Below are 144,179 nucleotides of genomic sequence, written 5' to 3' on the forward strand. Positions count from 1 at the left end.
ACTTGAGGTTAAAACTTTTGTGTTGTTAGGTTTGCACGATTCACAACGGTTCCCTTGAAATCTTAATTTGATTAAAAATGTGGAAGATAACGTTTTTTTTTTAAAAGAATCACAAAGGAAAGTAATAAGATTGTAAAAAAAAACAATGATATCTTATTCATAATTAATCGGACAAATATTTTGAGAGTACATTTGAATCTATCAATGAAGGGTCGTGTACAGTCTCTTAAAATAGATTAACTTACAAATGTGTCTGATACAGATGCCCCTATTAAAAATGAAGCATAGTTCCAATGATCCCGATTACGAGGTAACCCATTATTTGTTAATAAATAAAAGTTTTTAAAATACTAAATTTGATAAATGTTAATCGAATTTTTTTTTTTTTTAAATAAATAAATTTGGGTTTATAGGAGGTTGATGCAAGATCAATTATCAAACCGTTCTCACATGGAAAATACATACAGGTACGAGTGTTTTATTTTTTAAGAAAACTTTTTTTTTAAATCCAATTTTTCTTAGGAGCCGAGTGTGGAAACTGTTGTTTACATCAACCGAAGAGATGGATTAGTTCCTCTCTCTACTCTCGCATTAAAGGTTAAGAAAACTTAGCTATACCTTCTAGACTTTTGTCGATTCTTATCGTGAATTTAGTAAAATCGAATTTGAAAGGGAATTTTTTCAAAAACTGACCATCCAGAAACCGTCTTTTGAGTCATATGAGGTCCAACAAAAAATGTCGGTCTGATCGGTTCAGCCGTTATGACGTTTATTGGATTCAAACAAACAGACACCTAGACAAGCAAAGTTCTATATATATACTATAGTGTAGACACTAGACAGAGGATAGAAGACAAATTCCACACTCAGAAAATAGGGTCATCTTTCATTTTGTTTTGAAAATAATATCATAGTTTACCGCAGATGATTTAATTTATAACCATTTTTGTTCAAAAGTCTAAATTTAAAATATTTAAAATATGAAAATACTTTTATTTGATTAGGGGACCTCGATCAATGCACCTAGTTCAAGCAGTAGCCTAGTTTGTGGGAGGAATCATGCTCTAGGAAAACCAGCATGTTATATCAGGTAGCTTAGGGTCGTAGACACGCCCATGAAGACGAACAAAAAGACTTTATATTTGTTCTTTTTTGGGGTGGGGGGGGGTGGTTGGCACCCATTGGGCTCCCCTCCTTAGCTTATGCCTGTGCCCCCTCCTTACATGCACCCTGAAGTTAAATATCAAGATGGTTTGTTAAACTTGCAAAATTAATAAATAAAAATCAGTATTTTTCCTCATAAAATCAGTATTTTTCCTCATAAAATCAGTATTTTTCCTCATAAAATTAGTATTTTTCCTCATAAAATCAGTATTTTTTTCCTTAGCTGTTTTTTTTAAAGGGGGAGTTGGCGTTGATTTCCGTGGAATTATAGTTGATCGTTTTTTGTTATTTTTATTATTATCATTATTATGAGGGTCCCGATTCATACACTACGGTACCCCTGAAACCTTTATTTGATCAATAATGTTAAAAATACGTCGTTTTTCTATCATAAACAAAGTGTTCAATTCTTACAATTTTCTTCACATTTCTGTAGCAGAAATCTACAAGTCACTTCTGTAGAGAACACAAATTGAAAATAATGAATTTTCAAAGTAAAAAATGTTGTGCAAGCATATAGAACTTCTGGAGAAAAAAAATGATTTTCATAAGGGGGGGGGGGAAGGAAATGATTTTTCGGGAAATTATTCACCCCTGCATTTTTAGAGACTCCGAGAGACTGCTGGCTGTTGGAGGTTCAAGAACATCTCTCAAATCTGATATTAAAATACTTACTGTACCTTCATTTCTACCAGGTGGATATTTTATCATCTTTACTTCAGTTAAAGAAGTGCCATTAAGTTCTAGATAATCAGATAATGCATTATTATAACTCACATTGATAAATATTTAATATAAGCACTTCGAAATCAGAAACAACATTTAATTTTAAAGAATGAAATCTATATTGACAATTGCCACTTTAACCAATATAGTCCTCTTTTTAATCTCAATGGATGGCGCCCCCCCCCCCCNTTATGTATAATCTAATATATTTATCTATTTATCTATGATATTTCTGTCTGTCTAATGTATCATTAATTTATCTTTTTTTCTTAAAGAGAGGAAAAGACTTGTTCCATTCGAGATTGACCAAGAGTTTGCAGAGTTTTCAGCATCTGCGCATTTCAGGTAGAACATCAGCTGATTTAAAAACAAAATGGTGGACATGACACGTGGTAATGCCAATTTTTTTTTCGCAAAATGGTAGACAAGAAACGTGGTAATACCAATTTTTTTTCTAGAGTCGGAAGCAGGGTTGATATACGGAGATTAAAGAAGGAACAGACTTTACAGCAGAGGAACCTCAAGGACAAAATCATGGGTCAGAACAACCTGGTGGACAGGATGATGTGCAAACTGAAACTCAGGGACACCATTGCTGAAATTGATGAGTCAGCGGAGGACATTAAAGGAACTCTGGGCAAAGATACCCTCTTGGAAGAGACTCAAGGTACAAATTCAGGGTCCATATAATTCCACCCAATACGATCCCAAATGTCGATTGATTGATGGAAATTAACCATGATGTTATTGTAAGCAATTGGAAGTATGATATAAAGTTGTAGAAAAATTCCAATACTGCAAGAGAGCGTTTATTTTTCTGTATATCATAATTTATCTCTTATATTGATTACTGATATTTACATGTTTTAACACCCCAAATTCAAGTGTATTACACGTACTCAAAAAACTTGCCAACTTTCACAATGACACAGAAAGTGTATTTTCATCCCCCTAATTGTACTTTCAACCCCGATTCCATTTGGTATCAGAAATGGAATTATCTGGACCTTGTAACAAAACATTCTGGGATTTTTAACTTTCAAAAAATGAAGAATCATTTTTTAGAATGTTAGTGTCTGTTAACTTACTGATTTATTAGGGACTGAAGAGGGTATTGAAGATGATGCTGATAATGACTCTGACGCGGATTCGTCTGATTCAGATCCTTTGAATGACTCATTCCTTGATCAATCACAGGTAGAAAATCATCAATTTAAGAAATCAAGGGACTGTAAGCATAATTTAAAGTAACTCTCGCTATGCAACGGAACCCTTTAAAGTCTTGTCTGATCAAGGATAAGTTAAATATTATTATTAACAATCAACCTACAGTCAAAGAATCATGTCCTGATGGCAATGGTACGTTGAACTCCAGGGTCGAGCTCCACTGTTAGTTTGAAAAAAACTGGTTATTTTCATTTGTGTTTTTTTCCACAAAAGTGACTTGCGCATTTCTATTGCAGGAAAACGCATAGGAATTATCAGAATTTAAACATTTTTAAACCTAGAAAAGCAGCAATATCTTTTACATTCTTGAACAGTTAAAGGTTTAAGGGTACCGTTGTGAATCCAGCATTGCCATTGAAATTACGCTTATAGTACCTTTAAGTTCCAGAATTTGATCGTATTCACCAATGTAATCTCGTGTGTTAGGATTCAGTGTTAGATGTAGTGGAAAAGAAGGATGAGAAAGGAGATGAACCAGATGTTAAAATTGAGGAGACAAAAGAAAAGGAGTCTCTAGATGAGAAAAGAGAAACAATCGAAGAGAAGCTGATGAAAGATATTAAAGAAGAGAAAGATAAGCTCCACGAGAAAGAAGAAAAGAAAATTCCTCCAAAATTGGAAGAAAAGGAAGATATGAAGAAGATTTTGGAAGAAAAGGAAGACATGAAGAAGATTTTGGATGAAAAGAAGGAAAAGAAGAAAGAGAAGAAAGCGGTTCTCGTAATCAAGAACTCCTGGAAAGATCTTCCGGATCAGGTATTTTTTTTCCCCTCCCCCCCCTTCAAAAAATGCATCATAATAATGTATCAAAAGTTTTTTAAAAAATATTTTAAACAATCCTTTTTTTATTTTGGGTGTATTAAAAAAGCTAATTTTTTTCTTTAAAAGTTCTCAGAACGGAATCAATTTTTTGATTCTTTTCATCCGAGTACGAAAAAATAAAAGTGATGCAAAATTGATCGACAAAAGAATGTAGTGGATAGTTCATCAATTAGGTGTTAAGTATTTTTTCCTAAGTGACAATTTCCCAAGTGGCAACTTCCCAAATGTACAATTTCCCAAGCGGCAACTTTCTGAAGGTAAGATTAGGCCTTCTGAGGCGCCGCCCTACAGGCTGCAATGAGGGCCGATCTCTGCGGCTAGGACAGACTTGGGAAGTTGTCGCTTGGGAAATTGCATTTGGGAAGTTGCCACATGGAAAAATACCCTTGGAAAGTTACCAGAAAATGCCTTTGGAAAAGTACCTAACATCTTCAATTGATAACGAGAATTTTTTTAGGCATTTCCGGCAACCCTCGATATGGATGAGTGTCCTCCTTTGCGAGGATATTCCGAGGAATCCATCAAATCAAAAGTTAAACCATCAGCCATAAATTCAGATGGATTTACAGGTAAATATGATAAACTCCTAATAGGTTTGCCGGATTCAAAGCGGTACCCTTAGAACCTCATCAGATCAAAAATGATGAAGAAATTATTGTTTTTCTGTAAAATTTCAAGTGGATTTATGCAGTTCAGAAGAATTAAGAAAATGACAGAATTTGCCATGTTTAAGTCAGAAAAACGACGACATCTTCATTATTAGTGTTATTAAAGATGTATAGTGTATCATTGTAAATCTGGCATACCACATTTGGATTGAAGGGTCATTTGAAATTATGTTGTCAGTCCTTTGCTGTTATAAAAAAACCACATTAAAATGTTGAACAAAATCTAGATTTAAGGAAATCTTTAATTTTTGCTCTGTAAAACCTGTTAAATGACACTTTTGAGAAATTTCAATGCTTACAAGTCATTTAAATAACATAAATGTATGCAAATCCATTCAATGTTTGTAAGTCCTGAATAGTGAATAATTACATTTCGAGAAAATAAAATTTCTCCTTGGAAAATGTATTTAAAGGGGTTGGGGTTAATACTTAAAAACCCCTGGAAGATTATCTATTTATCCTAGGTTGGGATACTTGTGATGTCCCCGCCTGCTATTGCAAGTCTCTAAAAACACCTCCTGGGACAAGTCCAGGGGGGACACCGGGGACACTCTCTAACAGCGGGACAAATACTCCTCATAGGTAACTAACTCATCTTGATCCTCATCCTCATCAATGACCTTTTATCATTGACCATGACCATAACCATGACTATGACCATCATCATCATCATGACCATGTCCATGATTACTTTGACCATAACTTTGAATTTAACCATGACTTTGAATTTGACAATGACATTGCTTTTGACTATGACTTTGACTTCGATCATGACTTTGACAATGACTTTGACATTGACCATGACTTTGAATTGACCATGACTTTGACTTTGACCATGACTTTGAACATGCTTTGACCATGACTTTGACTTTGACCATGACTTTGACCATGCTTTGACTTTGACCATGTTTTTGACTTAGACGATGACTTTGACTTTGACTTTGACTTTGACTTTGACTTTGACCATGACTTTGATCATAACCTTGATGAAAATGACTTTGACCATGACTTTGACTTTGACCATGACTTTGACCATGACTTTGACTTTGACCATGACTTTTACTTTGACCATGACTTTGACTTTGACCATGACTTTGACTTTGACCATGACTTTAACCATGACTTTGACTATGCCTTTGACCATGACTTTGACCATGAGTTTGACCATAACTTTCACCATGACTTTGACTTTGACCATTACTTTGACTTTGACCATGACTTTGACTTTGACCGTGACTTTGACCATGACTTTGACCATGACTTTGACTATGACTTTGACCATGACTTTGACCATGACTTTGACCATGAGTTTGACCATAACTTTCACCATGACTTTGACTTTGACCATTACTTTAATGATTAAGGTTAAAAAAGACAAAGAAGAAGATAGCGAAGGATTTGCTAAGAGTGAGGCGAGCATTAAAGACCTTAGGAGTGAATATTATAGAATATGATGAAACTGAGTCGGATGATGCAACATGTACCAGGTAACCCTCAGTTCAATATAGATCTTGGATCAGATAACCAAACTTAAATCAGATTTGAAGCAAACTTTACTGCAGCTTAGATCTTTGAAGCAAATTTAAGTGCAGCTTAGATCAGATTTGATCCAAACTGAAGTTGAGCTTAGATCAGATTGGAATCAAACTTAAGTTGAGCTTAGATCAGATATGAACCAAACTTAAGTTGAGCTTAGATCAGATAGGAGCTAAACCTAAGTGCAGCTTAGATAAGAATTTAACCAAATTTATTGATGAATTATATCAGATATTAACTAAACTTCAGTATAGCTTACATCAGACGTAATACAAGCTCAGCTAAAGCTAGAATCAGATTTGAGCCAAACTTAGATGTAGCTCAGATCGATTTGAAGCAAACTTAAAGATCAGGTCAGATCTGAACTTAATCAAAATTCTAAAATTGTATGTTTGGGTGCGCAGGAAACAGGGAAACTTCGATTTTATTAATTGTTTACTGCAAAAAATCGGCCTGCCAAGATTCCATCTCATGAAATACTGTAATGAATTAATTTTTATATATTCCTACTGTGTAGTGGGTTTAAACTGTAAATATGTCTAGGGACTACTGCAAGTTTGGTTGTGTTTGTGAAACAATTAAAATGAAACCTATCCCACCAACACACTGTGGAAAGGTAACTTTAAAGGAATTGTTCAGGAAATTTTAAGTAGCCCTAGGTTCAAAATCGATAATTGATTTAAGGCCTGGTGCTGTGGTGAATGGTTAGCGAGATTTTAATCTAAAATTTGGGGATTTGGCAGCTTTTTTTAATCGGAGCTGGAACCTTTAGTGTTGGGTACTCATAATCCTGATCGCTTGATGTTGATATTCACTGTGGCACTTTTAATTTTTAGGATAAACGCTTAATCTCTTTATCCTAGAATTGTTCCTCTCCTAATCAAAGCTCCCGTCAACCCCTGACTGGGTAGATTACCGTGCGTGATAAAGAAATTAGATTAACAAAATAACTAGATCAAGGAACGATCTCGATATCCACAATCCAAAGTTCCCAATTCAGGCGATTTAATTTCAGAGAATGAAATTTCTTTGAAAGTTAAAAATTCCGTTGTAAAAATAACTTTTGAACAAAACTATTGTTAAGGTTGAATGTATGTTCCAATGTTCGTGTAGTACGGATGCCCTCAAGTTTTCTACCTGTGAGAGCAGAAGAGTAAATATATCAGCTGCTGTCGGTTAGTTATATAAAAAACATCTTGAGGTGTATTCTGAAAATTTTCTTCAGCAAAATTTTTTTAACAATATTTAAAAACAAAAACAAAAAGTTTTGAAAAAAAATTGTATTTTTTTAGCCTATGACACCCCCCGGCCACCCATGAGTGTCCACAAAATTTTCCGCCCAATCGGTCCACCCGTTTGGCCGGCTATACTCAACATATATATATATATATATATACGAATGTCTTGTTTTATTATATAGATTTATAATGAACTTTGGTTCAGGAGCTCGAATACAGGAGGACACACAGAGGTTTATGGCCGCCGAAGAGAAGAAGTTTAACAACACCGTCCTCCTGACCTCCGGCCGGGAAAGTGTTATGCTCGGAGGCCGCGGAACTAAACGACAACGGAAAATACCGCAAAGATATCAGAATTCAACCCTTCTCCTAGACAAAGAGGAGAAGGAGTTTAGTCACAGGGAAACTAAGGTAGCTCAGTATTTATCAGGAGTGTTTAATTTCTGCTTAAAAATCCCCCCCCCCTCTTTCGGCATTTTTACAGTGGGGGAAAAGTCAGTTTTTTCCCGATAAAGTTGAGGGGGTTGGGGAAGGGTGGGAAGCGACTTTTAGTTGGAAAAGTATCTAAAAGAGGGAAAGACTTTTCTCCTGTAAATTTTACCAGATCAATCAATTTTATTTTTCTTCTCCAAAAATGAAAAATGCAAACTTAATTATTCATAGGAGTCGAGGGTGGAGCAAGAGCAAGAGGAAGATGAGGAAGAGGAGGTAGTGGAGGAAGAGGAGGCGGAGGAGGAAGAAGAAACGGATATGGAGAGCAGTTTTAACAAGTTGAGGAACAACGTGGATCTTATCCCGTGCACAGTGGTCATTCCAAAGGTATAATTTAGAATAAGATATAGTGCACTTGGTTTAGGGTACTTTTTCAAACCGTTCGTTTACGGTTTGTTAAAATAACGGAACCGACCAACTTTTTAGTTATCCGTTTGTTTACGGTTTATTAAAATAACGGAACCAACCAACTTTTTAGTCATCAGTTTGTTCTTAGCTAAGAACTGAACGTTCCATTCAAATTTTCTTTCGTTCTTTCTCAGAGGTACCATTTGTTACTGATCTCAATTAAGGGTTAAGAGCCACTCTTCGCTGAAACAATTAATTTTACGGTTTGTGTACAGTACAATAGTGCATTGCACACATAGAGAATAGAATATATATTAGAGGGGAATTTAGATAATCTTTCTGTATGAATTTTTTCAGTCCCTTTCAGTCTGAAAGGGAGTTCAAAGTGTACAAATCATGTAAATGTTCACAAATTATATGCAATAGAGTACATTAATACAGTATGTTCCCTAGACTATTCATTTCAATTTCGAAATTTTTAAAGCTGTTAAATAAACTTTATAATGAATTAGGTGAATAAAAACATCATTCGATTTATACACCTGCAGCATGGAAACAGTATAGCAAAATGGCCGTTTTACACTTTTTTCTAGTAAATTCCCTTCTAATATAAATTCTATTCTCTTTGATTGCACATCACTGCAGTACACACTGAAAGCTTAGTTAAGTGTTTGAGCAACTATGCCCAGCATTGACAATGATAGATAAATATTATCGTCAATGACACCTAGTTCATCAAGCGCATCATCTTCATTATATACATCGAGATGTACAAATACTTTACGTTCATCATCAAGTACATCTAGTACATCTTTACATAGTATAACTATAGTATAACTATAGTATAAACATCTAGTTTGTTCAGTAACATTTTTTCAGATTATCCTTCCGAAGAACACAGAAGTATGGTGTATGTATCATTGCAGGTAATTGACAAAATTGTCAAGGGTGTCAAAATTGTTAAAATTGTAATAATTGACAAAAATGTCAAAATTGTCAAGATTGTCAAAATTGTTATGATTGTCTAAATTGTCTGAATTGTCATAATTGACGAAATTGTCAAAATTTTCATAATTGTCAAAACTGTTATGATTGTCTAAATTGTCTAAATTGTCATAATTGACGAAATTGTCAAAATTGTCAAAATTGTCAAAACTGTTATGATTGTCTAAATTGTCTAAATTGTCATAATTGACGAAATTGTCAAAATTGTCAAAATTATCGAAGTTATGAAGAGCATGTTCGAAACTGTGAATGTATGTATAATCTAATATATTTATCTATTTATCTATGATATTTCTGTCTGTCTATCTATTTATCTTTTATTCATTAATATTTCTATCTATCTATCTATCTAATTATCTATCTATCCAGATACACGTGTCCCTGTAGACTCTATGAGAACCCTCTAGATTATGCCCCTGACGTGTCAAAATCCAGGTAAAAATCAAATCAGTGGCGTNTTTCTATATTTATCTATTTATTTATATTTATTTTTCCTATTTTTATTTAGCTATTTATTTATATTTATCTATTTATTTATGTTTATCTATTTATTTATATTCATCTATTTATTTAATAGAAATAAAGCAAAGCGCAGCATAGGAGGAAAATTTATCACCAAGGAATAAATATTCAAATTTATTATTTATTATTTTTTGTCTCAATTTAAAATAGCTCTTTTTATGGATTGTGATGAATTTCAAATACAATCAAAATATATAAACTTTTAATTCAAGTGAGCCTTGTATTATTGAGTGGCATATCCGATTTACCTCGATACCCTTTAAACCTTTGTCCTTTCATGCAAGGATTTCTTACTACTTAGATATTCCAATTTTTACAGCTGGAAAAGTAAGCGAGTTTTTGCCACAAACTCAAATTTTCTAATCCCTATATCTTTGCAACATTAAAGGTCTACAACAACGGGTTGCAATCAGAGATTGTGTCAAAAACTCGTTTCCTTGAGTGCACTGAAATTGCAAGAATACACTAACATAAGAATTAGGCAATCTACGTTATCCTCACTTGCAGAAAGGTTAAAAGGGTATCTCATGCAAATGGCGGGTCACTTGAAATTCCTCGCAATGACTTTAAAGAAAATATTAAGATAATGACATCCTTTATCAGATTAAAGATTAAAGGGAACAGCTCTGAGATGTTAATGGTTTTTATTTTTTAAAGGTTACTTTTTTATTGATAACTTGCGTTCACAACTTTTTTAACACTTGCTACACATATATTTCTAAACCTGTTGTAAGCTATAAAATGGTCAAGATCACTCTCCACTGAAACTCACTTTTTATTTGGCCAGTTTAATGTATGATTCTTTTCTATTCAACCCCTACTTAAAAGGTGAAATTTTTTTTCGAACAAAAATCTGAATATTTGTGAGTTTAGAAAACTGTATCTCCTGTTAAACCTATTATATCAGAGGAGGATTCGAGATTCATTGATGAACTGATACAATCTGATCAGGTAAACTGTTGTACTTATACAATCTGATCAGGTAAACTGTTGAACAAATCTGTACTTATACAATCAGATTAGGTAAACTGTTGTAAAGTACTGTATTCATACAATTAGATTACGTAAACTGTTGTACAGTACTGTACTTTTACAATAAGATGAGGTAAACTGTTTTACAGTACTTTACTTATTCAAATAGATCAGGTTAACTGCTGTACAGTACTGTACTTATACAATCAGATCAAGTAAACTATTTCACAGCAGTGTAGTTATACAATTAGAGGTACGCTGTTGTACATTAGTGTACGTATACAATAAGATCAGGTAAACTGTGGTACAGAACTGTACTTATACAATCTGATTAGATAAACTGTTGTACAGTACTGTACTTATACAATCTGATCAGGTAAACTGTTGTACAGTACTGTACTTATACAATCAGATGAAGTAAACTATTGTACAGCAGTGTACTTATACAATTAGATCAGGTACTCAGTTGTACATTAGCGTACGTATACAATAAGATCAGGTAAACTGTTGTACAGGGGATATCCCTGCTGGTTGTTACCACCACGGGATATCTCTGCTGGTTGTTACCACTACGGGATATCTCTGCTGGTTGTTACCACCACGGGATATCTCTGCTGGTTGTTACCACCACGGGATATCTCTGCTGGTTGTTACCACCACGGGATATCCCTGCTGGTTGTTACCACCACGGGATATCTTTGCTGGTTGTTACCACCACGGGATATCCCTGCTGGTTGTTACCACCACGGGATATCTCTGCTTGTTGTTACCACCACGGGATATCTCTGCTGGTTGTTACCACCACGGGATATCTCTGCTGGTTGTTACCACCACGGGATATCTCTGCTGGTTGTTACCACCACGGGATATCCCTGCTGGTTGTTAGCACCACGTGATATCGATTATAGAATAAATTTAATCCCTAGGTCTGCATAATATGGAGATTAAACTTTGATCCCAAAACTTTCTAAACATCTAGACATTTAAACTTGGAACTTATTTCTAATAAACTTGAGGAGGATGAAGACTATGGGGCAGATGCAGGAGAGGATGGAGATGAGGTTCTTGTAATAAATGAGAAGAGTAGTAGGACTTCACCATTAACTAAGGTTAGATTTTTCCATTAGTGGCAGATATCATAAATCTTAACCATGCAGCTTAGGATCCGGATCCGCAACATTTTCTTTTTCTGGATCTGGATCCAAGGGGGAAAATATCAACCAAAAACTGTCAAAAAAAACATTTTGCTCTAAAACTCAAATCTGAAATGTTTATAAAATGGAGAAAATTTGATATTTCTTTATCTCTGAATAGATAATTCATCAAGTTTTAGCATAAAAAATATGCAACAACAAAAATGAAGGAAAATCATTTGAAAATTTTTTTTTGTTAAAAATCAGGTTTATTACCTGGATGGGGATCCCGTGGATATAGGTTTCCGATCCGCATCAAAATTAAATGGATCCTAAGCAGTTATCTTAACGATCTTCCTGTACTTAAGAGTTGGGATTGTAAATTACTTTATTTTCAATGAATTTTAGGAGACCGCTAATAACCTTTATTCGGTTCCCCTCGGTCATTCTTCCAGGTATCAGATTTTTCGATGACCAATGACCATGAGTTGGCTTATGACCATTTGACCATTAACTATTTACAATTTTACATAGTTAAACAACAACTTGACTTTTGACCTTTATGACCTTTTACAATTTACAATTTTACATATGTAGAACGACTTGGCATATAACCATTATGACCATTAACTTTTTACAATCTATATAATAAAACAAGACATTTATATAAATGTTGCTTATAGCCGGCCAAACGGCTGGACCGAATGGGGTGACATAAGATTACTTATTTTCGGTAAGGGTTAATTTTTATTTTCCAGCCTGTTCCTTAACAACTAATTAGTTTACTATAGAATTCGTTTCATTTTTCTCCAAAATACTACAATCTCAGTTTAACTACCATATATTGCCGGTCACTCCCTTTAACAGTCAAACAACGACTTGACTTATATGATCATAACAAGAACAAGACCATAGAAAAGACCATAGAAAAGACCATGAACAAATATCAAGACTAAGACCATAGACAAGACCAAGACCAAGACCAAGAACGTTAACAAGATCAGGACTGAGATCATGAACCAAGATCATCAATAAGACCATAAACAAGACAATGAACAAGAACGTAAACAAGATCAAGAATCATGAACAAGATCATCAATAAGACCATGTACAAGTTCATGAACAAGAACGTTAACAAGATCAGGACTGAGATCATGAACCAAGATCATCAATAAGACCATAAACAAGACAATGAACAAGAACGTAAACAAGATCAAGACTGAAATCATGAACAAGATCATCAATAAGACCATGTACAAGTTCATGAACAAGAACGTAAACAAGATCAAGACTAAGATCATGAACAAGATCATCAATAAGACCATATTCAAGACCATGAACAAGAACATAAATGATCATGAACAAGATCATCTATATAAGACAATATACAAGACCATGAATAAGAACTTAAATAAGATCAAGACTAAGATCATGAACAGATCATCAATAAGACAATATACAAGACCGTGAACAAGAACGTAAACAAGATCAGGACTGAGATCATGAACAAAATCATCAATAAGACAATATAAAAGACCATGAACAAGAACGTAAACAAGATCAATACTGAGATCATGAACAAGATCAAGAAAGATACCATGAACAATAACAAGAGTATAACTGTAAATTTACATAAACATAATTCTACCGAATATTTAGAACCAGTGGTTTAATGGTGAAGCAGAATGCTGGGATGAAACTACCCTACAAACCTAAGTTCACACCGAGATTTAAGGAATGAGGAAACATTTATCTTTTTAAACTATATTTTTAAAATTGGTAGAATTAGATAAAACCTACTTAAAGGGACTGTACGCATAATTTCAAGTGACGTTCCGTGCAAAGGTGGGCATCTTCGATTTACAACGATACACTTTTAGCCTTCATATTGTCCTTTTTCTAGTTTTCAAAAGTGTTTAATTCTAAAAACTCTTCAATGGCAACCTGCATTAGAATTGCGCAGGACACTTTTGCAGAGAAACAATAATTGAAAATAATATGTTTTCGAAATTATCAATATTGATACGTTTGATTAGGCAAAGCTTTTTAAGGCACAGTTGTGAATCGAGTATTGTCATCTTTGCATGGAGATGGTTAAATAAAATTATTTTCTTGATTCTGAGAGTCGAACTTATTTTTTTAACATTCTGTGGCATTGTATTGTAATCATTTTTTATTACTTTTGTCTATGATGTTCTTTAGTCTTTGGATCTTACGCCTATTGTCGTTGATGTCCTTGTGTCTTTGGATCTTACGCCTATTGTCTTTGATGTCCTTGTTTCTTTGTTTTTTTTAACCCTATTGTCTTTGATATCTTTGTGCCTTTAACACTATTGTCTTTAATGTCCTTGTGTCTTTGTATTTTAACACTATTGTCTTTAATGTCCTTGTGTCTTTGTATTTTAACACTATTGTCTTTAATGTCCTTGAGTCTTTGTATCTTAAATCTATGATCTTTGATGTCTTTGTGCCTTTGGATCTTAAGTCTGTTGTCTTTGATGTCTTTGTGTCTTTGTATCTAAAATCTATGGTCTTTGATGTCTGTGTGCCTTTGGATCTTAAGTCTATTGTCTTTGATGTCTTTGTGCCTTTGTATTTTAACCCGATTGTCTTTGATGTCCTTTTTGGTCTTTGTATCTTAAAACTATTGTCTTTGATGTCCTTGTGTCGTTGTGTAATTACTAATTAACATCCATTTGTCCTTGTATAAATACTAATTAACGTTTAATCGTCTTTGTGTCTTTGTATGATTACTAATTAACATCCATTTGTCCTTTTGTCTTTATGTAAATACTTATTAGCATCCATTTGTCCTTGTGTCTTTGTGTAATTACTAATTAACATCTATTTGTCCTTGTATTTTTGTGCTCTTACTAATTAACATCCATTTCTCCTTGTGTCTTTGTATAATTACTAAGAAACATCCATTTGTCCTTGTGTCTTTTTGTAATTACTAATTAACATCCATTTTTCCCTGCGCCTTTGTGTAATTACTAATGAACATTAATTCGTCCTTGTGTCTTTGTGTAATTACTAATGAACATCAATTTGTCCTTGTGTCTTTGTGTAATTACAAATTAACATCCATTTGTCCTTGTGTCCTTGTATAATTATTAATAAACATCTAATCGTCTTTGTGTATGTTTAATCACAAATTAACATCCATTTGTCATTGTGTCTTTGTATGATTACTAATTAACATCCATTTGTCCTTGTGTCTTTGTGTAATTACTAATTAACATCTATTTGTCCTTGAATCTTCTTTGTGCTCTTACTTATAAACATCCATTTGTCCTTGTGTCTTTGTATTATTACTAATTAACATCTCTGTTTGTCCTTGTGTCTTTGTGTTATTACTAATTAACATCTGTTTGTCCTTGTATTTTCTAAAATTTATAATGTGCTCATGACGTCCAGGAGATTTTATCATTCAACAATTCTTCTGAAGTCAAGAAAATGGGGGAACTGAACAGCATTCTTAAAGGTTATTATTTTGACTCTACAAAATATTGTCTTTAATGAAGTTGGGATTAGTAAACGAGGGAGAAGTGGCACTTCGTTCCACTTTTTCTTGCTATTTATTAATTCCAATCTCAGGAAAGTTGGATGTCAAGTTACAAAGTACATATAATGTACCATAATTCCACTTATTTTTTTTCTTATTTGTTTACATCATTTATTATTTACTTATTTCTTGTCAATGTTAACTTTTTGTTTGAATTGTTACTCATTTTTTTTATTTTGTTTTACTCATTTGTAAAAATTGTTTTCTTATTTGTTAACATTTTGTTTATTTACATTAGAAGCTGAAACTGTGCCCGGTGACCCGGTTACACAGCTAAGTCTGAAGATTGCCCCTAAACAGTCAATACAGTACACGAGATGGGATGTATTAAAGGTACTAAATTAGTTGTACTGGAGTACATAAGTACAGAAGTAAGGTAGCAAGGAGAACAGGAGTACTGGAGTACAAGAATACAGGAATACAGGAATACAAGAATACAGGAATACAGGAATACATGAATACAGCAATACAGCAATACATGAATACAGGAGTACAAATATACAAGAATACAGGAATACAGGAATACAGGAATATAGGAATACAAGAATACAAGAATACAAGAATACAGGAATACAGGAATACAGGAATACAGGAATACAGGAATACATGAATACAGGAATACAGGAATACAAGAATACAGCAATACATGAATACATGAATACATGAATACATGAATACAAGAATACAAGAATACAAGAATAAAGGAATACGAGAATACAAAAGTAAAGGAGTAAAGTAATAGTGTACAGGTTAAGGAGTAAATACAGTAGCAAAGGAGTATACGAGTTAGTAAATAAGACGTGATACATTCAGTAGTTAAATAACCCTTTTTATTTCGACCGGGCATAAAACTTACCTTTGAACCTGGGAAACAATAAGCTAAATTCTCTAATTTCGACCGGACATAAACTTTACCTTTACACATTGGAAAAAATAAGTTAAATTCTTTAATTTCGACTGGACATAAACTTTACCTTTGTACATTGGAAACAATAAGCTAAATTCTTTAATTTCGACCGGACATAAACCTTACCTTTGTGCCTTGGTAATAATAAGCTAAATTTTTTTATTTCGACCGGACATAAACCTTACCTTTGTGCCTTGGAAATAATAAGCTAAATTTTTTTATTTCGACCGGACATAAACCTTACCTTTGTGCCTTGGAAACAATAAGTTAAATTCTTTAATTTCGACCGGACATAAAATTACCTTTGTACCTGGGGAACAACATGCTAAATCACTTATTGAAATTGATGAGGTAAATTTTGTTTTCATTATTTCAGGAGAAGTTCTTAAAAAGAGAGATTGATATATTCTTCTATGTCCGACCAGGTAGGTCAAGGTCATGGATGTCGAGTTGTTAATGTTGGTTGGGGTAAAGGTCGTCAAGGCATAGTCAAGGTGGTTATAGTTGATGTTTTCAAGTTATTAGGAAAGATAAGGTCGGGTACATTAAGGTCATTAAAGGTCATGGTCGAGGTTGTCAAGTTCTTAGGAAGGTTGAGGTCGAGGTCGTCAAGATCATTCAAGGTTATGGTTGATGTTGTCAAGTTCTTAGGAAGGTTGAGGTCGAGGTCTTCAATGTCTTTCAAGGTCATTGTTGATGTTTTCCAAGTTCTTATGATTGTCAAGGTCATTGTCGAGGTTTTCAGGTCGAAGACATTAAGGTTATTTTAAGGTCATGTCAGGTTTTTTAGTTTGTACGAAAATCAAGGATGTTAAGGACCGAGGTTCAAAAGTTCAGAATAAGTTTGCATTTAAATATTTTTTTTTTCACAGAGCATGAAAAAGTTTACCCCTGACTGAATCTTTAAATGATGGATATTACAGGGCGAGGAACCAATCTTCTGTTTTTGTGTGAAAGCGGGCAGAAAAGCTATATAGCCTCTGCAATAAACCTCAGGTAGGATTTCAAAAGGGTCTGTTTAAAGAAGTGTGTGATGAACCATTATTTGAATCTGAATAGGTCGTCACTTTTTTTTTCTTGAGTGTTCAGATTTCAAAAATATATTTTTCTTTAAAATTCATGAATAGTCAAACTTAGACATGAAAAATTGTGAAAATAGTAAATTCTATAATATAAGCTCAAGAATACAGAATTTGGAAAACATTGAAGTGGAAAATCTGTAAATTTTACTAATTTATTATTTTGATTTTTGATTTTAATATTATTCTTATTATTATCAAGTTTTACTATATTTAATCACATAAAATTTATAGTTCTTTATAGACTTAAATACTTTTCTTATTGTTTCATTTTGAATTCACTTAATTTTTTCATTATTTTTTATTTTTATTATTGTATCATATTCATTATCAGCGTCTAGCAGATTTACATCCTCGTACAGTTTATGTCTAATTTTTATCTTATTTTTGAATTTATTAGTTGGTATATTTTCATACTTTTCCTTTCGGTTAATAAAGTTTATGAGAAGATAATAATCATTATCATAATCATTATCATCATTATCATCATTATCATCATTATCATCATTATCATCATTATCATCATTATCATCATTATCACCATATCATCATTATTATCATCATTATCATCACTATCATCATTATCATCATTATCATCATTATCATCATTATTATCATCATTATCATCATTTTCATTATCATCATTATCATCATTATCATTATCATCATTATCATCATTATCATCATTTTCATCATTTTCATCATTATCATCATCATCATCATTATCATTATTATCATCATTATTTTTATTAGAAGCCTGGAGGGTGCATTGACCCATAAACTACCTTCTCTTGTGGAAGAGTGCCTTAAACCTTTAAACAAGGTAATATGTCTGAAAAGGATACACCGTTGTCTCTACTTGTCAAGCTTTTTTGGATGTCTAATTGTCCACATCTGTGTTTATTTTTTAAATCTAGCTATAAAATCTGTTAATCTATTTTGGTGTTTGTCTGTACAATAGTACAATTTATAATTGTCTGTCTGTTTATACTGAGGCCGAATTTGAAGAATTTGAGACGCGGGTCAAATGTCGTTGGTTCCACTTAAAATTGTATTCAATGTTAAAAGATTTAAGACGGCGCTCAATTAATACCTGTTTTTTTTTTGCGGATTTGAGACGCGGTTCAAATTCATTAAATTTGTGCTCCGGTCTATCTTCTTGATTTGTCACTTGAACAAATGTTCAATGTTAATCTAAATAGTGTATATACTACTAGGCTTTATGGCGCTTCGCACCCCATTTCCTGTTCTGTTAACAATTTTAAATTTTAACTCTTGTTTTGATAAGGGCCGTTCGGAGTCATTCTCAAATTTTGGCGGATGTTACTTTTTAAATTGGGTCATTTTAAAACATATTGATTGTCGATATTTTTTCCGGGAAAAATTGTTCAAGTTTGACGGTTCATAAACCTTCTCTGGAGTCATGTGAGTTGCCATAAAAAAAAATTGGCCCCCGAACGGGTTAAAGCCGAATTGGATACAAACAGACAGCAAAGTATTTATATAGTTTAAAATTATGTTTAAACTATCTAGGCTGATGATATGCAGTCCTATGCTGTACTGGAGAGTAATGGCTTAGTTTGGACTTTTCAAAGTCTTCTCTCTAGTAAGGAAAAGCCTAAGGTAAGACTTTGAGGACTTATCGTTTTAAGGCAAACCTGATTCCTGGACCTGATTTGACGAATTTGAGCCAGGTCTAGAGGCAGTTCAAACATGCATTTTGAATCAGTGATTCTGTAATTTGTCCAGAGCTGAAAATTTTCAATTGTGGTTTCTTTACACAGGTGACAATTTTGCCATGCGCATTTCTGCTGCACAAAAACAATGTAAGAGTTTAAGACTTTTTAAAGTTAGCAAAACGACATTATCTTTAACATTATTAATCAGTATGGTATCAAGGGTACCGTTGTGAATTAGGAATTTGACACAAGTTTGTAAATAAATCAAACAATTTAGTCTGCGCAGAAACGACGACGTAGCCTGGTTGTTCCTCCTCCTCCTCCCATGCCGAAGACCAACCCATCTCAACCCTCAGGAAGAGCACCTACAAAGGTTAGCTTTGTCTGTTTTTGTGCACACCTCATCCCTCCACTCTTGACAGTTTTTAATTCTTGGTTGAATATTGAAACCAGCCGAACCTTCCTAATAATAATAAAAATAAACAATCAAACTTCATCCCGTAGAAATCTATGCCTGTCTACCTAAACCAGCCGAACCTACCTACCTGTATCCCGTAGAAATATATGTCTATCTACCTAAACCAGCCGAACCTACCTACCTTCATTCCGTAGAAATCTATGCCTATCTACCTAAACTAACCGAACCTACCTACCTTCATCCCGTAGAAATCAATGCCTTTCTACCTAAACCAGCCGAACCTACCTACCTTCATTCCGTAGAAATCTATGTCCATCTGCCTAAACCAGCAGAACCTACCTACCTTCATCCCGTAGAAATCTATGCCTATCTACCTAAAACAGCCGAACCTACCTACCTTCATTCCGTAGAAATCTATGTCTATCTACCTAAAAGTTAAAAAAAAAAGGCGGTCGCGTGATAAAAATAAAAAAATTGTTCTGTTCTTCTTTAAATTTTTGTTTTACCAATTGATTTAGATCGATGTTCGTCACGTGAGCCTAAAGCTACCAATGGGTCAACCTATGGTGACCCTGGTTGACGGGGACAAGGCACTAATGCAGGTAGAAATCAAGCTGGCGTAAATCATATTTCAACCTTCTTATTTATTTCGAGTTTGGGTCGGGGAGTGAATAGCAGTACATCCCTTTGATTTGATTTGATTTTTTTTAAACCTGATTAAAGGATATTTCTAAAAAAAGTGCTGATTTATTAGAATAATATTTAAGTTCTTAAATCCAGTGATAACCAGAAGGCTCGAACAGAAAGACGAGTTTAAGTGGTCCAATGAACATGAAGCACAGCAATTAAGCGGTATAAATAGACCCATTTCACGTTATTAGTAATTTGATAATTATCTTGTAAAACTATTTGCTTTGTAACATCATCAAATACGCTTAATTATTCCTTAAATATCGTCTTCCTATTCAATTGTTTTCTGGTTCTCACTGTAGTTGAAGTTTGTGTGTCACTACTCGTATATTTACAAATCGTTAACATTTAATTAAGTAATGCACAATGCTCGTTTGTTTACATGCATTGTACAGTTTCACTATACAGTGCACAAATGTAGATTTTGTAGTACAAATTTGTAAATACTTTACTGTTAACGTGGAAAAAATGTATGGACTGCACATTTATTTAAACGCATGTTCTGTATTTTTTTTTACACTAATGTACTGCAACCTTTTATTTTTATTTATGTACAGGACATTTGTTTAGTTTATGTACTGTAGGTGAAACTGCCGCAAACCGGTATGAACCAGCACTGGACCTTGGTGAGTACAGGAACAGGAGGGGATCCAACTATACAATGTCCAGATTCTAATCTTGTTCTCAAGTGTGCCATCCTGCAACAGGTACATTCTCAGGGCTATGTCAGGTCCCACACAAAATTAGGGCCCGATCGTCTTTGTTATTATCATTATTTTTTATCTCTAAGTCGAATCTAAGAATTAACGATCTGCCATTAATCCAATGTCCAAATCTTGACCAATGAGTTAAACTCAAGTGAAATGACTTAATCATATTAGGAACGCGTCAACCTTAATTATGCCATTTAAAAGTTCAAAACTCATTTTTTTTGTGTTTATGAATAATATTGTTTTAGGCCGCATAATAAACTTAAAAGAGAACCTATTATATAATTAATGAGATTTAGCAATAAATCTGTTTCGGGCAGTCCTTTCTAAGGACTTAGGTGGCGAGGAGCGTCGACCCCTATTTCATTGAACGATGGGTTGTCTGACAAGGAAATTTATGTTATGGTACTTTAATCATGTGCTTTTTCTACATAAAATCAGAAACAGCTTCCCTTGATATTAAATTAAAAATTAACTATTTAGGCATCTAATCTTGCTTCTGCTACAAGTACCACTGTACGGATACCTATATCTGCAGATGCACAGGCACGGGCTCAAAATATTCAAATGTTGGATTTATTTTAATCATATTTTTTTTGTTGCCTTTGTAGTTTTTTTTAACTATTTAAAGGGTCTGTGAACGTAATTTCAAGTGACTCTTCATTTAAATAGAAGTTTGTCCGATTTACATTGGTACCCTTAAATGTATTCGATATCCTTGTTTTTGTTTTTGAAAAACTGTTGATTTTCCATTGTGGTCCCTCTACTCTATAGTCTACATCACATATCATATTTATAATTTGAAAACAGGTTATTTTCAATGCTTAAGTGACTTGAGCAATGCGCATTTCTGCTCAATGAAAACACTGTAGGAATGAACAGAGTTAAACACTTTTTCAAGTTATATTATTATCTTTCACATTATTGATTAGATAAAGGCTTTAAAGGTATCGTTTTGAATCGGGCATATCCCTCTTTTGATGAAGGGCCACTGATATGGGGTTTTTGACTCGATCCGGATGAATTAAATTTAAAAATACCATTTTTAATATAAAAATAATATAAATCTTAATAAGGGAAGTGAAAATCTAAGATGTGGGAAATAAGAATTCATTTTTCATTGATTTCGGCCATTTTGACGCTTTGACACAAAATAGGATTCTGCCTTTGGAGTGTACGCAGTTCCAGGTCTGAAATCCCATGTGTTCGTTGGACCTTTTACAGTTAAGGTTAGTCATTTCTCATCTTATGCGATCCCATTCCCAAGTAGTTACGTAAGATAGAAGATCCCAAGTAGAAGTAGGATAGAAGATCCCAAGAAAAAGTAGGATTCAAAATCCCAATTAAAAGTAGGATAAAGATCCAAAGTAAAAGTAGGATAGAAGATTCCATGTAAAAGTAGGATAGAAGATCTAAAGTAAAAGTAGGAAATAAGATCCAAAGTAAAAGTAGGATAGAAGATCCAAATTAAAAGTAGGATAGAAGATTCCAAGTAAAAGTAGGAAAGAAGATTCCAAGTAAAAGTAGGATAGAAGATCCAAAGTAAAAGTAGGGTAGAAGATCCCAAGTAAAAGTAGGATAGAAGATCCAAGTTAAAGTAGGATAGAAGATCAAAAGTAAAAGTAGGATAGAAGATCCCATGAAAAAGTAGGATACAAAATCCCAAGTAAAAGTAGGATAGAAGATTCCAAGTTAAAGTAGGATAGAAGATCCCAAGTAAAAGTAGGATAGAAGATCCAAAGTAAAAGTAGGATAGAAGATTCCAAGCTAAAGCAGGATAGAAGATCCCAAGTAAAAGTAGGATAAAGATCCAAAGTAAAAGTAGGATAGAAGATTCCATGTAAAAGTAGGATAGAAGATCCAAAGTTAAAGTAGGATAGAAGATCCCAAGTAAAAGTAGGATAGAAGATCTAAAGTAAAAGTAGGAAAGAAGATCCAAAGTAAAAGGAGGATAGAAAATTCCAAGTAAAAGTAGGATAGAAGATCTAAAGTAAAAGTAGGATAGAAGATTCCAAGTAAAAGTAGGATAGAAGATCTAAAGTAAAAGTAGGATAGAAGATCCAAAGTAAAAGTAGGATAGAAGATTCCAAGTAAAAGTAGGATAGAAGATTCCAAGTTAAAGTAGGATAGAAGATCCCAAGTAAAAGTAGGATAGAAGATCTAAAGTAAAAGTAGGAAAGAAGATACAAAGCAAAAGTAGGATAGAAGATTCCAAGTTAAAGTAGGATAGAAGATCCCAAGTAAAAGTAGGATAGAAGATCTAAAGTAAAAGTAGGAAAGAAGATCCAAAGTCAAAGTAGGATAGAAGATATCATGTTCTTTATAATAATCTTAATTAGTTTTCTTGTAGTTAAACGAAAGTAGCCTTATTAAGAAAAACCAGAAGGCGGTGTACTAGAAGTAAAATTAGTCTGTTTTATTTATACTATTATGTGATAGCCTGAAAAGTGTTCTATTTTGACAATTTCCTTTATGTTATTTTTTGCGCACATTACTTCTTAAACACACCACTACAAATAAACATGAATATTTATTCATACTTGATCAGACAAAGCTTTTGAGGGTGCCGTTGTAAATCTAACATTTCACTATATAAATGGAGAGTCACTGGAAATACATCTACAGTCACTTTATGATGTTTTGAACAGGTTCGGCAAGTTGGTCAGATTCCTCAGCTTGTTGAAGATGCTGCTGAAGACAAGAACGATGAGGATGTAGAGATTCTTGATCCAGAGACAGTGAATTTGGTATGCATTCATTCTTACATCCTTTCATCCTTCCTTTCATCTTTTCATTCATTCATCCTTTCATGCATCCTTATATTCATCATTTCTTTCTTTCAATCTTTCATTCTTTAATTCATTCATCCTTTCATTCATTCATCCTTTCATTCATTCATCCTTTCATTCATTCATCCTTTCATTCACCCTTTCAACCTTTCATTCTTTCATCCTTTCATTCTTTCATCCTTTCATAAATTCATCCTTTCATTAATTTATCCTTTCACTCTTTCATAAATTCATCCTTTCATTAATTTATCCTTTCATTCTTTCATCCTTCACCCTTCAACATCGACAAAAGAAGAAAGGCTTGACAAAAAATTTATATCAGGCAGAGGAACTGAAAAGTGAGAATATTAAAACAGCAACAGCGGAAACAGTTCCTGTCTTTCCAGAGTATAAGAACGGGAAGGTTATCAGGAAACCAATGAAATCCGGGAAACAGGAGAATGAAAAAAAGGAGGCTGTATATAATAAAGTGGCGGATGGTATGGAGGTTGAAGAGAATAATACGGAGGCAGAAGTGGAGGCAAAAACTGTGTCGGAGGCTAAAGTGGAGGCAAAAACTGTGTCGGAGGCTAAAGTGGAGGCAAAAACTGTGTCGGAGGCTAATGTGGAGGCAAAAACTGTGTCGGAGGCTAAAGTGGAGGCAAAGACTGTGTCGGAAGCAAATACAGAAGAAGAGTATACCAAAGGAACCAAAATAACTTTAAGGAAAACAAAACACAAAATATTTCTTTATTATACATTTTAAATCCTTGGCCTTCATTTTTTTGACCTTCCTTTAATCTATTTTTCATTTTTTTTGAAAGATTGGTTACCAAAACCCATACAGGAGTTTTTCAGACTTCAGTTAACTTGACTGAAGCAATGATTTCAGCCATCAGGACGTTATATTTACAGAATTACAGATCGGCATTAATTAGTCTCGTCTTTATAAGTTATAACATTAATTACTATCAACATTCTATCCTTAGAAGAAAGACTTGAACTTATAACGGATGGTCTCAATAAACATAAGAATTAAGTGATGACTTATATATCGTCTTTGTTCCACACGGCATTTTTTAATTCTTTAGCATAATTTTTTGTATAAATCCCAGTTTGAACATTAACCACAGAATATTACCAGTCTTGTGATTTCAAATATGTGGTCTGCCATTTTCATTCATTCAAAATTCATGTTTAGATATTAAGAAATTTGTGCAGATTCCAAATGATAAAAAATAAAATGAAAATTGTCAGTTTTTAAGGTATGAAATGGTAGACCACATTCCTGAAATCTCAAGACTGGTCAAAGGTCAAAGATCGAAGGTCGAAGGTCGAAGGTCGAAGGTCGAAGGTCGAAGGTCGAAGGTCGAAAGTCGAAAGTCGGAGGTCGAAGGTCGAAGGTCGAAGGTCGAGGGTCGAGGTCAAAGGTCGAAGGTTGATTCCAATTATTATTTCTATTTTAACCATTTAAGGGTTACCCACAAAGTAAAGAATGAGACTTCCCTGACGACATTTTTATTTAAAAAATTTAAGATTTGACTAAGTGTTGAGTTTTGTGGTAGGTATAAGGACGACGGTAAAGAGAAGATCCACACTGGTCTCCTAGCAGATTGTGGTAGAGTAACTCTCCCCTATCCCCTACACCCTGAGTATCAGGTAGTCTGTCCTTCCCTCCCGCGTACATATCTCTGGTTGAAAGAGTTCTACTCCTCTCCCAGAGCTAAACCCAACCCTGCTCCGCAACTCAATCCTGAATCCATACCTGAGAATGAGAATCAGAATTTGAAGGAAGATATTAAACTTCTGAAAGAATCTTCTCCCTCCCAATCTTCTATTTCGAAGATGACGGAGAAAAAGCTTGCTACACCAGAACTTCCAATTGTAAGTTTCAACCAACATTTGAACTTAATGGAAAACAAGATTCTTTTCATGAAAAAGTTACAAATTGGGTTTTGGGTAAAATATTTATGAAAAAGCTCAATTTTCTTGGTTGCTTTTACTGATTTAAAATTAACTTAGTCTTATTCAGTTTTATTTCAAAATTTTCTGCTCACATAAAAAAGGCTATTTTTAATTTTCATTTTGAAACATTTTTGTTTTTTGTTTTTAAAGTTTTATCGATTGCAAAATTTCTACAATTTCGTTTCTTCAGGTTGTCAGGGTTCCAGGAAAAGAGGAGAAAAAGAAGGTGTGTTAACCCTTTTTCCTTTTACTTGCTTTTTAACGTTTACGTCAAAATAACCCATAGTTAGTTTTTAGTCATAAAGTGATTTTAAGGTCCTTTAAACGGGCACATAAAACGTCAAAACTAAAAACGATAAGCAAACAAAGATCTGACATAAAACGTCAAGGCTAAAAACGATAATCAAATAAGGTCCGGACATAAACGTCCAAACTAAAAACGCTAAGCAAACAAAGTCCGGACATAAAACGTTAAAACTAAAAACGATCAGCAAACAAAGTCCGGACATAAAACGATAAGCAAACAAAGTCCAGACCTAACACATCAAAACTCAAAACAATAGGTAAACAAAGTCTGGACTTAACACGTCAAAACTAAAAACGATAATCAAATAAAGTCCGGACATAAAATTTCAAAACTAAAAACGATAGGCAAACCAAGTCCGGACTTAAAACGTCAAAACTAAAAACGCTAAGCAAGCAAAGTCCGGACATAAACGTCAAGTTACCAAAAGTACAAATATTTAATTCAAGTCATCTGACATGACGGATAGTATCTTCTTTAAATATCAAGTAGTAATATCTGTTTGTTAAATATCGGGTAGTAATGTCCGTTCATAACTCAGGAACCCCTTGACCGATTGCCTAAAATGTTGATTGGGAAACGTTGTAGAACCACTACACGGGAATGTTCTTAGCTTGGTTAAAAAAAATAAATTAAAAAGTAATTTATACAGAGAAAGCTTAGTTTTCAGGAAATGCTGGGTTCCCTGATTTTATACTTTTGTTTGTATTTCTTCTAAATCTGAATTCTTCGTGTTCAGGTTTATGGAATGTTGATTCAGAGTAGACAAGAGAAGGAGGAGAGTAAACTCTTCTACGATCTTGGCACCTTAACATTTAGGTAGGAGTACATGGAGTCTAGTAGTTTAGGAGTACATGGAGTCTAATAGTGTAGGAGTACACTGAGAATAATGATATAAGTACATGGAGTCTAGTAGTGTAGGAGTACACGGAGTCTAATAGTGTAGAAGTACACGGAGTCTAGTAGTGTAGGAGTACACGGAGTCTAATAGTGTAGGAGTACACAGAGTCTAGTAGTGAAGGAGTACACGGAGTCTAATAGTGTAGGAGTACACTGAGTCTAGTAGTTTAGGAGTACACGGAGTCTAACAGTTTAGGAGTACACGGAGTATAGTAGTTAAGGAGTACACGGAGTCTAATAGTGTAGATGTACACGGAGTCTAGCAGTTTAGGAGTACACGGAGTCTAGTAGTTTAGGAGTACACGGAGTCTAGAAGTTTAGGAGTACACGGAGTCTAATCGTGTAGAAGTACACGGAGTCTAGCAGTTTAGGAGTACACATAGTTTAGGAGTACACGGAGTCTAATAGTGTAGAAGTACACTGAGTCTAGCAGTTTAGGAGTACACAGAGTCCAATAGTGTAAAAGTAGAAGGAGTCTAGCAGTTTAAAGAGTACACGGAGTCTAGTAGTTTAGGAGTACACGGAGTCTAGTAGTTTAGGAGTATATTGAGTCTAGTAGTGTAGAAGTACACGAAGTCTAGTAGTTTAGGAGTACTCGAGTCTAGTAGTTTAGGAGTCCATGAAGTCTAGTAGTGTAGGAGTACAACGAGTCTAATAGTGTAGGAGTACACGGAGTCTAATAGTGTAGAAGTACACGGAGTCTAGTAGTTTAGGAGTACACAAAGCCTAGTAGTTTAGGAGTACATGGAGTCTAATAGTATAGAAGTACACGGAGTCTAGTAGTTTTTAGGAGTATACGGAGTCTAGTAGTTCAGGAGTACACAGAGTCTAGTAGTTTAGGAATACACGGATTCTAGCAGCTTAGGAGTACACGGAGTCTATTAGTTACGTGGAGATTGGTAGTTTAGGAGTACACGGAGACTAGTAGTTCAGGAGTACATGGAGTCTAGTAGTTTAGGAGTACACGGAGACTAGTATTGTAGGAGTACACAGAGATGATTAGTATGTAGTAATGTAGAAGGTTAGTAATGTAGAAGAGGAATGTAGGAGTATATAGAAATGTAGAACTGTAGGAGTATATAGAAATATAGAATTTAAAGGAGTAAAGAAATGTGAGTCAAGAATTGTAGAAATTCAGAATGATAACAGGTGTGAGACTATGTTCAATCGTAAAGCCTATGTTTGTAATAAATAATTTATCATAATTAATGTTTTCTAGTAAATTGTTCACCAAGAACACCACCAAAACCATGATCCTGAACCGGGCTAAGACTGAATTAGAAAATCTGAATGAAGAAGGACGAGTTCTAGAAAATTCTAAACAAGCACTTATGAGAAGACGTGCTAAACTGTTTGATGACTTTACAAAGGAATGCATTCACAAATGTTAAAAGTGATCTGTGTCCTCTTAGGAGCCTTTTTTAAACATATTCTGTACAAAGCAAAATTCATTTTAAATTAATCTTTTAAAAAAGTTCTTACTTTATTTGTGTCTGCATCTCAGAGCTTGGATGGGTTACCCTTTGATAAAAAGAAACTGGCAGTTTCTAACTTAAAGTATCTCCTGAGCAAAAAGGAGGAGCCTGCTTCTGCTAGAAAGCAGAAACAAGAACCTAGTCAACCATCCTTACCAACTAGTCAGGGAGCAGAGTGTTCCACTGTGTCTCCAGTCCGTCCTCATCGTGCATCTCCACCTACTCCATATACAGATGTCACAGGTTTCTTTAAAAGATTTATTCAAAACGATGCTATGTGATGATCTTTTTCATTTTGTTGTGGATGAGGTTTCTGGGTTTGTCGTTTTTTGTTGGTTCAAATTTTTTTCTGTTTTTGTTTTTTAAGCTGAAAATCCATTCACCAATGCTTTTCATTTGTCAAAATTTGAGAATTTCTGTTTAACATCCAAAATATTTTCTCCAAAATATTTAAATTTTATAGGAATTAAAACTGTGAAAGCAGATGGAACCATTATTAAGCCTATGAATGCTTTCACTATTTGGGCCCGAGAGAAGAAATCTGAATATATATCTCGGGGTGTTCATGTTGATCAACTAGGATCATATCTACCCAAAACATGGATTCTGCTCAATGATAAGGCTAGACATCGATATGTCATGGAGGCAAAGCATCTGAGAATCCTTCACAAGATTCAGCATCCAGAGTTTTATGCATCAGAGGCATCTGAAACTAGTAATTCCGTCCAATCTACAACTATCAGCCCTTCAGTCCCACAAGAGTTACCTGGAAGGTCTCGTCCTGCTCCTGGGCTCATCCCTCTGACATCTTCACAAAAAGTTAACATTTCACATCACGATACAAAGAATATCTCAGTAATCAGCCAAGCTCATAGAACAAGTCAGATTTCTGTCCAAGCATTACCAAAGCCCTCCACGTCCAATCACAATCTGGTATCAGACACTCAGAGCAATGTTTCGTCCAATCAGAACCAGGGATTTATAGCACGAGGTATCAATGTACCCAATCAGAGGAGAGTTTCATTGCCTGAGAAAGCTCTGTCCCCAGTTGAGCAGGGTGGTACTCTAGACCTTTCTGAAATTCCATCTGATGCTGCTGATGTTCTAGGCTTAGCCCTTCTCTCGAGTGGGATACAGGTAAACATACTTTCATTATCTGGACAGTGGAATCTTCTGTATTTTTGAAAGTAAGAATTTAATAACTTCAGTTTCTGAAGAAAAACTGGAAATTGAAATAAATGAACTTTAATTGTTTGGAAATTTCATAGATAATAAAATCCCAGATAGGACATTTCATATACTGGAAATTTTAAAGAAAAATAAATTCATTTATAGGACATTTTCATAAATAGGTAATTTCATAGACAGAAAAGCAATTTTGATTTATTAGATATGATTTTTTGGAAGAAGCAAAAAATAATTTTATCCATGCAAAATATCCTCAGTCCTATTTTTGAAATGTTCTAAATTTTTTTTCTATGAAATGCCCTGTCTGTAAAATTGTCATATCAGTGATTTTTTTTAATCTATGAAATGTCTTTCTAATAAATGTCTTTCAATGATATGTCCCAACACTACTGTTTTGACTGTTTTGGAAGAGCTTGATTGTTTCAGGGTTTTAGAGAGGAATTGAGTTTTTGCCACAAACTCTGTTTTGATAATCTTTGTATCTTTGCAACCCGATGTTGAGGACCTTATATTGTTCAAACTATCATTTCTGTCAGCTGAAATAATCTAAGCTTGAAAAAACAATGGTTTACTCTTACAGATTGCAAAGATATAGGGATTAGAACATTTGAGTTTGTGGGAAAGACTCAATTCCTTTGTTCCTATATTTTTTGTCTGTAAATAAAATGTTTGAAAATCAGGAGATGGAAGAAGCCCCGACTGTTTCCCATCAGGCCTGGGCCCAGCAACAGTATTCCCAGCAGCAATATATTCCAGCAAACCAGCAACAGTTCATACATACCGGGGAGCAGCAGCAGCACCAGTTTTTCCATGCAGGAGAGCAGCAGCAAGTGGAACAAGAGCACTTTGTTGTTATGTCTGATACTGGTCAAATATATAACAGGTTGGGATAAATGAATATAATTTTAAAATGCTGGACAGGGAAGTTAAGGAATTTTACTTGCCTAAAACTTTAGCCTAATGGAAATTGGAACCTGAAGTTCCAATGTTCAATGAAGTAAAATTTCCTTAATTCCTAATTAACTAGGTTTATTTCACTTTATCTTTTTTTCATAATAAAAATCTGTAGTTTTCTCACAAAGTAAGCCATGAGCATATATGCAGGATGTATTATTACTTAATTTAAAGGAATTGAGTCATTGCCACAAAATCAAATTTTCCAATCCCTGTATTTTTGCAACCTGATGGTGACTATCTTGGATATTTCAAGCTTAGATTATTTTATGAAACAGAATTCATAGTTTGAAATATCTAAGCCATAGGGTTGCAAAGATATAGGGATAGGAAAATCAGAGTTTGTGGCAAAGATCCAATTCCTATATGAGAATTCTTATCCCCCATTTTGTGATTTGCCGGTGTAAAATTAAGTAACATTTTTATCGGCAAAACAGGTTTTCTTTTAAGTTCTGCGGATTTTCATTTTCAAAATCGCACATTTCGTCCAACATGAAAATTTATTGTTCGTGAACGACCATTTCGATCGTGTTTTTTAATCAAAATTAACGTTTATTTTCCATTAAATTCATTCTTTTTTTCACTGAACGATTGTTCTGAAAAACCATTTGTTATTTTAAATGTTCTTTCATTAAAAAAAACACAAGGCATCTGCATAGATATCATTATTCCAAGGAACATTTAAAGTGACAGTAAGCGTAATTGCAAAAATGGCAATGCCTGATTCACAACAGTACCCTTAAAAGCTTTGTCTGGTCAAGAATGAATTATATATCACTATTTTTGTTTTCTTTTTAAACTGTTCATTTTCATTTGCGGGTAATCTGCGAATACTTTTCTTGCTTATAAGAAGCAAGGGAGAAACTTACGGAAATAAACACTTTTTGAGTCAAAAAAAACTGCGTATCTTCCACATTAAGGTTTCGGTGGTACCGTTGTAAATTGGTCAATGTCATCCCTGCATGCAGGGTCACTTGAAATTACTCTTACAGCCCCTTTCAGTGAAATTATATTCCGCTGGCAAAGTAATTTAGAAGAATGATGGATTGTATTCTAGGGGTGATGAGGAAGTTGTACATCTTGCTGATGGTGGCGGGCAATATATTATGCAGGATGGAGGCCAACAGTTATTCCTAGGACAAAACAATGCTGGTCTTTCTAGTCAAATGCTGTCATCGAACTACCAAGAGAACCAGGGGAGACGGGTTTACGTCCAGGATTTGGAGGGTGTTCAGAGAGAGGTGTATCTTGAGCAGGGCAGGGAGGAGGAAGAAGTGTATCTCCAGGAGGGTGGGGAGACAGGAGAAGTGTACCTAGAGCAGGGAGGGGAGGAGGGGGAGGTGTTCCTGCAGCAAGGAGGAGAGGAGGGAGGAGTATATATGGACCAGGATCAACCAATCTATGTAGATGAGTTGGGGAGACAGGTAGTCTTTCAACAGGAACAGGAGCAGGTAGCTCAATCAATCCATTATTCATTTAATTCATCGAATTATGTAATCTCCTTTGGTGCACTTTAAATCATTTAATTAATTTATTTATTTATTCATTCAGTCCTTCATTCATCCTTCCGATAATTTATTTTTATAATTTCATTCATTCGTTGATTTATTGATGTTTAGGACCAAAGATCTCAACCTCAGTACTATATGCAGAACGGAGAGCTCTTTCAGATTATTGAAGAAGATGTCATGCAAATAGATTAATAAATAGATGTTTAATGGCCACCGACAAATCAATAATTGATTGATTAACTGTTCGATTAATGGCCACCAACTGATAATTTAAGTAATGACAACTAACAGATCATTAGTTGATTTATTAATGGCCACTAACAGATCAGTAATTTATTGATTTAAAATGTAAATTATGTCACGTTTTTATTTGCTTTATCAGCTATAATGGCTTTAACTGATAGAAAATCATTATATCAGCTATATGAAAATCATTATATCAGCTATATGAAAATTTTTCTGAAATAGTTGGATTTTTCTAATTTCTTGTTTCTACCTCAAATCCTTAAATGGAAATATATGCTTATTATTATACACTTGTAGTTTTAATGGAGTACTATAGGTCAGCGCTATATCCACTAATAAGGCAGGGTCGGAGAGTTAGCACCAGAGAGAATAATAAACCTTGATTTTTGGCGCATAAAAATAAACAAAAGAGTGTTTAGTAGTTTTATGGCCTTGGTGGCCTCTTTTAAATCTATGGTGAACATATCCTGAAACCCATCTATTCCCAGCTGAGATGGGGTAAAATTTTCACTATTTTCTGATGGGCTTAAAAGCAAAATATCACCCCAGCTGAGTACACCTTTCAACATTTGCGCATTTTGAATAAGTAACAGACAAATGTGTTTAAAATGTGTTTATTTCTCCGAAGTTGACGAAAATAAAAAAAACACAGGTACAAAATTTAATATTTTCAATATACAGATAAAATTTGTTAATACATGCTAAATAATATTAAATCTATACATTTAACATGATCAATTACGCTCTGGTTAAAAATCTAATCAAAAAGTCTCGAACCCTCTCGAAAAAGAAAAGTTTTTGGCTCAAATACTTTATACCTCGCCTCCCTTCAACCAGTAGGGTTAGAAATGGTTATTAAGTTTAGTTTGAATTTCGTGCCGGGTGAGGGAGGTAACGAGCCTCCCATATTTGCTAGGCAGACCGAGCCTCCACTATACATTACAGCTTTCTTCCACGGGCGTATTCAGGAATTTTTCCAGGGGAGACGTAACTTTTTTTTCTTTTCAGGGGGGGGAGCTTAGCACCCCCTGGGATGTTTTGGAAGAGCTTGATTGTTTCAGGGTTTTAGAGAGGAATTGAGTTTTTGTCACAAACTCTGTTTTGATAATCTTTGTATCTTTGCAACCCGATATTATTATTTATGTAACGATCTAGCCCGTCTCTCCTCACTGAATCTTTATGGCCAAACTGCCTCAAACTCTAATTATCAGTCAACTCTGACTACTGCATGGCTAAACCGCCTAAAACTCTAATGAATCATTCCGATTCCGTCTATACTGAACAAAAGTCTGTATTCAACTGATTTATTTATAAACATGATTATACGGGCCGGTATGACCGGCCAGGTAACAAAAGCTAAAGATAGAATTATAATACAAAATATGATAACACTGTAAGGTAGAAACTTTCAATGAGATCTCGGAAGACTTCGCAACTCTACAAAACAACGGGACCTTTAAGATTTCTTCAGGTGATGGGTTTAATCAAATATGGATCGAATTTTACAGTAAACTACGAACAACCCTGATGAGGATGAATTACAGGGAACGGCTCGTCAAAGCAATTGATTTATATTCTCCAAGCCACTGTAAAGATTTAATCTTACAACAGATTGATGTATTAATTAGCAAATTTGAGAAATATTTATTAAACAGATTATATAAGTCCATGGATATTTATACTTCCGAAGAAATCGAGGCAATTAGACAAGCATTAAAAAGCGAGTCTTTTTTCAATTTAACAGATGAGGAAATAAATCCAGAATTGATTAAGAATTTAAAACTAGGCAAAAAATATTCACCACAAACAAATTATTCTACCAACAGGGAAATTGATAGATTTAATAAAGAAATTATCTTAATCTTGAAATCATACATCAAATCTGAGTTCAACATTTCAATTGTAATCAATCCCAGGAATATTGTGGAAGACCTGGAGAACATAATTGAATCAAATGTAACAATTAAAATTAAAGAGTTCCTGGATCATGCAATTAATATATATAAACAAGAGCTAAGTTTATTTACAACCCAGATGCGAAGGAATAAGGGAAATGTTGAAAATCTTCCAGACGAACAATTCTTTAATTCAGCTTTTGAACCAGGGCAAAATAAAATTTTGATAGAGGGAGATAAAAACATTGGTTATGTTTGTATGTACGTTCAAGACCTACTGCAACAGTACGAGAAAATAAACCTTCAACAACATTTTGGAAAAGTAGATCTAGACGAAGATTGGTATATAAGGAATATACTTGATTTCATTAAACAAGCTGAAATAAACCTGCCAAACGAATTATCAAAAATTATAACTAAATCATATTTTAGATGGGAAGAAAAAGATTCTGAAATAGGAGTACTTAGATTAATGCCAAAAATCTTAAAACTTCCAAGAGGTAAATCACAAGAATGTTGTTAATTTAACGTCACGGGGTATAAAAAGCTCAATGAAGGATCCAATTAAAACCATCCAGAAAATTTTAGATAGGGTTTTTAATCATCTATTATTCTATATAGAAAATGAATTTAACAAAAAATTCGGTAAATGGTCCCCTTCAGTTGGAGGAATAGATGAGGCTATAAATAGGGTCAAGGAAAGTAAAACAGGTAACTGGGGCAATTCTGTAGAAATCGAAGGAGATTTCAGCGACCTATATTCAAATTGCAACAAAAATTTACTGATATCCAGCGTGAACAAAGCATGCAAATTGGCATCTTTTTCCGAAAATTCAATTAACTACATTACATTGTTAATTACGTGCATTATGGACCATTCGTATTTCAAAGAGCCATTAGGAATGTTTAAAACTTTAAAAGGTTTTTCAATGGGAGATTGCTCAGCAGCCAGAGGCAGCGAAATTATTTTGAGAATAGCAGAATTAAGCATTTTTAATAATTTATCAAGACACCATCTTCAAAACAATGTAAAGCGGTATCTTAGGTTTAGAGATGATGTGTCGGTACATATAGTTGGAGCGCCTGATGATATATGTAAAGCAATCAAAGTAATTTGCACTGGGTATCCAAAAGATATTATTTTTAATATGGAAACTAAAATCATCCAGGGAAAATTTTTGAACATACGAATATTTAATTTTCCTTCTTTTGAAAACCCATTCACGACAGTACTGAGAAAACAGAACAACAAGTACAATATTATTCCTCCTAATTCCAATGTCGCCTGGAAATATAAGAAAATGGCAGGAAATGGATATTTTTGTACTGCAAGAACTCACTGCACCACTCCAAGAGAAAGAAACAACCAGTATAAAATTATACACCACATTCTTAAATTAAAAGGATTTTCTGTAAATCAAATTTCTAAAATTAAAAATCCCAAGAAACTTAGGAAAGGACAAGAAACTAGCAAGAAAAAGAAGTTTTTAACAACGATCAAATTTAATGGATGTTCTAACCGGCACAAATATGTGAAATCATTTGTTAAAAAATCTCAGATAAACCTTGAAGACTACTATCTACCAATGGATGTTCCCGAGAAAAAACTCGAGCAATACATCTTTACTGTTCGGAAGATGAAAAAAACTAAACTTTTGATTATAGGTAGAATAGGATTTAAAAATTTTACATTTTTTATTTATAATTTTTTATTTAAATTTTTATTTAAATTTTTTTCATTTGAATTTTTTCATTTAATTTGTTCATCAACTTTTTTCATTTAATTTTTTCACTTAAGGTTTTCAATACATATTTAATTTCGGTCCAATTTTAGTGTATTTTTCTTTTAATGTTTTTTGTTTCGGCCTGGTCTTATTTTAATACCGGTTAACTAGGCAATTTATATATCGGTTTTTAAAATATGAATAATATTTTATTTAAATGAGTCATTCGGTGAACTGCTTGTCTGTGGCTGTTGGAGCGAGGCATCTTGAACTGGGTTTTTCCGGAGTGATATTTATTTTAATGCAAGTTTTATTCGTGGGTCCAGTGCTCAAGGGAGCACTGGACCCATGAAACATTTGCTCGCAGATTTATACTCCGGGCAAATGGTACTAGTGGAGCCAGTGCTCCCTTTGTTTAGGGGTATTTTAATGGAATTTTTTAAATTTTTCGAATTGTATGGACTCACAATCTAAAACAATTTAATCGCTCTAGATGTTTGGGTGTGTTGCTCTGACGGTAGCGGACCTGCAGGATGCATACATATTATTTAAAAAGCTCATTTTAGCATTTTTACTTCTATATTTTTATAGTTTAGTTTTTAATTTATTTTTATGCCAACATTGATTAAAGTGTTTTAAACATTAAATAATCCTATTCCCTTACTAATACTGCCTCAACCTAGGATGATCATTTTAGGTACTTTTGAAATAGAGTGTTAGTGACTATCCTAAAGTTTCTCTGCCAGAGTCTTTTGATCCTAAACTTACTAGTTTCTTAATTCAAAATAGAGCTAGGATGTATATGTATAGTATTCACCCGTCTACAAGCCGATGATGAATTTTTATTCTAAGGCTGACTACGAATGTAGATTTATAATCAATGAATACTATTCCGGATCTGAATACTTCTCCGGATCTGAATACTACTCCGGATCTGAATACAACCCCGGATCTGAATACTACCCCGGATCTGGATCTGAATACTTCTCCGGATCTGAACACTACCCCGGATCTAGAGCTAAATACTACTCCGGATCTGAATACTACCCTGGATCTGGCTCTGAATACTACTTCGGATCTGAATACTACTCCGGATCTGGATCTGAATACTACCCTGGATCCGGATCTGAATACTACCCTGGATCCGGATCTGAATACTAAACCGGATTTGAATAAGTGAATACATGGTATTGTCAAATATTTCAAAGCACGAATAAAAAATGCTTGCAAATTTACTTTTATAAAAAAGAAATATAATTTGTATGCATAAAAAAATGATAGTGCGCTAAAATTTACAAATTACTTAAAAAACAGAAGAAACACCAAAATTACAAAACACCCAAGATAAGAAAAAAAATTTCTCCCCTCCTCTTTAAATGGAAGACTGCACACATAAAAAAAAGAACGAAAAAAATAATGTAAAGAGAATCAAGTTTTTATTGATTTCTATTTGAAAAATATTTATAGCAGCATGAAAATTTAAATATTCCTGATACGATTTCTCTCCTAAAACGGGAAAAGCATGGCCATCTTCATTTTAAGACTTAAAAGAAATAACTTTCTTGAATAAAAAAAATTTATCTACGTAGTAAATAATGAAAATTGTGAATTAACAAATAAGCTAAATATTAACAAATATTAATAATCACAGAATTACTAAAAAACTCAATTGTGAAACAATATCATCTAATAAACAGTATCATAGTAAAATTTTTAGATTTTTCCAAAAGTCAAAATTTAAGGATTTCATTGAGAACAATTTAAGTCAGGTAAAATAAACTAATTTAAACTAATATTTCAAATGTTTTGGACAAATAAAAAAAATTAGAACGTATATAAAGATTAAAAACAATATTAAATTAATTAATCATAGATATATGTGCAAGGTGCAGCGCCGAACTGAGCTAGATTTCTGGAGGTTGCCTAATATATTTTATTAAATAAAAGGAAATAGTATTTAAATAAAGTTTAAGAAATTTAACATCTTAATTTCCATCTCCAATTTGACGAATTTGTTAAAGGGATACAAGACGTAATGTCAATTGACCCTTTATATCACAACACTATCTTTTAAACCTATGTTAGATCAGAGATTAATGTGATATCCTTTTTTTACAATTTTAAACTGTGGCTTCTCTATAAAAGTGACTTGATATACTAAATAACATTAAAAAGGGTAAGAATTAAAAACTTTTCAAGATAGAAAAACGAGGATTTTTTGTTCATTTTTGATTAGACAAGAGTTTGAATTACACCGTTGATCGGATATACCCCTATATACCCCACGTGAAATCATGTCTAAAATTCCTTGAAGGATCCCAAGTACACTCAATAAAATGAGTTTTTAAATATTTTGATTATGCATGACTGATCTTTTTCTTTTCATGAATAGTCGCGATTCATTCTAACTATAATATTTAGTTACACTTTCTAAAAAGATAAAACAACAATTATTTTACAATTTTGATCTTTGATAAAATATTTCCTGTTGAAGAGTGTAAGGATTGGAAGGTTTAGATATAAATTTATTGATCACTCCGCTATCAGTAACAAACCTACCCCTAGAAGACAAATGCTAATTTAAAAATAATTTATTTTTAAAAAATTTATTGGCAAGGTTAGTTGAGGGGGGGGGGGAGGCAAGCCGCACACGTATAGACTCCATCCCGCAATTTAAATTAAGTTGTCTGCTTTTGTAAAATCTATACTATTCAGGGAAGACGACTTGGTTACACGGGAGAAGTTGAAGGAGGACGCACAATCCTTGAGAAGTTGAAGGAGGACGCACAATCCTTCTATATACAATTATTAATGTCCGTTCTTTTTATACAAGAATTTTTAAACGTTTTAATCACAAAACAATTTAATTTCCATGCTCGGAAATTCTATAAAAACTTTTTATATTTAATATCTGAATATTTCAGATATTATGTACGGCGCGTTCAAAGTACTGTACATGAAATATCCAAGAACTGCGGATAGGATGTTTTAACCTACTGCAATGCTCTACTCTTAGTAATCATAGGTACATTTTTAAACATATATAAACAATTGTAAAGAAGTTTGCATTATAAAAAAAATAACCAATTTGTAAATCTAGATCTGAAGTTATAGCAACTACTGACGATCTACACCTCTACCTGTACGTTCTTGCAGTCTCTGTAGCACTTTTAGGTGAATAAACAAATTGCCTAAAAAAGACTATAAAATGAGCATAAATAAATAATGCACTTTTTATAGAGACTGAAGGAGCGTGTAGAGTGTGACCGGCTGATCGAGCTCTCAGCTTTAAGTATATAGGTATATACATATACTTTAAAATGCATTCATCTAACATTTTTCACACCTTTCAGTTAATAGAAAAAAGACTTTAAAACCTTTTCTCTAGAACCTGAATTGCACGGAGACGAGTTTCCCTGCAGACCTTTCTAGCGAAGTCGTACTAAACTTCGCTCAACGGATCCTGTTTATTGTGAATCCACTACAGGTATATATCTCTCATAAGAAACATTTGAACATTTAAAGAGAGTATATAACCTGAGCATGAAAAGAATCGGTATCTTTTTTCATGACTTATCAAAGTTTAATCGAGTTTTAAACTTTAGATCGCTGGGTGTGAGCGATCCTGATCTCTATAGGTTGTCATGCTACAAAATGATCCTATAGGTAAATAATATTTATTTATTTAAAAAACTCTGTTAGATATAAATATTAATTTGTTATATGTACTGTTGATTGATTGATTGATCATCTAAACGTCAATAATTTTAGACGTCGACTATCAACCATGAAGCAAGCTTTAAACCTGTGAACATGACTATCTCTCTTGTAACTGGATAATGTCCGTAATGTAAGTACTCATTTATTTACCATTCATAAAAGCCGCGCCTTATAAATAGCTGATTTTATCTTTAAATACTTTCCCTATTTTTATATTTATTTACAGTAATTTGTACTAATCTAATTGTGATTTGTTTTTTCAGTTATCACCTGATTAGAGGATAAATAAATACATAAACTATTTTGGAGTTATCTTCTATACTTCGAGTTATAAAGAGGAATTATTATACCACGGTACAAAATCTTCAGCACGTCTATGAGACACGTGCGACCCACGAAGTGAGAGATAAAAGTCATTTAAAGATACACTTTGAAACCCTATAAACCCTAAAGTCTCACAGCTTTGAACATACGCTTTTGATTGAATATTTAATGTTGGTCAAAGAATAAAAATATTCAAAGTTTCAGGGAGACATGAATATAAGGAAATGGACAGTTCAAATCCGCGCAGTCGTCATTGAAATCTAATCCTTTTTTGAATCCCACTATCAAATAATTATCGTGTGAGACACACATGCAGTATACGTCCCACAGGGTGTTTCCTACATCAAATTGGATCGTGCAGAGCGCTTTTAGATGTTTGTTCGACTATTTCAAAAGTTAAATTATTTAAAAATGTATTAAAATATAAAATAAAAACAATATGCGTATTTTGGCGTTGAAGTTTTTAGGTTGTCACGTATACCGTATATACCGCATATATATAAAGTTGTAATCTCTGTTTGACCGTTTATTTGTTAGTATGTCCGACCGTTACTCATGAAGCCCTTGGCCCAGTTGCCTCAAATTTATATTGGGAAACTCGACAGAACCACAGGAATCTTCTTATCTATTGAGAGTCTAAGTTGAGTGGATCGACTTCAATAGCAAAAATTTAGTTTCCCGGTAAAATCGACCAAGTGCGGGAAACGTTGGGAGTCCCTTTGAGTTGGGAGTCCCTCTGTTCTGTATATAAAAGTGTACCTGGGATCAGGCCTGCAGTAACCATATTTTCCTGGATTCAGTCGAGATCTCTTGGAAACTTTTCCTTCCCTCCTCATCTTCTGGTATACATCATCGGCCTTTCCGTCCTTGGACTCATCGGACTGGGACAGATTACCTCTGGACACATTCTGCTCCAGGTTTATGCTAACATCATACAAGGTTGGAGAAGTTGGGGGGTACCACAGAGAAGACCATCTTGTTGTCTCCGGAGAGGTTGTTGTTGTTCCAAGACTTCCCGGTTCTCTCCCATCAAAGGCTGCCACCTGAAACTACAGGGTTATCCGAAACTTACATTTTAGGTTCCCCACAGTTGAAATCATGTTCTTTAATTTCCAACCCAAAAAGTATACCATTTAAAAACTGTATGCAATGCTGAAACCCAAAATTCCAATAGTTTCAAGTTATCATGAAAGTCTGATCCTATTTTAGGGGGCGTTAATCTCATTTGTCCTACAGAGCGGGGGAAAACTAATTTTTCATACATATCGTTTGTCCTACACAACACTTGGCCTACAAATCATTTGTCCTACACATAATTTTTCCTACAGAGCGGAAAAAATACATTTGTCCAATACATCATAAAATATATACATAAATGTCTGTTACATTTCAGAGGCCGCAGGGCTCGGCCCCCAGTACATAGATTCAGCCTGCTTATTAACAGTCTCATAAATTTTTAAGACAGGGTTGACTTTGAAGTGTCGCAACGCCCTAAGCTAAGATTTACCGCTCTAACTAACTTATGCTTTTCTGTAGCCCTTTACATGTACATTTTAGCACTGTAAAGCACTTGTTGTCAGCTTTGTTTTTTAGAAGTTATTGGCAAAATTCTCAACAATTTAAGCTTGAGAGCGTGAGACCATTAAATCGCAGTGCTAGCCCATCCTAATCGCAGCTCGCTCGGCCCAGAAATTGTATTCACCTAACCTAAACCAAAATAAGGTGAGAGACAACATATTATTTAATATTCGAGATGCCGCAGCGCTCGGCCTTCTAGCCCATCCTAGTCGCAGCAGGTTTAGAACAAATGATGTTTGTCTCTCTCTGTAGGACAATTGATGCGTAGAATACAATTGAAGTGTAGGAAAAATGAAGTGTAGGAAAAATGAAGTGTAGGAAAAATGAAGTGTAGGAAAAATGAACTGTAGGACAAATGAAGTAAAGGACAAATGAACTGTAGGACAAATGATTGTAGGACAAATGGTTGTAGGACAAATGACATAGCGTCTTTTGGGGGTAACCCTGTATTTTACTAGCTTGATCAAGAAACACAGTTAAAACATTATAATTAAGTGAGATTTGTACAATATACCTACAAAGTTACAAACAAATGATAGAAATTGAGATTCAATAGAATTTGTAATTATAATATAAACCTAATATAACTGTTTCTTTTTCTTCACATATGTTTTAGATGTAACTACAGGTTTAAAGGAGTATAAAAAGTATTAACCAGTTTTCAGGTTGTGGTATTGAAAAACTCTTGTCTAACAATGATATTGTGTAACCGTGTAGCTAGAGTGTAAAATGAAGAATATTGAATGGGGTTTCCACTAACAGGACAGTTGAGAGCTACGACTTAAAGATCGTCTTTGATCTTTGATATCTATCAAATGACAAAATCTATCCTTAAATAACTATCAGAGACAACTTTTAAGTTGTCATGAGTTTTAGTAGTGGCCTATATTTTACGAGGGAGGGAACCCCGGAAGCCAATGAGCCTCCACTATGCAGACACGGGCTTCCTGGATTTTCTAGGCAAACCGAGCCTCCACTATGCAGACCAAGCCACCGCTTTGCAGGCCGTGCCTCCCCTATGCAGTAAACAAGCCTCCACCATAAAGCACAGCTTTTTATAAATTTTGGTTTTTATGTGTAATGAAAAATTTTAAATTTTTTTTTTGACATAGTGGCATAAGAATTTTACTTGAGATTAGAGTTATTTATTGATTGCCATGATTTATGGTTTATAAGAATTATACATTTATATAAAGGAATATATTTAGAGAAATATTTCTGGAGTAAATTTAATTTGTTTTGTTGTAATCTTTGATTTGAACAATACCTTTTTTGAAAAATGTAAAGACTTAAACAAATTATACAAATTTTCTAGATTTAATTTGAACTACAAAAAAGTGTATCGCTTAAATCAAAGATTTTAAAAGATTAAATAAAACTCAATTATTTTTTTTTCTCTAAATATTTTCCTTTTAGTGTAAAAATGTTTTAAAGTTATATATACCACTTTATTAGTCATAATTAGGCACTATTTATGATAATTAATAAATACTTCTCATCCTTGAGAAACCTCTCATGCCACTATGTCGAAATATTTGAAAAAAAAAATCTTTAATTTAAACTTAGAACACAAGCTTAAAAAAACCTTCTGTAATACACAGGCACATTTTGATGTGTTGCGCACGCTCATTACTACATAGCGGAGGCTCGGTCTGCCTAGCAAATTTGGGAGGCTCGTATCTGCATAGCGAAGGCTCATGGCGACCGGGGGTTCCCCCCTCATCTTACCTGTTGAGATGGTTTTACCAAGGACTGCTCCGACTCCATGTATGACTGAGATGAGCCAGAGTCCCGACTCTCGTCTATCCGAGGAGTTGAACATGGTTCAGGTAGAATGTTGAAGAGTAGATAAGGGAGTCCGGAGATAAATTTTATTCCATGCAGATGAAGAATCATTAAATCAAGGATAACATTCACTAAATTAAAAATTCAGTTTAAAGCTAGCAATCATTTCTTCAGAACAGATATAAAAAGATACAACTTTAACCAATCATGTATATATATTTCTTATTCTGATGTACAAAGAAACACGTTGCCCCATTCATTCTTTCATTCTTCCTTTCAAGCAAATTTGAAATTTATCAATTGAAGCCTATTTGTAGAAAGTAATATGAACTCTAATACCTATATTTTATAGCACCGACCCAAAGATAGATATATAAAATCAAAATTAACTGATATCGTAACAATTCATTAAATACTTACATCTACTCCGAAATAAAACGCACTAGATAGAAATGAATATAATTAACATTACATGGTTGGTTTGTGCAGGCAATAATCTCTCCAACTAGGTTGCTAATTCTGCTCCCAACTTCAGTCTTGTTCTTGAGCTCGTCCTGCTTATCCATAGCAGGGATTTCAGCAGAGGTTTCATCTCCTTTATCCTGGTCCTCCTTCAACCTGTTCACTCTTTCTTGTGCATCTTCTCTCCTAGAGAACCCAGAGTTCCAAGGACCCCATAAAGAGCCAAAACCGTCGTTTTCATAAGGAGACGGGTCATTGATCGGCGGCCATTCGTCCTGGTACATATTGGAGATCTGCTCGTGATCGTCCCTAAAAGGAACAACAGGAGGCCAATCATCCTGAGTCTTTTCCAATTCTTTTGGTAGATTCTGAATTGGAAACCAGTTCCCTTCCCAAGACTGTTCCCAAATATTTCCATCAACAAGCATTCTTTGCCTTGGTATCAAACTGGGATTTATTTGCACATCCCATTTCTGCAATGACTGGTCAATGGGTGTATCATCTTCACCCTGACAAGCATCAACCAATCCAATTATTTTCCTTCTCTCAGCTCCAACAGCCATTCTAGATGCCATATTAATCTAAACCTTTTTTTAAAACACATAAATATAAATTTTAACAGAAAAAGTTGACAGGTATATATTATCATAAAACATTTCAGTATTTACTAAATTTATTAAACTTATTAAATAAATTATCAAATTTCTAAAATCAATAAATCAATAAATATTGTCTTTAAATAAATCACAATATGGTTAAAAAATGGTTAGTATAAATTTGAAAATTGTGAAAATGTGGATTTTTTATTCAAAGGAAGACATCTCACGCATACCATCATTTATCAGCCATTAAGATATGGTAAACCATGGAGTAAACTAGAGTACACTGAACAGTGAACTAGTTTCAACCAAGTTCATTCTATTGAAGTGAGCTAAATACAAAGTGTTCCTAATGTACGACGTATTACAATACTGGCAGATTACGTGTACACTGTACATGATGTACAATGTACACTGTACATGATGTACAATGTACACTATGCTCTGACAAGCAACTTGCCTTACCACCATTAACTGGACTATACAATATACAAATACAGAGCTAATACATATACCGAGTGTACAAAGAAAATATTTCTATGATTCCCTCTTTTATCTTTGTTTTCAGAAGCTAGCACAATCTAAATATTGGCCAAGGCCAGTTTGATATTATAAAATCCAAAAATGAGTTTTATCCGATTCCGGGCTGATGAAGGGTTTATCATAAAATCACATTGTTCCAAAACTTTGGTTCGATTAGTAAAAATATTAATTAAAATAAAATTTTTAAATTTAGGCACCAGGGTTGTGGGAGTTATTATAAATATAGAAAAGACAAGCTCCTGAGATGAGGAGGGAGAAGATCTTCTGTAAGATGAGAAGCATCCAAAGGCACGCAGGTCAACCTATACAAATAAGTAAATAAAAAAAACATCAACCTTCATTACGTAGAAATCCAGGCCGACCCATCCTTAAAAATGACCGCCAAAGGGCGAAAATTAATTCATGTTGGTCAATGACACAAGTTTAGTATGAACCAACATGGCGGGGCCAATGACTACGTCACGACCAGTCCATCTCGATACAAGTCCAGTATAGAGCTGTATTTTAATATACAAATATATTTATATATATATTGCGTAATAGAGTGTTCAGCGTATGAACGGTGTAAAGGGTTCTTTTCAAGTATTTCAAATTATTATACAATTGTTAACATAAATTCGAAATATAAGGAAGACGATTGTACCGACTCAAATGCCTCTGTTAATTCTCTAGATGTGTGTGTACACAGGATCCATTTCCGCAATGAAGCACACCACAGATGTCAAATCCCCGCTCATCCCAGCTCCTGCCTCACCTCAGCAGTCAGCCGAAAACATCCGAGATGATCACAACTCAGTCTCAGAGAGCTACCCTGGCTCCTGCATGTTGTTAATATAGATACTTGAGCAGCAGCAGACGATGCTTACATCCAGCCCATCAAAATGTTCCAAGAGTTCTAAGCATTTGCGGCCGAACGGAAAGGAATTATCCGGACTGAATATATTTCCCTCCCCGGAGTTCCGACGGGCCTACTCACCCACTCTCCTCTACAAGAGGATAATCTCAACTCTAAAGAGTTTCCTAATCGAACCTGGAAGTTTTGTTGGGGATTATATATCCTACGAGAGCCTGGAGAGAGCAGAAACCTGCTGTTACAGTTCTAGTTGATCTGCACTACCAACATGAAGTTCTACATAGCTCACTTAAGTTGCTACTGATTGCCAATTTATAGTTTCTTTATTAATTTCTAAACCAACCAATTTTAACCCCACTTGGGAAACTATTTCATAACCTTTCGTTTTTAATAAATAAAGATTAGAAATACCATTAGATCTCTTTTATTTTATCATATTGACTTTTAAAGTCAACAACAATATATTATACATGATGTCCCAAAAAAGACGCTCTTTAAGATACTCGACTCAATAATCATGGCTTAAAATGGCAAACTTCAAGCCTCCTCAAATTGTGTTACAACCCTTAGATTGGGGGTCGGAAATGTTACGTAGATTTTGAAATTGTTTTGGCCGCAATTCAGATTGCTCAAAGGCAATGCATAATATCGGCTTCGTTAAGCTTTCTCTTGTCTAACAAGAAACCCTTGATTTACATAATAAAGGCAGTTTGGACGCTTTAAGTCTCTTTTTCTATATTTTTCAATTTGATAGAATTACAAAATTCTTGGAAATGGAATTGTTTAAACCTAGGTAGGCAAGTTCAACCCTTTTTTTTGTTGGTCTAAATCGTTTTCAGTTTTGGCGTTTTTAGGCTACAAAAAAGAAGCAACCCAAGACGTCAAAAATAAATAGATCGAATATTAAACCAAGAGATAGTAACAGCTTAATCTAACCTTTAGTTTGGCCAGGTAATATTCCATATCTTGGTATTTCCATCCTGTCCAGTAGATACAAGGGATGAGTTATCCAACCAGCTTACACGGGTTATTTGACTCTAAAACATTAACATTAAAAAAGATGTACAAAATTCAATCAAATCCCGAAATTAAAGGGCTACCGTATGTACCGTTTTTCAGTGCGGATTTTAAGTCTGAATGAAAATTCGACATTACAGAAATCCTACAAAACGACCAATTTTGAAACCTATCATTATGGACTGCAAAACATATTAAAGCTTAATTTATGAGTGCATTTTTAATGAATTTTATTTGAGAGAAGGTTTTAAAGTAAGTCAGCGCATAAACCAAGAAATATCATTGAATATCTTTATGTTTTGGTAGTAATCAAATTAATTAGAGTTTTTGCCATATTAGAAATCAATATGATATGATACTAATTTAAAACTTTGGTTTTAAAATGTGTTATAAATATGTTAATAGCCCCTAATTGAAAAAGACTTCACATTAATGACCTGATCATGAGCGTTTCTCATAATACAATGTTTGTCAGGTAAGTCCATGGACCAGATAATGATAGAACAGTCTAGTCCACCGCTCGCCACATAGATGGAGTTAGGAGCCCAGGCTACACAGTTCACCTTAATATCATAGTAAAATAAAAAAAACGCAGCTTTTCTCGACTATTTAGGGATTTCTACAGCACAGAAAGATGCTTAGGTGTAGGGGTGTAAGACCCTACCCTTAGACAAGTGAAGCATTTTTCGAGTTGGGGGACTGACTCCCCCTCTAGAATATCCTGTATACGCCTCTGAGTGCACAGACGAAAACCCACCCAAATTCTTTAATTTTCTTTTTAAGATCGAATATTTCTTCATCATAAAATTTATGTAGATCACATATGATTTATCTATTAAAATAATTAGAGTATGAATCACCTTAGCGGTGTGGAACCCCCATTCTTGTTTATGAGGTTTCTCGTAGGATCCGGCTGTATACACACTCACCTTAAACAAAATCAAGCATCAGCTTATTGGTTGACAATAAAACATGCCTGTATTTAACCTCACTACATTTTGTAGATTTCAGTACAAATATACGTTCTGAGAATCCAAAAATACATTCCGAAAAGTGTTTTGACACGTAATTTATTCTTTTTAAAATACAACTGAATTTATAGTAGGATAAGCATTGAGCAGGTAGCTGGAAGAACATCCGAAATCTCAATTTTTTTTGCAAGGAACAGCATCAACTTGTATCTTGAACTTTTCCGTCAAATCGAAGTACGTTACTAGAAATACAGGTTTTGTGAACTTCGTATGATCAAAGGACTCTTAATTTCAAAATTTATTCCATTATTGTTCTTTTTTTTAAAATCAGACTTAAAACACTTTCATATTACTGGTAATGTTTTAAAGCTGATCTTTATAAATAGCGTTTATACCTTCCTATTACTGTCTGCAGCAACAAGATATTTCTGATCTGGAGAATACATCAGATCCTGCACAGCACCAGTCAACTGGATCTCTTTTACCAGGTCCAGCCCACCTTCCTGAAACATATGTAGTACAGTACAATATTTATAGTGCAATATGCACAGTATAATATACAGTACAGTACAATATGTACAGTACTATATGCAGAGTACAATATTCAAAACTTTACAATATAATATATGCATTTCTTGACGTAACATAGCCTTTGATGATACTTTGGCTGTAACTTAAATGAGGATGAGATGAGGATGATGACAATAATAATAATAGTACAATGTGAAATGCTGTGCAACATGCAGTACAGTACAATAAGCATAGCAGTACAATAACAAATACTCGGAAATCACAACATAACCATTTTCCTGTAAAGTGCAAATTTCTTTTAACAATTTCCCACTGTTTTAGCTCTGTAATTTTCTCTTTTTTAATATCTTGGCTGCCCCCCTCGACACTAACCTGAACACTGTAGATCCTGAGAAGGTTCCCGCCTGCCTCCCCTACAGCTAGATGAGCAAGACTGGTTGAGTAGTTGACACTGCTAGGCTCGAACTCAACCTTCTCCTCAAACATGAGGTTTCCTCCTCGTTGCAGAACTAAACTCTAGAACAACGTTTATTCTAATCTTGGAATTTAACTGTAAAAAGCTAACATGTAAAATGTAAATGATTTTGATAAGTATGTTAACAGGAGCGGAATTTGTTCTCCGTTTTCCGTAGCTTCCCCCAAATACTATAGAAGGGAGCAATTATTATAGGAGAGAGCCATTTTTCCAAGGCTCACCCCTGTATCCGCCCCTGGTAGTTAATAAAAAATATATGTGGTTTGAATTAGATAAATTTGATTTAATTTAGTAAAGGATGTGATGCCAATAATTTCTTTACTATACACTATACACTCAGATACAGCATAAATTTGCGGATTTTCTGAAATATATTTCGCGGATTTTTGGTCATCATGTTGGTTTAGTGTGTAATTAATAGCACTGATTTTAGATTTGTTACAGAAAAATGTGATTGATGAGATCGGAATGTAAAATTTCAAACACCCCCCCTCCCCCCATGACAGTCTAATTTTACTTCATACCAATTTCTACATTTCTTTTCCGGCCAAGGACGAACCCATTTAATAGAATTTTTGATTATTTGAACTTTGAAGGTAAGGAAATTTAAAATATAAACCTTTAGAGTAGCAGTGACGGTGAGATCTCCTTTAATATCTAGAGCTCTAGGTTGAGCGGAGAGGGGTTGAGCAGGTCCTGTATATTCTCCACTGCCACCATCTACTCCACGTAGTGTATCATCAAATCCGATACTAGCCACTCCAGTATTAGTTCCTTAATCAAGTCAAATCATTTAATGCAGGGATTTATGCCTAAAGCGATGTGATGCAGCGATTGCTTCGAGCTCCAAAATACAGATTTAAGATTAGATATTTGTTTTATTAGTTTGATACCTTTGATCTGAATGATCTGAGCTCCGTGTCCTGATCCCCCGATTCTCTGGTTGTTCCCTGACTCAGGATCCCAGGCGGTTACAGTTCCATCACTACCTCCGGTATAGATCGTCTTCTTATCAGAGGATAGATCCATAGCAGTAATGGGTTTATTATGGCCCTGAAATACATTTATTGTCAAACTAAAAAGCGTCAACCAACATCAGTAATCAGACCCCCCCCCCCCCGCCGCTTAAAAAACGGATTTGACATTCAGACATTTAGAAAAAGAACTTAAGAAAGCAAATTGGTTTTAAAAACCTTTTTTTTGAAACTGACAGAAATCGTGCGAAGATTTTAGATTTTTAAATGTTAAAAAATTGCATAAAGATTTGGCTTGTTATTCGGAACTGAGCCAGGAACTTTTGTGGTGGATACTCTTAATCCCGATCGCTTGATTTCGATATCCACAGTGAGCACTTTTAATTTAAGGATTAATTAACTTTTTTTCAGTTATCCCTTCAGGGTACAATTACACGTGGGATATCGAAAAAAGATAAAACTTTTCTGCAGATTAATAAAAGATTGAGATGAAGCATTTGATGGTGTATTTTTGGACCTACGCCCATCCCCTCTACTGCCCATCCGACCTACAACCACGTGAGATGGGCAGTATAGCGGATGGGCAATAGGACGGATGGGCAGTAGAGCGGATCAACATTACCGAAGCATTTATCTCGATATTTAAACAACGAATTCCCAGCTCTGATTTTATCCCGTTAACATTAAAACAACTGACCCTCACATTAAATCTATAATTGTTGCCATCTTCGAATTATAAGATTTTTAAATATTTGTAAATTCTCAATTATTTTATGTTCTTGTTTGTGCACGTTGGCATACATGTCTCGTTATAAAAAATAATATTGATAATTAAATCTATTCTTAAACCTCAATAAAGTACATCAACAGAGAACCAATGAAAACTTTTGTGTTGTGTATCTAGGATCAAGCATTGATCTACATCTTATTCAGACCTCTGATTTATTTAATTCCTTTTTGATATCCTGTAGTGGTCATACCCTGCAGGAATATCTTAAGTGAAGGATTTAAGCATTTACCCTAATTGGATATCGAGATCAAGTGTTCAAGGTAAACGATCATCATTCCTCAACAAAAATAAAACTAAGGATGTTATAGTAAAGAAGGGGTAAGCCTAGAATTTTGGTAAATAATCCTACCTTGATAATTAATTTAGGAGTATCTGGATTATTGATATCCAGGTAGTTGATGAACCCGGAGAGAGAAACGGATATCAAGTGTTGACCGGACCACAAGCATCCGACCTAGACAAAGTTGATAATTTTCAATTGTGGTATCTGTTCTCTATGAAAGTGACTTGCGTAAAGAATGATTTTTAAGTGGTTGAGCTTATTCAAATAGACTTGTTTCTTTTTTTCCAATTCTTTTTATTCTAATCTTTTTAGCTTCATATTCGCTATGAATAATGTCAGACATTTTTCCGAGTTTAACATTTTAGAGATTATTATTATTATTATGGGAATGTTGTTTGAAAAATATCCACCATTAAAGAAAAACTATCAAAGACAGTTTCGTTAAAAATGCAAATTAAAGGACGACCTTAATACGTCTTTTAAAGTTAATTGCAAAAGGTTTGAGGCATGAATTATTGGAGGATTTTAAAAAGGTGGATTAAAGAAATACATTGGTGAAAATAAAACTGGGGAATAGGAAGACGACTTTTATTTGGATCAAAAACGACCTAATAGTATCTCATATAGATGGAATTAACATAATAGCAATAAATTGTACAAATCAAAAGATGTAAAAACTAAACAAATATGTGTTTAATAGATTAAAAAGATTTTGGAGGTCACTCCGCTGTCAGTAACAAACCTACCCCTAGTAGACAGATTTGAAAAGTACCTGCTGATCCTCCACTTGAGTTCCCATATTAAAGGTTGTTATGCATCTCTGAGTCTCAATATCCCACAACCTATTTTTTTTAAATATAAAAGTTCTTTAAAGGAACTGCAAACTGCAAGTGACCCTTCATGCAAAGATGGCAACGGTATTCTTGAAACCTTTTCTGATCAATAAAGTTGAAAATATTGTTGTTTTCATAGGTTTGGATTTAGGTTTATGATTTCCTTCAATGGAAATGCGCAAGTCACTTTAGTAGAGAAACCAACCATTGAAAAAAATCAGTTTCTCAAAATTAAATACATGGATATCTAAAGAAGACTTAAGACAAAGTCAGGGTACCGTTGTGAATCAAACATTGCCATCTTTGCATGGGAAGTCATGCTTGAAATTACGCTTATAGTCCCTTTGATAAGTACTCGGTTATGACCAGATTGAAATTACGCTTATAGTCCCTTTGATAAGTACTCGGTTATGACTAGATTGAAATTACGCTTATAGTCCCCTTGATAGATTGAAATTACGCTTATAGTCCCTTTGATAAGTACTCGGTTATGACTAGATTGAAATTACGCTTATAGTCCCTTTGATAAGTACTCGGTTATAACTAGATTGAAATTACGCGTATAGTCCCTTTGATAAGTACTCGGTTATGACTAGATTGAAATTACGTGCATAGAAAAGATTTGCTGTAAACTGTGCAATGTAGTGTACGTACTTACGGTGTACAACTACGGTGACAAGATTAAAACACTCTTCTTTTAGTTTGTTTAAAGTTTTCAAACCAACCAGTAGTTGAAAAGAAGTAGAACAGAGTTGAATTTATCTCACAGTGATACACACACAAGTTATATACAATTTATATTCTTAATTTGAGAAAATTCCATTAATCAATTCTAGGCTGACCTGCATGTTTTATCTCCGCTGGCGGAGAGTAGTTTCCGTCCTGATCCGTCCCACGCTAATCCATAAACTCCTCCGGTGTGACCAGAGAGCTCTCCCTTCAACTCACTGTCCTTACCTAGAATCAACAAGTTAAAATAATTCCCGTGAAAAGATTATGAAATTACAGTTCTGAGTGACCATTATATCAGTACCATAAACGATTGAATATCAACAATGCTGAAGAAATTGAAGATTTAATTAAAAAAAAAAATCTGGCCATTTTCTATATATTTTACACTGTGTTGTACCAAGAGTAACGAGCAATACGAAGATATCTAGCGCTTCTTAGATATATAATTAAAGTGAACTCTTGTCCGTATGGGTGTCTGTTTTACAGAGAAAGATTAGTCTCCAGGCAAAGCTGGGTTCCCTAGCTAGTGAACAAAGAAGAAAAAACAATTTATCAAAGCAAATTATTTGTTAGAATTGATATCAATTTTGTTCATAGTAGAAATCAGGCACCCTACAAAAAAATCCCAGCTTACCATCGTACAAGAATATCTTTCCATCAAAGCCACCACTAGCCCAATAGTTTCCATCAGGGGAGTAGCGTACAACCTGAATATTTAATATTAGGAAATATTCTTTACAAAACTTGAATTAGTTGATGATTTTTACTTTCTTCATAGTCAGTAGTCACTGATTCCTTACAATTCTAATTAACAGCTATGTATCCTATTCCCACAATCACAATTTCAAGCTATGTATCCTATTCCCACAATTTCAAGCATATGTAACCCATTCCCACAATTTCAAGCTATGTATCCTTTTCCCACAATTTCAAACTATATATCCTATTCCCACAATTTCAAGCTATGTATCCTATTTTCCCACAATTTCAAACTTTATATCCTATTCCCACAATTTCAAGCTATGTATCCTCTTCCCACACAATCACATTTTCAAGCTTTGTATCCTATTCACACAATTTCAAGCAATGTATCCTATTCCCACAATTTCAAGCCATGTATCCTATTCCCACAATTTCAAGCTATGTATCCTATTCCCACAATTTCAAGCAATGTATCCTATTCCCACAATTTCAAGCTATGTATCTTATTCCTACAATTTCAAACTATATATCCTATTCCCACAATTTCAATCTATATATCGTATTCCCACAATTTCAATCTATGTATCCTATTCCCACAATTTCAAGCTATGAATCCTTTCCCCAAAATTTCAAGCTATGTATCCTATTCACACAATTTCAAGCTATGTATCCTATTCCCACAATTTCAAGCTATGTATTCTATTCCCACAATTTCAAGCGATGTATTCTATTCCCACAATTTCAAGCTTTGTATCCTATTCCCACAATTTCAAGCTATATATTCTATTCCCACAATTTCAATGTATTTAGACGTAATTTCATGTGACCCATCCTTGAAAGAGTTGCATATCCAATTCACATCCGTACCTATTGAATCGTTATCAAGATGCCTCCGTTTTTTATATTTATGCGAATTCAATGTTTTGAACTTGTCGTTCCTGCATAAATCCACCCTAATACTTTTTGAATAAACCCCACCTCAATTGAAAACTATCAATCAAAATATTCCAAATGCGTCAAACCTGGCAGTATCTTGTATGCTCGTTCTTGGTTGCTTTAAACTTGAATGGAGGACCCTCATAAACAGCAGCAGTGTTATCCTCGCTACCGGTCACAATACGGAACGGCCGAGACGGCTACAAATATAAATACAAATATCAAAAATTTTAAAAATTCCAACCAACAAGTCTAATATGAAAAAAAGATAATCCAACCAGCGCGGTCAGAGTTCAACGATAATTTACTCTGGATTCTTATTCAGTTTTTCTTATAATTCTGTTCTCTAATGTTACCTTAAAGTCTACAGTATTGATGGGACGGGTTTGTCCTGTAATATCTCCGTTACTGGTTCCAGTATCAGCCAGGAACACATGACCAAATTTCTCCCGTCCTTCTCCGACCACTACTATCCTATACAAGAACCGTGTTCAACACTAGGCATTATGTAAACAGGCAAGGTTTTTTTTTGTTCTTTTTCGATACTTTTTACCCAAAAATTCAGAAATTTTTCCTGAAAAATTATAATTTTCCTCATGCAAAAAACCTAAGCTTATTTTTGGCGCTCTGCGCGAACACATATTACTTTTGGGGAAGAAATGATTTTCAAAAGGGCGGGTTTGATTTTTTGAGAAAATATACACCCCTGGTGTAAACAGTATCTGCGCCTAAATTGAATGGATCATGAAAACTGTTAAAATCCCCCTTGCATCTGTGCTAAAATGGGGAAAACCAACCAACAAACCTTTGGTTATCTGAGGACCAGGCCAGGTCTTTAATAGGTCCGGAGATAGGTTGGAACTCGTTCTTGAGAATATGCTCCTTGTTGACAGTATCCCAGATTCTAACCTTCCCAGATTTATCTGCAGACGCAATGTAGAACCTGCTCGGGGAATACTTGGCAACATTCACCTGGGTCGAATGCTAACAAAAAATAAGATATAAAAACTAAAATTGATTCTTGTTTATTTTTTAAAAAACTGGGGAATGAAGTTTTGTTTTTGTTGAAAAATTACTTTTACCTGAACTATATATCTCTCCGAGTACTGTGAATTATCTAGTTTTATGATCTGCACTATTACATGAGTAGTGAGTATATATCTCCGAGTACTTAGGATTATCTAGGTTCCTGATCTGCACTGTTACCTAAGTTTATATCTACAAGTACTGAGGACTATCTAGGTAAATGATCTGCACGGTTCCCTGAGCATAAATCTCCGAGTTATGTGGACTATCTAGGTTCCTAATCTTAACTGTTACCTAAGTATAAATCCCCGAGTACTGTGGACTATTTACACTGTTCCCTGAGTATAAATTCCCGAGTACTGTGGACCATCTAGGTTCCTAATCTAAACGGTTACCTGAATATAAATCTCCGAGTTTAGAGGACTATCTAGGTTCTTAATCTAAATTGTTACCTGAGTATAAATCCCCGAGTACTGTGGACTATCTAGGTTCCTAATCTAAACTGTTACCCGAGTATAAATCTCCGAGTTCTGAGGACTATCTAAGTTCCTAATTTCTTAACTATTAACTAAGTATAAATCTCCGAGTTCTGTGGACTATCCAGGTTCCTGATCTACACTGTTCCCTGAGTATAAATCTCCGAATTCTGAAGCCTATCTAAGTTCCTAATCTAAAATGTTCCCTGAGTATAAATCTCCGAGTACTGTGGACTATCTAGGTTCCTAATCTAAACTGTTACCTGAGTATAAATCTCCGAGTACTGTGGACTATCTAGGTTCCTAATCTAAACGGTTTCCTGAGTATAAACCTCAGAGTTCAGAGGACTGTCTAGGTTCCTAATCTAAACTGTTACCTGAGTATTAATCTCCGAGTACTGTGGACTTTCTAGGTTTCTAATGTAAACGGTTTCCTGAGTATTTATATCTTAGTACTGTGGGCTTTCTAGGTTTATAATCTAAACTGTTACCTGAGTATAAATCTCCGAGTACTGTGGACTATCTAGGTTCCTGATTACTACACTGTTTCCGTGACAGTACAAGAAGTTCTCACCCTTAACAAAAAAACTAATGAAGGCTTTTTTTAAAGTTATGCTTTACAGTTTACAGATATTCAATCCCCTGCACAAATCAAATCAAATGAAGACTTCTAGGTTCAGATTTAAGATGACTTGTAGTCTGGGTTTATGATTTACAATGAGTGTCCGTGGTGAGCCCTTTCCATGGCACCGATTCAACGAATTACTCACGTCATTTTTGAATTAATGTAATTTTTACATAACGGACAACGAAATTGGGCCAGTCTGCAATTGGACACTGGTTTTCATGATTATTTAAAGTAACTTTATAAATGTATCACCTTGTTTTTAACTTATTGACATTAAAAAGTTTTTTAATAAGGGATTGTAAGCACAATTTCAAGTGACCCTCCATGTAAAGTTGACAATTCCCGATTCACAAAGGTACACTTAAATAATTAATTTTAAAATTAAAACATTGACATTTCATACTTGATCAGACAAAGATGTTAAGGGTGCCGTTGTGAATCGGGCATTGCCATCTTTGCTTGGAGGGTCACTTGAAATTACGCTTGCCGCCCCCTTTTAAGGAAAATTTAAAAGATCAATTTATTGCGTGATGACAAATATTGATTCATGAGGTAAATTTTATCGAAAAAAAGATTTTCCGCTGCCGAAGGTATGAGTTGAACAGTAACAAACATGGCATTCTTAAAGTGAAAACTAACCTTAGGGTCTTCCCCAAGTACAATGGGTTGCCCACGTTCTGTTCTGGGTAGACAGGCAAACGTAAACCTGTTTGAGTACCCCGACATATTATTCTCTGAAAAAATATTTATTTAATTATTTTGTTCTGTGACCTGTCAATATACAGAATTTTAAATGTTATGGATGAATTATACTATGTGAAAAGAAAAGTGAATGAGGATTTAATGTTTAGATCCAGCAGCCAGGATTTTATTGGTCCGTCCATCTTGAAGGTTTCTTTAGCGCCAAGAATTAAATTGTTTGCCAGGAGGTGGAGGGCTCCCAGGAGCTGCTCCACTACCTCCTCCAAACCCACCAAACCCAGAGGATTGTTGAGCTCCAAAAGTAGATGCACCAAATGTTGATCCACCACTGCTACCCGCTAGTGCACCAAAAGTAGGAGCAGAATCTACTTTTCCAGCTCCAAAGGCAGTGCCACCAAAGGAAGCTCCTCCACCAAACGCAGGAGCTGCTCCTGTGGTTGAAGCTACTCCAAATGCCGGAGATGATCCAAATGCTGGAGTAGATCCAAATGCCGGTGGAGATCCAAAAGCTGGAGCAGCACCAAATCCAGATGAAGCACCAAAAGCAGAGGTAGGTTTGGATGGGGTAGCTCCACCTTGAAATCCAAATCCTTGACTCCCAATACTCGCATTACCTCCTGAGAAAGAGCCAGCTGATCCAAACCCGCCAGATTTGGAGCTAGTTGCTCCAAATGTACTGGCTGATGAGCCTCCAAATAGATTTGTTCCAGAGGTTGGAGCCCCAGAAGGAGCAGAACCAAAAGGATTTTGATTAGGACTAGCGGTGGATGATGCTCCTCCCAACCCACTAAAAAAACCTCCTCCAGAACTCCCTCCAAATATGGATCCAGAGGACGAGGCACCTCCAGAGAAGGGGGAACTAGTTGAGGATGATGTAGTCCCGCCAAAAGCATTGGAACTTCCACCAAATGCTCCAGCTGAAGAGGTTACACCAAATGGTGTTGATGTTGAACTCCCTCCAAATGGGGTGCTACCTGTGTTGGTATTTCCTCCAAAGATGCTACCGGAAGATTTAGTTCCACTTCCAAATGGAGAACTAGCTGTACTAGCACTTCCTCCAAAAGGAGAACTTACTGTAGTGTTTCCTCCTCCAAAGACACTATTTGAAGTAGAGCTGGCTCCTCCAAATATTGATGCACTGGCGCTGGAAGGTTGTGAAACTCCGCCAAAAACACTTCCAGTTGTTTGGGTGGAAGAACCACCAAAGATGGAAGCTGAACTAGATGGTTGAGATGAAGCACTACCCCCAAATATTCCGCTGGATGCTGAAGCTCCTCCAAATATTGAGCCTCCAGCAGAACTGGTCTCTGGTTTAGTTTCTGCAACAGATCCAAAGCCTGATCCTTTGCTACTTCCTCCAAAGATAGAGGGTCCCCCACTGCTGCCTCCAAAGAGAGATGTCGACTTTGTTGTATTGCTAACACCAAATAAAGACACTGAAGAAGTAGTAGTCGTTGAAGCTGTAGTTGATACAACAATAGAAGGATTTGAAGGTAAACCACCAAGAACTGAGGTTCCTGCTCCACCAAAGGCTGTTCCAGTTGCAGGAGCTGATGTCACTGATCCAAAAGCTGATTTTTCTGATCCTCCAAACATAGACCCACCAGTGCTGCTGGCCTGAGTTACACCAAATATAGAACTTGTAGTAGAACTTTGGGAGGTTACTGGATTTGTACTGGATATCACAGTTTTTCCACCAAAACTGCCTCCGGAAGTACTTGATGATGTTTCAGTAGATGCTCTGGAAAGATCAAGGCCTGAACCAGACTGGGCAGATGTACCTCCAAAACTCAGGCCAGATGGAGTTAATGATGAAGATACTGATGTTGGAGCTGATGTAGTTGAAAAACTAAACCCTGAAGAGGACTTGCTCCCTCCAAAAATTAAAGCACCTGCACTGGGAGCAGTGGATACTGAAACCGCTGCAAGTTTGGTTTCCACCTGTTTTGCTGGATCTGAGACAAGTTTAGGCACCGCAGCTTGTGCTTGGGAAGGCTTACTAACACCTTCACCAGTAGTAATTACGGGCTTTGTCACAGTTGTGGGCTTTGTAGAAGGTACAAGTTTGGTTCTCTCTGTAAGAATGGTCTCTTTAGGCCCAGAAAAACTGAAACCTAAAGATGGCTGAGAGGAAGTGATGCTGCCACCAAAAGGAAGCCCTCCAGATGGAGCTGGCTTAGAAGGTTCTGAAACAGCTGACTTGAAACCAGGAAATGTATTAGATTCTTTATTAGTACTACTTTCAGAGAATGAGAATCCAATACCAGGAGTTGCTGTGCTTCCTGCCTTGGATAATGCAGAGCTTAAATCAAAAGGTTTTAATCCAGAATTGTCAGGTTTGATCTTGTCTGTTAAAACTGGTTTTTCACTTGTGGGTTGTTTTGGTGTTGGAGTAACAGTCTTGGAGGGAGCAAAAGAAAATGGGATGCTTGAGGCAGATGTCGGCAAGGAGATTGTAGAACTTGTCAAGGATGAAGTTGAAGTAGGTTTAATTGATAAACTGGAGATAGGACTACTCTGAGGTTTGTTCATAAAACTAAGATCTCCAGTAGAGGATGAGAGAACACCAGTTTCAGGTGGTTTTATGTTCAACCCAAAAGCTGGAGCTGGTTCTTTGACAGGAGTAACATCTTCAAACAATGTTTTCTGGACAGAAGATGGTTTGGACACAACAGCAGAAAATCTAGCCATTGTAACCTTCTCTATTTCCCCAACCTTATCATCAGCAGCTCTAAGTTGTACCAAATGTTGAGAACTAGAGGGCTTTTCCTCTTCAGGGGATTGGATTAGTCTAGAAGCTGCAGGACTGCTATGCTTCATAGGTTTCACCACTGAAATAGATTTCTTTTCCAGGAGTTTTCTGATTGCCTTTTCCTTATCTGGAGTTAAACACTTTACAGGAGATATATTTGTCTTGCTTTTACCAACTGTTCTTGGAGTTATGGGTGTTGTTTGAGTTATTTTAGGATAGGAACTCAGTTTGGATTTATCTCTGAAGGACTCAGCAAGCTTTCTTATCTCCATCTCAGCATCGGATTCTCCTCTAGCTCTACCTAGAGAGGACTGTTTGCCCCCTGACAGGGTTGTCTTGTTTATCTTAACTTTGCTTATCTCCTGTGCAAGATGACTGACACGACACCTCTGCTCCTCAACAACCTTATGGTTTGTCAGCAAAGCAGCAAAGATATCCTCCTAAATAAAAAACTACTATTTGATATTTCCAAAGATAAAAAAGTTTACAATTCATTTATAAGGAGTCTTTATTTTTAAGGCATCTTTTGGCTTTCTTAAAAATTGTAAAATTAAATCTGCATCAATTTAGTTTACCTGGTTAATGTTGGAAGCCCCCCGCCTCAAACTCATCTTCCTTTCCTCCCAGTCTGAGTCAAGCTTGGTGTTTGCTTCATCTACCTGGAGCTCTATATACTGGTACAAGCTGGTCAACTCATTCATTTTCCGAGAACTCCTGAACAATAAGCTGGTTGGTGCAAAAAGCAGATTTAATATTGAGAGACATTTTTTTCAAAAATCAAAAAATGCAACCAAACTATTATATTCAAGAATAGAAAAGTAAAATAAAAATGTTTTAAATTCAGGAGAGAGGGTTCTTTCTATTATTATTAATATAAGCAGACAACCCATCATTCATTGAAATAGGGGTCGAAAGAAATTAATAAAACAACGGTCATATGATGACAAATTAAAAGAAGTCAGAACTTTTGTTTTGTGAATCTCGGGATTAAGCATTGATCTCCATCTTATGCCTATTTAATGCCTTTTTAATATCCTGTGATGGGGATACCATTACCCTGAAGGGATAATTTCAATTGAGGGATCAAGCATTGATCCTCTTAAAAAGTGCACACACTGGATATTGACATCAAACACAAAAGATTTACAATATCCAATTCCACACAATTAGTTCCTATCTCTGTTTAATAAAAGTGATATTAAAATAATACTGCAAAGTTGCCTTGGGTCTAGTGGTCTAGATCTTAATATCCTTGAGTATCCATGAGATCCTCTTTCCTGGTTCCTACTTCGGGCTTCATGCATCCAAGCAGCAGTCTCAGCAACTAAATCATACAACATAAATAACAAAATTTCAGTCAGTTACTTTTGAAGTTCTGGTTTTGCAATATTTTGGAAATCCGGATCCTCAAAAATATGCAAATCCAAGGATCCGGATCCAAGGGCCCAAATATCAACCAAAAACTAAAAAAAGCTTTTTGCTCTCAAAATCAAAATCTGAACTGTTGAAAAAAGAGATTATTAAAATTTTCCTTTTCATCTCGATCTGGATCAAGTTTTGACATTAAATAAATGAAAACAAATTAAAAAATAAATAATCTCATTTATCAAACAAATCATCAAATCTCAAGGAAATAACCTAGATCCGGATCAAAATCAAATGGATCCGAAGCAATTAAGTCTTACAAAAAAAAGTACAACCTTAAAACTAACAAAATAGACTAAGTCAATTTTTTCATAATCAAAATTAATGGATTTGAATAAAAAATTTCCAAACATTTATACTTTGGAAAAATACATTTAAACAGGAAAGAATTGCCTTAAAGTATTTAGTCAAAAACAAATCACGAATTGTTGCTTTTTGACCTTCAGGGCAGGAATCCCCTCTTTCAAGGAATAATTATAACTGTTAAAAGTTATTGTGGAAACAATTTATTTTGTTTTTATAGCAGATTTTCCCGAGTTTACTCGACTTTTAAGAAAATAAAAAATAAATATTTTAAAATAAAAAAGCACGCCATAGGATCATGTTTGGTCCATAACAAATTTGGTAGAAGTAGTTAACTATACATTTGAAACAAACAGACAGACGAGGGGGAAGGCAACCCGCACCCGTTTTACCTCCGACCCGCAGATGAAATCACAAAAAGGGATTTGCGGCATGCGCTTACCCCTATACCGTCTGACCCTCACCTGGCAAAATGTCTTAATTTGTATAAGCTTGTGGAAGACGATGCCTGGCCGCGTTAAACTAGTTCCACAAGATTCAACAGAATGAGATAGAACGGATACGGGGCATTAGTACTGATATCATCTCTACAGTCTACACGTGCGATATCGATATTGACTCTAGTTCTGAACCCTCTAGTAATAAGTTATAAGAAATATATATACTGGAAGTTATTTATGCGTTTTATTAGAGTCTGACTCACGTCCTCTATAAGCTAATTATAGACGAATGCAGCATTAATTTAAATTTATAAAGACGTCATGGCATTTATCATATAATTAACTTATTAATCATATTTTTTGTTTGTAACAGAAACAAATTTCCCCACTCAAATAAGCGATAGTTTAAAAAATTCTGATCAAACAACATTTAAGTGTAGATCGTACTTGCGGCATATTACACTATTTGCGTCACTTACCCGTATGTCTTCAGACCCGCATTATTTTTCTATAAGATAAATGCGGTTTTTCGCTATTTACTCGTTATCAATATATTAAAGTAGCTCATCTACCCCAAAAAGCTTTGGAACATTAAGAAAAAATAAAATCTCACATTTTGCCATGTGTCGAATCATTAAAAGAATATGCTGTAATAAAAAAAGATATAATTTATTTTAAATCCAATTAAAATTTATGTTTTAAAATTATAAAGTTTGGTCAAAACCAGTCGTGCCTGCCTGACGCTGCCAATAAGAAATAAAAACAATTTTCAGACTCATAATAATTGCCTGTACATATTAGGACATTTTGCCGAAAGGCAACATGGGTGAGGATCAGACGGCATAGAGGTAAGCACATGCTGCAAATCCCATTTTGTGACGCCATCTGCAGGTCGTATGTAAAAAGGGTGCGGGTTGCCTCCCCCCCCCCTCTCAACTGACAAGGAAAACATACAACTCGAAGCGAAGAACTCTCCATACCTTCTGCCTTCAGATCTGCTATTTCTTTGCTCTGGCAGGTTGTTGTCTCCAGAACCTCTTTAGAGAACCTTTTGAGGATCTCCGTCCTCGTCACAAGGTTTACCTTGTCCTCCTGAATATACATCACATAAACTTAATCTTTTGTTGAGAAAGAAAAGCTAAGAATCTAAAACCAATTTGAAAGTGATGTATTCTGATGATTACATTCTCCTGCGGCATAAATGCGCATCTCATTTAAAATAGAACAGCAATTGAAAATACTCATTTTAAGATAGAGAAAAAGATTGAACTCAATAATCTTAGTTAAAAAGGTACCGTAGAAGTTTATACTGTCAAGAATTACCAACCCCAAGCCCTCAAATGGTGATTTTTTGTAACAGGGAAAAAGTTTTTTTTATAATTTTTGATACTTTTTACCCTAAAACTCGTTAATTTTTCAATATCAGCGAACCATAAAGAATGAGTTACCTATCATCTGGGAAAAAAAAGATTTTCAAAAAGAGGGAAGGGGAAATGTTTTTGTGAGAAAATATACCCCCCTTGGGGTACCATTGTAAATCGAACTTGTATTCCGTTAAAAAAGCTGAAAGGGAAAGCCTAAGTCGCTTACTAACCTGAGTTCCAATATCAATCTTCAGACTATAGACGGTATCTCTGAGTGCAGCAAGCTTATCCTCAAAAGTTTTGAACTCCTCATCAATCTTTCTATTCAACCTTCTCTTAGCAGTCTCATCAGGGACATTTCGGGTACTGACTAAATTGCTTGGATTTACAGAAGGATGTTCTTTAGTCGGGGGAATTGGTTTTGTGACAAAGGGAGTAGGCTCTTTGGGCGTGTGTGTTGGTTCTTTCAGAGTAGGATTAGGTTCTACAGGAGCAGGTGTAGGCTCTTTACTCACTGGAGTAGTTTCCTTAGAAATAGGTTTACTTAACGGCGAAGGAACCGATTCTTTAGGCTTTCCGAACCCTGCAAATGGAGTGCTGGCACCTCCTCCAAATGGAGTGCTGGAACCTCCTCCAAATAGAGATCCCTCCGCGGGTTTAAAGAGACCTCCGAATGGAGCTCCGGTAGCGGTGGTGGAAGAAGAAGGTTCTACTGCTCCAAAGGGTTTAACAGGGGTAGACTGGATAAAGGATGCAGAGCTGGGATTAAAGATACCGGAGCTAAACTGAACCTGGGATTTATCCAGACTAGGCTTAGGTTGGGAGTATGGTGGGGGTGGTAGGGATGCAGGAATGGGGACGGACTGATGTTTAGGAACAGAAGGTTCTGGATATTTAACTGTACCATGTCTTATGCCCTCTTGAGGTAGTCCAGGGACAGTGGTACACAGGGAGGGAGCTCCAGGTGTAGTATTAACACAGGAGAAGGAGCAAAGATGTCCGTCAGAGGAGAGAACGTGAAGAATTGGAGAAGGTGGAATAAAACTTTCTCCGACTGGAGTATTCCGCTCCGCACTCAGATTCAGAACCATCCCGGCAGGATAGGTTTCTCCGCTACCCTACAACAGCAATTTAAAGTAATTGATAATTTTCTATTTCTGACCATTTTTTTCTTTTTTACTTTATCTTATTTTGACTGACAAAATTTATGGTAAAATTGATAAATATAAAATGCTGATATACAGGGTGTCCCACGAAACATGACAATAGCAAGACGACTTGAAAGTCGTCTTTGATATTTGAATTTATTTGTGACATTTAGTCTTCTATCTACTTTAACATGTATGATTCTTTAAACAATTATCACATAATTCTCCTAGCACTGGCATTTCCAAAAAGTGGTCTGCGTTTTTTGTGCTTTCAATATTACCGGAGATATAAAGAGTTTGGTTCAGATTTCAATTTTGTTAAATAAAAGCAAAATTGTCGAAATCTGAACGAAATTGTTCATATCTCGGGCAATATGGAAAGCACAAAAAAGGCAGACCACATTTTGGAAATGGCAGGACTTGGGAAATTTTGTGATTATTATCTCTAGAAATTTACTTCTAAAATTGGGTTGACAAATAAATGCAGCAAAATTGTATCAAAAATAAAGACGATATTCAAGTCGTCTTGCATACTCTCATGTTTCGTGGGACACCCTGTACCTTGGACCGGATTGTAACATGAGCGAGACATAGAAGAACCATGTTGACAAAATTGAACCACTTTTCTTGTGCGCTGGGTCAAGCTGCAGAAATAGGTTCAACTAAATCTACGCGGTTGAAATAAGTATACAAAGGTCAACTATGTCTTGCTATTCCTTAAATATGATCCCTGGATACCAGGTTTTGTAAATGCCTTTTTTAAACCGATTTTCAAGATGATTGCAGTATGAAGAACTCTAGATTTACCTTAGAAAGTGGGATCTCTGCTCTGCCACTATCATCCAGCATTCCCTGCCTCCAGCTTTCACCCTCCAGGGTCAACATAGAGATTTCAACACTATTCCCAGATCCAACTAGACATTTCATTTTCATTATCGCATTTATTATTTTAGTCACTCTTTCATTAATTCATTTATTAAATTGATAATTTATTCATTTAATCATTTTTAAAATTTTATCTTTATATTTTTTCATTGATTTATTTATAAGTGATTGATGAGTAAAATTATTACTTTTTTCTTGGATTGAATTGATAGTTAAAAAGTTATTATTACACTGAAAATTGAGAACAAAGATAAATGAGCTGTACAAATTTGGCTACATAGTAAATACGATGAGAAATGAGAACTTGGTACAATCGATGATATTATCAAATCGAACAATAAAATCATAAAATCATATCTTCAAAAATAAATATTTCAGATTTACCTATCACATAGTTCCATTCAGGGATACCGACACTCTCAAACCTTTTCTTTCGATCTTCACCTAGAAAACAAGTTATGTGCAACTAACATCTACTTTTTTACTCTACAGAGGTTTGGTCCATCACCAACACCGAATTTTAAATTATGTAAATCAAAAAACAAATGACGCTTTTATTTTACAACCGGAAGTCCAAAGTATTTGTTCCCAAAATGTGTACGGCAGTTCTTGACAGCAAAATTAACAAACTCAGCAATTCTTTTTTAAAGAATGTTTATTTTTGTTCGTAAAACTGCAGTACGCCTAAATAAAGTTCCTTGGGATATTTCGTTAATATGTCCGCATCAGAGCACTGTGGCCGGGGCTGAGTAGATAGATCAAAAATCAATTAACATTTTTTCTTTTTTTACCTGTAGAGTAAGTGATGTCATCAAAGAACGTATACTCTGTGGATCCAGCCTTACTGCCTCTTATCAACCAGAGGCCGGCCCGGTTACTTGGATCCGATTCATCCTTAATCATCAGAAATTGTGTATTTCTTTTAGAAGTTATAAATTTAGGGTTGCAAAAGTTAAGAGTTCAAAGAAAGCTAAAAAAAATTTGAGATGTAGTTAAAGCAACCTGAAATATTTTAAATTTAAAATTTTTTACGTCGGAATTTATTAATAGAAATAAATAAATTATAAGTGAGAGATGAGTAGTGGCTACCAAAATCCAAATCAGAAAGAGTTTCAATTCTTTTACCAAATATCCCACAAGAAACTCGTATGTAGATATCCAAAATATGGATACAGGCTTGAATCCAGATATCTCAGGACCAGGATACGTTTTAGCTTCCTAAATTCAACAATAAGGTTAAATAAAAAGAAAATTTGTATTAAAAATTACGTAGCTTTGAAATGGAAGAATACAGAACGTGCGTCGTGTGGTAAAGCAAATCTACCTGATTATGAAAAGAAAACTACTCGATAATGGGGTTAGAAAGGTGTCATATCGATTGGACTAATGTTCATTTGGATTATTACGTTCAAAAGTACTACAGTCCTTTTTTAACAAACATTTGTTCAATTGAACTAAGTTTTAAATTTTTTTAAAATTGTAGCTTTCAAGTTTAAAGTTTTTTTTACACAAAAAATTATATAATCTGAATATTTGAGGTTAAAGAACAATTTCTGGGCTGAGCGCTGCGGCTAGGATAGGCTAGCGGCCGAGCGCTATTGCCAAGACATGCTTAATCTTTTTTGTTTTTTTTTCAAACTTCATTTGAACACAATTATTTGTATTGTTTATATGCACTACTGTTCAAATGGACTAAAAACCGGTTTGTGAACAGCTAAAGTTTCATCGGTCTTTAGTCCTATCGTAATAGCACCGTTGGAAAAATGTCGGATTTTTTGTTTTGTCTATTTATACCTTTAGATCTGGTTTGTACTGGGTAACACTTCTATCCTTCTTGACCGCTGCTAACTGTTTGCCTTAACATTTAAGTTCACTTTAAAATGTACAGTACAGAATTAACACAGATTTCAAATAAGGAGGTTCCTCGGATTTTATTTTCTCGTAATCGTTAGAGAATTTGAAGAAAATAAAATATGTTTAACTTTTATCTTACAAAAAGTGCAATCAGATTTAGAAAATGTTTCATATTCTTAACAGGCCTTTTTTAGTATTTTTCTTTTAAATTTTCAATAAAGTTTTTTTTTACATTTTTACCTTTCGGAGACCAGGATACGGCACAAATACCTACAGCTGGGGGTAAACTTTGACAATCTAAACTTCCATCATCCTAGAATATAAAAGCACGTCATACCTTTCCTAGTCTCAGAATGTCTGATCTGAAATACTTTTCGTAAACACTCGAAAAAAGAAATATTGAAAAATTCCTGAATTCAGTAATCAATAGTAAGGGAGATAGGGAGGCCAATTTTTCAATCTTATTAAACATGTTGATGTGGTGTTCGTCTCAAACCGCTGAATACTGAATTAATTTTTTAAATAATGGCCAAAAAACGTCTAAAACAAGTAAATTTGTGTATCAATATAGCTTTCCAAAAAAACAAAAATCTAAATGAATTTAAAATAGACAAAAAAAAAATAAAACTTTATGGTTAGTTCCAGATGAATATGAGCATTTTTATCAAAAAATGTCGATTATAGTCTCATCTTGACGAATTTAATTTTACTATTTACATTGTTATCTTGATTTTAATTTAAGATCGAATGTAGAAAAAGTCCAGGCCCGTTACCAGGATTTTCCCAAGGGGGATGCACAGGGGGGTTTTGTATTATGGGCCCAGGATCAAAGAGTGAAACGTAGTAAACAAGCGGGGGGTTCCAGAATTTTTATAATTTTGGTATAAAAACGAGTAACTGTAGCTTGAATATTATGTTATGTAGGCTATTTTCTAATTTGATGTTTTGTATGGTACAAGGAAAATTTTCATAATTTTGATAATACTATTCAAGTTCGCTGATTTTGAATTGTCTGGACAAAATATTAAAACTAAGGCAATGTTTCTGCAAAATTTAAAGACCCTTGAAACCCCCCTAGTTACTGGCCTGAAGAAAACAAGGATTCTCTGACCTTAAGTGTGTACATGACAAAGCTTCCATCGTTGAAGGTGACGGAGAATATACCAGTGAGAGCCGGGTTCCAGGATACCTGGGATATACCCACACCAGACACAGTAGTATTCAAGCAAACTAAACATCAATCAATCAACCAATCAATCAATAAATCAATCAATCAACCAGGATATCAGGGATATAACAACACCAGACACAGTAGTGTACAACAAACTAAACATCAATCAATCAACCAACCAACCAGAATATAACTCAACCAATGATTAAATCAGTTAACCAAAATTAATAATCGATCAATCAATTATTTATATGATTGACAATGTGTAAATTAATCAAACAGCAAGTAAATTAATCAACCTATAAGATAATTTAACAATCAATTAGTAACTCATTATTAAGAACTTAATTAACATGTCATGTGTAAAGGACCCGTTATGAGCCCCAATACCACCGCCAGGTGAGAGGGCCATACTATTAAATGTCCCCTTTTCATTCCATTCCGCCCCCCCACCACCCCACCAACTTTTTACTAACTTTGTTAATTATTCATTGCAATTAATTAATAAAAACAGCATCCACTTATGATTTATAGGATTCACAATTGAGTAAATATCAATTAATTACAAAAAGAAATTTTAGAAACGAAAAATTTAAAGCGTATATTTCAATAAATGTCCAAACTAGAAAATTCACATCAAAAGCTAACAATAAATTCGTATCGATCAATGAATTAATCAATGAATCAATGAATGAATCAATGAATGAATCAATCAGTCAGTCAGTTAGTCAATTAATCATCAGTCAATAAATGAATGAATGAATCAAGAAATAAATCCAATCAATCAATCAATCAATAAACCAATCAATTTATCAATAATCAATCAATCGATAAAAAAATCAATGACCTTGATTGAAGGGAGTGTCCGCTGTGGCTAGCCCCCTAGTGTCGAAGAGGTAGAGGACCGGGAATGTTGGTAGATTTACAACTACAGATAAAACCAGATCATCACAACTGAATTAAAGAATATATTTAATGAGCGCAACCGGAAATTGTTTGAGGGGAGGGTGAAGTTTGACATTAGGGTGTCCTGTTTTGCACTACAACTTCTCACAATTTACTGGCAATTCAAATTTTATTTCTTTGATCTCAATATTTGACATAGAATTAGATGATTTATAGTTTTGGCACGAATACACTACACGATATTTTTCGACCTAAAAATGTCTTAAGTTATTGCTCAGTTCCAATCTAATTCATCTAATCATCTAATGGATATCTATTGTTTAAACAGGGGATAGCTCAGTAGTTTCTTTAAAAAATACCCCTCCCCCCCATCCTCTAAAAAAAATGTTTTCCTTGACAATTGATTTGAGTTTGATTACCTGATTCCTACATGTAGAATATCTGCAGGAAGTTGAACCTTGCAGGAGGTGAACTCTGTGTTCTCAGTTCCTCTTACGTTCTTATCACAGTTATCCTAAACAACCAATATAAAACTTAATTAAAAATAATTCTCTGTTTTTTCCATATACTGCTCTCTTGACTAAGTTTTCAGAATTATTTTCGTTTTTTTTATTAAAAATTAAATCATCTTTAAAACCGTAAGAAAAAATGGTGGAAAATTAATATTACAATATTTAAGTTGCAAGCCAAATATTTGCTCTCATGAATAAAAGTTACTATGCCTATTGCATGCCTTCCGCTCCTTCCGCAGATTAAAAACCTGCTCTTTCGACTGTATTCTAATTCGAGTATGATCCATGGCATAAAATAAACTTTAAAAAGCCCACAAACTCGAAATGAATTTATTAATGTACCACTTTAGAAACAAGAATTATATTTTCTTTAAACTAATGAATTAATGATTCTTATCTTAACCATTTGATTTTTAAAAATGAAAAGTAACTAAAATTCTACAATTGCATTTTTGTACAGCGGACATCTGACATTTTCAAATCATGCTTTAAAACGTTTCCACCAAGAATTTGAATTGAGCAGGCGGTAATAATAAGGTAACATCTGCGTATAAGATAATTTAACAATCAATTAGTAACTCATTATTAAGAACTTAATTAACATGTCATGTGTAAAGGACCCGTTATGAGCCCCAATACCACCGCCAGGTGAGAGGGCCATACTATTAAATGTCCCCTTTTCATTCCATTCCGCCCCCCCACCACCCCACCAACTTTTTACTAACTTTGTTAATTATTAATCAAATCATTCATTGCAATTAATTAATGAAAATTAAAATTTAAATTTAAATTTAATTCTCTACCTGTGCTTCGACATCTTTTGATTGAATGATATGAAGAATCTTTCCAACACCAGCAAACAGCTGACCACTCTACAGATACCACCTCATTCATTGATTGTCAACACTCAACAGTGTGCTCGGATCCGGATCCGGATCAACAAAAATATCAGGACTAAGGTGGCAAAATACATTGAAAAAATGTTCTCTCAATAAACAAATCTTTAGTTTTAGCAACGAAAATATTATTTATTAAAACCTTCCTAAGTTCAGATGTATTAAATTCCAAATTCAATGGATCCGAAGAATTGGTTGAGCATTTTTTATAATATTGTAGAAGCAGGAATCTGAGAGGATAAATCCTTTCCACACTCAGGATAAGGTTACACCAGCTCAACCTCGTCCTAGAGGTAGACCTCCAAAGAAACCTATCCTCAGTCAGTCTCAATCTCCAATAAGATCTAGAGACTTGGGGGGGACATATGTAGAAGCAGGAATCTGAGAGGATAAATCCAAGAAATGCTCGAAGATAAAGAAGAAAATCTCCGAACAAGAAAACGAGAATCTAGGAGTCAGTCCGTCTCTACCCTTCAACTTGAACAGATCTACTCTTCGATATAAATATCTGTTTATTAAATATATACCAAATAAACTATATATTGGAATTGTTCATACTCTCTAAAATATTATTATTTATAACTAGCTTGGGAACCCAGCTTTGCTTGAAAACAAAATTTTAAGTCAACCCACTCCATTTTGAATTCTAAGCCAAGCTAAGAACATTTCAGTGGTTCTACAGAGTTTCCAAAATCATGACAAATTGGTCAATTGGTTCATAAGACTGAGATTACTACTTTATATATAAAGAATAAAGACAGATTCACGAGTTTCTTGAATCTTGATAAATGAATGAAATAGATTCCTTGTTTGATATTGCCAGCAGGTTCAAAGAGTCTGGCAGTGTACTGTCATCTCCCAACTTTATCTAAATGGATTACATCAATCAAAGCTTCCACCTTTATCCTGGCAAAATCTACGTTAACTATTCAATGAAAATCCTGTTTAATTCTTTCTATAAAAAATGCCTAAACAATCCAAACAAATAGATGTGTTTATCATCATCAAATACAACTTTCAAGAAAGTGAGATGTCAGGATCCAAACACTTTGCATAAACAAAAGTGCAAAATAGACTTTTAATAATACATCAATAAATCAAAGAACCAATGAATCAATTAGTTAATGAGTCAATGAATCAATGAACCAATGAACCAATGAACCAATGAACCAATGAACCAATGAATCAATGAATCAATGAATCAATGAATCAATGAATCAATGAACCAATGAACCAATGAACCAATGAACCAATGAACCAATGAACCAATGAACCAATGAACCAATGAACCAATGAACCAATGAACTAATGAACCAATGAACCAATGAACCAATGAACCAATGAACCAATGAACTAATGAACTAATGAACCAATGAACCAATGAATCAATGAATTAATGAATTAATGAATTAATGAATTAATGAATCAATGAATTAATGAATCAATGAATTAATGAATCAATGAATTAATGAATCACTGAATTAATGAATCAATGAATTAATGAATCAATGAATTGATGAATCAATGAATTAATGAGTCTATGAATCGATAAATCAATGAATCAACTAACCTGTCTGAGTGCAGTAAACTTAAAGTTTGGTAGATCTACTGGATCAGGAGGGTCTGGAACTCCAACCATATTTATCTGAAACATCATCATATTCATATTTTAATAATATCATTTCTATAATAATAACATTATCACCACTTCTACTTCACTTTCAGAAATGATGGCATTATTATTACTGTAATCAGTTTTAATGACATAAATTAGTGCAAACTTAAATGCATAAAATCATGGGAAGAAATACAATTTTGATATAGACAAGTTTAAGATCTTTAGGTTCAACAACTACTTAAAGGCAGAAAGAGAAAAGAAGAAAAAAATTTCTAAATGTTGGTTTGAAAAATAATTAATATTTTTTTAAGTCCATAATCATAAAAAATTGAACAGAATACAGTCTGAAGGAAAGTTTATCTGTAGAATATAAGAAGACTGGAATTACAAAGCTATTAAATGAAGAACGAAAAAAAAAAAATTTTATTTAAACTTTTTTCTTGTCGGTGAGCACTCTAACTATTGATCCTACGCCAGACAGAGCAAACACCTATAACAAAAAAATTTAACTTAAAATAATTATAATAATAATAATAATATGATAATCTTATGAGGAAAAAAATGTAATAATGGAAATTCTTAAACGAGATGAACTAATCTTGATGTATTCTTTAACGAAGAAATGGAAATGTGACCCCTGCATGGCCGTCTCTAAGAAAATAAAGCAGGAGATTGTGCAAATTCAACTAAAGCAGTCGGAGATGTGCACAAACATAGAGTTAAACAAAGAGGAGATCGCAAACCACAGTGCTAGACTGGATAAGGTAGAGAAGAAACAATCTGAGATGAACAAGGAGGAGATTGTCCAATCTAGCAAGGAGGCAATGATGGAGGAGTTGAGAGAACAGAGAGCTCGTAGAAACAACTTGGTAATCCACCAAATACCTGAACCACCTGCTAACTTAACACGGGGCTATGAATGCAAGATCTTTAAATTCCTCGATGCCCCTCTCACTAAGGAAGGTATTAAGTTCTTATACAGACCAGGAGAAAGAATGGAGTCAGGTAGACCAAGGCCTGTCATCATGAGCCTTAAGGATCCAGGGCTCAGGGACTATATTCTAGACAATACTAGGAAGCTAGCCGGCTCCAGCTTTAACTCAATAAGCATTATCCCAGATTTAACCCAGGATCAAAGGAAGGAGGAGGAGAAACTAAGAAAAACTGCAGAGAAACGTAATAGAGAACTAGAGCATGAGGAGGCTTTAAACTGGGAGTGGGTGCTTGTTGGGATGAGAGGAGACCGGAGACTCATAAAAAGGAAAATTATCCAGATCAGAGGGGAGGAGAGGGGGAGGGGAGACTTGCGGAGAAGTGGCTCAGCACTCACAGGAGCAAATCTAACCCAACTCTCTACTCAACAGCCACTAGGGAGGACTTTAGGACAAGTACTACCTAACAAACGACTCCAGAGGACAACACGGAGAATATGGAGGCTGGCGAACCCCAGAAACCATCGAAAGAGGACAGGAAGAGGACGAGGGCAGACTCCAAAAGCCCCCCAGACTCAAGAACCAGGAAGAAATCAACGAAATGATTTCTGTCATTTACTTAAACTCTCGTAGCATTATAAATAAATTAAATGACCTTGAAGTTTTATTATCTGACTACAGTCCAGACATTTTACTTATTTCAGAAACTTGGTGCAATAATGATATAAGTATGGCCATGCTGAATATAGACGGTTATTATATAGACCCTGAACTGAGGAAAGACAGAGAGGACACCTTAAACGGTATTGGAGGAGGTCTACTTGTCTATGTAAGAATTGGCCTTTTAGTCAAACCTATCAATAATACTGACAACCGTTTTAACCAATTCCTCCAGTTTGAAGTCCTAAGCAATGACGACATTGATACATCAAATAATCTGGTTATTACACTTGTGTACAGACCTCCGAGTTCAAATGAGGCAAACACGTTTGAGCTTTGCAAATTATTAAAATCGTCCGGCAAAAACTCATTATTCATAGGGGATTTTAATTTTCCTTCAATTGATTGGAATCTAAAAACCTGCGACAGAAAATCAGAGAATTTCCTTCAAGCCGTTGAGGAAAATGAATACGACCAATTAGTAGAATTCAAGACGCATATACGCGGCAATATATTAGACCTTGCGCTTTCAAACAGACCGGAAAATATTATAAATGTTGAACCCTTGGGGAATCTTGCGAATAGCGACCATACTATTATCTTAACAGAAATTTTATTTAAATCCAGATTCTGTGCTACGGATGAGAATATATGTGACTGGAAGAATGGAAATGTATCAGGTCTAGCAGACTATTTATATCGGATAAACTGGGAAAATGAGCTTGAGCAGAGAAATACGGAGGACTCTTGGAATTTTCTAAAGGATACAATCCATGCAGGTATTGATTTGTTTATCCCGAAAATCCCACGTCGTCAACGTAATAAACCTAGATGGATGACGAGAAAAGTCATCAAATTAATCAGAACTAAACAACGAAGGTACAATTTATATATGCAAACTCGATCCCCAGAGCATGAACAGAATTTTAAGGACATCCAAAAGCAATGTAAAAAGGCTGTAAGGCAAGCCAAAAGAAAGTTTGAACGAAGCATAGCTGACAATGGTAATAAAAGACCCTTTAATTCGTACATTAAAAGTAGAACTAAGACAAAAGTAGGAGTTGGACCTCTAAAAGTCAATAATGTAACTATCAGCGATAACAAAGGTATGGCTGCAGAATTAAACACAGCTTTTTGTAAGGTTTTTACTATGGAGAATGAAAATAACATCCCAGTTTGTGAACCCCTTCCAGTTAATAGTAAAATATCCAGTGTATCATTCAGCAGAGGTCAAGTTAGGGATAAAATTATGAAACTCAAACCCGGAACAGCCCAAGGTCCTGATGGTATCCCTGCCAGGGTATTAAAAGACAACTGTGACTCGCTCTGTGTTCCTTTATCTATTATTTTCAATAAATCCATGGACGCAGGATGCGTCCCCCATGACTGGAAGTTAGCGAATGTTACGCCAATCTTTAAAAAGGGTTCCAAGAGTAAGCCGGAAAATTATCGACCTGTCTCCCTAACCTCGATTTGCTGCAAACTCATGGAGTCAATAATCAGGGATCAAGTTGTTACCCACCTTGAGATCAACTATTTAATCAAGGCCTCCCAGCACGGGTTCATGAAGAACAAATCATGCACAACCAATTTATTAGAATTCCTAGAAACAATTACCAAAATCATAGATGAAGGGGACCCAGCTGACATAGTTTATCTAGACTTTAGCAAAGCGTTCGATAAAGTCCCTAAAAAACGTCTGTTAGCCAAAATTAAGATGCATGGTATTGAAGGAAACATTCTAAGTTGGTTCTCTGACTGGCTATCTGATAGGCTTCAGAGAACAGTCCTCAATGGTTGTTTCTCAGAATGGAGCAGAGTGTACTCAGGGGTCCCGCAAGGTTCGGTGCTCGGCCCACTGGCCTTCGTCATTTATATAAATGACTTGGATGATGAGGCGGGATTGATTACTATAATTAATAAATTTGCTGATGACACTAAGCTAGGACAGAGGATTTCAAGTGAGGAGGACAAAGATAATTTGCAGGATTGCCTAACCAGGCTGACAAACTGGGCTTCAATGTGGTGCATGGAATTCAATGTAAAAAAATGTAAAGTTTTGCATGTCGGCCGGAATAATAAGAAATTTGAATACCTCATGAACGGAGAGAAACTAGACTCAGTGGACTCTGAACGAGATATAGGCGTAATTATAGACAAATCGTTGAAACCATCACTTCAATGTGCTGAGGCTGCTAGGCGAGCATCTGGTATCCTCACACAAATTACCAGAGCTTTTCTTTATCGCGATAGAAATACTTTTCTCAAATTATATATACAGTTTGTGAGATGTCATCTTGAATTTTCCATCCCAGCTTGGTCACCCTGGTCGCAGGGTGATATCGATATTCTGGAACGGGTAAAGAAACGTGCTGTGAATCTAATAGCAGGACTGAAGGGGAAATCATACCTGGAGAAGCTACAGGAAATAGATCTTATGTCATTGGAAGCAAGAAGATCGAGGTTTGATCTTGTTCAGACCTTCAAAATCATCAAAGGGTTCGACAGAGTTAATAGAGATATTTGGTTTGAGTTAGTCGGACCTGATAATCCAAGACCAACCAGACTGACCTCCCATCAATTCAACATAATCCCAAAACGCTCCAGGACGGATCCTAGATTAAACTTTTTCTCCAACAGGGTTGTGAACTCTTGGAACGCCCTCCCAGCTGAGATCAAGGATGCTAAATCGCTAAATATGTTCAAAAACATGCTCGACTCTCATTTGAATAGTTAATTAATCTTCTAACTATTGTGCCAGGTCCAGGGTGTGAGTAATTGCTTGAGAATTCTCTACAGATGATGACCTGTACTCTGGACTGTGCGGGCTACTACAGCTATCCTCATAATGCTCCTACCTGGAGTTCTGAGGATCACCACACAAGTAACCAAGTAAGTAAGAAGGCCGCAGGCCTGAGTTAAAGAATGCATCAAGATTAGTTCATCGAGTTTAAGAATTCCATTATTACATTTTTATCCTCATAAGATTATTATTATATCATATTTGTGAGGTTCCATGGACACATACCCAAGAAATTATAGTAAAAGATATTTCTGGTGAAATCCGACTGTTTCAAATTTCATAAGTAAAAATTGGTTCTTAATTTGAAAGTAATGCATGTGGTGCGATTGTTTCCTTAGTTTAGTTTGTTTGTTTATTAATTTCTTATGATTTTGCTTGTTTTTTTGATACTACACTTAGACACAGCATGTTGAATTTGCTCTGAGTTTTTTTAGATGGAGAGAAGGTATAGTAGTAGGTTGTCTGAATCTACTGAACAAAATCGTGCTTTCATTTATAGAAGAAATCATTTCCTGGATATTAGATCCTAAATCTTCCAAAAAGAGGAGATAAAAGCAGGTTATCTAATCAGTTCGACATAAACTGATCTTTGTTTTTTATTCATGAAGCAAGATTTACTGGTTTGTTCGCATTGCTATGGAGTGCTAAGACCCCAATAAAAGTTTGTGACACTAGTATTTCAATGATAAGTTTTTATAAAATTAACTATTTTTGGTTTTGATTGTGGTTTCACTTCATCATCTCGAGCTATGCGAGATTTGGTGACGACTGACTCAGACTGAGGTACTTTAAAACTAGTTTTAGCTGTGGGGTGGGGGACAAATTGACCTTTTTATTCTGTAATTTTTTAAGAATTACAAATGAATTTGGAATTTTGGAGACCCTTTTTAATATAAAATGAAAAAACAATTGATTGAAATTTTGAAGACATGACAACCTTTCCATTTTTGAAAAGCTCTGACTGTACTATTACAATTATGCAGAGATTTGCAAAATAGAAGGCAGTCTTTGAGACTCGGCAGTTGGATGAAAATGTCCAATGTAAGGCTTAAAGCATTGTCCATTTTTTTGGAAAGGTCAGAATTTCAGAAAATGTTAATTAAACACAGGATTAGGGTTGAGATTTAAATGGATATTACTGAATTAAGGTATATCAAAACTTAGCATGAAAAGGTAAGTTTGCATGTTTTAATATTAAAGAAAAAAGTAAGTGAGCATGTTATTTTAAAGTATAAAAAGGTAAGTTTGCATGTATTTATATAAATGAAAAAGGTGAGTGTGCCCTGTGCATGTTGTCAGTACAAAATAATTAAGTCATTTTCAATATTGATCTATGTTTAAAAAATCAATATAAGGAGCGTGTAAGAATGAATATTCTGCAACTAGTGTAATAATTTCCATTCTTTAATGCTCGGAGCGTGTAAGAATATACATTCTTTCACGCTCTGACCGTGTAAGAATATACATTCTTTCACGCTCTGACCGTGTAATAATTTCCATTCTTACACGGTCTGAGCGTTAAAGAATGAAAATTCTACACCTTCAGTGTAAGAATAAGCATTCTTAAACGCTAGAAAGCGAACAATATTAAAATTGTTCCTCCTGAACCGTGTAATAATGGGAATTCTTACACGATAGGTTTACTATTAGAACTATTAGAAAAGAAATCTGAAAAAGAGGTCCCGTTATGAACCCCCCAGACCGCCAGCAGGCATGGGAAGCACCGTCCCACACCTACTCTAACTGGACCTTTATACCCACAACAATTAGACCATTGTCAGAAGATAAAAAGGTGATACTATCCAGCCAGTGGCTCATCAATTAATTCCATTGGATGGTTGGTGTGGAACCGAACAGATATGATATAATAATAATTATAGTTATAATAATAATTATAATATTAATATTAATAATCCATGAATGAATCAGCTGATCGATAACAATCGATAACAACCAAATTATCATAATTTTTAAAGAAAAAATTAATTTCATTAGTCTGAATTCATCTAATTTCAAAAATAACGTTATTTTTAAGAGGTAGTTAAAACCTTATTAAATGGGGTACTGTACTGGGTAGTTAAATAATTATCTAAAGTGCCAGTTAAAAACTTTTATTTTCTTGTCATTAACTCTACTTTTTGTGATTTGTTGAAAAAAAATGTCGATAAGAATCCCAAAGGCAAAAGGTCCGATTTGTTGATAAAATTTGCCAGGGCTTTGTTTCCTTTCAGATTTTTTCTGAATATTCGGGGCCAAAAAGTCGTGTTCAGCGAGTCCAGAACAAATATCTACTATTTACAACAAATATCTACTATTTACAACAGTGCTTAGGATCCATTTAATTTTGATGCAGATCCGGATCCTGGATCCGCACTGGAAAAAATGGATCCGGATCCGGATCCAGGTCATTTCTTTAGAATTTAATGTACTGTCTAACAAAAAATAATTAAATTTTTTTCGCTCGTTTTTATCCTAAAACTTGATGAACCATTCAGAAATGAGGAAATTTTTATAATCTCTCTTTTTTCAAAATTTCAGATTTGGGGTTTAGGAGTAAAAAAGTTTTTTTTGCAGTTTTTGGTTGATATTTTACACCTTTGGATTCGGATCCTAAGCACTGATTTACAAGAACAAAAATCTACTATTTACAAGAACAAATGTCTACTTTTTACAAGAACAAATATCTATTATTTACCAGAACAAAGATCTACAAATTTACAAGAACAAAAATCTACTATTTACAAGAACAAAAATCTACTATTTACAAAAACAAATATCTACTATTTACAAAACAAAGATATACTATTTACAAAAGCAAAGATCTACTATTTACAAAAACAAAGATCTACAATTTAAAAGAACAAAGATCTACAATTATTTATAAAAAACAAAGATCTACTATTTATAAGCACAAATATCTAGTATTTACTAGAACAAAGATCAACTACTTAAAAAAACAATGATCTACTTTTTACAAATCAAAGATCTACTATTTTCAAGAACAAATATCTATTTAACACCAGAACAAAGATCTACTATTTACAAGAATAAAGATCCAATATGTACAAGAGCAAAGATCAGCTTTTTGCTAGATCAAAGATCAATTATTTACAAGAAAAAAAGATCAACTATATACACGAACAAAGATCTACCATGTACAAGAACAAAGATCAACTATTTACAAGAATTACCTTTTCATGCCAAACTAGAAGTTGAATTGAAGATCCTTCACTAGGAACCTCGAATCCTCTGCAACATTTGGAAATTAAAAATTAGAAGTCTACCAGTATTTAGGGAGGGAAAAAAACAGAGCCTCCAATATTTAATGCCACAGCCGAAACTTTTCATTTCAAGCGATTTTTTGTTCTGAAATTTCTCATTGGTCAAGAGCAGATTTGTTTTTAGCATAGATAATATTAAAGAAAAAGATTTAACTTAATCCGTCGAATCCCTACAAATTCGTCATGAAGAGATTAATAATTAAAATTACTCCCTCGAGTTCTTTTTTGTTTTGTAAATGATAAATTTAACTTTTCTTTGACTGCTAGTTGGAGTACATTTATAATTGGTGAATCATTAAAACTTTCTAAAATTAAAAATAAGAATTACCTGTAAATATATTTCATAAGAATATCCCTCGTCTCGTTGTCCAGCTGTTTCACGGCCTCGTCGATCTGTGAGGTCTTGAAGGACAGGAGCACACGGAGGACAAGGGAGAACGAAGCGTCCTAAACAATCCAGATGTTATTCTAGGATTTAACATTTTGATCCGGAACCTGCTCTTAAATCTTTCATACAAGTTTTAACTTGGTTGTTTAAAGTCCAATTACAGATAGGTTTTGTTTTACCGATCAAAATTGTAGAATATGTTTATGTCGAAAACATTGTAATTTTAAGTAAATTTTTGTTATGAATTTTTGAAAATATAAGAATAAAAACTTACTCTAACAGCTTGGTTATTGCTGCCTAAAGGTGCATTTGAAAGAACATGCTTCAAAGCTTCAGCTTGCCTGCAAATAAAAATATTTTAAACAAGAAATTGGAGACTTTGGGACAACAAACCTCCATGCATTTTCAAAGGTTTTATTTATGAAAAATTTCCTTAAAAATTAATTCTTTCCTTGTATAAGAAATATTAGCGATTATTTTTAATTCTTCGAAAGATTTGAAATCTTTTCCTACTGAACTCGAAAAATTCAAATTACTTGTTTTGTGCTAAAAGTGCCATAACGTCGGTTTCATTTGGACCAGCAGCGACAGAATCATTATCAACCTCCTCCTAGATAATCAATTAGATAATTGATTAGATAATTGATTGGACAATTGATTATATGATTTATTTAATATTTGGATTAGATTTAGCCAACAACTTGAGAAAATGAAACTAATAATGCATGGCCGTTTCTTTTGTTTTAAAGGGTGCCGTTGCGAACTTTCGAGGAAGAAAAATAAGAATTCAAAGTGTTTAATGTTTATTGTATATATTTAACACTTATAAAGGACCCCGAGCAATTATAACTTACTTTATAATTATCCTCAGCATATTGATCAACATCTATTCTCCTAAAGGCATTACTACTCGTGTTCTTAGACATTATCCCACTTCTGAAAATAACAAATTTATCTTTTATTTGAACATTTTTATGTTCTAAATCAACTTTATAATTTCTTGACATTTACCGGTGAGAAAGCTGTAGTATATAAACGCTGATTTAGTTCAAGTTGACGCCTATTCGAGCCAAAGATAAGCAATGACTCAGAACTCTGTCTGTCTGTACACTCGAGTGTACACTTAAAATAAAAATGATAATATCAGTTTCAAGGAACCGGCTAAATATATAAATATATATTATACACTGAATGACGATTTTGTTTTAAAATAATATTTAAAATACCAAATAATTATAAAGGCCAGCCGGATATAAAGTAAGAGGTAAGTAAGAAGAAGGCAAAAAAATACCCTTCCCCATTCCCTCCTCGATTGCCGATGCGATTTGCGAAACAACGTAAATCATCTTTAACTTTTATATCCTTATTCAGTCGTCTTCCATTAAGCAGCTACAAGTGTTTTATTAATTGATTGGCGGTGGAATGAGGGAGGGAGTCCAGAGTTCCTCAAATAGTAATCACCGCCACCCAAATCTGTTTTGCGGCAAGCGCGCTCCTCAATTGGTAATCTCCACCACCTCAATAGTAATCACCGTAAAATTTTGTTTTCTGTGATTTTAATTTAATGCACTTTTAACACAATTTTCGTCATCTATCGGGGTTTTATGGCATCTGTATTGACTTAAACTAAATTTTCAAATTATTTTCAGATTTGTTTGGTCAACAAAAACTGAGAATCAAGGCACAGTTCATTTTAGCCGAATCTTAGATCCAATTCGCCACTTTAATGACTGCATTTCATGATTGGCGTCAAGATACAAAAAAGGTCGGGCTGCGGCCTGTTTACTAAAAATTATCTTATCCCACCCAAAGTAATATCCATCTCCATTTAAAAGATATTTTCAAAAACCTTTACAGTGTTTAGATTTTTGTATTCGCCTACTCGAGTTCAACATCTACAACAAAACTAATTATATGCATAGAAAGAACAAAAAATTTTGAAAAATTAGTCTCATCACACCCACTACTGAAAATGAAGTATTTAGTCCACTAATAATGGGTTAAAGTTTCCTCTCTATATAAGGAGTTTAAAACAACATTCAGAGAAAAATGCCGCAAACATTCTTAAAGCGAAATTACTGTAAAAATCAAAATTCGAAAAATTTATTTGGTCCTGTGGCCGCAGCGCCCGGCCCCCTAGCCTGTCCTATTTAATATAATAAAAAAATAAATACTAATATTTTGCTGAAAAAATAAAAAATAAGCATGGTCATGAACATAGAAGGGGGGGGGAGAGGGACTGGGGGGGCAGCCTGTCCTAGCCGCAGCGCTCGGCCCAGAAATTGTCTTAACCTAACCTAATATAATAAAAAATAAATGATATTTTTCTGAAAAAAATGAAAAATAAGTGGTTATGAACAAAATAGATAGAAGGGGGGTGAGGGACGGGGGTGGGAGGGTCCAAAAATCATTTAGGACAGACCCACACTAGATGCGCCAAGCTGGCATGGCTGTGATTGATTTAAGTGGTATAATGAAAGTTAAAAAGTTAAAGTTAGTTTTTCGAGCAAATAAATTATTTTTTGACTCTGTATGGTTACTATATAGTATCAATAGTTCAAATGAATAATAGTTCAAATCAGGCCCGTAGCCAGGGGGGGTGCAAGGGTGCAGGTGCACCCCCCTTTCTTCTGAAAGAGGGGTGCAATGACGAATTTGCACCCCCCCCCCCCTAGTCCCATATAAAAGAAATTGTTTCTAAAATCTAGTTATAAATTATATAGCCCGAGTAAGAATTGATTTCCAAACCAAATTATAATCTATTTGTGCTTTATACTCATTGAAAGTGTGACGGAGTTATTGTGTACTCTCTCTCAACTCATCCCCTGAGTCATGTCTTTCCTGTGACCTATCGCAACTAACAGTTGATCAGTACACTCTGTTGATTAAATATAACACAACATCAAAATTTACTCATGTTCATTTAATAGTTGTTTAAGTCTAATTAAAACAGTATGATTTATTAATTATATGCATAGAGTCCCATGTAAATGAAATGGTAATCTCCTGTACACTTTCAGACTTTTAGCCCCCCCCCGCCCCCTTGACCTGTGTGCTATGTTTTATGAGTCTGTTTTTTTGAGGCATTTCCGTGGTGAGGGGTTTCCCCCTTGACCCTTGAAAAGCTTTTTTTTAAATGAATAAGAAATAAGATCATATCATTTTCATATTGCAAAGTCAAAGTAATAAATGATTACTTAGCTCTGTTAGTTAAGCAGTACTCCCTTGAAAGCTCAAATACACTTGTTAAAAAGGTTAGCCTTTATAGTGTGCATTGACAATGTAATAAAAACAACCATATACCACTGTAAAACCAAACCAAACATTGTTTAAAAAAACCATAAAAAACCCCCAAAAAAATGTTTCGCCTGCAGCGCATCAGGTTGCACCCCCCCTGGTCAAATCCTGGCTACGGGCCTGGTTCAAATGAACTGAAAAATAGTTCAAATGAGCAATATACTTACTCGTCTGAACTATTGTTCATTTTAACTACTCATGGTACCACACATGCAGCAGTTCAAATTCGAACAATGTTCAAATGAACAATAGTTCAAACGGGAGTAGTTCAAATGAGATAGCATCAATCCATTGGATCAATTTTGGCTTCCTGGCAAAAATATGCGGATCCCAAAGTTACNTCCTCTCCCCCGGGCTTATTTTCCATTACGTTCGTTGTTTACCTTTGAGGACTTCAAGACCTTCAGTTATGTGGTTAATAGTTTACTTAAAATATTCACCACTTACCAAGTCATCTTATCTGAAAATAAATAAAGTAAATACAGAAATATCATATAAAAGGGAGATATTTCAACGGATAAAAAACTCTGAGAAAAATGTTACTTCACAAATTCCAATCTTCCAATCAGATCCTTCTAACTTGGCACAAGATGCAGCACATTATGTAGATCGTAGAAAGAACAGTGTATAGAATTGGTTTGCTTTCAAAATTATTATAAATTAATTATTGTGCTAGGAAATGCAAAACAAAGAAAACCAAATTGAAATACATTTTTTTCCAGCAGCACAACTTCACAAGATGCATAGTGGATGTGTGTGAAATATTCAATATCTCAACAATAAACATCTCATGGCAAAAATAAGAAATACGAGGATATACGAGTATTGATATAAAATCCAAAAATGGAACGATTGAATTACATATAAAAGAATATTGACACATATACGAATTGTTTATATAGATACACGGCGATAGTGGGTATAAAACAGTTTGAGGTATTACATGGGTAGGTTTCAAAATAGCAACAGAGCAACACATCTAGTTATAATCAATCATAATTTTAAAAAAAATATTAAAAATTAAGTTCATGACTTTGAAAGAAATTCCAGCAAACAACATTTTTTTCTAGTTTTTCTTAAAAATTTACTCTCACTTAGAATTTTTCTTTAGTAAGATCCCACAAAACTTTAGAATAGGAAGGCGAGAATTCAGCAATTTTATGTGCATTTGATTTTGTTATTAAGCAAATAGTCTTTTAAGTATTTGAATAAAAATCAATTAAAAAGTGAAATGGATCAGGGAACACTACACAGTAAACACTATTGCTGTGTTTCATGTTCATTAATAATTCAAATTCTTCAGTCTTCCTATTCCACTGTTTTATGGGCCCCACTTTCTAGAAAACATCTTAACTTTATCGAAAACTTTTATGATCAATTCCTGAGTTAAGTGAAGCCTTGGTATATTTTTAAATGTTGATATTCTGGGACCTTCCTAACCATTTTAGAAACATTATTGAACCATTAAAACAAGAGCAGCAGAGATTTTTTTAATAAAAAACTCGATAAAAAAATGGGTTTCTCTATTTTCAAAGATTATGAGAAAAAATATTTGACATCCACTGCACTTGTCCCCCCATGACCTTATTGCCATAAACTTCCTTCATTTGTGCCTTAAAATAGTCATTTACTTTTCCCAATCCCGTGATGAAAAATCATAAAACAATGTTCTAGCATAAAAGCAATAAAACTATTTGCTTTATGATTTTTTTTTTAAACAATAAATGTTCCTATATGAAAAAAAGATCCTGCTCTACTGGCTTCTTCACCCAATTCCCTTAAAAGAAAATTTGTTATCAACAACTTTTTTAGTATTCAAAGCATACTTGCTATTCCAACTTAAATTGAAACGTAAATTAAAATAAAAACAGAAAAAAAAATAAAAATGAATGATTAAGTGACATTATACAAATATTACAATACAAAGAAATAAGCAGCAATTAAGAAATTTTACAACACATTAAGTACTCATTTAGGAAGCAATGAAAATAGAAAATGGGTCCATGAATACTGCAGTTTAAATAACATAAGGATTGTTGTATATTCGTTTTATTTTTCCTTGTTAAATTATTAAATTATTATTATCAGACAGACTGACCATAATTAAAGTTAAGAAAGTTTATTGATAATTAACCTGCTCCAGCAGATTTCAGCTTAGCCACCATATAACTCTTAACAGCCTTAAATATCAGAGATGGAGAATATTTAAGGTTGCTATTCACAACTTCTGATCTTCATCTTGGAACTATGTATTGGACAATAACTTGGCTCGTCTAACTAGTACTTTTTGTTTTTGTAATTGTAAAAAGACATCACACAAATTGTTAAGTTGAGAAATTCTAACATTATAAAACTGTATTCTGTAAAATATTTTATCCTACAAGCAAATAAAAAAGAAGAACTAATCAAAAAACTATCGTTTTCGGTTCTCTTCTTCCCTTTATCTCAGATCTTAGAGTAACCCTATCATAGTGTAAAAATAGCAAATGTTTAGAATAAAACCAACTACTCCGATTTTTGTGGAACTTGTAAAAGTTTTTGGCCATCACTATATACTTGTAACCACAAAATTCAGTGTGAAAAACCAAAACCTTATCTAAAGAACCTGATTATTTGCAACAAGCTCGTATTTCTCTTTAAAACATGACAATGTAATCTTTGATATTTCAAACAGAATCAACAGAATCATAAGTTTAAAATATCAACGGTCTGTGAATTCGAAAATTTCGAAAATTCTAAACTTTCAATTTTTTCGCATTTATCTTTTTTGCAGAAAAAAAATGCGAAAATTCGAAAATATTGCATGTGAAGAGTGTGCCCTTATAAAAGGAAGTTCAGAATAACTAAGAAATTCAAGATTTTTTGATCATCTAAAGGGAATGATTAATGTTATGCAAAATGAAAGGTGGAATGCATTTCTCCAAAACTCATATGCTATCAATCATTTGCGAGGTTTCTGTAGAGAAAAATCAAAATAAAATTGGTTTCCAAGACTAGAGAGTATAGAGATACTCTAACTCATCCCTAAAACTGCAACTGACTTTTTAAAGTCAGTGCTTAGGATCCGGATCTCTGTTGGATATGCAACATTTTGGCTTCCTGGATACAAATCCCAAGAATCCACATCCAAGGGATAAAATATCTTTCAAAACCTACCATAAAATTAACTTTTTGCTTTCAAAACACAAACTAATGAGCGATTATTAAATCCTCTTAATCTCTGAAAAGATTCTTTAAACTAAACAACAAAAGAATAACCAAAAAATAGACGAGAAAAAAATTTCATTTTCTTATTTTTTCTCTTGAAGAAATTTTCATGACCTGGATCCATGAGGTAGATTCAGGATTCAGATCCGGATCAATATTAATTATATTGTGAAAGACAATGCCTGGCCGCGTTAAACAAGTTCCACAAGATTCAACAGAATGAGATAGAACAGATACGGGACATAGTACTGATAAACATCTACACGTGTGATATCGATATTGACTCTAGTTCTGAACCCTCTAGTAATAAGTTATAAGAAATATATATACTGGAAGTTATTTATGCGTTTTTATTAGAGTCTGACTCACGTCCTCTATATTGGTGACCCCCGACTTTGAACATACAGTTAAACGCTATCCAGTTTCGTGATTTTCTTGAACTTTGAACATTAAGTGATACATCCGAGCATCATGACCGACAAGAAAGAAACTCCAACCGAGTTCGTCGCCAAAGTCTCCGTCAAGCTCCCGGNAGTTCCACAAGATTCAACAGAATGAGATAGAACAGATACAGGGCATAGTACTGATAAACATCAACACGTTTGATATCGATATTGACTCAAGTTCTGAACCCTCTAGTAATAAGTTATAAGAAATATATATACTGGAAGTTATTTATGCGTTTCTATTAGAGTCTGACTCACGTCCTCTATAATATTCTAATCACTGCTTTAAATAATACTTGAGAGAGTACCTGGTAGTCAAGAGACATTGCCTTCAGCTTGGAGTATGCTAATTTATTCATGATATCCTGCAAAATGAAAAATACAAAATTATGAAAGAACTTGCTGGATGTTACTTTTTGTATTCTTAAGTGTGCATCTGGAAGGTTTTTAGGAGGCCAGCCCCCCCCCCCCAAAAAAAAAATTATGGTCAGCCATCTGATACCTTTCAACTTAATTAATGTGGTGAGTGCTTTTTCTTTAAAGCTAAAGTCAATTCTCTGATAAAATAATTTAAATTGGACATTTAAAGGCAAGCTTTTTACCCCCGCTACATATCATTTTTGTGATTGTTTTTCACTTGTTGGTGCTATTCCAAAGTTGTCTTTGACCTTTGACACTATTTCTAAGGTCAAAAACGACTTTTTAAGTCATCAATCAATTCATAGTATTTTGGTTTATTTAAAATTTCTGTGAGAAAAATTCCTTCTTACCTTATTCATAAATGTTCTGGTTGTGACATCTTCTTCCTCTAAAAGCTGTCGGAAGCGCTTGGACAAAGAAAGCTTGCATAAACGGGATGGTTGACCATTCACTGTTTGCCCTACAATAAGGGACATTATAGCAATTAAAATTAATGCATTTTGCACTTTTCCATCAATAATATTAACATTGAGATTTTGTGGGGTGGGGTGGCTAGTGTGCAACAACAGGTCTTGTTAAATCACTGAAGCTGAGCACACATGTCCGCAGCCAGTGACTAGATTGGTATCCAGATTGGTGTTCACAGGTTTGATTCCCGAACTCCACACAAAGCTGTGGTTTCAAAATCATCTAAAGCCATGATCTGGTTAAGCCGGTATAAAGACCTGACAGATGTGGAGGACTGAGGGGCAGCTGTCAACAACTCTTGCAGTGCAAGGGTGCATGAATTTTTCTCAACAAAAAGAAGTTTTAAATGGATTGATCCAAGTCAATGATGATGAAGAGAGGAAAGGTGGAAAAGCAGAGAGTCTGTGGTTGTCAGCTATAGGTACCTGGAGTTATCCAATCCGGGCTTACAAATTATTGAGAGCAGTTAGTGTAATGGTTTCTGTCTGTAAGGCACCTGGGCCTCTTTCCGAAATACTCCAAAGTCAATTTTGACCTCGGAAATGAATTCCATGTCCCAATTTACCTGTAGTTTGAGATATCGAATGCTACTTTTGTTTTGAATTAGGCCCAACTTGAATTAAAATATATTTATTAATATTTTTTCTTAATTGCGCGCGCGTGGGGACTTGAGGCTCTAGGGCGCAAAACTTTCAGGAATTTCTTAATTTAATATCCTGATGCAATTTCAAGTTCATTTAACAGTGTAAAGCACGTGAAAGCGCAAAAAATCGTTTTTATAACAAAAAGCGCACGCGCACAAATTTTCTCCAATCTTTTTGAAATTGCATTTTGCAGTTATAATACAAATTAGTGAGTTCACATGCAAAAAATCAGCGTCTTACGACAATGCTAAGTTATGTATAACCAATGCACTGTTTAAATTTTCCGAAGAGTAATACGACTTGTGCCCCCCCCCCCCATTTATTTGGCACAACTTAATATGAAAAACAAAAACAGATTTCAACAGAAGTGCCCAGGAGAGCGTGGGAAGCCAGAGGCTGTTTTAACCGTGCCCTCCTGTATGTTAGAAAACAGATTTGAACCCGATCCGCAACTATATCAGGATCAGGGTTAATCTTTAACAAAGCAGATCCAGGGTCCTGGTCTGTATAGTGTATATGTGTGAACATCAAATTTTAAAAACAATACCTGTAGATCCATTCAGCATTTCAGGACCTAAACCAGTAATCCAATTTACACTCACATCACTAGCCTTCCATACTTGTCTGGACTCAGGGCTAGTTGTGGCTCAACATTAATTAAGATTTATTAGAGATTAAGAAATATTTTGAATGAAGAACTAAGTTTTTGCAATTCACACAAATTTTAGAATGCCTATATCTTTCCAACCTAATGGTGTGGTTTACATGTTTCAACCTTAAACTTTTTGATAAAAATAGAATTCATGGCTGAAAAGTAGAAGGTCTACGACATGGGGTTGCAAAGATATAGGAATTGGAAAATCAGAGTTTGTGGCAAGAACTCAGTTCTTTTACACTTGAAAACATTAAAGCCTACTTTTTGGATTACTAAAGATCAATTAAAAATAGAGATCTTAAGAGATGGCAAAATATTATTAGATTCAGATAATGGAGTACACTGTACACCTTAAATTAAAACCGGTGTTTTCGAAAATTATGAATGAAATAAACAAAATATTAGATTATGGCACAAGGTTGAAAATGAAATATTCCTTAATGAATTCTGATATTAGATATTCACTCACCAGCAAAGTAAAGTGCAATATTAAAAAAAAGCATTTAACAAGATAGATTTTTTTTATCTTAATATTTCTGTCAAACCGTCAAAATTATTCCACTCCTTATCACATGTTAGCAAGTTTGTTAATTTTCAAAAGGTTTTCAAATTTTTAATATAAATGAGTACATATTTAGTAGTATTAGAAAAGGTAGTTTTTAGCACCTAGTATTTGAGGTTTATTAATCCTGTATCCTGAAGGAAGAATGTCATTACCATCAAACCGATCATAAAATGCCCGAGCCATGTGTCCAGGATGAAATCTAAAGATAGAAATGGGAAATTTCAGTTTTTTAAAAATTTTATCCTTGATTTTCAACTGATAATGAGAACTTGAAAACTTTGGAATTGAAAGACAATTTTAAGGCTTAATTTATTACATTAAATAGTCCAATGAACATGATGAGAGACAGCAATTTTACAGAGTCAACTGACCCATTTCACTAAATAAGTTATTCAATAATTTCAAAAGTCCACAGTTTTCTAGTGCTTACTGTATTGTTCATGTGTGAAATATTTGAACAATTAAAACAATTAGTGATAAATTAAAATTGAAAATAAAAATAAAAATGTTAAATAATTATTATTTATATGTATTTATTACAAAAAGGGCTAGATCCATATTTACCAGGTGAGCTCAGAACTTTTGTGTTTGATACTCAAAATCCTGATCCATAGTGGGCACTTCACTGTACTGTACTGTACTGTACTGTACTGTACTGTACTGTACTTTTGTACTGTACTGTACTGTTGTACTGTACTGCACTGTACTGTACTGTACTGTACTGCACTGCACTGCACTCTACTGCACTGCACTGCACTGCACTGTACTGTACTGTACTGTACTGTTCTGTACTGCTGTAATGTTCTGTACTGTACTGTACTGTACTGTACTGTACTGTACTGTACTGTACTGTACTGTACTGTACTGTACTGTATTGTACTGTACTGTACTGTAATCCTGATCCATGTGGGCACTTTTCATTTGAGAATCAATGCTTAGGTTCTTCATTTCCAGCACAATTACACTCTGGATATTGAATAAAGATTAACTTAATTTTCAGATTCACTTAAGATCGAGATCAAGGATTAATCTGGATATTCACAATACAAGAGTTCATAGCTCTGAGCCCTAACAAGAATGTAAGGCAAGGAAAGTTTATTGCGGTTGAAACCAGTTCTCTTTGGGCGGAATTTGTAAACAAGAATAGATGCATCAGTGTTCGTTTAGTATCTAAAAGCATTAAATTTTGAAAATTTTGATAGTTCACATAGTAGTTTCCTATGACCAGAATATTTCATCGATTTTTTATGTGAAAGATGAATTCCATTGCAGGCTTCAACATCCGTCTTGTGTTTACATTACCGCCCAGAGACAATACACTGCAGTACAAAAGATGTGTACACTTCTGAAATAACTTTCCTTGCCTTACAATCCTTGAGCCCCAATTGAAATTATAAAAAATTAGGGGAAAAGTTTATTCTATGAAACCATGTTAAATCCTACCTTGAACCAATAGTTATAGAAGAGAAGTAAATAGGTGGGATAAAGTGTGAAAGCAGAGATCCCTGGCACCCCAATATATTCCATCTGGGGGAAGAAGAACAATAAGAGGTAGATTTTTAAAGAATTTAAAAAAATCTTAATTGCTTTAACTGGGCTTGTTTGGATTATAAATAATCTGTTTTATCAATATTAGTAGGATGAATTTGTTTTTTAAAGGGAAAATAAATATTTAAATATGTTTAAATCTGGGGATAGATAAACATGTTTAATATATCAATCTGGAGGTAGATAAACATGTTTAATATATCAATCTNAATGATGTATCATTTGTCATATTTGGACACCAAACATGGGATTTAGAGGGGGGGGTCAAATTGACCCCCCCCCCAGCATATCCTGGTTTTCAAGTACCCCAGCAGAGATAGGGTTAATATATAAATCTGGGGTTAGATGGACATGTTTAATATATTTATCTGGGGTTAGATAAACATGTTAAATATATTTATCTGGGGGTAGATGAACATGTTTTATAAATCAATCTTGGGGTAGATGGACATGTTTAATATATTTATCTGGGGTTAGATGGACATGTTCAATAAATCCATCTGGGATAGATGGACATGTTTTATAAATCAATCTGGAGTTGGATGAACATGTTTGATATATTAATTTTGGGGTAGATGAACATGTTAAAAATATTTATCTGGGGTTAGATGGACATGTTAAATATATTTATCTGGGGGTAGATAAACATGTTTTATAAATCAATCTTGGGGGTAGATGAACATGTTAAATATATTTATCTGGGGGTAGATGAACATTTTTTATAAATCAATCTTGGGGTAGATGAACATGTTTAATATATCAATCTGTGGGTCGATGGACATGTTTAAAATATCAATCCGGGGGTAGATGGAAATGTTAAATATATCCATCGGGGGGGGNGTGGGACATCTAGGGACTCCAGGGAAGGTTTATGAATGATTGAAATTTCAAATATTTGTCTCCATCAAAATTCGATCGTCATTAAATTTTTAAAAATTTTGAAAATCCGCGAAATTTTTTGTGAAAATCCGCGAATTATTTTTGTTTTGTTTTACGATGTACACAAAGAGAACATGTTCACAACTAATTTAGAAAATGGTCGCGAAGGGCCCTCTAAGGCTAGTATAATATATTCCATCTGGCTAAAATTTTAAAAACATAAAAATACTTAAAATAATAACTTTACCTGACAAATTTGTTTTTATTAAAATAAGAAATATTCTAAAAGCAAATATTTTTAACTCTAAAGGCATAAAATGATGAACTGTCATCTTTATTTACTTTGAAACTTCAAGGGCTTATTCAACTTAAAGTAAACATGGTTTAATCAGTTGTCAAAACCTTTTCCGCGGAAATATACTATTTTTGCAAAAAAATATACTTCTTAGAGAAACAATATAATCTTTGCTACTGCTTCTTAACAACTATTAGCCCTTAAGGATTTGTTGGGTAAAATATAAATTTTTGACTAAAACCGAATCTTCTGTGTTTAGTGACTGATCCCGTTTTTCATATTAAAAGGTTCTAAAGTCTTGTTTTAATGATGACCCTTAAAAAGAGGTCTTTATCAACATTAAAGAAGAAATACTTAATTTTGAGTGACCTGAGAATTTTATCACTGCATGACATGGTGAGAAGCTTTTCTCCTGAATTAAAATATCGATTTATTCATTAAATTCAAAATTAAGCTCTACAGCGATCACCCAAAAAGGATGGGATCCAAATGACGACCTTCAAATCTTCAAATAAATTCTGAAGTTTGAACTAAGCATTCTGCTTTCAATATACAGGGTGTCCCAAAAAAACGATCTTTAAGACATTGTAGCACTCACTATGGTTAAATATTTATAAAAGTACATTTCTGAAATCTTTGGAACATTTCCGATCGATTGATATCAATGAGAGGTATCTAGCACTAAAATTAAGAAAGTATTGACCGTTTAAAGTTTGTCATTTTGGCTTGGTTGAGTTCATATATCATTTTTTTAGAATTTTAAACATATTATGGAATCTTATTAGGGTCTGAAAAATATGCAAATCTTTTAAACAATCTTAAAAATGCAGTTATTGTTAAGTAATGGCAAGACCTCAGTTTACAACACAGGAAAGTAATAATTCCTTGCTGTTGAGTACCACAAAAGAAAGGGTCACAGAACTAAAGGTAATGCCTGGTCTTATTATGGACTTTGGGCGCAAATTTCCAAATGCAAGACAGCCTCCTTTAAGTCATGAAAGAAGAATTTATAAAAAGGTAATAGAGTAGGGGACAGTACTCAATGTGAATAGTAAGGCGAGTCCTGGAAATACATCCAGTGGAAGATCCCGACATGTCAGAACTCCTAGAAATGTTGTCAGGGTAGCTGCAGTAATGAACAGAGATGCTGCCAAACACATTGGAGCTAGAAATACTTTTATTATGAGGTCTGCAAGAAGAAACTCTTTGATGTTAGACAAAAGTCCAGCTAGGTCAAGGATAGCAAGCAATATGAAATATCCCCCATATTGGCCAATCAGAAGGGAGGAACTTAAACCTGAAGATTTACCAAGAAGGATACAGTTTTGTACCTGGATTTTCAACCAAGCCAAAATAGCAAACTTCAAACAGTCAATACTTCCTTTATTTTAGTGCTATGAACCTCTTACTGGTTTCAATGGCTCGGAAATGTTCCAAAGATTTCAAAAATGTACAAATTTTTTAAAATTGAACCATAGTGAGTGCTACAATGTCTTAAAGATCGTTTTTTTGGGACACCCTGTAGTATTTCCATAATTTAAAGTTTCAGGGAACCATAAATAACGACTGCATTAATTCCTGATGTCTAGTCTTGATTCGCGAGTAAGCCTAAGATAATTGTATAAGGAGCTAGAATATATGGAAGCTTAAGCTTCCATATATTCTAGCTCCTAAACATAATCATAATTTAAAAACAATAGGATTCCTGCAAATAAAAAAAGGAATTTACACTTGACTTGAAATAAATAATTATTATTTGAAGAGTGAACAAATTTTTAAGTTGAATTGAAGTAAGCTTGCCTAGAGAGACTCCATCCCAAGTTTGAACCATGGTTGAATTATCTGGCAGAGAAATTGTCCCCATACCACTCTCAATCTTGATAAATTAGAAAACATTGATTATCAAAAATATAATAAATAATTACCTATCAAATAATAATAAGATTCTATATGTCATAATTTTCACCTTTCCAGTGTCAGTTTGATGAAACATTAAAACTAATCAAATGAACATTTAATCTTTCCTGTTAATTTTATTTTATCTTTTTAGAGTTTATTTCATTTGTGCACTCGTCAAATCAGTACAAATCAGTATACAATTCTTTAAAAATTCTTCAGTTAACGCAATAACTTTGCAGCCAATCTAATTCAAAGTGATCTAAACTAACAACGATAGGAATAAATTTGTCCCTGTCTAGTTTTTATAATAAGATCTGAAAGGAAACCCGACAATGACATTGAACCTCAGACAGCCCTCAGGGTGTAGTGCATCAACAATTTACATGGGGCCTGGAATCCATCCTGGCTAATGCACAATATTTAAAGCCAGTGCATTTGTGATACATCCTGGCCAACTGTGTCTCAAGCAACTACCTTTAAATGGTTTATTCTCTTGTAACACTTGATATGCAGTCATAACATTTAATGTATTTCAAGGCAATTTTTGTGCACAATGTAGATTTGGTCGCAGTCTTTATCTTTCTCTTAAATAACACTTGGTGGTAAAACTCATCATTGTAAAATTACAAAATACCTTGCATCTTAGTTTTCCTCTCGATCCATCTCCACAATCTCCTAGTTAATTCAACCATTTCAAGACATTTTTACATAAATAAGTAAATACTGTTGTTGTTGTTGACAAACATTTGCATTGTGGTAATTCAAGTCATTCTTTGGTCAAAAGTTAAGATTCACCCTTTCCTAATATTTACGTAAGTTTGATTTTGAGAACTTTGATTTTTTATAACAAATACTGATTTTTTATCCCTATTTCTTTCCATTTCCTAGACCTTAGATATTTCAAATTATGAATTCTGTTAAATATAATATCTAAGGTTGAAATATTAATGGTATACAGCATCAGGTACCAAGAAAGAGGGATTAGAAACTTTTTAATTTGAAACAAAGACTCAATTCTTTTTAATTTTACATGACAGTTGACAAGAATAACTCTTTTTCATGGGTGGGGGGGGGGGGGTTAGTGAAAAAGACTTTTGTTTGACATTATACAGATATGTTAAAAACTAATTTGGATAAATTTCCTGTAGGACCGGTCAATAGATTTATATCCTCAGAAGCTTCTTCATGAAGGGAGAAGATCCTGGTTAAAATTATCTAATCTTAAACTTAACTTTTTATAGACTCAAGTACTAGTAGGTAGTGTCAAACCCCATTTAGTTTTTAATTACATCATAAAATATAATTATTATCTTACTTCTAAATACTTCTTCTTCCCCTTAATTTCTAGTTCTATCTTACACAAAAAAAGGCAAAAATATCAAATTCACATTTTGATTCCATTTTCTTTGAAATATTGGCCATGAGATGAGTTTTTTTATAAGATTGATCCCTGGAGTCTCCACAAGGAGCAGTTGAGATGAATAAATGGAACCGAATTCCAGGCTTCAATTCTAACCCAACATCTTTAATTTAAAAAAAATAACTTTTGAAACAGTGAAGGTACTGTTAAAACCTAGCAGTTCTTAAAATTAAATGGAAAATTCAGTTGATTAACTAAAAAATCTGTTAATTTTCAAAATATTAGCAAATCAAATGAACCATACATTAAAAAATAACATTAAAAATTCGGTGATGGTCCAAACCTCTGTAGAGTAAAAAAGTAGATGTTAGTTCCACATTTATTGAAAATATATTTCGGTCTGGGTTGACCCTCATTTCTAATGATTAACCATTAAAATCGATAAAAAAATAAGAAAATGTTTGTTAAAATCCCCCCCCCCCCAAAAAAAATAGATTATTCAAAATAAAAATTTGGGCTGTATATCAGTTCTTAAACATTCTTGTAGAAACACTCTATTTGAATTTATGGAGTGAAACTTTCTTGTGAAAGACATCAGTAGATTATAGCAGAGTCTTGATTCATCATTAGAGAAAATTTGATGGTTATTTGTGGAATGATGTGTAGAGGATACCATTCTGGTTTTTCAAGGTCAGATAGAGTTCAAAGAAAAAGAATTTATGTGTGTTGCAGTTTTGACCAAACCTCTAGTATTTACTTTATAAGGAATTTATAGGATCCTTCAGGGTTCAAGTAAATTTAAAGTTTGGTGACGGTGATGGACCAAACCTATTGCAAATAAGATAATACTTTAAAAATAACTGCAAATTTCATTAATTTAGATGGCTTAAAATGAATGAAACACTCTAACAAATAATTTTTCTTCTAGTGTAATGATGTTTCTAAATAAATAGGTCTGCATTTTCGGAAATACAAACCCTGAAAACAATTAATGTATGTATTTCTGCCATTGTTGCTGTTAAAAAATTGTAATAGCTGACATAAACAGAAAAAAAACATTAACTAAGCTTAAAGTTTTGTTATTGTTTAAATAACAGCTGATTAATGAACTTGTCTGCTCCTTTAAGCTAGCTAAATGCTAACTAACAGAGTAAGAAAAGTTTGAACATGATTTCCCAGCCCTGATGACTCTAGTCCAGAAATGTTCTATTCAATAATAAAAATACGTTTAGTTTAAGACCTGTTGCAGGATAGAAAATACTATTCTCTCCAGGAGAACCAGCCTTCATCAGCTCAGAGTACAGAAATACCAAGAAACTTCTGAAACATTTAAAACTAATTAAACCAAAGAAAGTTTTAGCAAATCAAAGAAATAATAGAGTGAAAAAAGAAAAGAAAAGAAAAAAAGAAAATAGTCACAAACAAAACTAGTCTTGCAGAAGAAATGCCAAATTTGACTACTCTACGTCTCTACAACTGTTTTTCTATGCACAATAACAAAACACTGAAATTCACAGAATTTTTTATCTTATTAAAGAATGTTAAAATTATCAAGAATTAAAGATAAATAAAAAGTTATGTAGATCAGATATTATCAACCCTTTATTATGCCAATTTAGATTTCAAAAAATTTAAGAAAAAACTTAAAACAGTTGAGGCAAATTTTTTTTTTAATTCTTCAGAATATTTAAAAATGCAAGCTTTATCTATTTTGTAATTTGTAGAGCAATAATATGAGTATATATTTTTAGATCTTTACCTTCTGGCAATAATTTCTGCATGAGAATCATTAAGACATGATCCAGACCGCGAGAGATAATCTCCATTGATACACTTGGTTCCAGTGCTTACACAAACAACACTCATTTCTCCTTCCCTAAGCAGTATATAATTTTTAATATGATTTTAATAATGAAATCCTAAATTATTAAATCTTACTTTAAAACTCTTGGATTAAATTAATTTCTCTTGCAAGAAGATATAACATGCAAATTGAAGGATCAAGCACTTATCCTGTTTAAAAAAGCCACACTGGTTTTCAAGATTCAGCTTTGTAGAGTACTAATACTTAACACTAAAGTTGTTTTCTGATAAAGTTCCAGTAAATTGTTCAATTTCATAGAAAAAATAAATATCTATAATAACCTTAATCTTTGTGATTAGATACAATTATATAAAAGAAAACAACTTCTTTTAAAGCTAGGAATTAATTTCATGTCTAATTACTTGACAGGTATTCAGTTCTAGGAGGGGGGGGGGGGGGGTTTGGGAGTCCAGAGCTCCTCAACGAGTAATCACCGCCACCCAAATGTGTTTTGCGGCAAGCGCCCTCCTCAATTGGTAATCTCCACCACCTCAATTAGTAATCACCGTACAACTTTGTTTTCTGAGATTTTGATTTTATGCACTTTTAACACAATTTTCGACATGTATCGGGGTTTTATGGCATCTGTATTGACTTAAAATAAATTTTCAAATTGTTTTCAGATTTGTTTGGTCAACAAAAGCTGAGAATCAAGGCACGGTTCATTTTAGCCAAATCTTAGATCCAATTCGCTCATTTAACGACTGCATTTCATGATTGGTGTTAAGATACTAAAAGGTCGGGCTGCCTGTGTGCTAAAAATTATCTCATCCCATGCAAAGTAATATCCATCTCCATTTAAAAGATATTTTCAAAAAACCTTTACAGTGTTTAGATTTTTGTATTATTGTTACACTTATTTTGGCTGATTACCAATTGAGGTGGTGGAGATTAGCAATTGAGGAGCGCGCTTGCCGCAAAACACATTTGGGTGGTGGTGATCACTCGTTGAGGAATTCCGGACTCCCCCCCCTCATTCAAGTAAGATTTCTAGTTTTTTTTTGTTCAGGAAATAGGAAAACATTTCCCATCTAGTATCTTCTGAAACAAATATCACCCACTAATTTAATAAATTAGTTTGAACACAGCATCTTAACATTGTGATTATGTGATTATGTGAGATGAGATCTGCAAGAAGTCCCATCTTGGGCAACCCTCATTTTATACAATATTGCACAATGATGCTTACATTATAAGGTGATCATGGGCAGAAACTACTTTTACATGCATAGCATATGAATAAATTAAGACCAAAAATATTTTGACTTCAATTAATGTTAATATTTATTGTATGATTCTATTACCTGTCCATTACAATTCCAGCTAAAACTTTCCGCTTAGCATATGTTGTTTGATGAAAGACTGAGTTAAATTTGGAGTTTACAAGACGACCAATCTAAATCATCAAAATCAAAACAGGAGTCTTTGAATTTTCAACAAGGTGTGCCTACCTCATCAGCTTTAGAGTGACTTTCTCTAAGCTCAGACTTTTCAGCTCCTGTCTTCACACTTCCTGGTAGTAAGCCACCTGTAACTGGATCAAACTCAACCTGATCAAAAAAAATTAGGCTTAAAAGAACGTTCACACAGGTGAAAACTTTACTAAAATTTTCAGGGTAATTTAAAGATTTTGAAGACCTTTTTAAGGGGAGAATTTTAGGATAAGATATGTTTTATGTACCCGTAAAAATGGCAACTAGATTTTTACATAAATAATCAACACTGCACCTGGTGGAGATGGACTAAAAGTGCTTTGCTTGCATGAAGTTTGGCATCTTTTTTGCTCTTCCCTCTACCTTCAACTGACACAGAGCCAAGGGTTGCTTTAACTACATAGTCAGGAAGATGGCTAGGTCCCTGGACAACAATAAAAACTTAGTTAATAAATAAATCGTGAACAATATTTACTACAGGGTGTCTCAAAAAAATACTGTAGTGGTAGTTTGAGCCTTACTTTAGAAAAATAATGACGAATTTGGACATTTGTGATATCAGCAAATAAAATTCTTACAAAAAAAAATATTTAGTAGATATCAAAAAAGTCCAAATCGTCCAGATTGCTCTAAAATTAAGGCTCTAGCTAACACAACAGTTTATTTTGAGACAACCTGAAGTTTTATCATTCCAATAAATTGAGTCCCATGACTGAAGTGTATTAAGGCACAAAAAGGGTTAATAAGGCATAGAGACACTTTAAACAAAATTCAGTATGAAATCTAAGTCTTGAATTTTTCGGTGAAAGAACATCTGACTTTTTTTGAAGTAAAACTTCTATTTCCAATTTCATGGCAATGTCAGCTCGGGATCATAAGGACAAGGTAGAATTCAGTCAGGATTACTTACATTGGATGATACAAGTGTATATCCTGTCCCAGGATAAAGCTCATTAAGGATTGATATAGGATTCTTTCCCTCCAGTTCAACCCAATCATCTATTTCAGATATCTCTCTTGGTTTCTGAGACAATCCAAATTCATCTACATAACAGAGAAGATATTAATAAACAAATAAAACAATTATTTTATGTTGATTTATAAATGTACAATATAATTAACCTGAAGGCACAAAGTTTGACCCAATCAAAGCATTTAATGCACTCTGTGAGCATGCTAGTTTGGCATCCTTCTTAGACTTTCCTTCCCCTGAGTAGCAAAAAAGTTTTTGAAATATATCTGAAATATATCTTACTAAGATAACGAAGATACAAGATGAAATTTGCTTGAAATGGTTTACAACTTTTTATGTTTATATTTATGTTAATAATTACGTTTAAATTAAACCAAAAAAAATAAACTAGAAAATGTAAACCTAAAATTGAATTGACATTGAATGAGCCAGAAATGGTCTACATTAAAGTTCAGAAACATTTCTTTCTGACATGAATTTTGTAAGGAGTTTAAATTAATAAACCTAAATACATACAGAATTTCTTCAGGAGCAAATTTTAAATCATCATTTTTAATTGAAGAAGACAACTTATGAAGTAAAGTTCATTTCACAATTTAAGATTTATTTTAGATCATATTTAATTCATAGCAAAATTAAGGAGATACCTGAAAAAGATTGATTAAAAACATTGCAAACCATTGAAAAAGTTGGATTGTTAGCAGGGCCAGTTTGAGAAGTCACCTAAGAAATAATAATTTGACTCAGATTCATAATCTGAAAATTTAATGCGGAATCAGCTAATTAATGTTTCTTCTATATTTCTAGTTACATCCCCCATTCACAAAAATCATGTGCTTACATCATTTATGGGTTAAGCCACTGATAAAGCTTAAATAAATAATTTATACCTTTTAATGTGGAAAACAATGCAAGTTTATACCTTATACTGAGGAGCATTAGGTGGAGGAAACATTTCATTAAGCATCATTACAGCATGCTTTGTAGGAACAACCTTGGGGACAGGTTCCCCTCCATCCTTGTCATGCTTATCATGATCCTGCTCTCTACAGGGAGAAGAACATCATTAAACTCTATTTATATGAATTAAAAACATTCATTAAAAATATCAGGCTTTAGAAAAAGGTAAAGAATTAATTTTACAATCTACATGTAGGGTTGTTAAATCTTTTTTTAAAACTTTTAAAAGATTGTTTGCTTTTTTGGAAAATAAACGATTGTTTTTTAAAAAAGATTGATTTTAATTTATAACAAAAAATTATAGTTTTTTCCTTAAAAATTCGATAATGAAAACAAGTTTTAAGACAATTAATTTCAATTTTTTTCGGCAGAACAAAAAATGTATTTTCTATTTAAAGGTTGTTAACAGTTGTTAATGATTGTTAACAGTTCTTAACAATTGTTAGCGAAGGGTCATCGTTCATGGTCATGAAGGTATTTCGTTTATTTCATCGTTTTCAAAAGGAAACAATCGCTTTTCATAAAAGTAGAAACAATCCATCCCGAGCTACATGTATATTGCATAATACTTAGGTAAACAGTGGGAAAATAGTGAGATGTAATTTTCAAAAAAGCAATTATATTAAAAACTAGCCAAAGTGCCTGGCTTTTGCAAGTGGAATTGAAAAAAAATTTTAAATTAAAGACGTTTGGCCAGCTATAGTCAAAATGTATTTTATTTATATTTATGAGCCACCTTTGAGGTTAGTATTTCTATCCTATATTTTCCTTTTTAAGTCCTAAACCCAATGGTTAATACTTTTTCTAGACTAGTGAATTTATAATTGCTCTATAAAATGTCTCAAGATCTTGCAGAATGCACTTTATATGGTTAAAAACTTCTTGAATTTCTTCAGCTACCTGAATCTGAAGTTAAGCTACAGGAATCTTTATCAGTCATAATCTGTAGTTTACCAAAATCTTTAATTCAGTTGAATCTTTTCTAAACTGAATCTTTACTTTGTTAAATCTCTAATGGAATATGAACTTAAGTTGGTTGAATCTTTAATTAGCTCAATCTTTAACTAGCTCAATCTTTAATTTCCAGGTACAAATACAAATTACTTCTTATTTGCTCTGGAGGATTTCGGACNCACTAATGAAAATAGACAGTTTTAAAGACAAAAAATATGGATTCTTCTCAATTAGACAGAGCTTTTAAGGTTACCGTTGTAAATTGAACATGCCCCTCTGTCAATGGAGTATCACTTGATATTACGTTTGTAGGACATGAAAGTAAATATTGTATCCAATTCTGTGTATCCTTAGAAAAGGTCTAGTTGATGGTTTGTGAGTCTTCTCCCCACTACAAGTTGATACTTACTTTTTATGTCGTGTTCCTCTTTTTCGACCTGCCCTGGATCTAGAAGTTGGGCCTCCTACCTGCAACAGTTCAATAGAATGTACAGTCTACAAAGAATTGTTTTTTTTCTGCAGATTTTAATAACAATCTGCGTTCACATGTGCAGATCTGAATCAGAATCTGTGGAACTTCATTGAGGATCCAGGTCCCTTACTTCCAACATTGCCTAACTTTAGAACCAAACTTGATAGAATTGTTTTCTGAAAATTGAATGTTAGTGTCTGTGTTTATAGAATTCCTAAATTATAAAATCTATAGACATCTTTAAATATTTCCTTTTGATTTGTTGCATTTTCTAAAAAATACAGAATCCATTTAGATTTGCATCTAGGCAAACTGGATTTGATGCAGATATAATTCAAAGCATAAAAACATCAAAAAATATAAATAAAAGAAATATAAAAAGAAATAAGTGAAATTTTATGAAAATATCTTGATTTCACTTGGAAGGTTTTACGATTAGTTGCAGTTAGTCCAGAAACCAAATCACATTTAATTTTTAATTATCTGTCAGATTGTAAAGATGTTATGCATACTATTAAATGTAGTCTTTTTTGACAAAGAACCAAAAGCCTAATCCACACATTCTGGACATTGTGTGGTGTTTTTCTTCTACATCCTTACTAAATATACATAAAGAAATACAAGGAGAAGGGGGTTATCCTTTATAATGATAAAGGATCCAATTTTCTCTCTCCAATTTTCTCTCTAACTTTAAAATGAAAGCACCCAAATTCTTAAGATTTACTACAAAATGACAAAAAAATGGATCATTAACCCCCTTGGGTTTAACATTGAATCCCCTGGGGGTTTGCATTCTTGTTGGTTCTAATCTTTCATGACTTTCCTTTCAAAGAAGCAGGGTTTAACATGGACTTGAATAAATACGTTTTTAGATTCAACGAAAATTGTTGAATACCAAAAACTGTTTTTGTAAAGAAATTTCTATTAAATATTTGAGTTAAAAAACCATACCCTATATTTCTTATGCTGAAGATTGTTTCCATCATTGATGTTATTCTTGCCATAGTTGTTGTTGTTGTTAGTAATGTTGTTGCTGTTGGGATTAAAGTTCCTCAATTGTTTATTTATTTCTTCCACTCCTTGATTTCCTCTCTCATTGATTACTCCACCATTCATATTCACTCTTGAAGAGATTTATAATAGAAAAATGAGCTTGATTTAAACTAATTGGTAAATTTGTCTTACCCTAACCTAACCCTAAAATAGTAAAAAATATAAAATATAATAGTTTAGCTGAAAAAGAAGTGGTCATGTGAAAAATTGATAGGGGGGGGGGTCCAAAAATTGTATACCGGAATGAACCCAAAATGGTAATATCAGCTAGAGAACGATTTTATGATATCACCCCCCTCTCCCCCTCGACCTATCAATTTTGTACAGGATCTCATATGAAACACATATAGCCTGTCCTAGCTTCGGCGCTTGGCCCCCTAGCCTGTCCTAGCTGCAGCGCTCTGCACCCTAGCCTTTCCTAGCCGCAGCGCTCGCTCCAGAAATTGTCTTAACCTAACCTAACCCTGAAATAATAAATAAATACAAATAGTATATAAGTTGTAAAGTACTTAAGGGGGGGGGGCTCCAAAATTCGTATTTATAAAAGTACAAAGTTTATGGAGGGGGGCGGAATTCGGCAGTTAAAAGGTCCTAAAGTAGTTCAGTAAGAAACTAATATCACCTATCACTCCAAAGACGTTTTCTACCGACATATTCTTGGTACCATTGATTTGCTCGATTAAGTGTTTTTGTACAATAGTACTAGAAAACATCAAAATATATCTAATACACACAATATAAAAAATATTCGGATCTGTCCTAGTGAACAATTTTTGGACCCCTTCCCCCCCTCCTATCAATTTTGTAAATGACCAAATTAATATTTCTTTAGTATTATTTAGGGTTAGGTAAGGTTAAGACACTTTCTGGGCCGAGCGCTGTGGCTTGGACATGCTAGGGGGTCGAGTGCTGCGGCCACAGGTTAGGTTAGTTAAGACACTTTCTGGGCTGAGCGCTGCGGCTAGGACAGGCTATAGGGGGCCGAGCGCTGCGGCCACGGATTAGGTCAAGTTAAGTCACTTTCTGTAAGATCCATGTACAAAATTGATAGGAGGGGGGGGGGTGGCCAAGGGGGGTCCAAAAATCGTTCTCTAGGAATATACTAAATATTCCGTTCCAGGTGTGGCGTTATTTCTGGGTAAGCGTTAAATAATGGTAGTAGATTCTACGCAGCAAATTTTCCGCGGTATCCGCGCATATTTTTGCAGTTTACGGCAATGTGCACAACAGAAATCTGGTATTTTTTCTGTAATTTCAAAATTAGAAATTATATTTATACACTATATGCTGATATATAATGTGAGTACAGAAGTATAATTAACTATATATTAAACTCTCATTAGTTGCAAGTATCAGAATCTTAACAATTAATTAACGTAAACTAAGCAATATCGATCCCTAATGTTAAAACAATTGATTTTTACTGTCTGTCGCTCAGCAAAACTTGATTGATTCTCAAATATGAGAAACACTTTCAATTTACTGTTTACATTCACAGAATTTTGCACGAATGCCGCGGAAAATTTGCTGCGTAGAGTCTACTACCATTATTTAACGTTTACCCAGAAATAACGCCACACCGGTCCCTTATCTCCAATTTTATATTTCATATTTAAAGTATTTCATAAATTTCATATAAGTAAATTGCTTTCAAAAAGCGTTCCCGATTAATTTACCCACAAATGCAATTAAATTCACACGCAAACTATAATCCACAGGTTTCTTACGCGGATTGATAGGCCTTCTTTATGAATGATAAGGAATCACCAATCACTTTCAAGTTTCAATGTATTTGAAATTGACTGATCGGTAATTTTAACGTACACGTGTACTAAATATAGTGTATATACTGTATATTAGGATTGTGTACACTAAAATTACAAAATACTTTATGCAAATTTCGATATTTATGCAAGAGGTCATACAACACTTTATTCAGGGGTATTGAAGTCTTCTATAACGAGGGGAGGAAGGCCAACCACAACAATTTCTTGTCCGAGCCACATTCTCCTCATTTTCTCGTCCGAGCCACCTCGAAATCCTTGTCCTTTCAACATTATTTTTTTTAAGTGTCTAATCCTTCCATATAAAACTATTTTTTAAGAATCTTAAGTCACGTTATAGGCATAAATGAAGTATCAAAGTTTTGTAAATCAAAGTAAAAAGTTTCAGCTGAATTAAATATTTCAAGTTTAATGTCCTTTAACAGAGGCGCAACATAGGACTTTTGCTAGGGGAGGGCTATATATTATTTTGTAAGGGTCGGGGGGGGGGGGGGTTAAGGGGGGGGTTCCCCCCCCCCCGTTTTCGAAAAATTTTTCAAAAACAAAAGTGTTTTTTAAGGGTTTGAAGTCGAAAAGGAAATTTTAAGTTGTTGCATGCAGATTTGGCTGTGTTCAATTCAAATCGATTTTTTGTTCTTGTGTTTTTACAAAATTCATACTTCCAACAGATGTAAAATGAATGATATGAGTCAATTCATTTAATATGTGTGCGAATCGCAAAAGAGTACTTTTAAGTATTGCAAGAAATAATCATTTATAGTTTCTGGAAAAAAAAACATAAAAGTACATAGGTAAATAATAAATTCAATCATCTACATTGAAAAAGGACAGATAATGTTACCTTTTCTCTTGAAGTTATTGAATTAATGATTGATCTAACCAACATTCATTTTCGATTTTATAGAACTTCTGTCAAAGAAGATAAATCTTGTTAGTTATCAAATATGATAATCAGTTAGAAATTTGCCAGGTTCAGAATTTTCTCTAGATTTGGAACTGAGTTTTTGCCACAAACTCAAATTTTCTAATCCCTAAATCTTTGCACCGAGTGGTGTAAACATTAGATATTTCAAACTTGGAATATTTTACCAAAAGAATTCAAAGTTTGATATCTACGACATTGGGTTGAAAAGATAAAATTAAAGGGATTAAAATATCAGAGTTTCTGGCAAAATTTCAATTCCTTTAAGTAGAATTAAAATGTACTTTAAAAAAAATATCTTATGATTAAAAAAGAACAATTCAACAATATCTGTCCTACAACAATGGAATATTCTGGGGCTCGTGGATGCATTTACAAAATCTTGGCAATTTTATCTCTTGGCAGACACTGTGCTCTGTCTCTAAGAATATGAATTCTTGCTAGATTAGATAGTCTAGAATTTCCCATGCTTGATCTTAAACAAGTGTTTAACCTCCTGAGCGTAGAAAAAGACCTCTCGGCCTCACAGCAAGAGACAGGAAATGTTTTTACTACTTTCAGCATGATGAATAAGTTTGGGAATATTAAAGGATTTATTTCCTGCAAAGCTTTGTCTAGATTTGATGGAATGGCTTTGCTCCCTCTCATCTCCAGGTTGCTCTTGTATAGTACAAGTTCGGTCCAGAAGAGTAAAGGTTTTGGAAGTAAAGACTGATAAAACTCTAAACTCTCTGAAAGTTTGCTCTTGAGATCAGCCAGGGTATGAGAAGCTATTTTCTCTGGTAACAAGTAAAGCAAACCCATGGCCTTTGATGTTATTGGAGCAAATCTCTCTTCTAGCTGCATTATATTAGTATCCAAGAGACAGTTTGTACTCAATAAACTCAACACAAATAAAATACAGTTCAGAACTTTTTTTTACATTAAATGTTTACAATAGTCTTTAGCCTTGAGAATTGAGAAAGATAAAAATTAGTTTTTTTAAAACTAACTATAGTATAATAAAATTTCTACAATAACTATTGGTTTTCTTATTCCTGTGATACTGATTTTCACCATTCTTTCTTTCTTTTCATTCTGCAGGGGCGGGCCCCCCCCTCTCAGGTGCTAGGGTAGGGCGCGCGCCCGGCCGCCCCCCCCCCTAGTTGCGCCTCTGTGTCATTAACAACTTTCTTCTTTTTTACACGCATCTTCAGATATTCCTGGTTTAGAATGCCGCAAATAATTCCAAGCTTAAAGAACTTTAATCTTTTTTGTTAACTATAGTGAAAACCATAGCATTTTCCCGGGTGGTTCCATGGGGAAAATTATAGGCAGAGGTATGCCAAATATTTTGCTATTTATTTTATATCACGAAGGTTAGCCATAACGGAGGCAGAAGAGATTTAAGTTTTACCTAAATAAAGTTTGACATTATTCTCATGGGTTTGAAGATTCAAACATGATATAATCATTGCAGTCCATACATATTTTATGCCCTAAAGTGGCAATATTTTTAAACAATAGGTTTATCTCCAAGAATTGGAAACTTTTCAACACAAAATAATCGAAGGACGAGGATTCCGAGGTGGCTCGGATGAGAATATGAGGAGAATGTGGCTCGGACGAGAAATTGATGTGGCTGGCCTTCCTCCCCTCCTATAACGGAATATAATTATATTTTATTCTTAATAACAATTTTTTTTGATTTTACGCCTTAAAATTCCTTGCCCACATTGCAAAAGCAGCTTTTTTTCACAGCCACCCTTGACGCGCATAAGGGGGGGGGGGCATATGAGCACAGAAAGGAAAATGCGTGTACTACACCTATTTTTCGTCCAGATCACACCTATTTTTCGTCCGGACCCCACCTATATTTTGTTCGGAAATGATGTTTTCTTATTTTACTCCTAAACTGCAACTTTTAGGTGAGTGCACTGGGACTCCATTTTTCCGAAAATAAAATTCCTTTTGGAAATGGAATGATCCGGAAAGGAATTGAGTCTTTGTAACAAAATCAAATATTTAAACCCCAATATCTTTAGAACCCGATGTTGTAAACCTTTGATATTTCAAACTCTGATTTTTTGATTTAACAGAACTCATAGTTTGAAATATCTAAGGTCCACAAATTTTGGTTCTAAAGATATAGTGATTAGAAAATCAGAGTTTGTGGCAAAGACTCAATTCCTTTGTTTTGTAAACCGGAATTCCGGGATAATTCTGGATCAAATGGAATTCGAATCTGGAATGTTTACGGTTTACGAAATTTTTCCGGTTTACAGAACGTAAACCATAAAATTTCCAGTTTCCACTTCATAAACCATAAATTTTAACACAATGTCAGACATAAAAAGCAATATGTTAAAACATTTAAAGTTAAAACTTATTAATTAAGACATGTATTAAATACGCATTCTATTCTATAATTGCAATTCACAAAAAGTTTACTTTAGTTCATAATGATATATTTTATAGTTACAGTTTTCACTTTCCCCAAAATATTTTTTGACAAATTATTTTTATTTTTCAAGAGGGTCATTGGCTTAGCACCCGGCCTGTTTAGGGTCAACCTATTTGCTTTGTAACAACATCAAATAGACTTAAGGATTTCTATATATGTCATCTTCATTTCCACAGTTTTCTGTAGATGAAATTATTTCATGATAATTCAGAGTAGTATTACTTTAACTACAGCTAAACCAGGCACACATTCTATAATTTAGATAATATTACTTACTGGTTTTATCTTTTGCATAAGTTTAAGTTGTCTTAAACTTTTTCCGGAACCTTTTCCCAGAAAATTTCAGAATGATTGGTCTGTAAACAGGAATTTTCCAGAACAATATTTCGTAACGTTCCGGAAATTTCTGGTTTACGGGAAAAAATCCTTTTGGATTACCAGAACCTTTTCCATAATGGAAATGGAAAAAATTTCCGGATAATTTCCGTTCATAAACCATAACCCGGTCCCAAGTAACAAAAGTGAGGAATTTCCCAAGATTCTCCAACCGTGGTGACTTTCTTTGAAGAATTTCCGAGGAATTTCTCGAGAATCATTTCCTGTAACTGGTTCCTTGGAAATTCTCGAGAAATTATCCAGAATTGGTCCCCAAAATGAGAGATTTTTGTGGAATCACAGTTTTGAGACTCAGTTTCGAGAAATTCCCGAGAAATTCCTGAGAAATTCTTAGGACTTGGTCACCATGTTTACGGATTTTTCGGGTAATTTATTGAGAGCATTAATTTTCGAGAAATTCCTAGGAATTTCTCCGGAATTTCACCCCAAGAAAATCCTGAGAATTTCACCTGATTACTTCTCTGGAAATTCCTGAGAAATTCTTATTTATTTATTTTCCTTAACTGTAGTTGTACTTTAAATAAAACTTTTGATTTGGGGTATAACTTACAAATAATATGCCAGCTGGGCAAGGGCGGCTTCAGGATAAAAAAAAATTGGAAGGGGGTTAAAAAAATTTTTTTACCCACCTATATTAATTTAACCTCCACCGCCCTATACTCTTATAATAAATTTACCCCCCCCCCCCCCCATTGCTAAAAAGATCTATTTAACCTCCAACCCTACTAAAATTACAGTCTAATTTACCTCAGGCACAGGGTAGGGAGGGAGGGAAGGCAACCTCACAGATTCCAAACCTCATTTTACCATTTGCGACGCAGTGTGCGTTCCAAACCTCACAGTCTTCCAGTATCTTCCGTTTTTAATCAAGACTAATTCGAATATTTAAGCACGCGGGTAGTCCATCTATATCCTTAAGATTTTCATAATGTCTTTTTTTCTTTTTTACGATTATAAAAATAGCTTTTATTCAAAGATTTTTCTCAGCATATCTTTGAATGGCTGGGGCTGGGAGGGGAAACACGATATTAATCAAAATCTACAAAGTTTTGTTTTATCCAGTCCGAACTTTGATTTAAAAAAGACACGAGCCTCTCATATTTGCTAGGCAGATCGAGTCTTAACTATGCAGACCAAGCCTCCGCTTTGCAGACCGTGCCTCTGCCATGCAGTAAATGAACCTCCACTCTACAGCACAGCTTTTTTAAATCTTAGTTTTTATGTGTTATAAAAATTTTAACAATTTTTTTTGACATAGTGGCATAAGAATTTTACTAAAGATTAGAGTTATTTATCGATTGTCATGATTAGAAATAGAAACATATATGAACTCTTAAAGTTGTTTATAAGATTTATACTAAAAATTTAAACATTTCTTACGCAGAAAGGAAGATATTTGGAGAAATATTACTTGAGTAAACTTAGTTTGTTTTGTTGTAATCTTTGATTTAAAAAATACCTTTCTTTGAAAAAGGTTAAGATTTAAATAAATGATACAAAGTTTCTAGATTTAATTTGAACCCAAAAAAGGTATTGCTTAAATCAAAAATTATAAAAGATGAAATGAAATTCAATTCAAATTTTTTTCTCTAAATATTTTCCTTTTCGCGTTAAAGATGTTTAAAGTTTTAAATACAACTTTATTAGTCATAATTAGGCCCTATTTATGCTAATTGATAAAAACTTATCATTCTTGAGAAACCTCTCATGCCACTTGCACTATGTAGAATAATTTGTAAAAAATCTTTTATTTAAATTTAAAACAAAAATTTAAAAAAACCTCCTATATTATACAGTTACATTTTGATGTATTGCGCATGCTCATTTCTGCATTGCTGCAAATCTGGGAGGCTTGTGTCTGCATAGCGGAGGCTCATGGCATCCGGGGGTTCCCTCCCTCATCCAGGAAGAGACTGCAGTCATAATTGAAAGCGACCTTCCGCTGAAAAATAGTGGCATGAATTATAAATATGAATTATATTCGTATATTTTTCTTATATAAAAATAAATGAAAAGAATTAAACACTTTTCAAGCCAATTATAACCAAGGGTGTACACAGAAATAAATATACAGGGTGTGTCAAAAATGGTGCGATTTACGGCGCCTGATACAAAAGTGTACCTTTTTCTGTGAAACTCCTCTGTATGGTGTTTTTTCAATATTTTTTGAAAATTTTAAATTTTTTTGGTACTCTAATGGTCCAAAAAAAATTCCGCGAACCCTTTTTCTCTCAAAATCAAAAATTTAGAAAAGCAAAAATGTGTAGTAACTATTTCTATCGAAATTTAAAATTTTATAAAAATTTAATCACATAAAATTAGCAAAATTGTAACAAGAAAATTCGCAATTTTCAGTTTTGGTCTAATTTTTAAGGATAAGTTGTTTGAATTCTCTAGTTCCTTTCTTCTAAGTATATTCAAAAGTTAAAAAATATACGCTGTTCAGTTAAAACTTCAATAGCCATTGAAAAACAACTTTTCATTTGAATTAGAACAGAACTGAAAATGGCGAATTTTCTTGTTACAATTTTGCCAATTTTCTACTAGAGATTACTAGAGATAGTAAAATTTTAATCTATATAGGAAAGCTGTTCTTTCATTTATATGTTAGCTATGGCTGGCCAAACGACTGAACCGAATGGTGGTTACATTACGTATAGGCTAAAAATTGCGATTTTTTCAAAGTAAGATTTTTAAAATTCACCTAAAGAATATCTGTGTGCGGATTTGTTGTAGTTGAAAGTGTGATAGCTCTGAGTTTTAAAGGGGGGATATGCCCCCCTTCAAGGGTCTAGGGGGAGACATTGCCCTTGATCATAACTAAAGATGAGATGAGCATCTTCTCTATGTGCAATATAAAACAAAAACAAACATAATTTGCGGATTTATTTGAAAACTTTTGTATTCAAATATTTGTAATTTTGAGCATACATGTAAACCTTCTCTGTACTCATGCATGTAGTCACACAAAAAAATTGGGCCAGATCGGTTCAGTCGGTTTGACGTTTATTGGATACAAAAAGGACAGAAAAGCAAATTAAATATATATTGACTATAGTCTCCGAAAAAAGTGTGTTTAGACTTTTGGCCCTACTAAATATCATTGTTATGTGTTAAGAAGTATACTTCTAGATACAATACCCACAATATGGGGGATCGTTGATAAAATATTTTTCTCTGAAATGCCGTTTTTATCTTCAGAACCGGACCTAATATTAAAAAATGTGCTCGATCTCTTTTTCAAATATTTTAACAATCTAAACAAAAATTTATATTTACGTTCTATACGACAGTTCAGAATAAATTTTCAAAGAAAGAATTAAGGATTTATAAAACTAAACAAAGATGAAAAAATTTGGGAAAAGGACCGTATACATTTTAAAGGCTAGAACGGCATTTTAGAGTCAAATATTTCAATGAAGACCTACCAATTTCCCGACATTGTACATTCTTTAAAAAAAAGGTTAAGAAATGCAGACTTAAAACATTATTAGAAGTCATAAAACTATAAAAACAAAACATTTTTAGAGTTGAGAAATCGGAAGTTGTTAACATGTTTTTTCTCTGGTAAAATATTCATACAATTTTAAAGTAATGACATAATCATCAAGGGCTATCCGACACCTTCGGTGTTTCAGAGAGCTTTAAAAATGGTAGATCCGTGTCTCAACTACTGCCGTTTGAACTATTGTTCATTCTTACTACTGGTAAAGACGTCATTTTCTGTAGTTCAAACAACACATTAAAAATGTTCACTATTGAATATGCAGTTTAAAATTTTTTACATCTCATAAAAAAATATATGTCAAACAATCATTACAAAATAGTTCACATGATCAAAAGGACATAAAAATAATTCATATGGTCGATAAAATAGTTCATATGGAACAAGCATTAAATAGAGTTTTAGAAATTATTTTACAAGCATAACGATTTGATACCTACATAAATTGTACTATTAACTCCAGTTTTCATTATAAATGTATCTTAAGTTAATTTATAGTCAAATATGACAATCACTAAAAAATACAGATTATATGAAAATAAAATAAATTTTTATCAATAAATGCACAATTGCACGATGGCAGGGCGTAGTTTGAGAGAAATCAGTGTTGAAAAATTGATTATATTCAATTGTAAGAGGCTTGATGCAGAAAATGGAGGAACATTTCTTAAGAATTTAAAGAGTAAAAATAGATTTAGGTTTAAAAAAATTATAAAAAAAATATTACTTATTTCTGAGTGAAAATAAAGACCCTACATATTAAAAGTTTTGTTTTATGCCAAAAAAACTTTCGACTAAATCCAGTGCAAAGGATCTTGACAATTTGGTTTCCTGGATCCGCATAAACATGCGGATTGCAGATGCACGGCGTTAACTATCATCCAAAACCTGCAAAAAAAAAAACTTTTTGCTCTGAAAACACAACACTACAATACTGTTGAAAATTCAGTTGTACAAAATTTGTTGTCTCTTCATGATTCATTTTAAAAATAAGCGAAAAAAGGAAATTTATATTTTGGTTTTTAAAAATCAGTTTATCTTTGTTTGTGGCCTGGATTCGGATCTATTTTCTGCACTGACTAAATCTTAGCATTAGAAGTCACAGGTTCGAAGTTTCCAGGTTGTAAATATAGGAGTTCCAAGATGGTTCCTGTCCAGATATCAATGTATATCCAGGAGTTCCGGATGGGTTCCATATAACAATTTCGATTTTAGAGTTCCAGGTTAGTTCCTGATACCAATGCAAGTCCAGGAGATGTAGGTAACTCGCACTGTGATACGAAGACAATATAACGTAATACACAATGCCAGGTCCCTAAGCCTCCATGGGGGTATCAGGTTTACCGTACAGCTGAGCTCAAAGAGATTCTTCTTCAAGTCTTCAAAACCCAAATTAAAGAATTTGAACATGAACGATAATATAATGGTTAAGGGACTGTCCATGTGTTTTCAGTGTTCGGAATGATTCAAAACTGTCAGTTTCAAGACATTTGCTTTGGGCTATTTTGGAAAAGATTTAGAATTTCTACAAAGCTAGAAATAGTATTTGCCTATTACATTACGTGAACAGTCCCTTCTAAATATTTTAACAATCATATACTTGGACAAATATAAATGTTTCTAACTCAAGACAGATAAAACTCAAACTTACAAATACAGAAAAGGGTTTCACAAGATAAGGAAAGCTTAGGGAGATGATGAAACCCAGAAGAGAGGATGGACTAAATATAACGAGACCGAATGGATGGGGGGAGGGGAGAGAGCTAAGCAATAAATATAACTAGTCCTAAAGGAATAGGGGGTTATAGTTGTGGGTAGATTACTTACAGCGTACAGAAGGACTAGTTAAAGATGGAGGGGGTCTATCGAAATTTAAAATTTTATAAAAATTTAATCACATAAAATTAGCAAAATTGTAACAAGAAAATTCAAACTGCAACTTTTAGGTGAGTGCACTGGGACTCCATTTTTCCGAAAATAAAATTCCTTTTGGAAATGGAATGATCCGGAAAGGAATTGAGTCTTATAGAGGGGAAGGAGGAGGTCTATACTACTTCCTTCCCGGGCCAGACACTCAAACTTGCCTTCATCTGAGACAGAACAAAATGTAAACGTACTTTGAATTAAACATTTGAATAAAACCAATAATCGTAACAAACAACTTAAGTGTTTAACTTGACTTTATTAAAAATTAAGAAACGTTTAAATTTGATCCATTTTAAAGAAAACTTGTCTAAGTTTAAAATCGAAAATCGAAATAAAAAATAAGGATTTAATATAAATTTACAAACTATCTATAGATAAAGTACAAAGTTTCCATGTGCCCGATAGTGTCTTTATAAATAACTCTGAGAAAAACCGTTAGAGTTAGCGTGTTAAATAGCACAGGGTCGTCCTGTATTTTACAATTCATTCTATAAACTCATTTTCGGAAATTCCACGACAGTAATAATTGGCAGTCATTGAACTAGAATTAAGGGAAGTGGAAGAACAATGCAAATTTTAGTGCTAATAAACAGAACAAAATCCATAATATTTTACAGATCGTATAAAAAAATTAAAATTTTTGATTCCAAGGCGCGAGTTACAAAGATTTAGTTTAACATGTATATTATAACTTATATACCTATCCTAAAACTTGAAACCCATTGAACTAAGATAGTACTAGGAAGGGGGGAGAAAACAGCCTCGAAAGTTTGGAGGTCAATACAAAGATCCTAGATCTCAAGGTTGAGGCAAAGGAAGGGGAAAAACGAGAAATTAGATGAAGAGGAAGTAACCAAAAATACTAACTGTAGAACAAGAAATCTATGTAATAGGAGAAAGAATAATTAAAGAATATTAGAAAACTATCAATGTATCAAGTATATATATCAATATATCAAGTATATATATCAATATCAAGTATATATATCAATATCAAGTATATATATCAATATCGAGTATGCACAAATGCATAAATGCACTAAATGGTTAAAAGCTGAGCTCGTGGTTTCAAGTGTCCTTGACTGAATGCAAGGTGAATTGTCACTGATTAAAAGATAAAAATCAGCCCACGTTTCCTCACTGATCAGTTTGCGTAATCGCTAATTATTCAATAATTTAACAGATGATTGAAGAATGTTACTCCATGATCGTAGGTAACTCTCACTGTGATATGAATTTGGAACATAAACACAGTCAGAGTCCCCGCAACCTTAGAGCTAAACAGTCAGATGATGTTAGCTGTTGTAGTTGGAACAGTTCAAATATCAGTCACAGCAGTGCAAGTCCGTTTGGCAGTGATGAATTAGAGTCGTTGGACCGAAGGCAGTCTGAAATAAAATAAATGGGTCAAATATCATGTTACTCGGAATTTACTAAATTTAGTCAGTATTTTATGTGTAGAGGCTTGTATAGTGCCGACAGGGACGTATACAGGGGAATTACAGGCGCAATAAAAACCTTAAGATCAAAATTACAAAATAACTCGCTAATAAATGGTGAGAATAAATTTTCATGACGATATTTTATAGATTGGATTCAGATTTCAAGTCGAAATATTGTATAACCTACTCAGGAATTTGCAAACAGACGCTCTGACTAGAATCTGGCCTTCCTCTTAAACATGTGGGGTTTATATATACTTACATTTCATATCTAGCAAATCAGATTTATTTCATAAGATTAACTGTACTTTCCCGTCGTCAACCATATACAGAATTAAGATTCTACAGCATAGCTTCTTAACATAGCAAGAAAAATCAATTGCTTTAATAATTCATCTAACACCGTATAAACCCCACAAACATGAATTTAGAGGGTGTCTCAATTTTAAATGAAAGCTTTATTAATTCTTCTAGCTTTGCAAACTTCTTAAGGTGTCAATATTTAAATTAAAGCTTTAATAATTCATGAATCTCAAAAAATAAACATAGGCATATGAAGTGTCTATAAAAACCCCAGAAATAAAATAACGAAGCTTACTTTCAGTAGGAATTTACAGAAAATGGCTGGGATTTTCAAATGATGATATTTGTCAATCATGAAATGAAAAGCTGTTAAAGACAGATTAAGCTTAAAAATGAAGGGGGAGAGGGGGGGTGCCGGTCACAATATAAACCTAAACAATTCTATGTTCAAGCATTAATGGAGTTGGAACAAAATTGCTAGCCAAGGATCACTAACACTAAATTGAACAAAAATACGAAGTATAAAATGAACTATCATAAAAGAAGTTGGAAGAAAAAACGTTACTTATCGTTACAAACAAAATGAAACTACACCTTAAGCTCGCTGAATCTGAATGTTAAGAGTTAAACGAGGATGCTGTTTCAAACATGGACGCTAACACATGTATTCCCTCTGGGATATAAATAGATGAATGTGTGGTGTGAAGGGGGGGGAGGGAGGACCAGCTTTCTCAACTTTAAACACACAATCTTATTAGACGATGGCACTCGCCTATCACATTCATAATATCTCTTCTTAGATTTCAAGCACTGAACAAAGGCAGTTCTCGGTTAGCCTCGAAGACGCCAAATTTGATGAATATGGCGGGAAAACATGAAAAATTTTGTCTCGCACCAAGGTGCAGGTGTATTCTACACCACTGTCTAGGATACGACTGGGCCTGTACGCCTACTCCTCACAGAGTCTGCCAGTTACTGAGAACGCGGGAAAAACTCTGACTAGTGATTGGTTGAAATGGGCTCTTACGTCACGGGCAGATGCCGACGCGACTAACTCCGCCAAATTATTCTGAAACAGCGGCAACATTGATTATTCCTCCAACGGTAAGCAGATCTAAAGATGTATGTTATGCAAACGAAAATATCCGCACTGCGAGAATGGAGAAACCTGTCTTGAAGAAAAGAAACTGTGCCAATCAATGGTGGCAAAAAAGATAAATATGGGAAAATTACACTGAATATAATTGGCATATCTACATCGAAAACAGAAAATTATATGAAATCTAAAATTACTGTGAGGAACTCGACATTCACATGCACACATTAAAAGTTCTATCTAGCCCAAAAAGAACTAAAATGCATATACCCCCAACCCAGGTGCTAAAATAGATGTGTAATAATTNCCCTGGATTCTTTCCATGGAACTCAGAACATCGCGCGTTTAGCATCTGTTCTTCTTTCAACAAATATATACCATAGTCTATTCAATAAACATGAGAACGTAATCTAATTCTAAGCAAATGTTGCAATGATTTAGGATTGAGGGAGGGGATGTAGAGCTGCCATGAGCCCCACAAAATGACCTAAAGAGCTTCCTGATGAGCAGAATCAGCTCCTGTCCCTGCAAGACTGTCTTCAAACAGCTTGTCATTCTTCTCTACATCAAGGGAGAGGGTGCAGAGCATTCATGAGCTCTGCAAACTGACCTCCGGAGCCATCTGATTCGCAGAATGGCCTCCAAGCTAACTCCTAGCCAATCAAACTCCTCTCCTAGCCTCTCCTCATGCTACGTTTGCCAGGGTAACCAGCTCTGTCTTTACGTCCAGCAATCCTATATCCAAATACAAATATTTGGCTTTAACATCCACCAAAAGCCTTTTATTCGAAAAATCTCAACATGATTACAAAGGTTTTAATGGTACAAACATTTCAGACGTCCACTTTTACTGAGATTTAAACACAGAGAATAGAATATATAGAGAGGAATTTACTAGAAAAAAAGTGTAAAATGGCCATTTTGTTGTACTGTTTCCATACTGCAGGTGTACTTCACATATTTATGTTATATAACCTGTTGGGCCCTAGAATATCATTTTATAGAAAATCTAAAATTATTGTTAAAAGAAAACCAAATTATGAAACAGGCTGGCTTCATGATTGACCAATGATCATTTCACATAGACTCTATGCCTTCCACTTTACAAACGATGATTTTCCGTTATAACTATAAATCAAATGATGTTTTTATTCACCTAATTCATTATAAAGTTTATTTAACAGTTTAAAAAATTCGAAATTGAAATGGATAGTCTAGGGAACATACTGTATGAATGTACTCTACTGCATATACTTTGTGAACATTTACATGATTTGTACACTTTGAACTCCCTTTCAGGCTGAAAGGGACTGAAAAAATGCATACCGAGAGATTCTTTTAATTCCTCTCTATATATTCTATTCTCTATGGATTTAAACTTTTTTTGTTTTTCTAAATTTCACAAATTCTTAAACTGGTGCAGAACTTTTGCAGCTTTATATAAAGAAAGACAATTTTATATCATTTCACAGGTGCACCATGTACGAATCAAATTAGACTACCACCAATTCACAAAATATAATAGATTTTGAGAAATACTTAAATTTGTGCTCTTCTTGTATTTCATTTTTCAAGTATTTCACAGTGGTGGTGGCAGTTTAATTAGGTTTCTACTTGATACACCTGTGAAATTATATACATATATGTAAAGTTTGTTTTTCTTTATAAAAAGCTATGATAGTTCTGCACAAGTTTAGAATTTGTGAATGAAAAAATACAAATTGTTTATGCACTATAAAAACTTTATTATCATGTTAAGATTTTTCGGAAAAAAAGGCCTTTTGTGGATGTAAAAGCCAAATATTTGTGTTTGGAAATCAATTTGCTGGACGTTCGAAAGAGTTGGGGATCCAGGCAGACATAGCGCGAGGCTCAGAGATGATTTTGATTGGCTAGAAGTTGGCTTGGAGACCATTCTGCAAATCAGGAGGCTCTGGAGGTCAGTTTGCATGACTAATGGATGCTCTGCACCTCCTCCCTCGCGGGCCCCACATATTGAACTGCCCTTGGTGAATATATTTTTTAATTACTAGTCTAACCAAACAAAAATCAAAAGATTATCTCTCCAAATAGTAGAATCCAAGATCCTTTAAGTTAAATAACCAGACAAATTTCAAATATTGAGTTATTCATTTGATCATAACTTGTTTTCTTGTGAAAAGGAAAAATTCAAGATTATTTCATAAAAACTTTTTTGTTCTGTGAATTGATGCACTATAGTTTGATTCATCATACACGATTATCTGTAAAATAATGAAAAAATTTGCTATCATTATATAATACTGCAATATTTATTCACAAGTCAAAGAAGGTTTGAAATTTAGAAATCAAAAATAGAATTCTCAATCTCAATTAAAATAGACTTTTCAATACAAATTGTTTAAGTATCATTATAAACTGATTTATCACATTGAGATTATTTGAAAAACAAGGTTTTTGGTGAATTTAAAGGCCAAATATCTTTTATTGGAAACCAAACTGCAGGGCATGGAGACAGAATTGCAGAGGCTTGGGGACAGTTTGGCAGGGCTTGGGGCGTACCATGAGGGGGCACTTCATACATGTGCCCCCCCCCCCTCCATGTGTATGGTGGAATGGATTTGGGGGGGGGGGGCCTATTTCATCAAATTTTATATGATGTGGGGAAAAATTTGACATTATCTAAAGGCATGTTTTTTTCATTCTTTTTAATATTTTTCACACCAAAAATTTGTATGGTACTCTGCGCAAAAATACCAAACTTCTGTAAAAAAAGAAAGATAAATTTTGACATAAAAAGGCGAGTTTTTTATTCTTTTAAGCTCTTTTGACATTTAAATTCAACAGTTAAAAACCCCAAAAATTGTTTTGGTAATTCTGCAGGAAAAATGATATTTGATAGGGGGGGAATGGCTTTTATGCATATCAAACGAAAGCTAGGAATCCAGGGAATACAGTAGTAGCAACAAATACCGTGTTTGACCTTCTAATGACCTCTAACGACCTTGTATGACCTAAATGACCTCCAAAAATGAAAATGTTTTAACTATGGCTTTATGGGGGGGGGGGGCGGAAATTACTTTAGTCAGGGTGAAAGATTTTTCAAGAATCATGTACACTAATATATAATCAAAAAATATCTAGCACAAGCTGTTAATGTTTGTAGAACTGATGGGGTTTGCTAAAAATAATCATTGACAGATTATAAAATTGGATCTACACCACAAGCTGTTACCAAATTGTCAAAAAGAATCTTTTTAAGTTCCATGATGTAACAACTGGCAACAACATTTAAAAACATCAAAATACATAACAAATAGTTTGTTTTGAAAGATCAATGTAATTTAAGCAGAAAAAAAGAGCAAAAGTTTTTTAAAAAAACACATTTGTATCCTTTTTAACCCTTAATTTATCTTTTTTAAACAGCTTATCGGTTTTGTTAACTAGTTAAAAATTAAAGGTTTTTTTCCAATTGTTAATGGAATCTTCTGTTAATTTTCCAAAACCTCCATTTCGTCAACAGAACTTAGCCAGCCCTACTTTCAGATTTTCAAAGAGGTTTATTTTTTATTTGTTTAAAGAATGTGGCTAACACAAATCAATCCTAAAAGCATCTATTGGAGTAATTTAGTGTTCATAACTTTATGGATTAAACTCTTTCCTTGACCTTTATACATACTTCAATGGAATATAAACCAAATTTTCTCAAGGTATTTTTCTCGTGCAAAGAAATTATTTTTAAAACTGCAAAAAAAGGCTATTTTTTTAAACTTTTCATATGCTAGGGTTTTCAGTTAATTTACGGAAAAATTCCCAAATTTTCAGTTTATTGGGGGAATATTATTCAATTTTTTTTCATTATTTGAGAAATTTCTTAATTTGGAAACTTTTAAAAAGCCTTTTGTTGTACAATTTTCCAAATGCCATGATTTGGGAAAATTGCTTAGATTCATAAACCCTTCTGGAATCTAAGGGTGGCATTCAAAATAAAAAAATAACTGTTTTAAGGGATTCCTTAAAAAAATTGGTTGAAGCTTCTTAGCAGATCCTTATATTATATATATTGGATATTACAGACTTTTTAAGCAAGTCATTTTTTTAAAAACATCTTCTCAAATAAAATTACAAATAAAATTAATTTGAAATCAAATTTACAATAATATAATTGGCATACAATATTTTTCATCGTTCTCTTTAATATCAAACAACATAACTAATTATGGAAGAAGACATTTTGAACTGTATTACCAAATGTCGAATGTTTCGTGGGACACCCTGTATGTTTAGTGATTAAGCTCTCTGCAGATCCTGGCCATGAATTCATAACTATACATATATGCTGTACGGAGCAATAATTTGCATTCAAATTAAATTTAACTTGCAAGTTTTCTGAGAACAAGTTGACATCCTGTGAAGATGGCATGATTTCCGACGAAATCCGAAAATATGCTAAATATATAGAAACACGTTGGAGGAATAATCCCGGATCCCGCTCCAAATTCAATATGGCGGAGAGTTTAGTACTGGCCCAGGACAAAGGCGCCCAAGTTGGGCTGAGCTGGTATATCTACCTATCTTATTTTTTCGTCAACTAACATACTTTCTATCTATCTATCGTTCATCTCTATCCTTCTCCCTTTCCATCTTACTTTATTACATATTTCTCTGTATTTGAAGGGTCGATTATTTAAAAAATGTACTGAATTCGAATCATTATTAAGTCATTATTATTATCTTTATATTATATTTGTCTAATACTCGAGTATTTCACGCTTAATCATGACAATGGGTCAAGTGGTTGGGGTGACGGGATACGCGTATGAAAAACATAATTTAAATACGCAAAATGAAAAGCAAAAAGCTTGTGGTTGCAGCAGCAAATTTGTTAAATATTTTACTAAGGACAGCAAGCGTGATGCGTATTGCGTAAGATTGACGCATCAAGTTAGAATTTGTATACTTACCAAAATTATCAGGCGCGTACGAGAGAATTTGTAGAGGGGGGTACAACGGGTTGCATTTAAGAGTGCGCAGCGCTCAAAAAAAACTTGTGTTCCCATTGACAACATTGAGCCCCCCCCCCCTGAACAAGCCCTAATTTGAAAAAATATTGATACCTTTTTAACTATAATTCGATCATACGCGTACACAGCACAAACTTCACACTTCGCATAAAAGTTAATAAATTATTTATGTAATTTTCTTAAGTGGACTCATCTCACTCGAATCACAGACACTCCCTATTAAAACTGTGGTATAGCTTCAAGGGGGCTGAAAAAAATGGAAAGTTTCCTTAAAATTTAAATTTTTATAGAATCGCGATACATGCATTATAAATGATGATGTCAAATATGTATTTACACTGAAGGCAGTTTTTACTACAGCTTTTTTAATTAAGAGTTCAGGGCAAAAGTGAGATTTTAAAGTATTTTTATTTTACGATGTTATTATACTTAAACGGAATACATGCGTAATTTCATGTGACCCTCCATTGGCATGTACCTTAGAAACCTTCATTTCTCCATCGTTTCTGAAGTAAGAAATGCATGAATCACTTTTGTAGAGAAACCACAAATAAAAATAATCAGTTTTCAATATGGGAAACATGGATATTTAATGCAATACTTGATCAGACAAAGCTTTGAAGGATAGTGATATTAATCTGAATATAATTATTTCATTTCTTTATCTAGTTTGGGTGAGTGCATTTCAACGTTATTTAGAATGTAAATTGCCTGAGGAAGGGAAATGCAAGCAGATTTAATATTCAAAAAGCCCCCCAAATCAATAACCATCAAGAAATACTGAATGTATACTAGCCCAGTAAAAGTTTATGTTGATAGTTTGATCTATACCCCCCCCCATACCCTCAAAAGAGAAAAGTGGTTGGGAAGAATGCCTTGGGCAGCTTAGGCGCAACAAAAAAAAATTGAAATGGGGGGGGGGGAAGTGGCTAGAAATTTGAATAATTTTAATAAGGGGGTGATCGGAGAAGTAAGGAATTTTATTATATAATGATAATATTGTATTTAGTGTATAAGAGATGGAAAATATTGAACACATCTATAAGTTATAGTCTTTGCTTGTTTGTTTGTATCCAATAAAAGTAAAAACGGCTGAACCGACTGGGCCCAATTTTTTTTACCTAACATGATCACAGGGTTCAGGCAATATGGATGTTCCGAATTTAAAAAAACAAATTTTTTTTCAAAATCTAGCAAAAAATATCGGTAAATTCGCGAAATTTGTTTTTTATAGCTTGATAATTTAAAAGGAGAAATTGCCGCAGACAACATTGTATAAGTTAAAGTTGAAGATGGGCACATCATTATTCTAGTAAAAACATTTAACATTACCAATAAAAACGTTTTTTTAACACCCATGTACTAAAATATTTAGTTTTAAATAATAATTTCAATTTATAATTGGCATTTTTTCATCATGCTTATTCACTGGTTTCATCTGTTGAAAACTCTGTACCAAAAAATATATATATAAAAAATTATAATAAAATATATATTTATTGTTTATATAATCTGTTCCTAAGAATTATAAGAAACAGGCTAAAATTCCAAACTAATACTTCATTAAATGTTAGTATATTTCCTTAAACACAAATATAGGTCACAACTAGCGTTGGGCATCGTGCCAGATATTATTTGTTTCTTAGCAGAAAAAACCAGGCATTGCAGATGTGGTCAGAAAAAAACTAGGTTTTAAAATTTTGTAGCTTTCATCTTTAAAGCAAATACTAAAAATGTCAGAAAAAAAATTTCCTATTAACAAATTCAAGTAGAGAATCTGCGTAATTCGTGCAAATATGATAATTGGTGACATTTGGTATATTTCTATAGATAATACTTCGTCTTTTTATTAAAAATAATATTAACAAATACATTTGGAATTTTTGCAATCACGCATAAATATGAAAATATACATACTTATAAAGGATTACCGTTTTTTTTTAAATGAAAATTCTTTTTAATCGATTTGTAAAAATTCATATTTAACAGATTTACGACAAAACTACATTAATTTTTCGGCTATTCTCATAATGCAAAATACTTCATTTATAAAAAACATTTCAAAATGTGAATTTTCCCCCCTTTGAGCCCGCCATATTAATCTCCAAAGGTAAAAGGCTAGGATAAAACTATTCATTCAATAAAACGATGTAAAATGTGTATTGTATAGTGTATAGATGGATAAAACGAAACATCAGCTAGTATAAAATGTGTATTGTATAGTGTATATGGATAGAACGAAACATCAGCTAGTATAAAATGTGTATTGTATAGTGTATAGATGGAGAGGACGAAACATCAGCTAGTATAAAATGTGTATTGTATAGTATATAGATGGATAGAACGAAACATCAGCTAGTATAAAATGCGTATTGTATAGTATAGATGGATAGAACGAAACATCAGCTAGTATAAAATGCGTATTGTATAGTGTATAGATGGAGAGAACGAAACATCAGCTAGTATAAAATGTGTATTGTATAGTGTATAGATGGAGAGAACGAAACATCAGCTAGTATAAAATGTGTATTGTATAGTGTATATGGATAGAACGAAACATCAGCTAGTATAAAATGCGTATTGTATAGTATAGATGGAGAGGACGAAACATCAGCTGGTATAAAATGTGTATTGTATAAGGAAAGGATGAAACGAAATCAATATATTGATTAAACTCATACATAGCGTTAACTGAGTCAGACGTCTGATGAATCTTTCAGAATAGTTGGAATAGGAACCCCCCCCTCTTCCCTCTCGTCCTGCCCGATGACCTACCCCCTACCCCCCACCTCTACACACAGTCCTTGACATAGTGACAGCTACCCCTCCCCATTGAAACTCAGCTCTATTTTTTAAAAAGTCATACTTAATAATTGTAATTGTAAAAAGTACATTAATAAAATTTTATTGAGCAAAAACCCGAAACTGCAAGACTCTTTCTTCAAGTATTCTACCCGCCGGCCGAATGACTCTATGCCTGCTCCGTGCTCTGTCTCTAGCCTTGTTTTGCAATCCTGTCAATTCTCCCGGTATTTTCCAACATGAAGTTCAAGTCCAAGTTCATAAGAAAATTCCGAGCAGTCTAAAAGTCTGAGCCTGGTATTTGAGCACTTTTAGACCGATAAGTTTCAAAACCTTGAGTGCAATATTGAAATAGACCCTGAGATTCTAAACCTTGAAAGAAGTCCCCAAAATGTGTAACTACAACCTAAGCCTTGAGTAAGGAGAGTGGAAGGTCATAGAGAGGAGACCTCGGAGTAAGGTCGTTCCTGCAACTTTCATGAAAGACCTTGAGAACGTTCACTGCCATGTCTATCAAGCAGAAACCCAAACAGTAAACATAAACTATGCACAGCCTGAAAACAAAAACAATTTTAATAAAACAAAAACAATTTTAATAGATATTTAAAAACAATTATGATATTAACAGATATTACGTATCAAAATAAAGTTTCTAAGGTCATCCCTCTCAGACCATCCTTTTCCTCAATTTTACTTCCTTGATCCATTCTAATCATTCTATTTCCTATGTGTATTACTATTTTCAATGAACCATTCCGTTTCCTTAAATGTATCTTCCTTGATCCATTCTCACCATTCTGTTTTTTAACTATATCTTCCTTGATCAGTCTGAACCATTCTGTTTCCTTATATGTATCTTCCTTGATCCATTCTCACCATTCTGTTTTTTTAACTATATCTTCCTTGATCAGTTGAACCATTCTGTTTTCTTATATATGTCTTCCTTGATTCACTCTCACCATTCTGTTTTTTTAAACTATAACTTCCTTGATCAGTCTGAACCATTCTGTTTCCGTACGTGTCTTCCTTGCTTCATTCTCACCATTTTGTTTTTTTAAACTATAACTTCCTTGATCAGTCTGAACCATTCTGTTTTCTGATCTGTATCTTCCTTGATTCATTCTTAACATTCTGTTTTTTATCTCTATCTTCCTTAATCCATTCTTGGTATTCTCTTTCCCCATCTTCATCTTCCTTGATTCAATTTAACCATTCTGTTTCCTCGTCTGTATCTTCCTTGATCCATTCTAATCATTCTGATTCCTCGTCTGTATCTTCCTTGATCCATTCTAATCATTCTGTTTCCTCGTCTGTATCTTCCTTGATCCATTTTAATCATTCTGATTCCTCGTCTTTTTCTGTCTAGATCTATTCTAATATTTTTTTTTTGGCATATAGAGGTACAAATTTTAGGGAATCCGGAATTGATTTATAAACGTTATTTTGATCAGTAATTTTCTATCTCATAATTAAATACGAAATAAAATCGCCAATAGAATAAATCGCAAATTATACAGAGTTAGTCGGATAATACTTGAAATATCTTAATGTCAACTTCGTAAATTTGTTATGCTCCTTGAAAGCAAATTTCTACACAATGAGGCTATATGGAATTTTGGGTTTAAAACCCATCTAACTAATAAACTATTCCTAAAGAAAATTTAATCTTTTTTCTCCCCCCCCCCCTCCCTACCATAATAAGTACATTGAAAGAGTTCATCAAATTAAATTTTTAGGGAAACTTTTTTTATTAAAAGATATCTATAAAATGTAGTTATCTCTATTTGTCTGTGCGATCATAACTCATAAATCCCTGGACCGATTTGCCTCAAATTTTGATTTGGGAAAAACTCCCTGCAAAGCTGGGTTCTAACTCTAAGGCTAGTTGTTTTCAAATTAAAGTAATTTAAATGCGACCCACCCCCCTCTTAGTTTTTGCTCTTGCACTCTCATTTGTGACAGATTTTTAACTCTTGAAAAGCCATTAGAAATTATCAATCGAAAATTATCAATTTTGAGATAGAAAATCAAGGACATTCAGAGATGAAAATTGTTCTGAACACGAACGATATTGAGATTAGTACCAACACGAATCCACCACAGGAAGTAAAATTCTTAAAATCAATATTTATGATCTGTCATCAGAGCTGAAAACTTTAGTATGTGAAATCCTTAATCCTGATCGGTAAATTAATCTGGAGATTAATAACAAAAGGAGAATAAGCATGTAGTTAATCTTGAGATTAAGAAAAAGAGTGGATCAAACATTGATCCCGATATTCACCATTCAAAAGTTCCCAGCTCAGGTCTGAAACCAAACAGGAACCGGAACTTAAAATATAAAAAAAAATACAATCTATACACAAAAAAAGCTAATAACTTATAAACCTGTGGCAGAGCCTAACTAATCAAAGGGACTGCAAGCGTAATTTCAAGTGACCCTCCATGCAAATTGACAATGTCCGATTTACAACGGTACCCTTGAAAGCTGTCTGATCAAGTCGAAATTAAATTTCAATGTGTTTGTTTCTTTAAGCTGTTTATTTTCATTTCCGGTTCCTCTGTAAAAATGTTAATTGCATAACATTTTAGAAGTGCCAGGGTCAGGATTCCCAGGATAATATGTTGGGATTAATGTTTCAAGAATCATACATGTAAATGTAGCATGATGAACGAATACCACAAATTTCTTGTTTTTAAGAAGCAATTGAGAAACTCACAGAAATTAACACTTTTTGTCTGAGGAAAACGAAGGTGTCTTCAACATTTATCAGATTAAGGTTTCAAGGGTACCATTATAAATCGGACATTGCCATCTTTCCATGGATGGTCCCATAAAATTATGTATTTTTAAGAGTATTTTATCAAATTAAACTGTTAAATTTTTCAATATCTTAGAATTATGGGGGGGGGGGGATTATTACAGGATAACTATGTTGAATGATACCAATGGAAGAACACAAAACTGGCTAAATTAAGACATCTGTGGGCTTTACTAAAATAAACAGTCAGTTCAGCCAATTCAAATCCATTCAAATAAAGCGTACAGACCTTAAATACATTATTATTAAAAGATATTGTCCTTTAAAAATAATACTTGACGATAAAAAAAATCTTTGTTTGTGTGATAAATATAGATTGGAAATTAAAGGCTTGTCTAGATCTATTCTAATATTTTTTTTTTGGCATATAGAGGTNGTAAACATTTAAAAAACTTTACATCGCTTAAAATTTTTTATTGCCGAAAGTGAAAAAAATAAACTTATCCCTTAATACTAAAATAAAATACTTGTGTTAATCAAAACTTTCTGTAAATCATTTTGTTTCAGAAATAGATTTTCACAAATCTAAAATATTTTTTAGAGAAAAAAAGGTCTAGCACATTGTAACTTTGGTATATTTTAAATCATAGACACTTTATCTTTAACAAATAAATTCCTTTATTTACTCTGCTAGTGCTTGCAACTGTAAACATTGAACATGTATCGGAAACCGAAATTCATGAACAGGTTTTTTTTTCAATTTTGTAGAAAATAGAATTATAAATTTCTTAAAGTTTATTTCTGCTTCATATGAATATAATCTACACAAACAATAAGAATACAAATAAAAGTTTCTCAAAAAGTTTTGTAATTTTGTTTATTTATATTTTCGGTTCTGGTACTCGTGAGAGTGAAAGAGGTTGTGCAGCTGTATGAGATTGGCAAAGAAGATTTTTTCTATTTTTAAGTTTTGTAAAAAAAAAAACAATAAATTAAACCCTGTTCTGAATAAAGTTTTAAAATATTGTCCTTAATGTCTAACCCTCTATGTTAAATGACTGGAAGTTAGATTTTAATACGTAACCAGAAAAATAGACAGGGGCGGATACAGGATTTAAGTGAAGGGGGGGGGGGCAATTTTTAGGAACAAAAAAATTAAAAATTAGGAACAAAAAATCGCGGCGCAGGCGAAATTTTTTGACTTAAAAAGACTCAAAGAGTCAAAATTAATGACAAAAGCCTAAAAAACTAGATTTTTAACTTTTCACACATTATAGTTTATTAAGACAGATATTTTTCCTATTTTGCACTGGGGTTACTTTCTCTTAAGCATGCTATTGAGAAGCTATTCTGAAAATAGGAACAAAAAATTCCAAATACAGGGGTGGCGAATGTCCCCCCGCCCCTGAAAATAGAGTTATTGATGTTATCTCTAATAAGAAAATATCGCTGGGAATTTGTAATTTGTAATTGCTTTGTCTTAATGTCCAAAATTTTAACGAGAATATTTTAAGAAATGCTATTATTTTAAATTACTAACTATAAAGCAATATTTGTTAGATATAAAAGAATAACGACTTCAAAAATACTCTGGGACATAAACTTTTGAATACAATAACAAACCGAATGGTTTAAAATCAAAGTAGTTGAACTAGCCGTGTTTTGGCTTTTATCATCGTAAACAATTTTTGTCTTATTTCTCCAGTATTTGATTTCATAATTTTTTTGCCTCAACCTGTGCTCAAATTTAAATGAACTCTACATATTCTATAGTGTACATATTCTATAGTTTCAATCCAGTTGATTATTTAATTGGAAAAATTTATTTAAGCGACGACCTGTACGAAGATTTACACTGGTACTAATCTCACAAGATTTGGATTTAGATAAGCTCAATGTAGTCCAATAAATATATATCAGATTAATCTTAAAATATAGTTGATTAACTGATATTAATTAATAGTGTGATGAGGCGTTAATCTTCTGTGTAAATACAGAAAAAGAAATGTTTCGAAATTTTTCTTCTTAACTTTTTTCCGAAATAAGTTTCAAGACAAACAAGAAAAGATGTCGAAAAGTTACTATTTAAATACTAAAAAAAATTAGAAGTAGCGGGTATCCCAGTTTAAAGTTTTAGACAACATTTTGAAAAACATAGCAGAACATGTTTTACTAGGCTAACAACTATTATTAATGATTTCCAAAAGTAATCTCATGAAAGCTAGAAAAGATTTTTCTCCAGTTTACTCTTATTACTCTCATTATTTGTCTCAATTAAGGATATCAAAGAGGGGGATCGAAAGAATTCATCAAATGTCGTATTCTTCACTTTCTGATAATGGAATGTTGCAGATATTTAGTTTTTTAATTAAATGATTATAAAACTGTTCCCGCATATTCATGGGTATTTAATTATTTTCGCAAATAATGAAATCTACGTAAAATAGTATAAAACTCGTGGAAAAATTGTCAAGACGACATTTGATAAATTCTTCCGATGTATTTGTTATGAACGGTTTCACTGTATAATAAATAATTTTATCTGGAAATATTTCCTCACTTCTTATCTCTTCCCCACTGTAGTCCTCGAGAGGAAAACATATTTTATAGAATATTCAACATCATTTACAAATTGGGTAAATCCAATATTTAAATAATAGTTTACAGGATGTTTCCTCAAACTTAGTTGACACGGGTGGTAAATTTACATACTACTAAATAACATCCTTGAATCACATTTATACAGGATAGTGGAACAATATTTTTTTCGTGAAACGGCATTTAAATTTTATTAGATGTGTTCTAACAGAAACATGGTAAGAAAAATTTTAACAAAATAAATTTTCAAAAGTAATTCTTTACTTGCTTATGATTTCAACAGTTTAATAAGATATTTAGAGTTTTGAAATTATTTAGAGTTGCTGTTTTTGTGTACACTGATAATTCAGATTTTGTGTTTGAAACAAATATAAATAAAAAATCGTTTATCAGGAAAAAAGCTTACTTACTTGCAGAAGACATCTGAAATCTTATCGTTGTTTAAAAATCAATATTTTTATTCGTATTCCCGAAACATTTCAGAATTACAAATTGTTACGAAACATTCAACACATCGTACATGGATTGGGTAATGTAGTACACAGCCAAATGGACTGCACTGCACCATAGTTACAGCTGTACATGATTCCGATAGTGCACAACCGTGCATATTCTAAACTTGTACAATAAATGAAAAACCAGAAAATTAACAAGAATAAGATGCAACATTTATATTTATATGATTAGGACCTTAAGGATCCTAGTTTACCTTTGATAAATCAATCCCTTGAAACTAAGGGAGTATGTGAGGAAGGGATTGGGAGGGATTGGTGTTACCATGAACCCCTTCCCCCCCTCCAGGGTCTTCTACCCCTCTCCATTGCTCCTCGCCCTACCCCTCCTTCGGGTGTGTGACCTCCAAATCCACCGCGGTTGAAGCTCCCTCGGCCTCGGTCAAAACCTCCACTGCCGCGGTTAAATCCGCCACCGCCTCGATCAAATCCTCCACTGCCTCGTTCAAATCCTCCACCACCTCGATTAAATCCTCCGCTGCCTCGTTCAAATCCTCCGCCCCCTCGATTAAATCCTCCACTCCCGCGGTCAAATCCTCCACCGCGATTGAAATCAGCTCGCCCACGTCCTCTGTCACTAGTAAAACCTCCGCCTCGGTTCATAGTCACTGCATCATTGTTAATCCCACTTCCGCCATTATTCATTCCTCCGCCTGGACCCAAGTTAACTCCACCTCGATCACTGTTCATTCCAGCGCGTCCATAGCCGCCCCCACGAGGAGAACCACGACCTCTATCTCCCCAAAACATCTTTTCTGGTGAACTGTTGGTTCTCTCAAATCCAATTCCACCACCACGGCCACGGAACCCACCTCGAGGTGACTCTCCAGGGGCGGAGAACCCTCCTCTATTCCCTCGAAACGTATTGAAATCACTGTTGAGCATATCCTGGTTTATTTCTCCCTGGAATCCAGGATTAGAACCGTGCACTTGTCCTTGGTTGAACGAGGATCCGGTATTTGGAAACTCATTTTCGAACCCAGGATCCATGTAATCCTGATCTGAGAACGGATTCAACGAGTCATCTACCATCCGAGGATTCAATTCCTCGTCTCTGAATGAATTGTTAGCGGAGAAAGGAGGGACTTGAGGGGTAACGAGTGAATTATTTGAACTGTTTGAATTGTGCGAGTCGGCAAGGTTTGGAGGTTGGTTTATCAATGTTTTCCTCACAGGCTCCGAGTTAAAGCTGGGCGGAGGAAAAGAATGCAAAGCAGATGAATCTCCCCCTTTGAGACTATTAATCCATCCGCCTTTATGATTTGTAAGTGGAGGCGGAACAGAAAAAGGCGGAGGAGGAACTGTAACAGTATCCGCTGGTTTAAAACTGTTAGGTCCAGGGACAGGTAAACCTGCCTGAAAGGGCCTGGTGCCCCCGGGGAAGGGAAGGGGTGGAGTGGTGGACTCCCTGTCTCCGGCAAAGCTCTGGTTCCATGAATTCTCAAGCTGTGCATCTCTAATCTCTCCTTCCTCATCATCACTGAGATCCATATCCTCAGGGTTCCGACTTTTACCAACCAGTCCTGAAATAATTCAGGAGAGTTTATAAAATAATAAAAGACTGACTTAGTAATTTTTAAAATCTCCCTAGCCGACGATTTAAAAAATTCAAGAAATATGACTCAGGTCTAAGCTCTCATTTGGGCCTTATTTACGGCTTAAGCTATCGGATTTAGGTTGCATCTAATTTTTCACAAAGTTGAGTTCATAAAATCAGTTTAATATTGTATTTGGCGGATTTTGATGATTGGAATTGGCGCGGTCCGGGTTTTGATGAGAACAAGACTCAACATTGAGCATTATTCTCCACCAAAACCAACCAAGGTCGGTATTATTTTCATTGGACCTAACTCCTCGAGTCGAGCCGAAGTTTTTGCAGCTGTTGGGTCGAAGATTGGGTCTTAAAGTCGGGTTTAAAGAATTACGACTCGAGCCGAAGTTTTTAAAGTGAGATTTTTCAAATATCCCGATGAAAGTGAGATATTAAAATATCCCGATGAAAGTGAAATTTTAAAATATCCTGGGGAAAGCGAGATATTGAAAATAGCCTGATGAAAGATAGATTTATAAAATAGCCTGATGAAAGTTGGACTAATAAAATATCCTGATGAAAGTTAGAAAATATCCTGATGAAAGTTAGATTTATAAAATATCCTGATGAAAGTTGGACTAATAAAATATCCTGATGAAAGTTAGATTTATAAAATATCCTGATGAAAGTTGGACTAATAAAATATCCTGATGAAAGTTAGATTTATAAAATAGCCCGATGAAAGCTAGATTTATAAAATATCCTGATGAAAGTTAAATTAATAAAATATCCTGATGAAAGTTAGATTTATAAAATAGCCCGATGAAACCTAGATTTATAAAATATCCTGATGAAAGTTAAATTAATAAAATATCCGATGAAAGTTAGATTTATAACATAGCTTGATGAAAGTTAGATATATAAAATATCATAACAAAAGTTAAATTAATAAAATATTCTGATGAAAGTTAGATTTATAAAATATCCTGATGAAAGTTAGATTTATAAAATATCTTTGCTTGCTATTAAAGCTGAATGGTATATGTAATTAGATTTGCTGAAATGTCGTCTTCCTAAATTTCAACTGTAAATAGCTTACTTACCCTTCCGCCTCCCCCTTCTATGGGGAACTAAAGTAAAGATTTATCACACCCCTTTGTGTATCTGTGTAAAGTAAACTACAGGATACAATTGCACAGAAGTCAGAAATTTTATGTAGATTATCGTTAATCTTGGAATGCTTAATCTCGATATCCGATATGGGCACTTCCGCATGATCTAGATATCTAGTGTGGGTACTTTTGAATCTGAGAAGATGAACAACACAAAAGTTCTGACTTCTGGTTTACCTGAATCTCTGACTACAGGGGACCCTGTAAGACTGATTAGATTGGAACCACCGGGTGTATTCTAAAACATATTAAAAATGATAATTTAAGGAGTTTCCCAAAAAGATCACTGTTGATTGATCCTTTATATTTAAACCAGAAATTGTCTTCATCGGTCTCTTCTTGGTTTTATCTACTTGATTCTATCAAAACTGAAAATCTATCCAATTAAGTGAAACACATTGCGTCTCGACTACGCATGTCCTTCAAGTAAAATTTATTGTCCATGTTACCGAAAGAAATATGGGTTCCATGATTTTGTATTTTTTCCGTAAAACTTAACAATCCTTTAAAAAAAAACCAACTATCGCTTACTAGGCATACATTGATGCTTTTTTTCCTGAAAAAAAATTTGAAAAGGGAAAATCAATCATATTTTGATTAAACAATCCACAAAAGTATAACAATTATAATCAAACCTTGCTTGCGGCTTTCCTTAATCGTTCCAGCGCTTGATTTTCCACAATCTGAACCTCTTCATCTTCATCAACCTGAACACATAGTCCATTATCATCAACCTGAACATATAGTCCGTTATCATTAACTTAGACAAATAGTTCATTATCATCAACCTGAACACATAGTCCATTATCATCAACCTGAACATATAGTTCATTATCATTAACTTAGACAAATAGTTCATTATCATCAACCTGAACACATAGTCCATTATCATCAACCTGAACATATAGTTCATTAATCATCAACCTGGACAAATAGTTCAATATCATCAACCTGAACACATTGTCTATGATCATCAACATAGTTCATTATCATCAACCTGAACACATAGTCCATTATCATCAACATAGTTCCAAATAGTTCATTATCATCAACCTGAACACATAGTCCATTATCATCAACATAGTTCATTATCATCAACCTGGACAAATAGTTCATTATCATCAACCTGGACACATAGTCCATTATCATCAACTTGAACAAATAGTTCATTATCATCAACTTGAACAAATAGTTCATTATCATCAACCTGAACACATTGTCTATTATCATCAACCTGTACACATAGTGCATTATCATCAACCTGGACACATAGTTCATTATCATCAACCTGAACACATAGTCCATTATCATCAACCTGAACAAATAGTCCATTATCATCAACCTGAACACATAGTCCATTATCATCAACCTGAACACATAGTCCATTATCATCAACCTGAACACATAGTCCATTATCATCAACCTGAACACATAGTTAATTATCATCAACCTGAACACATAGTCCATTATCATCAACCTGATCACATAGTCCATTATCATCAACCTGAACAAATAGTTCATTATCATCAACCTGGACAAATAGTTCATCATCGTCAACTTGAACACATAGTTCATCGTCATTAACCTGAACACATAGTTCATTATCATCAACCAGAACAACTAGTTTATTATGATCAACCTGGACACAAAGTTCATTATCATCGACTTGAACACATAGTTCATTATCATCAACTTGAACAAAAAGTTCATTATCATCAACCTGAACACATAGGTTCATTATCATCGACTTGAACACATAGTTCATTATCATCAACTTGAACAAAAAGTTCATTATCATCAACCTGAACACATAGGTTCATTATCATCGACCTGACACATAGTTCATTATCATCAACTTGAACAAATATAAAAAGTTCATTATCATCAACCTGAACACATAGGTTCATTATCATCGACTTGAACACATAGTTCAATATCATCAACTTGAACAAATAGTTCATTATCATCAACCTGAACACATAAGTTCATTATCATCAACCTGAATACATAAGTTCATTATCATCAACCAGAACACAGTTCATTATCATTAACCTGAACACATAGTCCATTATCATCAACCTGAACACATAGTTCATTATCATCAACTTGAACAAATAGTTCATTATCATCAACTTGAACACATAAGTTCATTATCATCAACCTGAACATATAGTTCATTATCATCAACCTGAACACAAAAGTTTATTATCATCAACCTGAACACATATGTTCATCATCATCAATCTGAACACATAAGTTCATCATTATCAATCTGAACACATAAGTTCATTATCATCAACCTGCGGAGGAAACTTTAGAATGGTGGATATCAGGATTAAGGCTTAATCCACTCTTTTTCTTAATCTCCAGATTAAATATTGCTTGTTTTCCTCATGACTTTAATCTTCAGATTAATTATCCGACGGGATATCTGGATATTTCATTCTAAAGTTTCCACCTCTGAACACATAAGTTCATTATCATCAACCTGGTAAAAAAACCAAAGCAACCCTGATCTATACAAATTGTTAATAATTTTACTGCGTTATTAATTTGTAAAATAGACTCATCAAACGTGTATTTTGTCTGTTATAAACTTATGACTTAACAAATATCTTGTTTATGTTTGTGTTTTGATTATTCGCAGGACTCCTGGACTCTAGTATATAAGAGAAATTCTGATTATTGTCAGGATATTCTTAGAGATACGTAAATATATCATTTTTAGGCAGATAGTCAATATTTACGCATATCCAACACATCAAACTTAAAAATAAAAGATTTTTTCTGCAGCGAAAAATAATGCCGTTTGAAAGGCAAGCTTAATACTTATGCCTTTTTTGATACAAACATATAAAAATAACGAAAAGGACAAACAAAAAACTAACAATCGAGCTAAAACCAAAAAGTTTGTGTAGTTTGCAGTTAGCAATCCAAAACTTTATCAAATATGAGTTTGACCCTATTAAACGATCAAACGTTAATAACCCCTAAAAAACTACTACTTGTCTGTTTTTTGTTGTATTGTTTGTATATAATAAATTTCAAAACGGCTGAATCGATCAGAGCTGGAAACTTTAGAATGGTGGATGATATCGGGATTAATGCTTGATCCACTTTTTTTTAAATCTCCAGATTAAGTATGGCTTGTTCTCCTCATGTTATTTATCTCCAGATTAATTAACCGATCGGGATTAAGGATATCCCATTCTAAAGTTTTCAGCTCTCAGATGTATGTGACTCCTCGCATTACAACCCCGGGAAAGTAAACTTTTTGGGAATCCACAAACGAAACAGGAAAATCTGCGAAACCTCGTTTCACTTTGTTATCATATAAGAAATAACAAAAAAGCCATAATAAGCAGAACCCATTCAAAAAAACCTTTTTCTGCTTGAAAAGCAGCATTCAAGCAGAAACACTAAATTATAAAATATATTAACATGCGCAAGTAAGGAATCATGCACAAATAAGGAAAAAAGGAACAGTCAGTCAGACCTGCAGCCAGTCAGGAACCGGTTCCCTCCAGACCTCCTGGGCCGGGCTAGAGATCAGAGTGTAAACACTCTGATCCTCCGGTGGGAGACAGGATACAGGGGATTTAGAACGTGGGTCCTTAAATTGTACTTTTGAACTCAATATTCCAAGAAATAAAGTTCCCATTTTTCCTCAAATAACCCTTTTTTAACCTGAGTTAAAACATAGATTGTTTTTAATCTTTGTGAAGAAACAATCTCAAGAACTGACGAGGGTCAACCCAGACCGAAATATATTTTCAATAAATGTGGAACTAACATCTACTTTTTTACTCTACAGAGGTTTGGTCCATCAACCATCACTGAATTTTAAATTAACCTGAGTATAATCAGTAGAAAGCGCTCTAAAAGTAGGTTACGTGACGACAATTTTAACAATAATTATTCTCTTGTGAATTTTAGGTTTAAAACAACCTAATAATTAGATGCGTGATCTAAATATTTTATCATTTAAAGTTTTGTGAAAATGTTTTAAAATGATAAAATACTTGAAATAATTTTGCACTGAGAATCAAGAAATTAGTTTAATCTCATTCTAAGTTAAGTTTATAATATGGTATGAATTCATATTTTTATTGTTTATAATTTTACCCGTCAAAGAAACAATAGACTTTTTCAATGGGATAACATGATGTTTAATTTTATTTTTATTATTATTATTTTATTATAAAATGGGGTTTGAAGATCTAGGGGGAAAAAATTAAAATGACATGAAGGTAAGTTTCTTAATACTGTTTTTCCAAAAGTTTATTTATTTTCCCAAATTCAGCGAATAAACCCATAAGATCTTCGCTCCGCGCAAACATACCTAACTTCTGAGGATTTTCTAAAGAAGGGAGGGGGGGGGGGGAATGATTTTTCTTGAAAATATACAGTCTACTGCCCTGTTTAATTTTACTTACGGAAAATAATGTTATCTATATACCTGGGGATACAAGTTTTCCTTATAGCCTTGGTCCCAGTCTTGTGAGAGCTTAGGAGGCGGGGGGTATTCTGGAACGGAGCTCTTGTTAGAGATAAGGTCTGGAACAGAGCTTAGCCTGGAGAATAGGTCTGGAACGGAGTCCAGAAGTGGGAACCCGTCTATATCACTGTCGGAGATCCTTCGGCGTTTCGAGTCTCCGTTTTCTTCGTGCCGATATCCCTGAAGATCTAATCGCTCGCCGTGCGCGATTTTAGTTAGAAAATCACTTATATTGTTTCGAGGGATCGTCATAGCTTCTCTCTTTATGTCCCTCTCCCGATCCTCACGATCACGCGATCGGGAGGAACGATCGTTATCCCTTGAGCGATCTCTCTCCCGATGTCTCTCTCTTGAACGATCTCTGTTCCTCTCTCTAGACCGCTCTCTAGATCGATCCCTATCCCTCCCCCGATCTCTATGATCGTAAGATGCAGATCTGCGGTAATCCTTTCTTGGCTCCGGTGACGGAGTTGTTGACATGTCCGCGGCGAACGCTGAGGGATCCATGGCGGAGAGGCGGGCGTTGAGGTTTCCTGAGCTAGGAGGTTGATAGTTGGGTGGCGGAGGGTAATCTAGAAAAAAATAAAGTATTTTGAAATGCAACTTAATGGTTTAAGGTTTATTATTTTCAGTCCCCTGGGGGGATCAATCCATATTCAGGGGACATAAGTTCATCATTATCAATCTGAACACATAAGTTCATTATCATCAACCTGAACACATAGTTCATTATCATCAACTTGAACAAATAGTTCATTATCATCAACCTGAACACATAAGTTCATTATCATCAACCTGAACACATATGTTCATCATCATCAATCTGAACACATAAGTTCATCATTATCAATCTGAACACATAAGTTCATTATCATCAAAATATTTATTTCTCTCTTAAAACCTAATTAGCGATAAAAGAAACTTTATATATATGGCCGCTTACCCCCAAACTTCATATATGGGGGGGGGTGGGTGAGATTCTTTACCTGGAGTACCCGGCTCGTCATCATCAGGTAGTTTAAGTTCCATCTCGTCCTCTGCTTGTGGTGAAGGAGCATCATAGTCTGGACTAGGTACCGGGGACTCTACTCCTATACCAGGGGGAGGAGGTGCTGCAGGGATAGATAAGGTTGGAAGCTTCTCCTCCAGTTTCATGTGCACCTTCTTCACTCTAAACAATATCCAGGTCAAAATTTAAATGCAGAGGATAAAATTGGTTCTATTAGATCCAAGAAACTTATCTCAAGATTTCGTATGGGTTGGGGATGATGTTAATATGATCTTAAAATAAATGCTGTCTTGAAATTACTCCCCAAGTCCCTCTTAGAGTAAAAACGAATGATTGATCAGAAGTTTGATTGATTGATTGCACCTGTTTCCGAAATTAGCGTATGCTGTGGCGACAATCTCAGCTTCCCCATACAGACTATCATAATACTTCTTTCCCTGGGTTAACAACTCTATCACCTAAACATTAACAACATATAGAAAGTAATCTAACTTTCTTTAGTTTTTTAATTAGGATCCGGATTGGAAACATCTTTATTCTTTAGAACACAGCATCTTATGTAAACTTTGAACAAAATTCTAATCTCTTACACACGACTATCGAGTTCCTTCTTACGTCTTTAAAATTACCCAATGGACAAACAACCATGTTAGTCTCATTTGTTGATGGATCATGAACAATGCAATGCCTTCATAAATCAAATATGACAATTAAATTAACAAAGAAATATTATATTTTATTTATCCTTGACCTTCGGACCTGTTTCCTAAGTTGTGACCTCCCGCTCTATTGCTTTGATAAAATGACCTTGACCTGCTGACCTGTTTCCTAAGTTGTGACCTCCCGCTCTATTGCCCTGATAAATGACCTTGACCTACTGACCTGTTTCCTCTTTGTGACCTCCCTTTCGATTGCCTTGATGAAATGACCTTGACCTACTGACCTGTTTTCTCTTTGTGACCTCCCGTTCCATTGCCTTGATGTAAGCCTCCATCCTCTTGGTTCCGTCCTCAAACTGAGAAACATATTCGTCTCCACAGGATTTGTCCTAAATTTAAAAAAAAATCTTTTTAAACAAGAAAATGCCGGATTTAAATACATATCAAGTTTAGGAAATAAACATAAAATATCATGTAAACTATGTAATGTATGGAATAATAATAAAAAATTGATTTTTGGCATTTTTATATAACTGTTTGTTGAACAAAACTTATATCTGAAATTTTAAACCCAACTTTTTTTTTATATTTTATATTTCAAAATAAGAAAGATTTGCCGTTTTACTTTCATCTTTTTTAAAAAAATTGAATTTATTTCAAAAACAATTTTAGTCAACCTAAAGTAAAAAAAAATTTCCCAAAAGTTTGTTGACAAAATATAGAATTTTGATAAAATGAGTCTGTGTCCATATTGTACCTTGAGTTTGGTTTTGATTGCATCAATATCCTTGAGTTCGTTATCATTCTCCTTTAATGTTTTCAGTTTATAATCTGCATCATCCTCCAGAGCTTTCATTATCTTTACCTTAATATAAACACGAATATATTGGTCTGGTGCATAATTTTCTCAACAAAATTTCTTTGAAAATGAACTGATTGTCTCTAGCTCTGATACATTATAGGAATCAGACAGTAACAAAGAAGAAGGATTTTTTCGGTTTTTTGTCCGGGAACATCACCACAGTGAAAAAAAACCAAAATAAAACAAAATAAATTCTTTTTCATAAAAATTTACAAATAAATCATAAAAATTTACATTCAGGCTTAACCCCTTTCGAGGCTTAAACGCAATTTACCAGAACAGAGAGAAATTAACTCAAAAGTGATGGGACTGCCGCTGTAATTTGAAGTCACTCTATTCAATGAGTGCCATGCCCGATTCACAACAATACCCTTTAAAGGTAGAGACCGGCTAGACATGGTATTTGAGCTGAAACTGCAGTATTGTAGAGAAAAACTTAAGGATTCATTTGATATCAATGAGACATTTTTGCGGTATAAAATTTTATAAATAAGTCGTAAATGTAATATTTCACCTGTTGTTTCAGTCAGAAGAGGAAACTTTTTTTACTTTTCTTAAATAATCGTTTTTCCCAAAGGTAGTGACCGGCAATGTATGTTAGTGTAACCAGGGGGATGCAGGGGGGCAGGTGCACCCCCATTTCTTCTGAAAGGGGGGTGCAATGAAAAATTTGCACCCCCCCCCCCTTAGTCCCATTTAAAAGAAATTGTTTCTCATAATCTTCTAAAATCTAGTTATCAATTATATAGCCCAAGTAGGAATTGATTCCCTTCCCAAACCAAATTATAATCTCTGTTGATTAAACATAACACAAAATCTTAATTTACTCATAGTCACTCATTAAATAGTTGTTAAAGCCTAATTAAAACAGTACGTTTTATTAATATATGCATAGAGTCCCATGGAAATGGAATGATAATCTCCTGTACGCTTTCAGACTTTTTGCCCTCCGCCTTGACCCTTGAAAAGCTTTTTTTAAATGAATAAGAAATGTGAAAGTAAAAGCTCAAATACACTTGTTAAAAGGTTATTTTGTATAATTTGTAATAAAAACAACCATTTACCACTGTATAAACAAACCAAGCATTGTAAAAAAAAAAAAAAATCCGACTGTGGCGCGCATATGCTGGCTACGGGCCTGGTTTTTACGGTGCATATTTGTTCATCAAGAGCACAAATTTAATCTTTTTAAAATCTTAATAGATTGTTCATTTTTGAGGGATGATTTTGAGAATCGGTATCTAAGAAGTTATTAAATAAAGACGACGAAAAATGTAGTAAAAATTCTACAGTAAACTAGTTAATGTTTAGGAACAGATTAAGAAAATAAAAATTAACTATTATCATCCAAAATAAGTAATCTTTTTCAGTTATTAGTTTATGTAATGTCTCATTGTTCACAAACTTTTCTTTAGATTTCCTGGAATTTCTATTGAAAAGACGACATTTGAAGAATTTGAAGAAATCTGCGAACAAATTCATAAAGAATACGAAATTCAATATAATGATGAAAAAGAAATACTTAATTCTAACATTGATTTATTTCAATGATACAAGTTCATTATTTTCTCGACCTGTTTGTATGAATGCAACTAGTTTGTAGAATAGTATTCGTTACATGTTTCGTCCATGGTATTAAAGAATTATAAAAAAAAACGTTTCTTCTGCTGACTGAACTACAGATGAAATATTACAAACGACTTTACGTTCTTATTTAAAATATGCTAATCGTTAAAATGTCTCATTGATGGTATCAAATCAATCCAAGTTTTACTCTACAATACTCATAGATAAAGATAGATTGAGCATAAGACGACATTTTTCATCTTGAAAGATATAAATGTACAGAGATGTTTTAAAGATATTCCTATTATATAATTTAACTAGGTCGGTTGTAAACATTGGCTGTTCTTATGTCATTGAGTACTTGTGGTGTACATGAGTTCTGTAGAGAGAAATTTAAGTTAGTTTAGTCCTTCTCATGTCCTTCTTCAGTTCTCGTTAATATGATATATTGCTCAGTGAAATATTGTTGTTCAAATAGTTCCATTCCCGGAGTTATTTTACACTCTATTATGAAATCCATTAAAAACACCCCCCCCCCCTGCGTATCATTGAAGTACACTTTGACCCCTAGAAGTATGAGTTCGCGGACTGTACAATTCTTGGTGATTTTGCGTACATAAGCTATCTATGTTTATTTATTTATCTATGACAGTACTGCACTTTCAGCTCGACTACCATGTATAGTCGGTCTCTCCCTTGATGCCTTTCTATGATCTAAAATTTGAGCATTTCTGTAGCAATATTCATTCTTGATCAGATTAACTTTTAAGGTTACCGTTGTGAATCAGATATGTAACTTTATTAACGGAGGTTCACTGGAAGTTTCGTAGGCAGTCCCTTTGAAACTTTTCTAAACCAAACGCTCAATGGTTTTAGCTCACCTGTTTACAAAGTTCAGTGGATTGAAAGTTCTCGATGATCTCCTGATCTTCCTTTACTGGTGTCATATCTATCAAAGCGGTCAGCTCCTATACACATTATTATGAATATCAACTGATTGATCGATTGTGTTTATTTATATTTTAATGAAATTTTTTACTTTACTCTCTTTTATTAATCAAGTAAAGTTCTAACAAATCAAAACAAATCAAACCAGACTTCCAAAGGTCCATACTTAGGAGTTGAGCTGACTATTGACTATACAAAATCCAAAATTAAGCGTGGTTTTACAATTTGTAACAACTTAAAATTACAAAAGGATTTGACCATAATTCTACCTTTATATACTCCGAGTCGAAAACCACTCTTTCGTCCCATATGGCAAGACATCGCTGTACCTAAAGATTATATTATAGATATTTTTCAGAGATTTTAAAGAAAAAATGTGAACCTTAGGTCGACAGCTAAAAAAGTAAAAATTCAAAGCGTTTTTATAAGTATTCTTAGAGTAGTAAGCTGTTCAAAATTTGGAAAAGGAAGGTTAACTGTCTGTGCTTTTTTAAGTCGATTCTAATGTTTCTGTTAAAATAGACTAAGGGATTGTTTATGTTTGGGGGAAGGAGGGTACGCCTCCTCCTTACAAGCCTAGGTTGGGGTTGCTCCCTTGGCCCCCCCCCCCTCTTGTATACACAAATGTCTGTTGATTACCTTGTATGCAATCTTCTCCTCCTTGAGGTGTGGCATAGCCTCCTTGATCGCTCCTCTGAACTTGTCCAGCAGCTCCGTGTACATCTTCTTGGAGGCGTGCTGGAGGACAGGCGGAGTTTTTTTTTGAGGATTTTCAGGGGTACATTTTTTAAGAAGTGGGAGAAACGATTTTTTAAGATTTTACCCTTTTTTGATACTTCATGATTACAAAATCATTTGTTTACCTAAACAGTCTCTTTTTCTCCAAGAAAAACTTGGTAATTTTCGGACTACATTAGAAAACTTGTGTAATTTTCGGAC

The 144,179-nt window shown here is 34.0% G+C and overlaps 7 protein-coding genes and 1 long non-coding RNA gene across 18 annotated transcripts in view; 2 read left to right on the forward strand and 6 right to left on the reverse strand.

Moving 5' to 3' along the window:
- The window catches only part of LOC111702639 (uncharacterized), a 34,816-nt gene extending 2,316 nt beyond the window's left edge, over window positions 1-32,500 (forward strand). The window contains exons 4-48 of the mRNA XM_023474396.1: window positions 263-310; window positions 414-467; window positions 523-597; window positions 1,005-1,090; window positions 1,771-1,859; window positions 2,166-2,235; window positions 2,349-2,557; window positions 2,990-3,087; window positions 3,544-3,873; window positions 4,397-4,508; window positions 5,072-5,189; window positions 5,972-6,094; window positions 6,687-6,759; window positions 7,228-7,318; window positions 7,587-7,792; window positions 8,045-8,200; window positions 9,101-9,147; window positions 9,596-9,661; window positions 9,804-9,846; window positions 10,622-10,699; window positions 11,740-11,829; window positions 12,262-12,308; window positions 13,513-13,588; window positions 15,271-15,337; window positions 15,657-15,751; window positions 16,702-16,750; window positions 17,249-17,321; window positions 18,158-18,227; window positions 18,938-19,027; window positions 19,361-19,456; window positions 20,020-20,103; window positions 20,776-20,898; window positions 21,385-21,447; window positions 22,059-22,130; window positions 23,550-23,648; window positions 24,013-24,395; window positions 25,235-25,553; window positions 25,825-25,860; window positions 26,678-26,757; window positions 28,058-28,208; window positions 28,343-28,556; window positions 28,777-29,450; window positions 30,182-30,384; window positions 31,513-31,906; window positions 32,075-32,500. Coding sequence (XP_023330164.1) covers window positions 263-310; window positions 414-467; window positions 523-597; window positions 1,005-1,090; window positions 1,771-1,859; window positions 2,166-2,235; window positions 2,349-2,557; window positions 2,990-3,087; window positions 3,544-3,873; window positions 4,397-4,508; window positions 5,072-5,189; window positions 5,972-6,094; window positions 6,687-6,759; window positions 7,228-7,318; window positions 7,587-7,792; window positions 8,045-8,200; window positions 9,101-9,147; window positions 9,596-9,661; window positions 9,804-9,846; window positions 10,622-10,699; window positions 11,740-11,829; window positions 12,262-12,308; window positions 13,513-13,588; window positions 15,271-15,337; window positions 15,657-15,751; window positions 16,702-16,750; window positions 17,249-17,321; window positions 18,158-18,227; window positions 18,938-19,027; window positions 19,361-19,456; window positions 20,020-20,103; window positions 20,776-20,898; window positions 21,385-21,447; window positions 22,059-22,130; window positions 23,550-23,648; window positions 24,013-24,395; window positions 25,235-25,553; window positions 25,825-25,860; window positions 26,678-26,757; window positions 28,058-28,208; window positions 28,343-28,556; window positions 28,777-29,450; window positions 30,182-30,384; window positions 31,513-31,906; window positions 32,075-32,158 — 5,904 coding nt within the window. The 3' untranslated portion in view covers window positions 32,159-32,500. The remainder of the gene's footprint in view (window positions 1-262; window positions 311-413; window positions 468-522; window positions 598-1,004; window positions 1,091-1,770; window positions 1,860-2,165; window positions 2,236-2,348; window positions 2,558-2,989; window positions 3,088-3,543; window positions 3,874-4,396; window positions 4,509-5,071; window positions 5,190-5,971; window positions 6,095-6,686; window positions 6,760-7,227; window positions 7,319-7,586; window positions 7,793-8,044; window positions 8,201-9,100; window positions 9,148-9,595; window positions 9,662-9,803; window positions 9,847-10,621; window positions 10,700-11,739; window positions 11,830-12,261; window positions 12,309-13,512; window positions 13,589-15,270; window positions 15,338-15,656; window positions 15,752-16,701; window positions 16,751-17,248; window positions 17,322-18,157; window positions 18,228-18,937; window positions 19,028-19,360; window positions 19,457-20,019; window positions 20,104-20,775; window positions 20,899-21,384; window positions 21,448-22,058; window positions 22,131-23,549; window positions 23,649-24,012; window positions 24,396-25,234; window positions 25,554-25,824; window positions 25,861-26,677; window positions 26,758-28,057; window positions 28,209-28,342; window positions 28,557-28,776; window positions 29,451-30,181; window positions 30,385-31,512; window positions 31,907-32,074) is intronic.
- Window positions 32,501-37,496: 4,996 nt separating this feature from the next.
- On the reverse strand, window positions 37,497-44,318 carry LOC111702445 (uncharacterized). Of its 2 annotated transcripts, none has more exons than XM_023474135.1 (5): window positions 43,711-44,318; window positions 43,182-43,369; window positions 40,635-40,924; window positions 38,317-38,392; window positions 37,497-37,754 (listed from the first exon to the last, which is right to left on the reverse strand). In XM_023474135.1, exons 1-5 carry the CDS (start codon window positions 44,273-44,275, stop codon window positions 37,695-37,697), a joined length of 1,179 nt encoding a protein of 392 aa, XP_023329903.1. In that variant the 5' UTR covers window positions 44,276-44,318; the 3' UTR covers window positions 37,497-37,694. The 2 variants fall into 2 exon arrangements, with proteins under 2 accessions (XP_023329903.1, XP_023329910.1); XM_023474142.1 differs by having other exon boundaries at window positions 37,501-37,754; window positions 40,635-40,918.
- On the forward strand, window positions 38,442-40,006 carry LOC111702473 (uncharacterized). Of its 4 annotated transcripts, none has more exons than XR_002765408.1 (5): window positions 38,442-39,005; window positions 39,072-39,131; window positions 39,220-39,497; window positions 39,603-39,681; window positions 39,815-40,006. It is a non-coding gene; the product is annotated as an uncharacterized LOC111702473 (long non-coding RNA). The 4 variants fall into 4 exon arrangements; XR_002765409.1 differs by having other exon boundaries at window positions 38,442-38,856; window positions 38,932-39,005; window positions 39,072-39,497; XR_002765407.1 differs by having other exon boundaries at window positions 38,444-39,005; window positions 39,072-39,318; window positions 39,437-39,497.
- Window positions 44,319-44,489: 171 nt separating the features above from the next.
- Window positions 44,490-56,816, reverse strand: LOC111702437 (actin-interacting protein 1). The gene is made up of 17 exons (XM_023474122.1): window positions 56,709-56,816; window positions 55,933-56,016; window positions 54,745-54,923; window positions 54,296-54,413; window positions 54,026-54,139; window positions 52,936-53,008; window positions 52,412-52,526; window positions 51,509-51,578; window positions 50,803-50,907; window positions 49,583-49,742; window positions 49,309-49,463; window positions 48,587-48,730; window positions 48,079-48,186; window positions 47,573-47,641; window positions 47,150-47,275; window positions 46,632-46,732; window positions 44,490-45,144 (listed from the first exon to the last, which is right to left on the reverse strand). Exons 1-16 carry the CDS (start codon window positions 56,793-56,795, stop codon window positions 46,634-46,636), a joined length of 1,806 nt encoding a protein of 601 aa, XP_023329890.1. The 5' UTR covers window positions 56,796-56,816; the 3' UTR covers window positions 44,490-45,144; window positions 46,632-46,633.
- Window positions 56,805-72,093, reverse strand: LOC111702403 (nuclear pore complex protein Nup214). The gene is made up of 17 exons (XM_023474077.1): window positions 71,998-72,093; window positions 71,233-71,295; window positions 70,335-70,403; window positions 69,439-69,533; window positions 68,961-69,067; window positions 68,054-68,172; window positions 67,183-67,255; window positions 66,883-66,944; window positions 66,214-66,306; window positions 65,880-65,982; window positions 65,473-65,532; window positions 65,011-65,117; window positions 63,286-64,173; window positions 62,672-62,783; window positions 60,745-60,847; window positions 60,099-60,237; window positions 56,805-59,963 (listed from the first exon to the last, which is right to left on the reverse strand). Exons 1-17 carry the CDS (start codon window positions 72,091-72,093, stop codon window positions 56,967-56,969), a joined length of 5,286 nt encoding a protein of 1,761 aa, XP_023329845.1. The 3' UTR covers window positions 56,805-56,966.
- On the reverse strand, window positions 72,072-83,868 carry LOC111702458 (actin-related protein 2/3 complex subunit 5). Of its 2 annotated transcripts, XM_023474154.1 has the most exons (8): window positions 83,790-83,868; window positions 81,121-81,231; window positions 80,964-81,045; window positions 80,646-80,719; window positions 80,384-80,450; window positions 80,050-80,168; window positions 79,632-79,689; window positions 72,072-72,535 (listed from the first exon to the last, which is right to left on the reverse strand). In XM_023474154.1, the coding sequence occupies exons 3-8, from the start codon at window positions 81,033-81,035 to the stop codon at window positions 72,473-72,475; spliced, it is 453 nt and encodes a 150-aa protein (XP_023329922.1). In that variant the 5' UTR covers window positions 81,036-81,045; window positions 81,121-81,231; window positions 83,790-83,868; the 3' UTR covers window positions 72,072-72,472. The 2 variants fall into 2 exon arrangements, with proteins under 2 accessions (XP_023329922.1, XP_023329931.1); XM_023474163.1 differs by lacking the exon at window positions 81,121-81,231.
- Window positions 83,866-103,653, reverse strand: LOC111702412 (double-stranded RNA-specific editase B2). Of its 4 annotated transcripts, none has more exons than XM_023474096.1 (25): window positions 103,400-103,651; window positions 102,386-102,444; window positions 100,985-101,108; window positions 100,710-100,785; window positions 100,212-100,298; window positions 100,000-100,133; window positions 99,385-99,513; window positions 99,108-99,206; window positions 98,961-99,052; window positions 97,552-97,668; window positions 97,033-97,112; window positions 95,883-95,961; window positions 95,575-95,633; window positions 95,067-95,107; window positions 94,334-94,409; window positions 92,903-92,945; window positions 91,255-91,338; window positions 89,913-90,010; window positions 89,139-89,237; window positions 87,830-87,939; window positions 87,368-87,424; window positions 85,541-85,586; window positions 85,140-85,183; window positions 84,788-84,844; window positions 83,866-84,385 (listed from the first exon to the last, which is right to left on the reverse strand). In XM_023474096.1, the coding sequence occupies exons 1-24, from the start codon at window positions 103,562-103,564 to the stop codon at window positions 84,842-84,844; spliced, it is 2,001 nt and encodes a 666-aa protein (XP_023329864.1). In that variant the 5' UTR covers window positions 103,565-103,651; the 3' UTR covers window positions 83,866-84,385; window positions 84,788-84,841. The 4 variants fall into 4 exon arrangements, with proteins under 4 accessions (XP_023329864.1, XP_023329857.1, XP_023329872.1 ...); XM_023474089.1 differs by having other exon boundaries at window positions 84,788-84,841; window positions 85,137-85,183; window positions 103,400-103,650; XM_023474104.1 differs by having other exon boundaries at window positions 84,788-84,841; window positions 85,137-85,183; window positions 95,883-95,955; window positions 103,400-103,648.
- A 21,803-nt stretch (window positions 103,654-125,456) lies between these two features.
- The window catches only part of LOC111702485 (uncharacterized), a 21,121-nt gene continuing 2,398 nt past the window's right edge, over window positions 125,457-144,179 (reverse strand). Inside the window, exons 4-16 of one of the 3 annotated variants that reach the window (XR_002765414.1) lie at window positions 143,880-143,978; window positions 143,510-143,569; window positions 143,174-143,260; window positions 140,622-140,729; window positions 140,149-140,253; window positions 139,569-139,663; window positions 139,183-139,367; window positions 138,158-138,768; window positions 137,195-137,311; window positions 134,334-134,405; window positions 133,876-133,936; window positions 131,193-132,518; window positions 125,457-125,677 (exon numbers count right to left, since the gene is read on the reverse strand). Coding sequence is in view for 2 of the 3 variants with exons in the window: in XM_023474195.1 (XP_023329963.1) it covers window positions 131,257-132,518; window positions 133,876-133,936; window positions 134,334-134,405; window positions 137,195-137,311; window positions 138,158-138,768; window positions 139,183-139,367; window positions 139,569-139,663; window positions 140,149-140,253; window positions 140,622-140,729; window positions 143,174-143,260; window positions 143,510-143,569; window positions 143,880-143,978 (2,862 nt within the window). In the remaining variant the exon portion in view is untranslated. Of the gene's footprint in view, window positions 125,678-130,474; window positions 132,519-133,875; window positions 133,937-134,333; window positions 134,406-137,194; window positions 137,312-138,157; window positions 138,769-139,182; window positions 139,368-139,568; window positions 139,664-140,148; window positions 140,254-140,621; window positions 140,730-143,173; window positions 143,261-143,509; window positions 143,570-143,879; window positions 143,979-144,179 lie in introns of those variants that run through there. The other 2 variants (XM_023474195.1, XM_023474205.1) reach the window with 2 other exon arrangements.

Source organism: Eurytemora carolleeae, unplaced genomic scaffold, assembly GCF_000591075.1.
Source record: "Eurytemora carolleeae unplaced genomic scaffold, Eaff_2.0 scaffold138, whole genome shotgun sequence".
Lineage (NCBI taxonomy): Eukaryota > Metazoa > Arthropoda > Copepoda > Calanoida > Temoridae > Eurytemora > Eurytemora carolleeae.

Bases quoted from the DNA above. Each gene is read 5' to 3' on its own strand.
- LOC111702412 (XM_023474096.1), bottom strand. From the start codon at position 103,564: ATGAATGGTGGAGTAATCAATGAGAGAGGAAATCAAGGAGTGGAAGAA. The intron at 99,514-99,999 runs GTAAGTAATCCT...ATTGTTGTCCAG, and splicing joins ATACACTTGTATCATCCAAT to GGACCTAGCCATCTTCCTGA. The intron at 95,962-97,032 runs GTCTTAAACTAA...ATTTTTTTTAAA, and splicing joins TATTTTCTATCCTGCAACAG to TTAAAGATGTTGGGTTAGAA.
- LOC111702437 (XM_023474122.1), bottom strand. From the start codon at position 56,795: ATGTCGGGGTACTCAAACAGGTTTACGTTTGCCTGTCTACCCAGAACA. The intron at 50,908-51,508 runs GTACTTTTCAAA...AACTTTGTCTAG, and splicing joins CTCAAGTGGAGGATCAGCAG to GTCGGATGCTTGTGGTCCGG. The intron at 46,733-47,149 runs GTCATTAATGTG...TTAATGTTTTAG, and splicing joins TGAGAAACGCTCATGATCAG to AGTCAAATAACCCGTGTAAG.
- LOC111702403 (XM_023474077.1), bottom strand. From the start codon at position 72,093: ATGAATATGATGATGTTTCAGATAAATATGGTTGGAGTTCCAGACCCT. The intron at 67,256-68,053 runs GTCAGAGAATCC...TTTATATTCTAG, and splicing joins TTGTCATGTACACACTTAAG to GATGATGGAAGTTTAGATTG. The intron at 65,118-65,472 runs GTAAATCTGAAA...TGAAATGTCTAG, and splicing joins TGAATGGAACTATGTGATAG to TTGGATCTGGGAATAGTGTT.
- LOC111702445 (XM_023474135.1), bottom strand. From the start codon at position 44,275: ATGGCATCTAGAATGGCTGTTGGAGCTGAGAGAAGGAAAATAATTGGA. The intron at 43,370-43,710 runs GTAATGTTAATT...TTTTTAATTTAG, and splicing joins TGCCTGCACAAACCAACCAT to TGAATGTTATCCTTGATTTA. The intron at 38,393-40,634 runs GTACACTTTTAT...TTTGTCTTCTAG, and splicing joins TACTGCAGGCCTGATCCCAG to GGGTAGGTTTGTTACTGATA.
- LOC111702458 (XM_023474163.1), bottom strand. From the start codon at position 81,035: ATGTCTAAGAACACGAGTAGTAATGCCTTTAGGAGAATAGATGTTGAT. The intron at 80,720-80,963 runs GTAAGTTATAAT...TTGATTATCTAG, and splicing joins ATGCTGAGGATAATTATAAA to GAGGAGGTTGATAATGATTC. The intron at 80,169-80,383 runs GTAAGTTTTTAT...TGGATTGTTTAG, and splicing joins GCAATAACCAAGCTGTTAGA to GACGCTTCGTTCTCCCTTGT.